This window comes from Sminthopsis crassicaudata, chromosome 2, assembly GCF_048593235.1.
Source record: "Sminthopsis crassicaudata isolate SCR6 chromosome 2, ASM4859323v1, whole genome shotgun sequence".
Lineage (NCBI taxonomy): Eukaryota > Metazoa > Chordata > Mammalia > Dasyuromorphia > Dasyuridae > Sminthopsis > Sminthopsis crassicaudata.
In genome coordinates, this window is record NC_133618.1 from 510,393,311 (window position 1) to 510,537,489 (window position 144,179).

Here is a 144,179-nt window from a genome sequence, read left to right on the forward strand (position 1 = left end):
AATTGCCTCAGCAAAATAAAAATAAAAATAAATTTAAAAAAGGAATAAGGAATGTAAATAAAGTAGATTATATATGCCCCGAGTCCTAAAAAGCAGCTTTTTTTGTGACTGGGTAGTTTTTCTTCCTCCTTTGTTGTTCTTATTTCTTCAATTACTTTTCCTTCACTCATTGCTAATGCTAATATCTCCAGTACTATATTAAATATAGAGGTGATAATAGACATCCATACTCTTTCCCCTGAGTCATTATCTCAATTATATTTAATATTGGATCTTGATTTAAATGAATACTAATTATTATATTCAGAAAATGTTTATTTTTTGCATTTAAAATTTTTTAAAAAACAGAACTTGTATATTTTGTCAAAATTGTTTTCTGTTTCTGTTTACACAATTATGTGATTTTTATTTTTTTTGTATTAACATGATTTATTTCCTCAAAATTGAACCAACCCTGGCATAAATTCATTTAATTATTACACGTAATCTTTTTAATGTATTGCTGTAACTTCTTTGTCAATATTTTATTTAAAATTTTTGCATCAATATTCATTAAGGATACTGACCTACATTTTTATTTTTCTATTTTGTCTTTCTCTTATTTAGATATCAAAACCATATTTGCAATATAAATTTTTATGAAGTTATTCAATATTAGAATTAATTTTTCTTTGAATATTTGATATATTTTACTTGCTAATTTATCTGGTCCTTTTTTATTTCTTGTTTGTTTTGGTGGGAGAGAGTTTACTTGTGGCTTTTTCCAGTTCTTTTTCTGAGACTGCATTTTAAAAATTCTTTCTTCTGTTAATTTGGTCTTTTTTTTTTAATATATAATAATATCAAGAGTTTATAAAACACCTACTATGTATCAGGTACTAAGTTAGGAATAAAGCAAAAGACAATTCCTGATCTCAAGGAGCTTACATTCATTCATTTCATGTAAATGTCAGTTTTGTTGGAATAGAATTAGACAAAATATTTTCCAATAATTTATTTTATTTTTCTTAATTTGTTGTGATTTCTCTTTTTTCATTTTTAATTGTGGAAAGTTAGTTTTCTTCTGTTTTCATTCAAACTAGTTAATTAATATCAATTTTCTTATCTCCCTTAAAAAAGTAATCTGCTTAAATTAATTGAAATTAAAATAAAAATCAATTTTAGTCATCTTTTCAGAGGTCATCCTTGTTAACTACAGGTTTCTTTGTTGCTGCTCCCTTATCTTCTTGAAAGTCCTCAAACCGGGAAGGAACTCTGGAAGCTTTGTTTTACTTCTTTCTTATAAAATTCTCTATTGTCTCCTCTCAATATGACTCCTTTGATAGCCAGTGGTTTTTCTGTGAAAAGAGCATGGAAAATAAACAAAAGAACTAATCCTACTGCAGGAGGTTCTTAGGTTTCCCACAACTCTGTCTTTGTTTCAACTGTCCAGTTCTAACACAAAATATCCTATGTCATCCTTGAACTAACAATGGGGCACAAGGATTCCAGTGTGAGGTTCTCTTTAAGAAACATCTATTTTGATTTCCATTACATTCGGATTATGCACAGTGATTAAGGGAAAGAGCAACAAAGTTGATTTGAAAGTGGCTGACCCCACTCTCTAACATAGACACGCAAATGGGAAAAGGTCCACGTCATTTGGGAAAGAAATAATTGTGAAATTGAAATTGTGTCTAAAAACTTTGTGCCTCTTCTTCCTCTGGCCCCTTATTTTTTATAATGAGTTACCTGGCTGGATTGGCTGGATCCTGTTTCAGTAGAAAAAAGGAACAAGATCCCAAGTTAAAAACTAACAAGCTCTAAAGAGAGTTCAGAAAAGGATGATGAAAGTTTTTGAGTTTATAGTATATGAAATGGGTTGAAGGAATTGTTATGGTTAGCAGGAAGAGAAAAGACAAAAGGAGGAACATTATAGCCTTTTAAAAATTTTAAAAAGTTATGACTTGGAGGAGGGATTTGTTATGTTCGCTTTGACCCCAGAAGACAGGACTAGGAGCAAAGGATGAAAGTTACAAAGATTTATACCAGGGAGACTATATTAACACTTAATGCTGTACAAAAGTGGAATGGATTGTTTGAGAGAGATTGGTCTTTCATTGAAGTTCTCAAGCAAAGGTTGCATGGCCATTTGTTTCCTGTGTTGAATAAACTTTTTCAGGTAAAGATTTAATTAGATGTCTGCTGAAAAAACTTCCATCTCTTTCAGAGATGGACTTTCATAGGACTATAATTTTAGAACTGCAAGGGTAATTGGAAATCTTCCAATTCATCCTCTTCTTTGAGGCCCTATGAAACTAAGGCCTCAAATTGCTTAAGGACACGGAGGTGATAAATTGCAGAACGGATTCCAGTTCTGTATCATTCCAGCATCTGAAACCAGATGCTAGGATAATTAATTCACATCTCTTTCCATACATTACATGTTCATATGGGTGCTTTCCAGTATTCTAGTTTACTTATAGTGGTGATGAGTGATCTCTCTGGTTAGCCTTGGGTCATTAGTTGTAGCATGCAAATTGATTAGGATTCTTCTTGAATAAGTCCTTATAACTACCATTGTGAATTTTACAGTTTTCACATATGTTTTCTATGAGGTGTGTTTTAGAAAAAATATCAATGGGTTATCATTAATATTATTATTTTTGTTAGCAATAATGACTAGCATTCATGTAATATTTAAAGATTTGCAAATTGCTTTTTCCCCTCAAGCCTAAAAATGGGTGATATTATTATCCCCATTTTATAGGTGAGAAAGCTGGGGCAGGAAGAGGTTAAGAAGCTTGCTTATTAGGTTCATAGCTAGTAATATGGCTGAGATCAGACAAATGATGTAGTTGTAGGCACCAAAATGATATGATTTAGGAGAGCACCAAATGTTGGGATTTGGTCATGGGAAGAATTCACAATGACCATTCTCTTTGGCAAAAGGTAGATTTATTTAGGAGAAGAGGTTACAGACAAAATGAAAGAGTGGTAACTGTGAAACAGAAGATCACATAACAAGAAAAGGTTTTAATAATTAATGATAGAAAAGACAAGTCCTTTGGTGAAACTCACAATTACCCAGGAAAAAGGGAATACCCCATGAGGTTGGGGGATGCCCTTAGTGACAGGATAAATCTTAAATGGGTTTTAACACCCTAAAAAATTAGTTAGCTATAAAAAGGAGAAAGATATCATAAGGCATAGTGGGATTTATGAGGAGAGTCAAAATGGAGCATGGTGGGGTTGAGAAGGGACCCCAAAAGGTTGGGATCACAGACGGGTGTCCTGAGATATCTCAAAAGAATTTGCAGGCTTGAACCCATATCCAAGGGGCAAAGTTTATTGTAATTGAAATGCTCATTGAAGTGGGCTAAAGTCCAAAAGAATTTAGCAAAGAACCAGAAGCAAGGAGACACATTTAGTTCTTCAAGTTATTGATATGTTAATTTTGTGGCCTACAGGTAGAACTGAGGAGTAGTATCAAGAATTTGGTTATCACTGACCAGCAGTGGTCCTATCCTAAAGCCAGAAGATTTTAGAATCATTGACATATTGTTAGAACAGAAGCCTTCTAAAGTCAGGGGACCTTAAAATTATTGCTGTTTCCCCTAGAAACTATTTTCCATCAAGAGGAGAGGCACCTCAAGCTTGGGGTAGGAGTGAGGGGAAAGGTACTATGAGGCAGTGTTGGTGGACTGATCCAAAGAGGTTCATCAAGGATAGTGTGAGCCATAGGCAGATTCATAAGAGAAATTTAACCTCAGGAACATGACTAGAATTTCTTGATTGGGCACAGCAAAGAAGGACTGCCCAAGACCTCCACAGAATGGACCTCAAGGGTTTGACATAACTTGGCTTTCTGGCTAGATGACCTCCACAAAGGGTGGGGCCAGGGGGCTAAACTATCTCTATCAGAATCTTTTCCCTGCCTGCCCCAGGGAACAATTCCATCAATGCTCCAGTCATTCACACACAGCCACTGAAGGTCTCATCAATTAGTGTTTAAGGTTGGGATTGAATTTGGCTCTTAATGGATCTGGCTGTTGCATTTTATCCATGGTACCATGAACTTGCTTTGGAGAAATATTTCAAAATGAATAGATGGACTAGCCCAAACATTGCTGGGGACTTATTGTTCCTGCGACTTGATAGGATTTCCTCAAACTGACTCACACTGCTCCCTCAGTTACACAGCTGGCTCTCAGACCTGTGTTTCCAAAGAAATATGATCCCTAAGGAATAGTCCCAGGTTGAACTGGACAGACTAACAAGCCTATGTTGATTCCTTTTTTGTTCATCTTCCTGAAATTGATCTATGGAGTCAAAGCAGAGTACCAAAAGATTCTCACTCCTTGGATATCCTCCATTTATTTCTGTCACTTCCAAAAGGAAAGAGAAACACAATTCTCTGTGTTACATGAGCTATGATAAACTGAGAGTGTTACCATCTCCCAGCCACTAAAGGAAAGGTAGATTAGAGCAGTGAGCAAGACTTACTCACATCAATCAAGTAGGTCATGTCTACCTTATTAAGTCCTCTGTATATACAAAATTCATCAAATTTCTTCTTAGTTTCTTCTTTCAGATTTAGGGTGTGGCCTGTAGTTAGAATAGGAGTGAGAATAAATGCTTAATCTCTCTTATGTATTATATGGGATGATGCAGAAGTGTAAAGGTGGCTGGATGGACTTGGGGAGGGAGAATAGTTGATTGATCTAGATGCTCAGATAATGATTTAAGGTATTTGATCTGCTGTGTGCCCTGGGTTTGGAATTTCATATTTGGATAGAAAGAAAGGGAGTATACCCCCCCAGCTTGTCATGAAGATGAGTTTTGCAGGAGAGATTGGGAGTCAGATCAAATCTTTTAGCTGACTTCAAATAGAATGAATTGAGAAATCCCTGCAGAGGCATCCTATTGCTCTAATTTTCCCTCTCCTTATCTTCCACTACTAGCAGAGTGTCACTGTATTGTACTGATCACAACAGAGCTAGAGGCATCTTAGAGATCATTTTGCCTAAGTTCCTAATTCCACAGTGGAGAGAACTTCAAGTCTCCCTTTGATGGTGTTGGGAGGGGGTGGGAATAGGATTGGTAGTGCTGTTGGTGAAAAATCTCTGGCTAATCCACAACTGTTGGATATTATATCTGTTTTGAAATATGAATAGAGGTTTTAGGATAACAGGGAGTCACATTTTTCCTATAATTCATTGTTCCCTTCTCCTGAAATATCCTTTGCCATAGTAGTATCTCATTCATTTCTTTCTTTACATCCTGCCTCTCCAGTGGAATCTGACTTGATTCTTACAAGAGAAGTGATTTTGTTGATTATTCACTTGTTTCAGTTGTGTCCAACTCTTCATGACTTCCCTTGGGATTTTCTTGGCAAAGATACTGCAGTAGTTTGGCAAATTTTTTTTCCAGCTCATTTTACAGATGAGGAACTGAGTCTAATTACAAAACTTACCCAATAAAGCATCTAGTAAGTGTCTGAGGATGCATTTGAACTCAGATTTTTCTGAATCTAGGCTTGACACTCTATCCACTTTGCCACCCAGCTACCCTAGAAATAATTTTACTTTTCTCTGAACATCCAAATAACTTTTCCCATATCTCTCTTGTTTCTCTTTCAATTCTTTCCTGAAAAAAATTGTTTTATGTCTCTGTATCCCTCGTGTTGCTTGATAGATTCATGAGAGAAGTCCCATCTTTTTATCTCTCAGTCTAACAAAGTGCTTATATTTAGCAAAGATAATAAATATTTTTGGACTACATATATGAATATGAATGAATAAAGAAATAATTTTTCTTGTGTCAGGAAAATCTCTGTTAATCCATCTTTCTTCTTTCCTTCCTTAGGCAGGATAGAGGTTTCCTAAAAGGTCACACAAAATATGAGCCTCAAAACTTAACAAAAGGGTCAAAAGCTAACCAGTTTGCTCTCCTGGTAAGTGCTTTTCCTGGTCTCAACCTTTGCAAGTTTCATTCCTACACTGCGTTGGATACGTCTGGATTTCTCTTTGCCTTCTTTCTTTCATTCCTCATTCCTTTTATGGAATGAGGAAAGGAAGGTGTTTTGATCAAGGGGTGTAGAATACATACAGGAATTCCTCACTTTATTATGCTTTATTTTACTTTGCAGATATTACATTTTTTCTTTTTTTTCCTTCCTCTGTCCCTTCCTTCCCCCTCCCTTCCTCCCTCCCTTCCTCCCTTCCTTCCTTTCTTTCTTTCTTCCTCCCACTTTTGACATAGGAAAAATAGAACACTTAGGCCAGATTAAATAGCGAAGTTTCAACTTCCTGATTCACAATAATGTTTGGAGACTGGCTGTTGGACTGAGCTTTAAATTTACATGATACCTAATAAACAGTGTATGAAATCTGGTTCCTAGAGCATCTATATATGAATAATATATACGGACATATATGCAAATAATCTATATGATCCATATGAATAATAATATATGAATAAATGAATACTAAAGTTCCTTATTCTTTTGGAACTCTGGCTCTTGACCGGGGTTTAGTCTTGGAAGATTTCCCATTATAGCTCATAGCTAGGTTTCCACAGATAAAGGTAAAAGAAATACGCAACTGATATACTCAAGGTAACAAATGCATATGCCTAGCAAACAGGAAATGTGAAGAGCTCATTAATATCCATAGATAGAGAAAACACTGAGTATATACAATATCTGAATTTTTGAACATGAGGTTACTCTCAAAATAACTCTTAAGGCTGATGTTCTCTAAGTAGTCTCCCTTATCTAGATAGAAGTCTTGATTCTGGCAGTTCAACTGAATACACTTTCTTTACCAAGAAGAATGTATTCTAGGTCTTGTAAACTTGAAGTGAGTCTTTAAACAACTTCCAAGATACTGATACTATTCAGGAAATTTTCCTTTCTTTGATTGAATTGCAGGGATCTTGATGACTAGGAAATAAAAATCCACCCTCTTCTTTTATGAATGAGGAACACAATCCCATCAACTCTTTGTCAGAAACATAGTCCCTTAATCCCCCCAGGACCAGTACATCTGCTTGCTACTGGATCTCAACTGTTCTAGTTGAGAACATTCAATATCAGGAGCTTTTTTCTTGAACTCAATAGGCAAAAAGATGTATCAGCACATGTAACTCCAAATCTGTTTCTCCTTCAGTAAAGGCCAGTAAGTCACTCGACTAGCTTTTATTAAATACCTGCTATGTGCCATGCAATGCATCAGCATTTGGAATACAAAAAAAAGCAAATAACCCTCTCACAAACTACACAAATTTCACAATAACTCAGTCCTTTCTTTCAAGGAGCACACAGCCTAATGAGAAAGATGCAAATGGTTATTTGCTGACAAGATAAATGCAGAATAAATAAGGCTAGCATAAGAAGGAAGACATTAAGATTGAGGAGGACTGGGAAAGTCCTCTTTTGGATAGTTAGAATGTAGCTTAGGTATGTCTGAAGGATGTCAGGGAAGCAAGGAGGCAGTGATGAAAAGGGAGAGAGTCCCAGGTATGAAGGACAGCCAAAGAAAATGCTCAGAGTTGGGAGATGGAATGTCTTGTTTGAGGAACAACAAGGAGGCCAGAAACATTGGATTATGTGGAGAGAAATAAAGATTTAAGAAACCTGGAAAAGTAGGAAGATTATGAAGGGCTTTGAAAACCCAACAGTTCAGTGATCTCCTCCAAAATTATAATCAATCCTTGGCTTTTCATAACCTTGATAATGCTCTCTAAACATTTTCCTTGAATAGAAACAGAAGGCTGTTTTCTAAACATTTGCCCCATTTTGCTGAAATTCTACTTTAGCTCTTTAACAAAGTTTCCTTTTTACTCACGCTTCTGGGTCAGAGAGACTTTTCCACTGAGATCTGGATCAGGAACTTGTCAGTCCCTTTTCGGGTGCCAAATTGTCAAGTCAGGGCTAGCTCCTCTGAAGAGCTCAGAATAAATCCTTGTCAGGATAAGCAAAAGTCTTTGCCCCACGTTTGTGGGTGCCAAAATGTAAATGTTCTGTCGTGTCTCTCAATTATAAACCTTCTCTGGGAGGAGGTTTCTTTTCTGTATAATCTTTTCCTCTGTGAACAGGTTTCTTGGGAGGTTTCTGGAGCCTCCAGCCAGAGCAAAGGTAGAATCTCGAATCCTCTTCTTCCCCTCCAAAAGTGTGGGATTGCTGGACTTGCAAATCCACAGGACATCTTCTCCTTGGCCCAATCCAGAACTGATCTTCTAGACTCTAACTTCCCCTTTTATCCTCCCAGAGAATGGGCTTGTGGGTACTTCAAGGGCTTGTGGAAACTACTTACAACCAATGAATTTGCTCCTTTAAAATATTCCTCCAAAGGTGTAGACTCCCTTAAAGATTTGAACTAAGGGGAGGAGCCAAGATGGCAGAGAAGATACATGCAAATTTGTAAGCTCCTATCTTCCCTCAATACCAAATAGTTAAATGAGCCTCAAAAATAATGCTGGACTGATAAAAACCACAAGGATTAGAAGCACAACTTACCAGCTGAAGAGAATCTGGAATTTCAACAGAAAAGGTTGGTTCCAAGGGGAGGAAAAAAGATCAGCACAGACAGGGTTAGGCGCTAGCACACTGTGCCAAATGGGCTGGGGAGAACTCTGGGATCAGAGAAGCCACTGAGATAGAGGAATCTGACACAGGCTGATAGGTCCTACTCTGCTTATAAAACAACAGATCGGAAGAGAAGTCAAGACACTAGATCCACCCCAATCTGGAAGTGGCCTAGCACCAATCTTGGCATGGCTTTGCAGCCGCCTTCTACCTTGGGGTAGTTGAGAGCCTGAACAGCGGGGGACACAGCCCAGGGCAGCCTCTAATACACATAGTGTGGGGCTCAGCCTGAGGCAGTGGAATTCTGTCAGTAGCAAAACTTCAACAGCATCGGAACTCCCAGAGCAATGGAACCTCCACAGCAGGGACCATGGTTTCTGGGCAGACACTTCCAGTTTGAGCATAGGGGCTTTTCGCATCAGCTGCTAATATCCATAGCCTCATGGGAGGCTTTGGCCAGGGTTTGTAACTATTCACCCTTAAACTTCAGGGCAGTCCCTAGGCCACACAATGGGGTTCCTCACTGGGTACTCCTCTCAGCGCAGTGGTGCTAACCACCTCTGAGGCATTTCCGGGGAGGGGGGAGGGGAATTCTCTCCCAGAGCTCTCTCTTAGCCCAGCCACAGGATTGCTGCATCCTATCTCAGGTCTGGGAGGAAGCTGATAAATAAATTTTTTACCCAAGGGAAGATCCCCCCACAGAGTGTTAACAATGAGTAAGAAGCTGAAGAGAATGAGTGACACCTTCTATACAGAGAAACAGCAGGTATCCAACCCCAAGGAGGCTAAAAGCAGACCGTCTCCAGATAACACCCTAGAGGGGAATGATACCTGCCCTCCATCACATAACTCTCTCCTAGAAGAGACTATTAAAAAGTTAAGAGAGTTTGAAGAAAAATGGGGAAAGGAAAGAGAAGCTATGATAGAGAATAACAACGTCCTGAAATCTGATTTGGAAAAATTAAAGAATTCACAGGAGGTGCAGGGAAACAAAATTTGTGAATTAGAAAAGGTTAAAAAAATTCCCAAGAAAGTAGAATTTGTGATTTGGAAAAAGAAAATAACTCATTAAAAAAAATAGTGAAATGGAAAAAAAATTCAACAGAGCAAAATAATTCATTTAAAAACTCAATTAGACATATACAAAAAGAACTAAAAATGTGAATGATTAAAATAACTCATTAAAAATCAGGACTGAACAAATAGAAATGAATGATTCATTGAGAAATCAAGAATCAGTCAAACAAAACAAAAAATATGAAAAGCTGGAGAATAATGTCAAATACTTACTGGGAAAATCTATAGACCTGGAAAATAGATCTAGGAGAGAGATAATCTGAAGATCATTGGACTTCCTGAAAATTATGATGAAAAAAAAAAAAAGAGCCTAGATTCTATTTTACAGGAAATCATAAAAAAGAACTGTCCAGAGATAATAGAAACAGAAGGGAAAATAGGCGTTGAAAGAATTCATTGAACACCTTCTGAAAAAGAACTCCACGGAACATAGTGGCTAACCTGCAGAACTACCAAGCTAAGGAAAAAATATTGCAAGCGATTAGGATAAAACAATTCAAATATCAAAGTGCCACAATAAGGGTCACTCAAGATCTGGCTGACTCTACATTAAAGGATTGAAGGGCCTGGAACCTGATATTCTAAAGGCAAAAGAATAAGGATTTCAACCAAGAATAAACTACCCAGTTAAGTTTAGCATTTTCTTCCATGGAAGAAGATGGTCATTTAATGAAACAGAGGAATTCCATTTGTTTCTAAGAAAAAAACCAGACTTAAACAAAAAATTTGATCTATATCCACAAGACTCAAGAGAAGCAGAAAAAGGTAAAAAGAACTCTTGAGAACTGTATCTCTGTTGTGGATAAACAGAAAGTCCATATGGATAATTTGATTTTACTGATATAACATAAAAAAGAGAAGTAGTAAAGGGAAGGGGATAGTATCAGAAAAAGGGAAAGGAGAGATAAAAAGAGGGAAACATCCCAGGAAGAAGCATAGAAAATTTAACACATCTGAGGTAATTTAGAGAGGGGGAGAAACATTGTGTGAGTCTTATTCTCATCAGAGTAGGCTCAAAGAGTAAATAATTGACATATTTGTTTTTTAGAGAATTCTCTCTCACCTCATTATAAGGGGGGAGAGGAAAAAGGAAAAGAAAAAGGGGAATAAAGGAAGGGTACAAGAAAGGGGAAGGAACTTAAAAGGAGGGAGGAGGGATACTAAAAAGGGAGGGCTGCGCATCACAAGTGGGGTCCATAAATTAAATACTGGGGAAGGGGTTCAGGGGGGACAAGGGGAAAAAAGCATAATCTGGGGATAATATGATGGCAGGAAATACAGAATTAGTCATTTTAACTGTAAATGTGAATGGGATGAACTCTCCCATTAAATGGAGGCAGATAGCAGACTGGATCAAAAGTCAGAACCCTACAATATGTTGTTTACAGGAAACCCACTTAAAGCAGGGAGATACATTTAGAGTAAAGGTAAAAGGTTGGAGCAGAATCTATTAGGCTTCAGGTAAAGCCAAAAAAGCAGGGGCAGCCATTCTTATCTCAGATCAAGCAAAAGCAGAAGTTGATCTAATTAAAAGAGATAAGGAAGGAAACTATATCCTGCTGAAAGGTAGCATAAATAATGAAGCCATATTGATACTAAACATATATGCACCAAGTGGTATAGCATCTAACTTTCTAAAGGAAAAGTTAAGAGAGTTGCAAGAAGAAATAGACAGTAAAACTATAATAGTGGGAGATCTCAACCTTGCACTCTCAGATTTAGACAAATCAAACCACAAAACAAACAAGAAAGAAATTAAAAAAGTAAATAGAACATTAGAAAAACTAGGTATGAGAGACCTTTGGAGAAAACTGAATGGCAATAGAAAGGAATATACTTTCTTCTCAGCAGTACATGGAACCTATACAAAATTGACCACATATTGGGACATAAAGATCTCAAAATTAAATGCAGGAAGGCAGAAATAGTAAATGCCTTCTTCTCAGATCACAAAGCAATAAAACTGCATTCAATAAGAAGTTAGGGGTAAATAGATCAAAAAGTAATTGGAAACTAAATAATCTCATCTTAAAGAATGACTGGGTGAAAGAGCAAATTATAGAAACAATTAATAATTTCACCCAAGATAATGACAATGATGAGACATCATACTAAAATTTATGGGATGCAACTAAAGTGGTAATAAGGGGAAATTTTATATCTTTAGAGGCTTACTTGAAGAAAATAGAGAAAGAGAAGATTAATGAATTGGGCCTGAAACTTAAAAAGCTAGAAAAAGACCAAATAAAAAACCCCCAACCAAAAACTAAACTTGAAATTCTAAAATTAAAAGGAGAAATCAATAATATTGAAAGTAAAAAAAAACAACTATTGAATTAATAAATAAAACCAAGAGTTGGTTTTATGCAAAAGCCAATAAAACAGATAAACCTTTGGTAAATCTGATCAGAAAAAGGAAAGAGGAAAAGCAAATTGTTAGTCTTAAAAATGAAAAGGAGGATCTTTCCACCAGTGAAGAGGAAATTAGAGAAATTATAAGGAGTTGCTTTGCCCAACTTTATGGCTATAAATTTGATAACTTAAGTGAAATAGATGACTACCTCCAAAAATATAGGCTTCCTAGATTAAAAGAGTAAGAGGTAAACTGCTTAAATAGTCCCATTTCAGAAAAAGAAATAGAATAAGCTATTAATCAACTTCTCAGGAAAAAATCCCCAGGACCAGATGGATTTACATATGAATTCTACCCAACATTTAAAGAACAATTAGCCCCAATGTTATATAAACTAGGGGATTGAAAAAATAGAGGATGAAGGAGTCCTACCAACTCCTTTTATGACACAGACATGGTACTGATACCTAAACCAGGTAGGTTGAAAACTGAGAAAGAAAACTATAGACCAATCTCCTTAAAGAATATTGATGCTAAAATTTTAAATAAGATGTTAGCAAAAAGACTTTAGAAAATCATCCCCAGGATAATACACTATGATCAAGTAGGATTTATACCAGGAATGCAGGGCTGGTTTAATATTAGGAGAACTGGTTAGTATAATTGACCATACTAATAATCAAATTAATAAAAACCATATGATCATCTCAATAGATGCAGAAAAAGCATTTGATAAAATATAACATCCATTCCTACTAAAAACTTTTGAGAGTATAGGATTAAATGGACTATTCCTTAAAATAATCAGGAGCATATATTTAAGACCATCAGTAAGCATAATATGAATGGAGATAAACTGGAACCTTTCCCAGTAAGATCAGAGTGAAACAAGGTTGCCCACTATCACCATTACTATTCAATATTGTATTAGAAAGGCTATCCTCAGCAATAAGAGTCAAGAAAGAGATTAAAGGAATAAGAGTAGGTAATGAGGAAATCAAAATGTCACTCTTTGCAGATGATATGATGGTATACTTAGAGAACCCCAGAGATTCTAATAAAAAGTTATTAGAAATAATTCACAACTTTAGCAAAGTTGCTGGATACAAAATAAATCCATATAAATCCTCAGCATTTTTATACATCACCAACAAAATGCAACAGCAAGAGATACAAAGAGAAATTCCATTCAAAACAAATGTCAAGAGTATAAAATATTTGGGAATCCATTTACCAAAGAAAAGTCAGGAATTATATGAGAAAAATTACGAAACACTTGCCACAAAAATAAAGTCAGATTTAAATAATTGGAAATAATTCAGTGCTCGTGGATAGGCTGAGTGAATATAATAAAGATGACAATACTCCCCAAACTAATCTATTTATTTAGTGCTATACCAATCAGACTCCCAAGAAATTATTTTAATGACCTAGAATAAATAATAACAAAATTCATATGCAAGAATAAAAGGTAGAGAATTTCAGTGGAATTAATGAAAAAAAAAGTTAGAGGAAGGTGGTCTAGCTGTACTTGATCCAAAGCTATATTATAAAGCAGCAGTCACCAAAACCATTTGGTATTGGCTAAGAAACAGAGTAGTTGATCAGTGGAACAGATTAGGTACACAGGACAAAATAGGGTACAACTATAGCAATCTAGTGTTTGACAAAACCAAAGATACCAACATTTGGGATAAGAATTCATTATTTGAAAAAAAAAAACATTGGGAAAACTGGAAATTAGTATGGCAGAAATTAGATATGGACCCATACTTAACATCATATACCAAGATAAGATCAAAATGGGTCCATGATTTAGGCATAAAGAATGAGATCATAAATAGATTAGAGGAACAGAGGATAATCTACCTCTCACATCTGTGGAGGAGGAAGGAATTTATGACCACAGGATAACTAGAGATCATTATTGATCACAAAGTAGAAGATTCTGATTACACCAAATTAAAAAGTTTCTGCACAAACAAAACTAATGCAAACAAGATTAGAAAGGAAGTAACAAATTGGGAAAACATTTTTACAGTTAAAGGTTCTAATAAAGGCCTCATTTCCAAAATATGTAGAAAACTGACCCTAATTTACAAGAAATCAAACCATTCTCCAATTGATAAATGGTCAAAGGATATGAACAGACAATTTTCAGATGATGAAATTGAAACTATATCCACTCATATGAAAGAGTGTTCCAAATCACTACTGATCAGAGAAATGCAAATTAAGACAACTCTGAGATACTACTACATACCTGTCAGATTGGCTAAGATGACAGGAACAAATAATGATGAATGTTGGAGGGGATGTGGGAAAACTGGGACACTGATGCATTATTGGTGGAGTTATGAAAGAATCCGGCCATTCTGGAGAGCAATTTGGATCTATGCCCAAAAAGTTATCAAACTGTGCATACCCTTTGATCCAGCAGTGCTACTACTGGGCTTATATCCCAAGGAAATACTAAAGATGAGAAAGGGGCCTGTATGTGCCAAAATATTTGTGGCAGCTCTTTTTGTAGTGGCTAGAAACTGGAAAATAAATGGATGTCCATCAATTGGAGAATGGTTGAGTAAATTATGGTATATGAATGTTATGGAATATTATTGCTCTGTAAGAAATGAGCAGCAGGATGAATACAGAGAGCCTTGGAGAGACTGACATGAACTGATGCTGAGTGAAATGAGCAGAACCAGAAGATTACTATACACTTCAACAACAATACTGTATGAAGATATATTCTGATGGAAGTGGATATCTTCAACATAAAGAAGATCCAACTCACTTCCAGTTGATCAATGATGGACAGAAACAGCTACACCCAGAGAAGGAACACTGGGAATTGAATGTAAAGTATTAGCACCACTGTCTTTCTACTCAAGTTACTTATACCTTCAGAATCCAATTTCTAACATGCAACAAGAAAATTGGATTTACACACATATATTGTACCTAGGTTATACTGTAACACAATTAATATGTATGGGATTGTCTGTTATCTATGGGAGGGACTAAAGGGAGGGAGGGGAAAATTTGGAAAAATGAATACAAGGGCTAATGTTATAAAAAATTACTCATGCATATTGTACTGTCAAAAAATTTATAATTATAAAATTAATAAAAAAATAAAAAATAAATTAAAAAAATTTTGAACTAAAGGTGTGAATTCTGAGCTAGAGAATTGTTAAGTACCAACTTAGCACTTAGTAAGAACCTAACAAATTATTATTACATAAAATTTACAAATTTGTGCCCAAATAAAAGCAATGGAATTAAAATGAGAAAATAAACGGGATGTTGAGTAATACTATTGTTCTGTGAGAAATGATAAAAGAGGTAATTTCATAAAAACTGAGGAAGAGTTGTATGAACTGATTTAAAATGAAGTGATCAGAACCAGGAAAATAATTTACATGATAAAAACAACATCATAAAAATAATTCACTTTAAAAGACTTGAGAACTCTGATCAACATAATGATCAACCACAATTCCAAGGGACTCATAATGAAACTATTTAACTCTAAATAAGAAGATAGTGGATTCATAGTACAAGCTAAAGTATGCTTTCTTTTGTAGCTTGCTTTTTCTTTTCTTTAATTTTTTGGGCGTCAGGGGAGAACATGGCTAATGTGGGGATTTGTTTTCTATTTCTAAACATATTTGTAAATAAGTTTTTTCCTCACTTCAATTGGTAAGAAAGAAGGGAAGAGAGGGAGAGAATTTGAATTGAAAATAAAATAAAAATTTAAAAATTTAAAAACAAATTTAAAAAATTGAATTTAAATTTTTTTTTAAAAAATTGTTAATCCTAAAAAAAATCATGACTCAATTGGTTAGGATTGAGTTAATGTAAATTAACTTAAAGTATATCTTTGCAAGACCAGAAGAACAGAATGGAAGTCATGGCCATTGTCAAGATTTTTACAAGCACAAAAATCACTGTTTTCTCTACACACCCATGCACCCTCCCCATTTTGTTTAAATATATCAAGTAACAAGAACATATGGCAAAAATTAATACATTTCTTTCTTAGTTTTTTTTTTAATTTCTCATTTCCTTTGTATCTGATCTATATACCATATAGTAGGGTCTTCTATCTGTATCATAACATAATTATTTCATATTTATTTTATATATACTTACATATATAAATGTTAGATAGAATGTGAAGTACTTGAAACTAGGGAATGTTTCATTTCTGTCTTTGTATGTCTAGCCTATGATATTGGTTCGTTAATTGGATTGATTAATAGTCCCTTAACTATTTTAGGTATTCAGAGGTGATAAAATACATTAAGAGAGATGTCTAATATTATTGGCTTATTAGAGGATAAAATCTTTGGGGGAAGGATTATTTCATTTTGTTGATTTTTTTCTTCAGTGATTAACATAATATCTTGCAGAGAGTAGGTATTTAACAAATGCTTCTTGAATGACATATTTCTGATGTTTCCACTTTGAAAAAGAGACTATCTTGCTTCCCTTTTTCCAGTATACATTATAAACTTTGGATAAAATACAGTATGCTCATACAGAGAAAGAAATATGAGGACTGAATGTAGATCAAAACATATTATTTTCACAGTTTTTCCCCCTCATGGTTTTCTGATTTTGTTCTGATTTTTCACTTTCAACATGAATCGTATGGAAATGTAAAAAAGCATATACATGTATAACAAAAATGCTTTTACATGTAACTGGGGAAAATAAAATAACAACAAAATAAAAACAAGATAAGATTTAAAATAAGAAATTGAAACTATGAAACAAATTATACCTTTTACTTTGATTTTTAAAAAAAACTACCTGAAGCTTTGTTAATATTAAGTAATTTTTCAGATGAGAAATGTATATATTCAAGTGGCTCTACATCCAAAATGTTGAACAAATAACAGAAATAAGAAAAGTTACTTAGAAAAAATGTGAATGCCATCCCTGTGTTGAGGATGAGAATGAGGAGAGATGGTGAAACACATTTAGGATTCAAATAACATACAACTACTTTGTTAAGGGCTTAGCAATATCAAAGGTCAAACTAGCATAAACCAAACAATTGCATATGAAGAGATCATTGTTTTCTGATATAGAAATGTTGTACAAAATTTGATTTATGGAGACTTAGAGTGAAACATCTGCTTTAGGGTAATAGTTATTGGCTCTGATTGTATATAATTTATCCTTGCTTTCTGTTATCCTTCTATGATTCTCAGTAAAGGTAAAATTATTACTAAAAATGAATGCTAATGTTTTTCTTAATATGTAACTTATTGTGTAAATTTTTTAATTTTAAAATAAAGAAAAATTGATTATAATGATACAAACTATTTGGGAAAATAGATAAAGATGTGGTCTTTAAAAATTCCTTTTATGACACAAACATGGTGTTGAATCTAGAATAGAAAAAGCAAGAATAGAGAAAGAAAATTATAGGCCAATTTCCCTCATGAATATTGATGCAAAAATTTCAAATAAAACACTAGCAAGGAGAATATAACAATTCTCATAGTTTTGTCCAAGTGGGATTTATATCAGGGCTGGTTCAATATTAGGAGAATTTAACATAAAAGATCAATAACAAAATAAACAAAAATCATGATTGGAACAAAATATGATACTTATTCCCAATAATGATTAGAAAGCATAGGAATAAATGGACCTTTTCTTAAAATGTTAAGTAGTTTTTATTTTAAAATCATCATTATATATTGTCTGCAATGGGAATTAGCTAGAAGCCTTCCTCCAGTTTTCAGCATTATACTAGAAATGCTAGCTATAGAAAAGAGAAGAAAAATAAATAGAAGAAATTAGATTAGGCAATGAGGAAACAAAACTCACACTGTTTGCAAATGACATGATGATATAGTTGGAAGATCCTAGGAATCAACTAAAAAACTAGTTGAAATAATTTTTTATTATAGCTTTTTAGTGAGAAAACATATTCATGTGTAATTTTTCAACATTGACCCTTGCAAAAACTTCTGTTCCAACTTTTCCCCTCCTTCCCTCCACCCCCTCTCCTAGATGGCAGGGAGTCCCATACATGTTAAATATCTTAAAGTATGTTAAATATAATGTATGTATTTATACAGTTGTCTTGCTACACGAGAAAAATTGGATTTAGAAAGAAGGTAAAAATAACTTGGGAAGCAAAAATGCAAGCAAACAATAACAGAAAGAGTGTAAATGCTATGTTGTGGTCCACACTCATTTCTCAGTTTGAAAGAATTTAAAAGAAAAAACATTCTTTCGCTGGGTGTAGCTAGTTTTGTTCACTACTGATCAATAGAACTGATTTGGATCCTCTCGTTGTCAAAGAGAACCACGTCCATCAGAATTGATCATCATATAGTATTGTTGTTGAAGTGTATAATGATCTCCTGGTTCTGCTCATTTCACTCAGCATCAGTTCATGTAAGTCTCTCCAAGTCTCTGTATTCATCCTGCTGGTCATTTCTTACAGAACAATAATATTCCATGACATTCATATGCACAATTTACCCAACCATTCTCCAATTGATGGGCATACATTCAATTTCTAATTCCTTATCACTACAAAAAGGGCTGCCACAAACATTTTTGCACATACAGGTTGCTTTCCCTTCTTTAATATCTCTGTGGGATATAAGCCCAGTAGTAACACTGATGGATTATAGCTTGGCAGCTTTTTCAGCATAGTTCCAAATTGCTCTCTAGAATGGTTGGATCCATTCACAACTACACAGTGCTTTGGTGACCCATTTTCCCACAACCCCTCTAACATTTTCTTTTCATCTTAGCCGATCTGAGAAGTATGTAGTGGTATCTCAGAGCTGTCTTAATTTGCATTTCTCTGATCAATAGTGATTTGGAGCACCTTTTCATATGATTAGAAATAGTTTCAGTATCTTCATCTGAAAATTGTCTATTCATCGAACTATTTATGAATTGGAGAATGGCTTGATTTCTTATAAATTAGAGTAAATTCTCTATATATTTTGGAAATGAGGCCTTCATCAGAACCTGTATAAGAAAAAAAATGTTTTCCCAGTTTTTTTCTTCCCTTCTACTCTTGTCTACATTAGTTTTGTTTGTACAAAAAACTTAAACTTAATATAATCAAAATTTTCTATTTTGTGATCAATAACGATCTCTAGTTCTTCTTTGGTCACAAATTCCTTCCTCACCTACAGGCTTGAGGGTAAACTATCCTATGTTTCCCTAATTTATTTATAATCTCATTCTGTATGCCTAGATCATGAACCCATTTTGACTTTATCTTGGTGTATGATGTTAAGTGTGAGTCAATGCCTAGTTTCTGCCATACTAGGTTCCAATTTTCCCAGCAGTTTTTGTCAAATAGTGAATTTTTATCCCAAAAGCTAGGGCCTTTGAATTTGTCAAATATTAGATTATTAACGCTATTGACTATTTTGTCCTGTGAGCCTAACCTATTCCACTGATCAACTAATCTATTTCTTAGCCAGAACCAAATGGTTTTGGTGACCACTGCTTTGTAATATAATTTTAGATCAGGTACAGCTAAGCCACCTTCATTTGATTTTTTTTTCATCAGTTCTCTTAAAATTCTTGACCTTTTGTCCTTCCAGATGAATTTTGTTGTTATTTTTTATAGGTCAGTAAAATAGTTTCTTGGAAGTTTGATAGATTAGGGAGTATTGTCATCTTTATTATATTTGCTTGGCCTATCCAAGAGAAGAGCTTCAATTATTAAAACTCATAGAGATTGCAGATGCTCAAAAAATAGGTTTTGTTGATTCTTTGGATGGATTTTAATGAATAGTCATTGACAAATGAGAAAGGTGTGATGGTTCCAAAAATAATAATATGCTATTTAACTTCTCCCTATGCCCCCATTGCCCCATTGTATGACAAGCATTGTGTAAAAAAGAGATCAGTTTTCAGTGTCACATTGATCTCAAGATATATAGAGAGACAGATTTTAGGAGAGGAATACACACTCTAACCAGCTTCACTGAGTGCTTGAAGGGAAAGCCCTGTGAAAGTTTGCCAAGATGAAGGTCCTTTTTCTAACCATAGCACTAAGTCTGTTCGCCATCCTCCATGCTGAAGAATCAAACTTTTCTGGAAAATTGGGGGTAAGATTGCATTGGGGCATCTTGTGGACTGGAAGGGGCATGTATGCTAGAAAGAGGCTATCATTTCAAAATTATAACCCCCCTGGATTCTTTTAGGATGATGTGGAGCTCTTGAGATCCTATTCTACAAGGGGCAGTGACTTTAGAACCATGGACTCAACTAGACAATATTACATTGAGTATGTGTAGGAAGTAGATATTCAAGCAAGGATTTTATTCTTCTTTTTGCTAGAACTGGAAAGGGATACAATAATTTTGTCTCCAAACAAACATTCCAAACAAGTCATATTCCAAAGTGGAATTAGGTCTCAAAGGATTCAAAGTCACTATCTATAGGGATTTAGTTAATGGGTTTAAAGCGAAATCTCTGCTTCAAATTGTGTCATGGAACACTTGGGGTAACTTTATTATAGGTTTGGATGTTTGGTTAAAGCCATTGACCTCTTCCTGCCAACTTCTCATTTGCCCATTATGCTATCAGCTCCATTATGATGCCTGATGTAGAGGCTAGGGCAATTTTTGTTTAAGTTAAGTTTATGGTCAAAGAAAGGGCCGAGTATAGAAGTATTTATCTGAGAAAATTTGTGGAGGGGAGAAATCTTCCTCACTCATTTTTCGTTCTCTCTAGGGCATATATCATATAAATGCTATTGTGGCAAACAAGGAAGTTCCTGAGGAGAAAAAGCCTGAGGCCTTCTCACCCATTACCATCTCCCAACTTGATAATGGTAATGTGGAGGCCAAATTTACCATGATGTAAGTAGCCTGCATAAAATAGCTCTATAAGCTTGTTTATTCTTTTATAACTCCTGTTTATGGACCACAACTAGAGCTGATAATTCTATATTCTCTGCTCACCTAACCTGATCACTTAGTAGTTATATTTTCACCTATTAATATGAAAATTGGGCTTATTTTTACCACCAATGGGTGAAGTGTTTCCTTAGCAACCATTGGTTGACTGAGTCATTGTCTAACTACTAGTTCCCAAACGGTCTCAGGCTTCCTCTAATTTCCCTCATTTCTTCTGTCAGTGCCTTTATCACACTAGTTAGTTATCATTGTAGGTTTTACATTTCAGCCTACTTATTCCATGTGTCTTTCCTCATTTCCCTTAGAGTTACCTTTGATTTTTATTCCTTAGAGATCATGGTATTCTATGATTCCCAGCTGTTTCACTTGACCTTCAGAATATCTGGTGGTCAAAAGATGGATGGGAAATCATAATTATTTATGAATGGAAATTGAGTACAGGTTTGTGTATTGATCTGCTTGTGCTTTACTTTCCGCAATTGAGGACTGGGTCAAGAGCAAGGGATTCAAGCCCCCTTTCAAGATTTTTGATGACATTACTTCTTATCTCCAGCAAAACTATTCCTATATGTTCTGTTTCTCAGGAAGAATGGCGAGTGCAAAGGAATTAAACTGATGTTGGAGAAAACAGAAAATTCCAATGAATACAACATACGTAAGTAACCCCAATGCCACATTAAAGGCACTGTATTAAGGAATCACAGGTGATTTGAACTTGAGACCTCTCTGTAGCCCTAATGCCCAAAGTCTGAGTCTGCTTGACAACACCTGGACAGTTTTTCCCATGACACAGACTGAATTAGTCTGTCTTCCTGTAGACATGATTGACTATATCCCTGACCCAGTTTAGCTCAGGGTGGCAAAGGCAGGCTACCCTTAACTTTTGCATTGGCAAACCATAAGAACACATCCTTAGCCTCTATCCCTGGCTCTGAAATATTCACCACTAGATAGTTCTTTAAGACAGTGTTTCATGGAGGCTATTCTAAGGATTCCCATGTGTAATTAGGAAATACAGGAGATAAAAGGGTACATTAACATGAAGAGTGCTTCTTAGAGGGATGTGTAAAGGTGGGGTACCACAGCACAGATGGGTGTCTGGGACTCTGGAATTAGGAGGGTGGAAGAGATGCCAAGAATAAAATTAAACTGTCTCAAAATTCTGTTGATGTGAAGATGGAAGAATCCATTTATATACTGAACAGAGTAGATCATGAAGCATGTCCTAAAGACCGGACAATGCCCTCATTCAAATGTATTAATTAACTTTAATATTCAGAGAATAGTGCTATTCAATGAATAATGGGTAAAATTAAAATAAAACATCACTCCTGTTTAAGGCACAAGCAGATTGGATCTGACCTATGATTTATCTGGCATCAGGAATTTTCAATGAGTGAACTTTGTATCAAAAAGATCAGCATCTGTTCTCCAACATACAGTCTTAGAGAGTTACCTGTGTCCCTGGGAAGTTAAGTGAATTGGTCGGAGTGAGAGCAAGGTTTTGAACTCAGATCTAACAAAGGTTAGGTCTCTATCTATTACTTTATCTCTGACTCAATTAATTAACCTTATTGAATGTCTATTTCCTTATTTTTAACATGAGGAATTAGATTAAATGTTTTTAAGGTTCTTGAAAATTCAAAGTCATTGCATCCTGTGGTCTTATAACAGACAATATTACATGATAATTTCAATGGCAAGTTGGAAAAAAAAATGGTATATATAGTTGAAGGGGAAGCTGTCCTAACAAGTATCTTTTGTGATCCTTGGATGCTGGCTACTTAGCAAAACATTGAATCTAAAACTTGCCTTAGTCTCTTCTCTTTTCTAAGAAGATTAAGAATGCTGAAACTATATTTCCCACTGCTTCTCCACAGAGAGGAACTTCGAGCATGAACACAAAGTGCATGTAACCAAGACCTCTGTGCCAGATAATTGGATTTTTGAGTGTGAAGGCCAATTCCATGGAGAACATTTCAAAGTGGCTAAACTTTTGGGTAAGTAACATGTAATTCTGTGCATCCCAGCAAGATAACAATATCAAAATATGGGGCAGCTACTGGAACCTGACCATATGGATTCCCCCAAAGAGGAGGTGAAGGGGAATTTCTCCTCTCTTCATCCATTTTGAATTTGAAATAAATAAAAATCCAAAAAAGAGGCTATTTCATGAATTATTTCAAAAATTTTGTCTGCTGCATGTTGATGGTAACATAAGTCTTATTAAGTAACAAATTTCCTAGTTGCAGGTACTAACTCAATGTGTCTTTAATGAGACAATATGAGGGAAATCCTGATTTGAACTAAATAGAAGAAGGCAAACATGCAAAAGTGTTTTCATTCCTTGTTCTTTTTGTCACTACTTTTCTGGAAATTTTAGGGCATTAGGATCTTTTTTAAAATGCAAATATGAGACATTTATATAGGCATTTTCCATAAAGATGATGATGGGGAGCATTGGAGGTAGGGAATTTGTTGGCAGAATATAAAAAATGTTACTCTTCCCCTAAGTTCTCTTCTGTTATTTCTTTATGCTGTCAATTCAACTTACTAAACCAGAGACTTTCACAATAGAAGGTGTCTATTGTAGGAATAAGAATTAGAGAAGGGTCTACTAAGAACTAATAATTTATTCAGCCTGATCTCTTCCTGCAGGTCCAAACAAAGAAGCAGACCCTCAAGCTATGGAAGAATATCTGGAGATCACAAAACAGAGAAATTATGATGAAAGTAAAATCATTTTCCCTAAGTTTGGAGGTAATAGCAATGGAGTTTTGACTCTACCCTCCCTTGTCCCTTAATCCTCTGTGCTGTATCCCACTCCCTTCCCTCTCCATTCTCCTTATTTCCTTACCTTAGCAGCTGTTCTATCCTAACTTCTTAACAGACCATATCTAATTGCTTAAACCATTATTCAGCTGGGGAGCTTTGTGGTAGCAAGTACTTTTGGCAAGTAAATGCATTCATATATGTCTTTGTTTCTGCAGAGGCCTGCGTTCCAAAACATGATTGAGGTAGGTGATCTTTAAAGTCTTCTAAGAGCATGTTCCGGAATAACCTAGATCTAAACATTAGTTAGGAATTAAGTATCCATTTGGTTCAGCTTAGCCATAACTGAGGATGGATGGCCATTTAAAAAACAAAATAAAATAAAACATATTTCAAATAGGCTTCAGTGTTGCTTTGAATTTCTGTGCTAATATTTAGTATGCCTTTTCTGAACCTCTTGCACCCTAGGATTGGGCCCTGCCAGCTCATGGGAAATTATCATTTCTATTTTCTAATACAATTCTTAGGACTATCACTAACTTTCCCTTTGATGTTTTCTAGGAGAAGACAAATCCTATCCATTTCAGAATTGTGATATCCAGGAAATCCCAGTTGTTTCCTCAGATGATCAACAAATCCCTATATCTGATTTCTCTTCTAAGCCACCTCCTACATCTTCTAATATTTTCTTTCTAATGCTAATAAATTTCTGAAGCAATTACTTTTGACTCAGTCTCTTTCTTTTGAGCTTTTACTGGGGACAAATGAATAAGAAGTGGGTAACAACTAGAACAGGTGCACTTACCTCCTTGGGAGGCCAAGAATCCTAGATTTCCAAAGGTTAAGAAACTTATGGTTTCTAAAGGATATGGTCAAAAGTTCTATGTAATTCAAAACAGCTGGGTGAAAAGTAAAAATTAGGATTGTCAAAAAGGTTATAAATAGAGCAACTGTATTTGTGTTCCAAAACACCAAAATTGAATATTTGAATCCTTTACCAGTAGAGGATGGGCTAAGTTTTACAATACATTTGTAAGCTTTGATTTTCAAAATAGTAAGCTACCAGAACGTATGTTTCCTCCTGTACTCTCTACTTTCCACCCCCAGGAAAACTCCTTATAATGTCTCAATGTTTCTTTTTGATTCCCCCTCCATTGGATAGTGATCATGGTTTCTTCATCCTCAACTGAATTTTCCTCCAAGCTTCATTTGAGAGTGCATTTTCTGCCATTTAGTCTGGGCAATTATTCTATTGCTTGTTTTGGGTACAATACTGCTCTATTAAAAACTCCTCCACCAACTTTTCAAAAATTGTCACTGATAATTATATTTACATCATTTTTCATTTTATTCTAAATCCTCAGTACTATGATTCCCAAACCTATCATCCAATTGAAACGACTATCTTCAGTTATCAGTGATATTTCAATAGCCATGTCTAATGCCATATTTTCATCCTCATCCTTGGTTTTTCTGCAACTGTGGACAATATTGATCATCTTCTCTTCCCTGCTTCTTTCTTCTTTTAAGCTTTTCATGACACTGTTTTCTCTTGATTCTCTTCCTGCCTATATGACTACTCTTTTTCAGTATTCTTGGTTGAATCTTTATCTATGTCATTTAGTAACTTCAAAGGCTTTGTCAGTCAGGCAATAAGCATTTAAGTGCCTACTGTGGGTTAGGCATTGTGCTAAACACCGAGGACACAAAGAAAGATAACAACAGGTGCTCATTACTCACAATTAATGGTAGAAGATAACAGATAAAAAGAAGTTAAAGGGAGATGACTCCTCCAAAGTAGAGGCAAGTTGGAGTCTAGAGGAGGCAGACAGGTTAACAATGAAGGGATGGCTAGCTTGATCACCTTCTTTAAATGGAGGCTCTGAAAGGAGCCTTTCCTTTTCTATCCTTCATCTTCTCTAATTTGAAGAAGGGAGGAAGTTCTGGGAGCAGGACAGTCCTGATGAGGTGTGAGTTTCAGGATTAATGTGACCTTGCAGGAAGATGAAGTTCCTGGGGACATGATGAAGTTCAGAAGAGTGTATTTAGGTGGGAAATGAAGTGGTGGCTGATTGGATGCCCTCCTTAAATGAATGATCTGGGAAGGAGACTCTCTATCTTCTACTTTTTTCTCCTCTTTTTCTATGACAGCATTTGTTTGGAGATTTCATCAGCTCCTTTGGAAATAGTTATCTCTAAGAGGGGTTCTCAAACTATGGCCCTCGGGCCAGATGTAGCCCGCTGAGGACATTTATGCTGCCCGCCCAGGTATAGCAAATGGGCTGAGGGGCGGAGACAGAGTATGAGCTTTTGTTTTTACTATAGTCCATCCCTCCAACAGTCTGAGGGACAGTGAACTGGCCCCCTATTTAAAAAGTTTGAGGACCACGCAAGTCTATACCAATTATTCTCAGGTCTATATGTCCTAACCTTCCCCAAAATTCTAATCATTCATCATCAACAAACTTTTAGAAATATCAGCTGGTTGTCCTGAAGCATTTTAAGTTCTCCAAATTAAAAACTGAGCTGATTATCTTTACCCACAAACCCTTGTCTTTCTGAATTTCCTTATTGCTATTTAGTAATAGAGTCACATAGGCAGATGCTTTTTGTGAGGTAGTGTAATGTTCGGGCTAGCTTTCTGGGGGTCCTCGGGATCAGCCCAAGTCCATGGTCTTCGTGGAGAAGTGATGAAGGCAGGAGAGTCACGTGGCAGGTCAAAGATGGAATATATCTTCCAGTCCTTGTTGGCCCTTATATACCTTACTGTATTTACATCATTACAGCATACTAATTATGTGTGAACTAGAGAACCGTTACATCACCATACTAAATACTAAGTATATATGTGAACTAGAGAACCACTATCTCATCAAGTCCACTGAGTTAACACCTTGTTTCAAGAATATTTCTCCAGACTTTTGACTCTCTACAAGGTAGGCCAATGTTCAGACATAGAAAAGTCAGGAGAAAAATGCAGATATTAATAGATGCAGGATTCTGGTAGCTCAGAGGAAAAGAAATTAAACTGGGAGATCAGGAATTATGAATCCAGTCAAAGGGTTTGTTCCACAAAGTGTTAGGAACCCATAGTTTTGATTTTATATTCCTAGGAAGGAAAAAAAAATAGAAATATAGAAAATAGTAATTTTGCTAAGTGCTTTTGCAATAATATCTTTGATCCTTTTACCAATTCTGAGAGATAGGTGTAATTATTTCTCCCATTTTACAGTTGAAAAAACTGAGGCAGATAGTAACTGTCACATTACTTCAGGATTACAATAATTGTCCGGGATTGGATTTGAACTCGCCTCTTCCTCACTCCAAATCTAGAACTCTATCTACTGCACTGCCTGAAGTTGGCAACCTCAGTTTTATCCTTGGCTTTTTACTTTTATTCACACTTTATCTCTAATCCTTTGTCAAATCCCGTTTCAACCTTCAAAGCATTTTTCATATATGCCCTCTTCCCTCCATTTCTAACCAACAACCTAGTTGTCTCCCTGGGGGAAATCTGCTCCTTTGTGCCAGCAGTTGTACTAGGTGCTGCATAAATATTACCTCATTTGATTCTCACAACAATTCTGTGACGTCAATGCTATATTCACCTTCATTTTACATTGAAGAAACTGGGACAGACAGAGTTTAACTGACTCTCCAAAGATCACCTCATTAGTAAATATCTGAGATCTGAGATTAGGTCTTTAAACTCAAGTCTTCCTAACTCCAGGGCCAGCTCTATGTATTTCTCACTTGGTCTTTTTAATATTCTTCTCACTTATCTCTCAATTCTCTCCCAACTCTAATCCAGTTTTCACTCAGTTATCAAAGGGATTTTTAAAAAAATGCATGTCTGATTGTGTTTCCTTTACTGATTTGTGATTTCTTTACTCAGGTAACACTGGTGGTTGCCTGTGATCTCCAGGATAAAATGTAAAATGCTGTATCTGTCACTATAAGTGTCACTTATAGCCCTTTACAGCAAGAACCCTCGTTCACTGATTGATGTAGTTAGTTACACACACACACACACACACACACACACACACACACACACACACACACACACACACACACATATATGAGGTCTCCAATATAATGAGACTATAGGAAAAGCCCTAGACTTAATCGTTCTGATAAACCAGTGATCCTCAAACTTTTTAAATAGGGGCCAGTTCACTGTCCCTCAGCCTGCTGGAGGGCCGGACTATAGTAAAAATAAAAGCTCACACTATCTCCGCCCCTCAGCCCATTTGCCATAACCCAGCGGGCCGCATAAACGTCCTCAGTGGCCGCATCTGGCCTGTGGGCCGAAGTTTGAGAATCCCTTGTAATAAACATTATCTTTTTCCATATAGTTCTCTTCAGAGGCTACATAATTATTCCAATATACTTGCCATTATCCATAGCATGCCAGGATCTCATGGGTTCTCAAACTTTTATGGAACAAATTCTTTGACTGGCTTCATATTTCCTGATCTTCTAGCTTGATTGCTTGTCCCTTGAGTTATCAGATTCTGAAACTGATCTTCCTATCTCTATTAATACCTATAATTTTTCCTTGACTTTTCTGGGCCTGAACATTGGCCTCCCTCACAAAAAGTATCTGTCTATGTTACTCCTGTCTCATCAAAATCCTAGCATAGGGACAATTAAAGTCCAATGGTATAGTAAGGAAGTTTAGAGAGGGCATTTTAAGAAGGTTGACCCACAAATGTAACAAACCAGAAAAGTTAGAATATATATGATGTATTTAGGAAACATTAATGTAACCAGCCTGGATGGATGAGGGAGATCATGTTAGAAGCATGGAAGTCCAAGTAGAGCAAAGAAGTAAATTTATTCCACAGAAACAACTTAGGATTTTTAATTGGCTGCAGCTATGTGGAACAATGGATAGAGTGCTGGGCCTAGAGTCAGGAAAGTTCATCTTCCTTAGTTCAAATCTCCTTTAGACCTTTACTGGTTGTGTCACCCTTAGAAAGTCACTTACCACCATTTACTTTAGTTTTCAAATATGTAAAATTAGCTGGAGAAAGCAATGGCAAACCACTCTAATATTTTTGGTAAGAAACCTCAAATGAGGTCATGAAGAACCAGATATGACAGATGACTGAATAACAGCAACCACTATCACCACCACAAAATGGTTATGGTTTAGCTAATTGAGGGACTTACAAAGAATTATCCCCAGTATCATGGTACTGAGGAACAGAGGAATTAAAAGAGAATAAATTGGAAGGGAATACAAATTTTAGGAGCTTTTTAGTAGCCTCTCCAAAATAAGTTTTTCTGTTTGATCCTTGAATCACACAAGTCACGTTCAGTTCTGCTTGTTTCAGACTGATAGAGTTCATTCAATTCCATATGCATTTCCTGATATTCTATTATGAACTCAGACTTCTGTGAACCTTTGGGACATAATACTAGGGCAGAATACCTGGTATTTCCTTTACAGAGGATCATAGCCTTACAGGGAAGGAGACAAAAACAAATGCCAAATGAGTGACACATACAGCAAGTGGTCACTGGTGCGCTGAGAAGACATGATCACTGTGATTTAGTAGAGATATATAATCAATCCTTTATTAAACACTTTCTATATGTCTGACTCTGTGCTAGGTGCTGGGGACACAAATACAAAGACTCAAAAAAGTACTTCCTCTCAAGGGAAATCTTTACTACGATGAGATTAGAAATGGAACTTAAAGAGAGGGGAAAGTTAGGTGGGCAGAAAATAAAAAGAAGAAGTTATACTATGAGCAAAAGTAAGAAAGGGATAATATGGAATATTGTCAGGGGACAATCAGGAGTCATGAGTCTCACTAGTTGGAGAAGAAAGTTCATAGAGGTATATATTGGCTACATGTAGAGGAGATACAAGAAACAAAACAAAAATACATTTTGGGTCCAGATAATGGGTATCAGGCTAGAGTTTGGAACTCAGTCTGTGGATAATGTACTCTTAGACTTGAAGGGATCTCAGAAGTCAGGCAGATCTCATCCTGAATAGGATGAATTTTGAGGTCATATTGTGATCTACAAATAGAAAGCTGCATCTTTTCTCTGATCCTTATACACTCTCACAACTCTCTCAAATAAGAATTAAGAACACCAGGAAAAGTCATTGCAGAAGTCTCTGCGTTTCAAGACACAAAGAAATCAATGAGGTAATGGTGAATTAATAGCAGGGAACCCTAATCTCTAATACTTAACAGAATAATAAATTATTCAGAACCCCCTCCCCTACCAGACCACACATGCTCTGGCAGGACTACATAACAGGACCCACAGGCTTTTGCTGTGGGGTCCATTCAGCAATTTTCCTCCTCTTGCTGGAGTTTGGCATCACATTGTCTCCTGCCCTCATGCCATCATTCCCAGCAACACATAGCAGAACTCAACTTTAACCCCCCCCCCAAACCTTAGAATGAGAGGAGGTAGAAGTATAGCAAAAGTTGAAGCATGTTGTGCTGGGGGAACCAGAGGGAGAGCTGCACCATCTTTCAGCCAGAAACCAAAAGAACAGAGATAACTGGGGAAAGGTATCAGGGTGTACAAGTATGGATGAGAGTACATGGGGAGGATGGGGCTGCTGGTCTCAAGCTGGGATTAATTTTTTACCCTCTAGACAAATCTGGGGTAGGAAGTGAAATTGGTGATAAGTGAATTCCCTAATGAAAGAAAAAGTAGAGAGAAATTTGATGTTGGGACTTGGGGAAGGTAATCTGCCATCAAAAAGAGAAAGTAAACCTTAGAAACTGAATTACCAAAAATATCAAATAGAACATAACTTAGTTCAAGACATTGAATATAAGCAGATAAACCAACAGGGCAGATATTAGTAACAGCAGGGAATATGGCCTTCAGATAATCAAATCTGGATACTAGAGATATTTGGTGAACAACCTGTGAAGCAGAAGGCCCTGTTGATTTCCAAGAAAGCAAAGAACTACAACAAAATTTCCCTGACGTTTTCAAAGAGAAATAAAAATAATATCAGAATAAGCTTGCACAGCAGAATTCATTGATTGAGTAGACAAATTCACAGTGATGAGTTTCTTCCAAGAAATAAAAATGAAAACAATTGAATGGGAGTACAAATACACAGAAAGGAAGGATGATATAGAAGAAGAAAAGCAAAAAAGGAATAATATTAAAAGAATACATGATTATTATACAAGCAAATTTTACTGATCTTAAAGACAGATTGTGCAGAGACTATCCAAGGATCACTAAATAAAATAAAATGCTTATAAAAGAATCCACTTATTTATTTATTTTGATTAGGCTTCATTTCAGAACTTCTGAACAGATTTCTCATATTATTTCCAGCATTTTGATGTTCAAGGTTTTTTACTTGTCTTCTAAGCAATCTGTGATCTTCCATTGTTGTCATATTTTGAAGATTAATACAACCGTGTCCCTCAAATATTTTATTTATTATCAACTTGTTTTTCTTCCTGTTCATAACCATTTCCCTCAAATATTTTACTTTGAACTATGATACCCAATTCATTCAGATCCAAGGAGACTACCCAAGATTATAGTATCAGAACTTTCAATAGAACTTTGGGGCATATTCTCCCCTCTAGTAGGGATATCCTTTTTCATGGGGCACCCCATTTTTGTTGAATGGACCCATGTCTTTGTGTTTCTCAACATAACACCTTATGTTATGACCGTAACATAAGGTCACCTTTGACCTTATGTGAATTAAACTCTATGTTAGTATGTTTATCTAAGTTGTATTTTAGGTCTCCTTTTTCTGTTTGCTCTTGCCCCTTTTCTCCATTGCTTGCAATAAAGTTTTGCATTGAAATGACTCCCATTGTTATTCAACACTAGAACTCATTAAGAGATTATTTTCCCCAATATCTCACACTGGTCCATGGACCTTCACACAAAAATTAGATATTTGGATTGACTATTTCATTTACACTGGGGGATCATAGCTTAACAACTTTTTGAATATAGTTCCAAATTGCTCTCCAGAATGGTTGGATCCATTTACAACTCGAACAATAATACATCAGTGTCCCAGTTTTCCCACATCCCCTCCAACATTCGTTATTATCTTTTCATGTCATTTTAGCCAATCTGAGAGATTTATGGTGGTATCTCAGAGTTGTCTTAATTTGCATTTTTCTGATCAATAATTATTTGGAACATCTTTTCATATGGGTAGAAATAGTTTCAATTTCATCATCTGAAAATTGTCTGTTCATATCCTTTGACCATTTATCAATTGGAGAATGGCTTGATTTCTTATAAATTTGAGTAAATTCTCTGTATATGAATGAGGTCTTTATCAGAACCTTTAACAGTAAAGATGTTTTCCCAGTTTATTGCTTCCCTTCTAAGCTTGTCTGCATTAGTTTTGTTTGTACAAAAGCTTTTTAACTTAATATAATCAAAATTTTCTATTTTGTGACTAATAATGACCTCTAGTTTTTCTTTGGTCACAAATTCCTTCCTCCTTCACAGGTCTGAGAGGCAAGCTATCCTATGTACCTCTAATTTTTTTATAATCTCATTCTTTATGATGTATAGAAATGCTAATGATTTATGTGGATTTATTTTGTAACCTACAACTTTGGTAAAGTTGTAGATTATTTCTAATAGCTTTTTAGTAGAATTTCTGGGGTTCTATAAGTATACCATCATATCCTCTGCAAAGAGTGATAATTTGTTTTCCTCATTATCTACTCTAATTCCTTTTATCTTCTTTTCATCTCTTATTGCTGAAGATAGCATTTCTAACACAATATTGAATAGTAATGGTGATAGTGGGTAACCTTGTTTCATTCCTGATTTTGTTTTGGGAATAGTTCCAGTTTATCACCATTATATATGATGCTTACTGATTGTTTTAAGTAGATACTACTGACTATTTTAAGGAAAAGTCCATTTATTCCTATACTCTCTAGTGTTTTTAATAGAAATGGGTTTTGAATTTTATCAAATGCTTTTTCTGCATCCATTGAGATAAACACATGATTTTTGTTAATTTAGTTATTGATATAGTCAATTATGTTAATAGTTTTGCTTATATTGAACCAGCCCTACATTCCTGGTATAAATCCTACTTGGTCATGATGTATTATCCCGGGGATGATTTTCTGTAATCTTTTTACTAATATTTTATTTAAGATTTTTGCATCAGTGTTCATTATGGAGATTGATCTATAATTTTCTTTTTCTATTTTCATCCTATCTGGTTTAGGTATCAATACCATATCTGTGTCATAAAAGAAATTTGGTAGAACTCCTTCATTCCCTATTTTTTCAAATAGTTTATATAGCATTGGAGTTAATTATTCTTTAAATATTTGGTAGAATTCACATGTTAATATATCTGGTCCTGGAGATTTTTTCTTTGGGACTTGATTAATAGCTTGTTCTATTTAGTCTTCTAAAATGGGACTATTTAACCAATTTGCTTCTTCCTCTGTTAATCTGGGTAACCTATATTTTTTAAAATATTCATCTATTTCATTTAACTTATCAAATTTATTGGCATAAAGTTGGGCAAAGTAACTCCTAATTATTGCTCTAATTTCTACTTCATTAGTGGAAAGTTCTCCCTTTTCATTTTTAAGACAATTTGATTTTCCTCTTTCCTTTTTCTATTCAAATTCACCAAGGGTTTATATATTTTGTTGGTTTTTTCATAAAACCAACTCTTAGTTTTATTTATTAATTCAATAGTTTTTTTTTAACTTTCAATTTTATTAATCTCTTCTTTTATTTTTAGAATTTCAAGTTTAGTGTTTGATTGAGGGTTTTTAATTTACTCTTTTTCTAGCTTTTTTAGTTGAAAGCCTAATTCATTGATTTTCTCTTTCTCTATTTTATGCAAATAAGCCTCTTATTATTGCTTTGGCTGCATTCCACCCATTTTTGTATGTTCTCTCATTATTGTCATTCTCTTGGGTGAAATTATTAAATGCGTCTATGATTTGCTGTTTTACCCATTCATTCTTTAGGATGAAATTATTTAGTATTTGAATTGTTTTTTTTTTCTGGGAGCTTATATAATTTTTTTCCTTTTTCTGGAATTTAGCCACAATATTCCTTGGAGTTTTCTGTAGATGACTGTTGAATTCTTTCAATGTATATTTTACCTTTTGATTCTATGTCATCTGGGCAGTTCTCTTTGATGATTTCTTGAAACATAGTGTCTAGGCTCTTTTTTTCATCATGTATTTCAGGGAGTCCAATAATCCTTAGATTTTCTCCCAAAGGCCTATTTTCCATGTTGGTTGCTTTCCTCATTAGGTATTTACATTTTTTTCCCTATTTTTAAATTTTTTTTTTGTTTTTGGTTTTGCTTGATTGATTCTTGTTGTCTTTTGAGTGATTAATTTCCACTTGTTCAATTTTGAATTTTAGTGTATTTTCTTCATTTACTTCTTTTTGTATTTGTCCAATTGAATTTTTTTTCCATTTCACATATTCTGTTTTTTAAACAGTTATTTTCTTTTTCCATTTCGCAAATTTTGTTTTTTAAGAAGTTTTTTCTGTTTCACAAATTCTGTTTTTCTGGGAGTTGCTTTCTTTTTCCAACTTATCAAATCTATCTTTTACTGAGTTATATCCTTTTTCCATTTTATTATGTCTATTTTGTGTTGCCTTTCCCAAACTCTCTTGTAAGACTTTCATTTCCTTCCCTCATTTTTCTTCTAGCTCTCTTTTAAGATCCTTTTTTCCCCCCTGAGGCTGGGGTTAAGTGACTTGCCCAGGGTCACATAGCTAGGAAGTGTTAAGTGTCTGAGACCAGATTTGGACTAGAGTCCTCCTGAATTCAGGGCTGGTGCTCTATCCACTGCACCACCTAGCTGCCCCTTTTAAGATCCTTTTTAACTTCTTCTAGGAGAACCTGGTGTGATGGGGACCAGGTTATTTCACCTTTTGGAGCTTCATCTAGAGACAAACTGCCTTTAGTCTCCTCAGGGTTTGAAATCTATTCTTCTCTTTCACCATAAAAGCTGTTAATTGTTAGAGTCCTCTTTACTTTTTTACTCATTTTTTTTAAAAGTTAAGTTAAGGTCTGCCTTTAGGGCAGGAGAGATTTTCCAAGCAGCTGCAGCTGTGATGGGTCAGTGCTGATTCACTCCTGGTGCTAGCTCTGCCACATGGAGTCATTAGCAATGATCCGGGACTCTGTACTGTCCGCCCTTGTGTTTGTAGTTGGAGTCTGCTCAGGCACCCTAAGACTGCACTGAGCCGGCACTCTCAGCTGTCTGTGATGGCATTTGTGGTCAGCTTCTTGCTGTCTCTCTCCTGCTTCTGATTGAAACAGATCTTCTCTGGTATGCTTTCTTTCTCAAGAACATTGTGCAACCACAATTAGACTCCTCTGCTCTGCTCCGGGGCTCTGCTCTGTCTGTGCTGGCATTTGTGGTTAGCTCTTTGTGCTTCACTGCCTGTCTCCCATTTCTGATTGAAACAGATCAATATCACTATTGATCAGAGAAATGCACATTAAGACAACTCTGAGATACCATTACATACCTGTCAGATTGGCTAAGATGACAAGAAAAAACAATGATGAATGTTGGAGGGGATGTGAGAAAACTGGGATACTGATGCATTGTTGGTGGAATTGTGAATGAATCCAATCATTCTGGAGAGCAATCTGGAATTATGCCCCAAAAGTCATCAAACTGCTCATACCCTTTGATCCAGCAGTGTTATTGTTGGGCTTATAAACCAAAGAAATACTAAAGAAGGGAAAGGGACCTGTATGTGCCAAAACGTTTGTGGCAGCCCTTTTTGTAGTGGCTAGAAACTCAATGCCCATCAATTGGAGAATGGTTGGGTAAATTGTGGTATATGAATGTTATGGAATATTATTGTTCTGTAAGAAATGACCAGCAGGATGAATACAGAGATGCTTGGAGAGACTTACATGAATTGATGCTGAGTAAAATGAACAGAAACAGGAGATCATTGTACACTTCAACAACAATACTGTATGAGGATGTATTCTGAAGGAAGTGGATATCTTCAACAAGATAGCTTGGGACAGTGCCCCTTCTACTTCAAGAACAAATTCCAATTTTAATAGTTATGGGGCCATGACCCAAAATTATGAAATATATAATTTTGATAATTGATGTGTTTAAACACACATATATAAGGAAAGAAGTGTGGTTGTAGTTCACAGAAATCAAAGACAATTTTTAATTCTGCTTCTTTTGCCTTGCTAAGTGATATATCAATTTAGCTTATGTGGAGTTAATGCTACAGATCCCAGGGATTGATGGATGTTGACAAGAGTTTTCTCATATAAATAACAGGCTGACTAAAAGAAATGGTCACTAAGACATTAGTATAACAACTCAAAAGGCAGGCAGCTTAGTTTTTGTTTTGTTTTGTTTTGTTTTGTTTTTACTTTGTTTAAACTAGTTTTCTGGGTGGGAATAGGGGATGATGTTCAAAGAACCACCATGGATTAGATGAAGTAGAAGAATTATACACACTCTTCTGTGAGGAATTATAAAACCAGCCAGTGACAATAACTCATCTGAGAATCAGGAAATTGCAAATGTTTAGTGGAAAATCAGGAGCAAGGAAACAGTAAGTGATTGCAGAGTGAATACAATAGCATTTTAGATGATATTAGCACCTTTCAGCTTGATGGAGAAGTCATGGGAAAAAATAACCTCACTGCTTAGTAGTCAACATTGTCAGTGAATTCTTTGGAGACAGACCTCTGAATTAAAATAATATACTAACCTACGAGCATGAGTTTCTCTGATTATGTATCTTCCTTATGCCTATTGATTTTTTACATAGTTTCCTGGATACATGTGTTCTTTATGTAACTCTAAGTTCTTTGGTTATATTCTCTATTGGAATGTGAAACTGGAAGTATGCCCTTTTGTATATGTAGGTGTCTTCTATTATTTATCTTGTTAATCTGCTAAATTAAATTATTTTTGTTTTTAATTAATATCTCCTCTGACAATTAGCACTTAAGAACTCCAGAACTAAAGTTTTCAAAATGTTCTCACCCAAAACATACCTTGAACCTGGAGTTGCATTTAAAAGATGGTGGTTGGTGAAGGGGTATATATAAGAGAGGAAGATAAAATTATATTTTCCATGAAGATAGTGCTAGCATCCTGGAAAATAATGGATATTGACAAGATTTTTCTTACACAATCAAATAGCAGGAAATTGTCATTGAGGCAGAAGCAAAACAATTACAATTCAAAAGACAGACAGCTTTTTTTTTTTTTTTTTACTTTGTTCTGGCTCATTTCTGACTGAAATTATGGATCATGCTCAAAAAAACCTTCAAACCATGACTTAGATGAGTCAAATGAACTATGAATACTCTTCTCTTTTATTGGGAAACCAGCAGATGACAGTAGCTCAGCTGAGAATCAGGAAACTGGAGAAACTTAGTGAAAAATCAGGAGCAGGGAATCAGCAATTGATAGCATAATAAATAAAATAGTGTATCAGATCACATAAGTAGAAATGGATTCTCTGACACAAAATAATACAAGTTAAATTTTACTTTTATCTTGACTTTGCATTATTTGAACAATTATTAAATGTCTATATCTTCTAGTACAAGCCTGTAAGATTATGGACTGAACTCAAATACCCTTCAGGTCAACATTTTTCAAGAAAACAGATTATAGAAGAGTGAGAGGCACATAAAAGGGAGTTATATGAAAAAAAAGTGGAGAATATGTAAAATGTCTCAATCAAGTCAAAGGCTAACATTGAAGGGAAAAAAAGAACTTCTGTAGTCGGTCAGGAACAAGGAGAGATAGATAAGGGAGAAGGCAAAGGGAGAAACTGAAAAAGGGGGGAAAGAAGACAAAGTTGTTTGAGTAGTGGCAGGTAATAGCAATGATAACTGTTCCTATGGGAGAAGAGAAATAGTCTATAAAAGGTTATAGAGACCTTACAATAAATATAACATGCAAAATCTTGTTGCTTAAAGAGACCACTCATGCCTCAATAGAAAGGGAAAATGACAGTGGAAAGATGACAATTGACACTTTGAAGAGTTGAAGGGCATGGAACCATAGAGATTGTAAGAAAAATGGTAAAAATGTTCTTGGGGAGAGAATTGCTTAACAATGAACTCTTCCATCAGGAACATAAGAAAATCCCTGTCTTATGGCAGATGTCTTATCAGCTGCAAGAATTGGTATTTCTTTATTTTGTGAACTTTCTCTTTTTTTTTCCCTCAAATACACTTTTTCATTAGGTATGCATATAAATATAAATACATAAAATTTTAGAAAAATTCTGATAAAAATTTTTATAATAAGTTTCTTTTATAGAGGTTTCACTTCTCAAATATATAGTTCATTAAGCTAAATTTATCAAAATGTGAATTCATTTCCCAGCTGGCAAATAATCAAAGGATATGAACCATCAGTTTTCAGAAGAAAAAGAATACTCTAAATCACTATTGATTGAGGGTGAAATGTACACTTGAGGAAAAAATGTTTTCCTTTATTTTCCCATTTAATTTTTCTTCAGCAATATTATATCTATCTTTTAAAAAATTCTACTCATCTCCCTAAATTTTTTCTTTTTTATTTCATGATTAGATTTATCTAGTTTCGAGAGGGCAAAATTGAGGTTCCCTACTAGTATATTTTAAAAGGTATTTCTTTATTTTTTTTTAATACTTATGACTTGATGACTGCTTCACTTCTTATATGGATAGTTATCATCTCTATGCTCGTGATTCATAAACCAACATATCTAATCCTACTCTTTCCCCTCAGTTCCAATTCCAAATTTTCATATTTTTTGCTGAGGCAATTGGGATTAAGTGACTTGCCCAGGGTCACACAGCTAGGAAGTGTTAAGTGTCTAAGATCATATTTGAACTCAAGTCCTCCTGACTTCAGGGATGGTGCTGTATTCATTGCACCACCTAGCTGCCCCAAATTTTCATGTGTTTACTAGACATTTCAAATTAGATGTCCAATAGGCTCCTTAATCTCTATGTGTTCCACATAGAACTTATTAGTTTTCCTTTCAAACCCGTGCTTCTGCCAAGTTACCCTGTTTCCAAGGAGGGCATCTTACAGTTTCTTAAAAACCTAAGAGATATTTATTAAATAAAACACCAAATTAAACTGAATAAAATTAAATTTATTAGGGATAAGTACAAATTTACATACTTGGGTACAATAGTGAATATCAGCAATAGTGATTAGGGAAGTATGGATAATCATTGCTTCCACTGGACTGGGTTTAAGTAGTTAGTGGATTTCAAATTAAACATTCTTTGAATCTATGCATTAGGAATATCATTTTGGAAGCCTTATTTGGGATGGATTAGATAAAAGAGAAGAAAAACAATGTGGAGGCAATTGCAATCATCCTGGTAATAGAAAATTAGAACCTGAAGGAACATAGTGATTAGGTGCAATGTAGGAAGAAAGGGTGGACATAGTAGATGTTATGAAGGTAGAAGCTATTATTGTGAATAGAAGGAGGTAATGGGGAGAAATCAAAGATTATTCTAAGGTTCTAAGCCTAAAACATCCTGAAATGATGATAGTGCCTTTGACAGAAACAAGTTTGATAAGAAGGGTGTTATAAAAAAAAAAGATAAAAGAGTTTGAATGCATGAAAGTTGATGATGTCACTGGGTCTGGGTATAGGGAGAAGAAAAGAAAGCCCAAGATATAGACTTGGGATACAACTCCTAATAATGGAATAGAATAAAGATGATGATGAAACAAAAAAAAGTGGAAAAGAATAGTCATATAGGTAGAAAGGAAACAGGTAGAAACTAATATAACAAAAACAGTGAGAAGAGAGATTAACTATACAAACCAAAGATCTCATATGCAACAAAATGTAAATAATAGCAATTGTTCAAAGATCTTGGAAAAATTAGATATTTGTTAAATCCATCAATTATAGTTTTAAATAAACTATATCTATCAACTTTAAAATGGCTAAATAAAATATTATATATATTATATATAATAAGGATGGAAAGGATTCACATATTCACAAATGAATGCAATAAAAAAGAACCATTTTAAAAAGTTCTTACAGAGAAAATTCTTAGCTCTTTCAGCTGCTATGCAAAATATAAACTAATTTGTCAGATAAAATTTTAAAAAGCAGGAAAATAATGTACTTTCTTATAATGTACTTATATAAGTATAATATGCTTATAAAGCATATTGCTTTATCAATTTACTTTCAACAATATATCTGGTGAGATGTATTGATTTCACAATAAAACAATACTTTATAATTATACCTTGCTTTATAACCAAATTGAATATTTTTATTATGTACAACCAAATAGCTCTGAAAAAATGTTCTTATTTTTAAAATATTATTTTCTAGTGAATCTTATGCTAGTGGGATTTTTGTTGATATATTGCCTTTTCAAAAATGAACATTGTCTATAGTAAAAAGGAAGTACTTTTTCATTTAGTTCATAATGGCTAAATATTGTATGAACATATTTGAAATGTTCTTTAAATATATATAAACAATAAAAGGTAAGATGTGCAGGGATTTTTTTTTATCATTCTTACAATTGCTCAAATTCCTTCATTTTGTATTCTAAAATATTTCACTATCTGAAATTAGATGATTAAAATCATTTATATGCAGTTAGCTAATTTTGTGATATATATGGTTTAAGTAAAAAGGGTCCTAAAGAGATGTTTTAAAAAGTAATTTAGAAGCTAAAATGAATTAAATGAAGTAATGCTAAAAGTAATGAAAATGTAGCTTGACACAAATTCCTGGGAGAACAAAGGAATGTCAAATAGAGGTTAGAATACAATCTGACAGAGAAGCATGATAAGTAATTATTCCATGTAATTGGGGGCATTTATGAATTGAGAAGGGAAGAGATATATGATAAGCACAGGAAAAAAAATCAATATCGAAAAAAGCTAAAAAGTAAATTACAATGATATATAAGAGTGTGGTTGAAATAGTTATAAAAATTTTGGTATTAAAATCTCAAAAAACACATTTGTAAAGCAATTAAAAATATCATTTTGTTTTTTTCCTAATTATACATAAAGAAAATTTTAGCATTCATTTTACAAGAATTTGAGTTTCAAATTTTTATTCCTCCCCCTCCTTTTATCTAAAATGATAAGCATTTTGAGATAGGTTATATATGTGTAATTAGGTAAAACATTTCCATAATAATCACAGTTGTTTAAAAAAAAAAAAAGAAAGAACAAATCAAAAGAAAAAAAAAATTTAAGTAGATGAAGAAAAGTATGCTTCAATTTGCATTTGGGGTCCATAAATTATATATCTGGCTGTGGATAGCATTTTCCAACATGAATCCTTAATAATTTTCTTGGATCCTTGTGTTCCGAAAAAAGCTAAATCATTCAGAGTTGATCATCATGCAATGTTGCTGATACTGTGCACGTTCTCCTGATTCTGCTCATTTCACTTTGCATCAGTTTAAGTCTTTCCAGATTTTTCTGAAATCTTCTATATTGCACAATAGTATTCATTACATTAATATATCATAACTTTTTCAGCCATTCTTTATTTGATGGGCAACCCCTCAATTTCCAGTATTTAGCCACTACAAAAAAGGCTACTATAAATATTTTTGAACAGGTAGGTGCTTTTCTTCTTTATCACAGTCTCTTTGTGATATAGACCTGATAATGGTATTGCTGGATCAAAGGGTATGCACAGCATTGTCCTTTGGGTATAGTTCTAGATTGCTTTACAGAATAGTTAGATCAGTTCACAATGCTAACAGTGTATTAGTGTGTCAATGATTTGTATTCTTAAACATTTGACTCAGTTGTCTATATATTTGAAAAATGAGGCCTTTATTAGAGACATGTTCTGTAGAGATTGTTTCCCAACTTTCTGCTTTCTTTCTAATTTTGGTTGCATTGGTTTGTGTAAAAGTATTTTGATTTAAAGTAATAAAAATTATTCATTTCGCATTTTATAATGTTCTCTATCTCTTGTTTGGCCATGAATTCTTCTCTTCTCTACAGGTCTGATAGGTAAATTATTACATAAAGCAATTTTTTCTAATAATGAACAAGTTGTTAAAAAGAGTAATCTTTTTTAAGACAAAGTAATTTACTTGCTTATTAAAAAATTCTCACTCTTAATAGGACTTGAATACTGTAATTTCCAAAACTTCTTTTGAGAAAGGTTCAAATTTCATTTATAAAACAAAGGGAGTCCATACTTGAGAAAAGGAGAGAGAAAATTATGTTTTATTTTTCTTTTTATATTGAAGTTATGACTTGCAGAAAAAAAATCCACCATAACTAGCATGATGTCCAGCTCTACTTGGTGTTCATATGATTTTCAGATTTCCTTTCTCCCTCTTCCCCTGCTTTTTTTTCTTTAGCTTTCTCTTTTGAGACACCTGGGTAGAATAATTGATAAAGTATTCAGGAACTCAAGAATAAACTCAGGAATAACTTTGTTCAAATCCTATCTCTGACACATCAATTTTGTCATCTTGAACAAGTAACCTACCTTCTCTCTTCCTTATTTTTTTGAATTTAATGGATATAATAATAGCACCTATCTAACAATATTGTCTTGAAGAGATTAAATAATATAATAATGTGAAATCTTTTAAAACTTTAAATCAATATAAAATAGTATTTATTATTGCAGTCACAATATTTTGAAGCTCAAGTGATAAAAATAAGAGATAAATGGATTCTATTTCATATATTTCTTAAACAGATATTATAAATATATTTATATACATATATGTATTGACAAGAGATTTATTGACTGTAGTTTTGAGATTGTACATATGGAGATACAGACAAAATGAAATGTATACAGGAAGAAGTATAGCCCAACTCTTCCATCATATCCCTTCCACAAAGTTCTAGAAAATACACAAGACCAAATTCTTTTTTTATTAAAGATTTTTATTTTCAAAACATATGCATAGATAATTTTCAACATTCACCCTTGAAAAACCTTGTGTTTCAAATTTTTCCTTCCCTTCTCCCCACCCCCTTCCCTGGACAGCAAATAATCCAATATATGTTAAAATGTGTAATTCTTCCATACATATTTCTACAATTATCATGCTGAACAAGAAAATTCAGATCAAAAAGAAAAAAGTGAGAAAAAAACAAAATGCGAGCAAACAACAAAAATAATGAAACTACTATGTTGTAATTCACACTCAGTTCCCCAGTCCCCTCTTTGGGTGCAGATGGCTCTCTTCATCACAAGACCATTGGAAGTAGCCTTAAATCTCACTGTTGAAAAGAACTGTATCCATCAGAATTGATCATCATATAGTCTTGTTCTTGCTATGTACAATATTCTCCTGGTTCTACTCACTTCACTTAGCATCAACACATGTAAGTCTCTCCAGGTCACTCTTAAATTTTCCTTATAGAACAATACTATTCCATAACATTCATAAACCATAACTTATTCAGGCATTCTTCAACTGATGAGCATTCCCTCAGTTTCCAGTTCCTTGCCACTATAAAAAGGGCTTTTGCACATTTTTGCACATACAGGTACTTTTCCCTTTTTTAATGATCTCTTTGGGATACAGGCACAGTAAAGACACTGCTGGCTCAAAGGATTTATACACAGTTTTACAGCTCTTTGGGCATAGTTCCAAATTGCTCTCCAGAATTGTTGGATCAATTCACAACTCCACCAATAACGTATTAGTGCCCAGTTTTCCCACATCTCCTCCAACATTCATCATTACCTTTTCATGTCTTCTTAGCCAATCTGAGAGTTGTGTAGTGGTATCTCAGAATTACAAGACCAAATTCTGATAGGTAGATCTAAGGAAAAGGTACAAGGAATTATTTTTCAGCCCAGATGGACATAGGGGGATTAATAAAGAAATTTGTGGATACTGGGAATGAGGCAGATAGCAGTGTGTGAACATTCTAAAACCCAGGGACTGTAAAATGACATTACATTTGCACCAGGGTAGGAAGCAGTCTCCAGGGTACTTGAAATAGTACAGGGCATGGGGAATAAGAGTCATGTGGCACCTCTGTCATCCACTTCTTAGTTCTGCATCAAGGAACTAGGAGGCTTAGAAAGCAACCTGCACTGAGAGTGTCAACATTCATGCTCACAGGCATTAGTTAGTAAGTGAATACTTTACTGAGTAAAGAAAACCATTCAATAACAAATATTTCCTATATGGCTCTGACTTCAGGAAAAGAGAAGGGAATTACTTCTATCTTCCAACTGAGATTGAGAAGTGCAGTGGAATAATCAAGACAGTAGAATAATCTAGTCTAAAAAAGATCATACAATCATTCTAAACTTGGTGAACTTCCTATCTGGCTGTCTGGGACTGAGTTTAGTAGCAGCCTACTAAAACATCAGAAACATCAATCAGGAACAAGTGAACAAACATCTTGCTCAAACCTAAACTTCAGTCAGGAACTTATAGAACTCACACCTGGAAAGCAGTCAATCACATTACTTTGAGAGCACTGAGGGTTTGTTGGATCGCAGTTTGAACTTACTCAGATTCTGGAGTAATGTAACTTTCAATACCATAATAAAGCATCAGAAAGACCTACAGATCAAAAAACCAACTTAGAAAATCCTTCCAAATACCTGCAAAAATATAGACTGCCCAGATTAACAGAAGAGGAAATAAATTATTTGAATAAGTTCCATTTTAGAAAGTGAAATAGAACAAACTATTAACTCCCTAAAAATAAATCTTCAGGACCAGATAGATTTACATGTGAATTCTATCAAACATTTAAAGAAAAATTAGCTCCAATACTATATAAACTATTTGAAAAAATAGGCAATGAAGGACTCCTACCAAATTCCTTTTATGACACAGACATGGAGCTGGTATCTAAACCAGGTAGGATGAAAACAGAGAAAGAAAATTATGGACCAATCTCCCTAATGAATATTGATGCAAAAATCTTAAATAAAATATTAGCAAAGAGATTACAGAAAATCATCTCCAAGATAATACATCATGACCAAGTAAGATTTATACCAGGATATACCAGTTAGGAAAATTACTAACATAATTGACTATATCAATAACCAAATTAATAAAAATCATATGATTATCTCAATAAATGCAGAAAAAGCATTTGATAAAATCCAACACCTATTCCTATTAAAAACCACTAGCCAGTACAGGAATAAATGGCCCTTTCCTTAAAACAGTCAGTAGCATCTATTTAAAATAATCAGTAAGCATCATATGTAATGGGGATAAACTAGAACTATTCCCAATAAGATCAGGGGTGAAACAAGGTTGTCCAATCACTATTATTATTTAATATTATATTAGAAATACTAGCTTTGGCAATAAAAGAAAAAGAGATTAAAGGAATTAGAGTTAGTAAGGGGGAAACCAAATTATCATTCTTTGCAGATAATATGATGGTATACAGAAAAACCTAGAGAATCAATTAAAAATTATTAGAAATAATCCATAACTTTAGCAAAGTTGCAGAATACAAAATAAATCCACATAAATCAACAGCATTTATATATATATATATCATTAACAAAATCCAACAGCAAGAGATACAAAGAGAAATTCCATTTAAAATAACTGTTGATAATATAAAATATTTGGGAATTTATCTGCCAAGGGAAAGTCAGGAACTATAGAAGCAAAACTACCAAACCTTTCCACACAAATAAAGTCAGATCAAAGCAATTGGAAAAATATCAAGTGCTCTTGGATAGGTTGAGCAAATATAATAAAGATGACAATACTCTCTAAACTCATATATCTATTTAGTGCTATACCAATCAAACTCCCAAGAAATTATTTTACTGAACTAGAAAAAAATAACAACAAAATTCATCTGAAAGAACAAAAGGTCAAGAATTTCAAAGGAATCAATGAAGAGAAAAGCAAAAGAAGGAGGCCTAGCTGTACTAGATCTAAAACTATATTATGAAGCAGTGGTCATCAAAACCATTTGGTACTGGCTAAGAAATAGAGAAGATGATCAGTGAAATAGGTTAGGTTCACAGAATAGTCAATGACTATAGCAATCTAGTATTTGACAAACCTAAAGGCTGCAGATTTTGGGACAAGAATTCACTATTTGACAAAACTGCTGGGAAAACTGGAAACTAGTATGGCAGAAAGTAGGCATAGACCCACAGCTAACACTGTATACCAAGATAAGGTCAAAATGCATTCATGTTCTAGACATAAAGAATGATATTATAAACATATTGGAAGAACATAGAATAGTTTAACTCTCAGATTTGTGGAGGAGGAAAGAATTTGTGATCAAAGAACTAGAGATCATTATTGATCACAAAATAGATAATTTTGATTATATTAAGTTAAACAGCTTTTGTACAAACAAAACTAATACAGACAAGATTAGAAGGAAAGCAATATAAACTGGGCAAACATTTTTACATCCAAAAGATCTGATAAAGGCCTCATTTCTAAAATATATAGAGAATTGACTCAAATTTATAATAGTTCAACTTCTCCAATTGATAAATGGTCAAAGGATATGAACAGACAATTTTCAAATGAAGAAACTGAAACTATTTGTAGTTACATGAAAACGTGTTCCAAATCACTATTGATCAGAGAAATGCAAATTAAGACAACTCTGAGATACCACTACACACCTGTCAGATTGGCTAAGATGACAGGAAAAGATTATGATAATTGTTGGTGGGAGATGCGGAAAAACTGGAACACTAATACATTGTTAGTGGAATTGTGAAAGAATCCAACTATTCTGGAGAACAATTTGGAACTATGCTCAAAATGTTGACCCAGCAATGTTTTTACTGGGCTTATATCCCAAAGAAATCTTAAAGAAGGAAAAGGGACCTATATGTGTAAGAATGTTTGTGGCAGTCCTTTTTTGTAGTGGCTAGAAACTGGAAACTGAATGGATGACCATCAATTGGAGAATGGCTGAATGTTATGGAATGTTATTGTTCTGTAAGAAATGGACAGCAGGATGATTTCCGAGAGGATTAGAGAGGCCTACATGAACTAATCCTAAGTGAAGTGAGCAGAACCAGGAGATCATTGTACATGGCAACAATAAGACTATACGATGATCAATTCTGATGGATGTTGGTCTCTTCAGCAATGAGAGGATTCAAACCAATTCCACTTGTTCAGTGATGAAAAGAGCTATCTACACCTGCTATATCTACATATGCTCTCTACTCTTCAACAGACATCTCAAGGGATTCCTAATGGGTGTATGTGATCCATGAGGATCTAGCTGCCTTTATATCTAATTGAAACCATCTCAGGAAGGCTAATTTTATTTCCTTGTGGATAGTTTCCTTGATGTGAGATAATACATACTTAATCAGACACAGAAATACAGACAAAAATACCTATATTTTTATTTTTTTCAGTGCTCATCACTTCTCATGGAGTAAAAAAGGGAATAAAGTCAGTTAAGGGCATAGAATACATGCTAAATAAGTTGACTGTCTAAACAATCTCCCCATGATTGAAGTTATGTGCCACAATATGACAGAAAGATGGAAAACATTTGATCCAGAATTTGTAGAAATCCTCATTATACAATGATGAAATTTTCTTTTTTTCTTTTTTTTTAATTCCCTTGTATTCATTTTTCCAAATTATCCTCCCTCCCTCCACTCCCTCCCCCCGATGACAGGCAATCCTATACATTTTACATGTGTTACAATATAACCTAGATACAATATATGTGTGTAAATACCATTTTCTTGTTGCACATTAAGTATTAGATTCCGAAGGTATAAGTAACCTGGGTAGATAGACCGTAGTGCTAACAATTTACATTCACTTCCCAGTGTTCCTTCTCTGGGTGTAGTTATTTCTGTCCATCATTGATCAACTGGAAGTGAGTTGGATCTTCTTTATGTTGAAGATATCCACTTCCATCAGAATACATCTTCATACAACATTGAAGTGTACAGCGATCTTCTGGTTCTATTCATTTCACTCAGCATCAGTTGATGTAAGTCTCTCCAAGCCTCTCTGTATTCCTCCTGCTGGTCATTTCTTACAGAACAATAGTATTCCATAACCTTCATATACCATAATTTACCCAACCATTATCCAATTGATGGGCATCCATTCAACTTCCAGTTTCTAGCTACAACAAAAAGAGCTGCCACAAACATTTTGGCACATACAGGTCCCTTTCTGCTCTTTAGTATTTCTTTGGGATATAAGCCCAATAACAGCAATGCTGGGTCAAAGGATATGCACAGTTTGATAACTTTTGGGTCATAGTTCCAAATTGCTCTCCAGAATGGCTGGATTCTTTCACAACTCCACCAACAATGTATCAGTGTCCCAGTTTTCCCACATCCCCTCCAACATTCATCATTATTTGTTCCTGTCATCTTAGCCAATCTGACAGGTGTGTAGTGGTATCTCAGAGTTGTCTTAATTTGCATTTCTCTGATCAGTAGTGATTTGGAACACTCTTTCATATGAGTGGATATAGTTTCAATTTCATCATCTGAGAATTGTCTGTTCATATCCTTTGACCATTTATCAATTGGAGAATGGTTTGATTTCTTATAAATTAGGGTCAGTTCTCTATATATTTTGGAAATGAGACCTTTGTCAGAACCTTTAACTTTAAAAATATTTTCCCAATTTGTTACTTCCCTTCTAATCTTGTTTGCATTAGTATTATTTGTACAGAAACTTTTTAGTTTGATGTAATCAAAATCTTCTATTTTGTGATCAATAATGATCTCTAACTTTCCTCTGGTCCTAAGTTCCTTCCTCCTCCACAGGTCTGAGAGGTAGACTATTTTCTGTTTCTCTAATCTATTTATTATCTCATTCTTTATGCCTAAGTCATGGACCCATTTTGATCTTATCTTGGTATATGGTGTTAAGTGTGGATCCATATGTAATTTCTCCCATACTAATTTCCAGTTTTCCCAACAGTTTTTTCCAAATAATGAATTTTTTATCCCTAATGTTGGTATCTTTGGGTTTGTCAAAGATTAGATTGCTATAAATGTACCCTTTTTTGTCCTTTGTATCTAATCTGTTCCACTGATCAACCGGTTTATTTCTTAGCCAATACCAAATGGTTTTGGTGACTGCTGCTATATATTATGAAATTTTCTATTACCATGAAAGACTTGAGACTTTTAAATTGTTGAATATTTGAGAAAGACCCTTCCATCAACTCTTCTGACTGAGCTAAACTCCTACTGGGTTCACAAACTCTACTCAGTGTCCCTTCCACTATACCCCTCCAGAATTATTTGATTTTAGAGCTAGACAGGACCATGGAGGTCATATTGTCCAATTATTACATTTTATAGATGGAAAAGCAGAAACTCCAAAGTAAACATCCAAAGACTTGGTTTCCATATTAGTTGCTGAATTACAAAATCACAGAATTTTAGGGTTGAAATGTCTCATAGTGGCTATCTAATCTAACTCATAACCAAAAGGATCCCAAGTATAAAATATCTAATACACAGTTATTCAGTTTCTGCTTGAAGACTTGCAGGCAGGGAGAACACATAACTTTCTAAAGTGAGCCATTCTATTTTGGGATATTTGACATTGCCAGAAATTTTTTTTCTCCCTGACATCGAACCTAATTTGTCTCTGTTACTTCTATCTATTGTTTCTGCTTTGGTACTCTAGCAACAGATTCCAATGTCCAATACTTGTCCAATACTTCATCTGCATGATAGCATTTCATATACTCAAAAATAATTAGTATATAACTTTCCCCTTCCCTGCCTTCCCACCATTGCGTCTTTTCTACTTCAAGCTAAATATTCTGAGTTTCCTTAAAAAGTTCCATTATGAAAAAGATTCTAGGCCTTTGGCCATCTTGGTTGTCCTTTGTACATTCCCATTTACCAATGTTCTTCTTAGACTTTGCTAATCACATTGAACATAATACTCTGGATATGGTCTAATTATGGCAGAGTACATCAAGATAATCAAATCCTCATTCATGAAATTTATGTATCTTTTGTTGTAGCTCTAACTCATTTTAGGGTTTTTTTTTTTTTACAATGTTCACTCATAGTGAACTTGTAGGTCACTGGAACCCAGAAATCTTGTATTTTTAGAGAAAAAAATACTATCTAATAGTGACTTTCTCATGTAGTCATAAAATCAAAATTTTAAATCTAAGTTTAAGATATATGTACACACACATAATATCATTATTTCATTAGAAGCAATCAGACTTGCTATTCCAAGAACTGTATACAGATGGAATGGGAGAATTAGGGAGTATAATGTTAGGCATTATACATAGTTTATAAATATTTATATACAGAAAGTGGGGGTAAGTCCCTATCATGTCTGTCAAGCATTGTTTAGCTATTAGTTATTCCCTGAACACACATTGCTTGCCTTGCTAATTATTGTATCCTTTTAAATTTCAAGTTTGAATAATATGGACATTCTCACTGATACTTTCAAGGAATGTCATATTTATCATTTATCTCTGTCTTAAAGCCAAACATAGAGGATATATATGGTTGCCCTATTTCCTGGAATTAAATTTTGGGATAATAATAACCTCATTTTTTTCAGAATGCATTTTCCTTTTTGTAAAAATTCATAAATATAACACACACACACATATATATATATATATATATATATATATATATATATTCCAGTAATCTCAATTTTATCAAGAATTTTGATCATCATGAAATTTACTGTAAGTAAGGTTTCAAGCTTTGTACATTTTACACAAAACTTTCCTAATTGATAGAGAGAAGGATAACTAGAAATTACACTCTTAAGAGAAGAGTGAAATTGGCACAGGACTTTTGGAGAGGAGAAACATTCTTTATTCTTATGGACACATGTTTCCAGACTCTTCTCACTCTCTGCCTCTCCTGTAAAATTTGGATATTTTAAAAGAAAATATTATTAGAACTCAAACATGTGACTTTGCCAAGGAGTAGGGCATCTTTGGGTTTATAAAACTCTATTTTTTAAAATAATAGTCCTACTCTAACACAAATATCCTCTCTTATCTTTCAGTCTTCACCAGGCTGCAAGTGTCACAAATTGAGAATATCTTTCATGTATCTATTTTCAAGTCGGAGTTAAGGGAGTTAGAGAGACTTAGAAGTGTTTGGCCCCTGATGAAATTCATCTCTGTTCCTGCTACCCACACAATTATAACATGAGTCAAGTAAATCATGAATAATACAATTGAGAAATTTAAATTATATTTATGACCTTTTAGTTTCTCTTTTCTCCTTCACCCTTTTTATTTGCCTTGTTAGTTATTGTTTAGTTTGGAGGTTCTTGTATTGAAGGAAGCAGCTGCATATCCTCAAGGCCTAGAGCAGTGTGGGCTCAGCTTTCCCTCTTGAATCTATTATAAAACCTGGACATGTAAGAATATTTGGTCCTTGAGTCAAAGTTTAAATGATCTATGGAAAACAGGATAATTATAGAGATAATCACACAATTGGTTTTATTCAGGTGTATCTTATCCCACATGACCCCATTTGGGGTTTTCTTGATAAAGATGCTAGAGTGGTTTGCTATTTCCTTCTTTAGCTCATTTTATGGATGAAGAATTGAGGCACACAGGATTAAATGATTTGCCCAGAGTCACATAGCTAGGAAGTGTCTGAAGTCAGATTTGAACTCAGGAAGTTGAGTCTTCCTGATTTCAATAGTGACATTGTGGCACCTATCTGCCCCCATTAATTCAACATTTTCAAAGGTATTTACATAACTCGATGAAGTAGACAGCACTGATATTACAATGTTCACTTTACATAAGAACAAACTGAATCACAGAACAATGTTTGGGCCAAGATTTGAAATAGGCTGTATGTGTCCAAATCTATTGCTCTTTCCATTAATAATGTTACTTATCATTGATTTTTATTATGCCATTCAGTTTCTGAAATTAGTTATTCTTACTTTGCACAATTTGTAAAAATAATTGTTTAAACAGGTGTGTTTTATAGATTTTGGTTAATAGCTTCATTAGTTCCATTTAATCCTATTGGGTTTGCTTGTGATTTGTTTTGCATGACTATAGACATTATGGGAGTTAAAAGCAAGTTTATCTATCTAGCTACATCCAGTTTTAATATAGTTTTGTTTTGTTAATTTCAATGGACATCCTTATATTATCCCAGGAATATGATAGGATTTGAAATAAATTATTTTCCATGACTCAGGTAAGAGTCTGTGTGCCCTACTCCCTTATAAAGCCAAGACTTAAAATGTAAGCAGCTTCTTTAACTAGCTGACTAGGACCTACTTCACAAAGTGTCAAATCTATCATCTGAGCCTAAAAGCTAAGGAGTTGTAGATTCCATATGGAAAAATTTCAATAGGTATTAATGAATAGATTGAAGCAAGGGAACATCAGCTTCTCAATTAGCAGGGTTATGTCTAGTAGTAGAAAACCATGATATTAGTGACTGAAATCCTAACCTCTCCAGCAAACAAGAACACATTTGAAGAAACATGATTGGTTAATGAAAAGTCTCATTTCTTCTCCTTTTAAACTTTTATGATATGATGAATATAAAGCTGAATAAGGACAGTATTGATAGATTGATTCTCAAGTCCTGCCTCTGACACAGACTGGCTAAGGAATTCTGAGCAAGTCACTTTACCTCTTAGCAAATTATGCGGATTTCTAAAATAATAAATTATAGCAAAGGTACATTGAGAAAAGGAGAGGCAACTCACTGTAGAGTTCCCTTTACAGTAATCACAGATTCAGATAAAAGTATCGGAGTGTATAAAGAGCCTATCTTGTCAATTTGTCAGTGCTGAGATTGCCCAGAATCCTTATCCTTAGGCAATCACCATCTTTAAAAGTGGGGGAAAGAATGACTGAACAACATTGTATAAGGAAGGATTGATTCTTAGATTGCTAGTCAAAGAATTGTAGAGTTGTGACTAGTGCAAAATCCTCTCTAGGTCACATGTACTCTACTACAGGAAATAAAGAAACTTTGCTGGGTAAATAGCACAGGAAGAAATGTTCTTTGTAAAAGGAAAAAAAATCCTGATGAAAAGTAGCCAGAAGTAAAAATAATACTGATGGAGTTGTAAAAGTCTGAGCTGAATTTTCCTATATCTGTGACCTAGAAACACTTGAGAAAAGGATGGGAAGTTTATTAGCTTTTAAAGGGATTTAAACTGGGAAATGGCAATAAATTGGCCTCTTCTCTCAACTTCCAAATAACTTAATGTCACAATAACTATATCTAACCCTTTCTCTTTGTATTCATATTCTGTTGTATTGGAGTACAAAGACTTGTAACTCAGATGAATGACTATTAAAAATCAAGTGTGAACTCTGATAAGAAATATATAACATTGTTTCAAGAATAATAAATTCCTCATAGGAAATCGTAAATAAGGATAAAAGATTTTCTTATTTGATGGCACATATGCATACATACATAGATCACTAATTGTGCTGGATTGTGATGTTTTTGTTGACTCATTAATGGTTTAATAGCACTATGCATTTGAAATCTTTTCATTTCTGATCTTTGGTAGACTCTTCCATCTGTGAGAGACTCCTCAAACCAAGACTCACTCCCTCCCTCCTTCCTTTCCTCCTTCTCTTCCTTGTCCTCCTTTTCCTCATCATTGTCCTCCTTCTCCTCCTTTTCCTCTTTGTCTCTCTCTGTGTGTCTCTCTGTGTCTGTCTCTGTTTTTCTCTCTCTCTCCTCTCTCTCTGTCTCTTTCCCTCTCTCTGTCTTTATGTCTCTGTTTCTGCCTCTCTCTTTTTATCTTTCCTTGTCTCCCTCCCATCTTTCTTCCACTTTTCCCATCCATTATCCTCTCCTCTCTGTCTGTGTGTGTGGATATGTGTGTGTGATGTAACTATTGCAAGAATGTTAAGTTTCATATATTTACATATGAAGCTTAACAAATATATGTGATTACTTTTTTTGGCTAGCTTGCTTTCCTCGATGACATGATGAATACTAGAAAATGGAAATTTCATCTTTGAAATAGTTTTATAATAACATGATTTCAACCAAAAACTGCTATTGCTAGTTTTATATAAAGGTAGGCAGAAGTGAAAATAGTTTTTGATGAAATGACCCTAAATGAGCAGCCAGTAGAGATTAAAGTTGAGGGCAAGATTTGCCAGGGTTAGAAATGGATTTTTATTTGAATATTTAAAGCAAAAGCCAAACCATTGCAGTAGCTGCTATTATATGCCTGAATTAATTAGATTCAGACACTGGTCTGCTCTTTAAAAAAGACATAATCCCTTAGAACAGGGATTCCTATTCTGTTTTGGGTCATAAACTCCTTTAGAAGTCTATGGACCCTTCTCATAATAGTGTTAAAAATAATTTAAAAGAATGCTAAATTTTAGCTAGAGGTTATTGAAAATAAAAATAAAAATTTATCCTTTCCTCCTCACTTTCCTTTCTTCTAAGATTTCAAAACATAACTCTCAAGTTTCCTATATTATTTGATTCCTTATATGATTTCTGATGACATTACAGTCCAGGGGGAGGCTCTGTCCCTTCATTAGAGTGTAACTACTTCTTCCTTATAGAATACCTTCAAATTATTTACTTATTTATATTTTAATGCTTCTCTTTATTCCCATGTTTATATGTTTCTATCCAGTTGTGGTAATTTCATGAGGTATTCCTTAAATCATCTATTCCGTTAAAATTCCATTTCTTCCCTGTATACTGAGTTTTTTTTTTTGTAATATATTTTTGGTTGTAAGCACATATCACTTGTCTTTTGGGATATTGTATTCCATAATTTCTCTCTCTCTCTCTCTCTTTTTCAGTAGCTGACAAGTTATGACAAATTTCCCATTGACAAAAAATGGGAAAATTCAGAAAATCAAATTATTCTAATCCCACTTCATAACTGATTTCTATTCTCTATCACTCCTAATATATTGTAAAATTGCCTAAGCCATATTTATCACTGCTATTAATTCTTCCTTTACCTCCATAAGGGTGAGATGGAAGAAAAATCTAACATTGTGATAATTTTCTTATAGATTATGTTTTTTCCTATCTGTACTTGCATTGCTTTTGTGGCAGCTTACAAATGGGACCATCCTTTCTGGTTGTACTCCCTCCCACCACCCACTCCCAAAGGAACTAATACAAAGTTGATGACTATGATTGGAGAATAATTAAATAATTAGGTTACATGAATGAAATGTGATAATTTTGTGATGTAATAAATTAAAAATATGAAAAAATTCTGTGAAATATAGGAAGTTATATAAATGACTGAAGTTTAAAAAATAGAACTAGAAAGTATTAAATATAATATAAAATATATATATATATATATATATATATATATATATATATATATATACTATATATATAATGGTTTCAATAAGTTAAGTGAAAAAGGAACTATTTTATAATCATATAGATGAAACTTGATCCTGAAGGAGAGTTTTGAAATGTACCTCCTTCCCAAGTCCAAAAAATACTTCTTTGAAGAACTTTAAAAGGATTTAAAAAATCAAACAAGAGAGATGAAGGGAAAGTTAAGGGGAAAAGTAAGAGCAATCCAAGAAAATCAAGAAAATTATGAAAAGAAAGTCAACCAACTTGAAAGAGAGAAACAAAAACTTAAGGAAGAAAGTAAATTTTTTGAAAACTAGAATTGGGCAAAGGAAATCTTTGCTATTTACTGGCTACTGGGTTAGGGTCATTTCATCAAAATAAAACAAAACAAAACAAAAGCAAAAACAACAACAAACTACTTTTACTTATTTCTATTCAGAAACAATAAAACAAAATCTAAAGAATGAATAATATCAGTGATGAAGAGACCCACCTACACCCAGAGAGAGGATTGTGGAACACAACATAGCATTTTTCTGTTGTTATTTGCTCGCATTTTGTTTTCTTTCTCAGGTTTTTGTTTTTTCCTTCTTGATCCAATTTTTCTTGTGCAGCAAGATAACTATACAAATATGGATACATATATTGGATTTAATATATATTTAACATATTTGACATGTATTGGACTACTTCCATCAAGGGGGAGGGGTAGGGGAAGGAGGGGAAAATTTGGAACAAAAGGTTTTGCAAGGGTCAGTGTTAAAAAATTACCCATACATATGTTTTGTAAATAAAAAGTTTTAATAATAAAAGTTAAAAAAAAAAGAATGAACAATAGAAGATGATGTGAAATCTGGAGAAAAGACCAAGGAGAAATAATGAGTCAGACTGTTTGGAAATTATGATTAAAAATAAATGTTAATGCAATATTACAGGAAATTATCAAGAAAAGTTGCCTTGAATTTCTAGAATAAGAAGGCAAAGCAGAAATAGAAAAAAAAATCCAATGATTGCCGCCAATAAGAGGTAACAGGAGGAAAACTTACAACAACATCATAGCCAAATTTCAAAACTCCCAGGTTAAGGATAAAATATTGGAAGCAACAAGAAAGAAACAATTTAAATATCATGGAGCTACAATAAGTATTAAACAAAATCTAATAGTACTACACAAAAAATACAAAAAAGTGTAATATAAAAATGCTGAAGGACCATAGTTCTTGTAATATTATATATATATATATATATATATATATGTATATATATATATATAAGTTGAAATTGTTTACTTCTTATATATGCAAATATTATTAGTTCTTTTTGTGACTATTGTCCTTAAGTAGTTTGAAAGAAAGACTTGGGCTGAGCTGAGTATGAGTGATGAGGTGATTTAAAAAACAATAAAACTATGTAAGGAGAGACAAAAAGAACAATTATCTGATACATATGAGACAAAAAAGTATAAAGTGAAATAGAAATTAGGAGGGAGGATGGGTAATGCTGATTCTCATCAGGAATGGGTTAAAGAAGGAATAACATATATTTAGAAGATATAAAAATCTTCTAAATTAAGAAAGAAATAAGGGGATAGGATGAAGGAGAGAGAATAAGAGAGATTCTTGGAAAAGTGGGCAGGTTAAGGAATAAGAAAACAAGGCAGCAGATTAAAAAGTAAAGTAGAAGAGTAAGGAAGGATAGGAATAGGGTGATAAGGATAGTGAGGAAAAATAGAAAGGAGGAAAATATACAAGTAATTATAACTTAGAATGTGAATGAAATATATTTTTTCCATAAAATGGAAACTGATTAAAAATTTAAACTCAATAATATGTTAATTTCAGAAAATGCTATAAAAATGAGTGATACAAACATAAAAACCAGAATTATAATTTATTATGTGAAAAAAGCAGAGGTAGTGATCATGATCAATCAAAAGAGAAAAATGGGGAAGCCAGTGGATTGAAAAAAATATAGAAAGATTTGGACTTATGAAGGGAGCTCCTATCCACCTTCAGAGAAACAAAGGACAATTGGAAATAAGCATAGTATGGTATTACTTGTATGCATATGAATGTGTGTGTGTATATATATATATATATATATATATATATATATATATATATGATTTTATTTTTTTATGTATATACCTATATATGTGTATTTATGTAAGTATGTATGTGTGTATCCATATAAAATTCTGTGCTTAATTGTAACCTTCTGGGGAGGGATAGGGGAGAAAAGGGAAAAATAAAGTAAAAAGTACACAGCAGAAAACTAAAGAAACCTTTCAAAGAAGCAAAGATGGACAGCTTTGAACACAATGTATAGCATTTATTATAAAGACTCAGGAAATGGAAATTTATTGTTTTTTATTTTGAATCCTCTCTTACACTCTGCTGCACACATGGCAATGTTTTTCTTTTTTATATTATATTTGAGTTTAAAACAAAATAAAATATAATAAAATTCTTTGGAGGGGAATGTTGGGAGAGTTTAATTGGATGGCTACCCTTAATCTACCATCTTGGTTTTATTTCCTGGATTAATTTTTTAAAGAAAGCATTTCAAAGCATTTTGTTTGATGATATATTTGTTTAATGAAGTATTTAATTACTTAACTATATCCTATTGCTAAACCCCAGCAAGCAATCATAAAATAGGTAGGTTTAAACTCAGTAAAACTGCCATATTATACGTCTTAATAAAATTTGAATGTGCAATCCATTACTTATATATTCATTTGAATTTAAAAAAAAAGCACATTAGGCTCTTGCTGCTATGGGGCAGGAGCTCAGGAAAGAGAGTTAGATGGAATATAAAATATACATTAGAATCATCTACATAGAAATGACCATTAAGCCAATGGGAGCTGATAAAACTGCCAACTTAGAGATCATAGAAAGAAAAGAAAGGAGGGTTTATTTAGAGCCATAAAGAACATTCAAATAGCAGCCAATTTGTGGTTGAACCAGCAATATGATAATGAGAGATCAGATAGGAAGAGAGCCAAGATATAACTAAGTCATAAAAATAGAGGTGAATATTCAGAGTTAAAGGTCAACAGTGTCAAGTGCTGATTCTGTAGGTCAAGAAATGCTGTAACTAGCCTTTGTTAGAATTTTATTTAATATTTTTGAATCAGTATTCATTATATCTACAACTGCTTTCTTTTTAGTATAATCATTAATTTACATTAAAGGAATTTTCTTTATTGTGAGGAACAATATTTGGGAAACAAATTGGAGCATAGATATTAAATTATCATTAAATATGTGATGGAACTCACCTGCAAATCTAATTCAACTACATGATTTTTTTTCTCCCTCCCTTTTTTATATCTCTTTAACAACTAGTTCAGCTTCATTTTCTGAGTCTAAAATATAAACTTCTCCTTGAAGTAAAAGCATATTTTAATGTAGCGAGCTGTCGTCTCTAGAAGCTGCTGGATCGCTCTCTGGGAAGAGATCTGCTGTGTCTACTCAAATCTCTCAGACAGATTCTTCTTCCTGTAGCGAACCGTTGTCTCCAGGCAGTTGCTGTTAACTCTTGTCCAAAGAATTGACTTCCCTTCCTGCAGAGAGCCCCGTCAAGCCTGATGCAATTCAGAGTCTTCCTTCTTGAATCCTGGCTCTGAATCTCCTCCAGCTCTTATCCTTCTCCAGGCCGATCTGCTCTCTGCGCCCAGTGCTGTCTCTTTTTATCCTCCCAGAGAATGGGCGTGGGATAATGCAAGGGCTTCTGGGAAGAACCACCCCAGCCAATGAGCTTGCCCCCTCTATCAAGTCAACCTGAGTTCTCACCTTGTAATTGTCCAGAAAACCTGAATTCTCACCTTGTCACTATCCAGACAATCTCAGTTCTCACTTAGTAATCCTAACATCTCCCCCTTTCTTTTGATTTAGAACATAGGACAGTCATGACCTTGAAACATAAATCCATCAATATGGGAAGTATTACAGATAATTACATAAATTACATAAGCACATAGTAACATAGTAACGTAACACATGCTAGAAGTATATAACATAATCATAAATTGAAAATTTATAAATGTCCATAAGTCCATTGTCCATTAGTCTCATCTTGTGTGAGGAAGTCCAATGATTCCTGCTGGTTTTTAAAGTTCTTTAACAGTCTTCTTATTATCCATGCTCTTTCAGTGTCAGATGTTTCTTAGATCTTCTCCTTTATTTTGAGGTCTTTCTCTTTTTCTGTCTCTCTTTGATGGACAAGGCGAATATGACTCGTTGGCACCCATCTGATTCCTTCTCCTGCTGAAGAAATACAAGCAAACCCTCTCCCCCAGGCAGTTAACCTATCTGGTCCCTTCCATCCACCACTTTCTGGATCTCTCCACATCACCTGGCGATTATCTAAGGACAGTGGAGATGCTCTCACTGGACACTGCCCTTCTGGTGGGTTATAAAACCTGTCTGCTGGAGCCAGTGCATCTTTGTCAAAAATTAGAAAATTAATGGTATAGAGAACTAAATTTAGAAGTTCCCTAGGGCTACCTGTGGCTCCCCCTTTCTTTTGTTTTTGGAGGAGTGTCTTAATATCTCTGTTTCTTCTCTCTACTATTGCCTGCCCTTGAGGATTAAAGGGTATGCCTGTGGTATGTAAAATCTTATACTGTGCACAAAAGTGTGTAAAATGTTTGGACGTATATGCAGGTCCATTGTCTGTTTTTATTGCTTGTGGCACACCCATAATTGCAAAAGCTTGTATAAGGAATTCAGTGACCACTCGGGCTGTCTCTTTTGCTGCTGGCATTGCAAATGTGAATCCTGAAAAGGTGTCTACCACGACATGAATAAAAGATAGACGACCAAAAGATTTATAATGGGTCACATCCATTTGCCAGATTTCATTGGGTCTCAAACCACGAGGATTCTTCCCTGGAGGGAGTGTAGGAGCATGGAAAGGAAGACAAGCTGTACAGCTTTTTACTATGCTCCTAGCTTCCTCTCTTGTGATTCCAAATTGTAAACGTAAAGCTCGAGCAGCCTGATGATATTTAGAATGAGATTCTTGTGCTTCCTGAAATAAAGGACTACTGGCTAACATGGTTAGAAGGCTATCTGCCTTTGAATTTCCATCAAAAATGGGACCTGGAAGTCCACTATGTGAGTGGACATGCAAGATATAAATCTTGCCTGGATGTTTTCTCACTTGCTCTTGAAGTTCCTTAAAGAGCTGATAAATATTAGAGGCTGCAAATTTTATTTGGGCTGTGGCAATTCTTTGTACTACACCTACTGAATAGGCTGAATCAGTAATTATATTTACGTCTCCTGGGTAATAAGTAAGAGCTAGCATGATAGCAAATAATTCATTCTGTTGAGTGGATTGAAAAGGAGTCCTGATTACTCTCTTTATGGTTAAATCATGAGAGTATATGGCACAAATATTTTCTTTGGAGGCATCTGTAAAGATTGTTGGTCCTTTAAGAGGAACCTTAGAAACCTTTTCTTCAAAAATCCATCGCCAATTATGTAGTAGCCGGGTAATCTTTAATGGAGATCCATGTGCAAAATTTGGAGCGGTGGCCAATAAAATTTGCCATTCTGGGATGTTCTCACAGCATACATTAATCTGTGCGTTAGTATAGAATGTGTATATTTTTTCAGGACTTATCCCAGATAATTGTGTTACTCTCTTAATAGCCTTTAATAAAATCCTAGCCACAAGCACTGGGTAAGGTGTAAGGCTTTGTTCTGGTTGTGCTGGGAGGTTCACCCACTCAATCACTCTGTCTCCTTGATGAAGGACTGCTGTGGGTGCCTCTTTTGTAGCAAAAACTGATATTTCCAAGGGTTTTTGAGTGACTCTTTCAACCACATTGGATAAAGCCAGTTCAACTTCTCTCAAAGCCTTTTGTGCTTCTTTTGTAAGCTGGCGTGGTGAATTTAAAGCACTGTCTCCCCTTAAAATGTCATAGAGAGGTTGTAGTTGATTGGTAGTTAAGCCTAACACTGGACGCATCCATTGGATATCTCCTATTAATTTTTGAAAGTCATTTAAGGTGTTCAACTTCTCTGTTCTTAAAGAAAGCTTTTGTACTGTGAGTGTCTTAGGATATACTTCATATCCTAAATATTGAAAAGGAGCATGTCTTTGAATTTTTTCTGTAGCTATATGCAGTTTGTAGTACTTTAATGTTTCCATGGTCCTTTGTAGACATGCCTCTAACATTTGTTCCTCAGGTGCACATCCCAAAATATCATCCATATAATGTAACAATATTACTTTTGGAAAGGCTTTTCTTACTGGAGCAAGAGCAGCTGCAACATACATTTGGCACATAGTAGGGCTGTTTTTCATTCCCTGTGGCAAAACTGTCCATTCATATCTTTTATAAGGCTCAGCCAAATTAACACTAGGCACTGAAAAAGCAAATCTTTTCATATCCTCCTTATCTAGAGGAATAGAATAGAAACAATCCTTAATGTCTATAACCCATAGAGGCCATTCTCTTGGCAACTGAGTAGGAGATGGAAGTCCAGGCTGAAGAGTTCCCATAGTTTCCATCTGTTCATTTACTCTTCTTAGATCAGTTATCATCCTCCATTTTCCAGATTTCTTTTTCACCACAAATACTGGGGAATTCCAAGGACTTAGAGAAGGCCGCAAGTGTCCTTGGTCAAGTTGTTCTTGCACTATGTCTAATAAGGCCTGAATTTTATCACTTCTTAAGGGCCACTGTTCTACCCACACTGGTGAATCAGTCTTCCACTGAATAGGAACTGGTGAAAGTGCAGGTAGGCCTTCAACAGCAGCCCTGCCTAAAAAGCCGAAGTGCTTATTTGTAATCCTATCTGCTGTAAAATGTCTCTTCCCCACAGATTGATGGGGATTTTTTCAACCACAAAAGGAGTAAAAGCTCCTGTTTCTCCTTCAAATACCCATCTCAAAGGCCTAGCACTAACTTCTGCTGCTATTGATCCTCCTACCCCAGACATATAGGTGTCTGCTTTAATCTTTGGCCAGTGACCGGGCCAATTGGCACCTCTAATAACTGTACGATCTGCACCCGTGTCTACCAATCCTTCAAATGGTATTCCGTTTATATAAATAGTAAGCATAGGTCGGTCAGCTGTCACAGCTGCTGTCCAATATATTCCTGGATTTTGTTCATTGGAGTCAAAATCTAGGCGACTATCACTAGGTTGCTTATTAGGGGTCCGTAACAATAAGCCTGATGCTACTACTTCTCCTGGTTGATAAATCACACGTTGTCTGCCTGTGTTAGTGACTGGGATATTAGATACACGTTCTCCAGTCTCCCACATCAGTGTATGGATGGACACTGTTTTGTAGGCACTCTCAGAAGGTGAAATGGTCAAGCCTACTGTGCCTGGAGGCAAAGGATCCATAGGCTCAACAGGAACAGATTTCACTTCTCCAGGGAGTATCTCGGTAGTCTCTACTGCACACAACTCTATTTTTCCTAATTTCAATCCCTTTCTTCCATCTGATTGCCTTTTGGCTGATTGATCGTGTCTTAAAATTCTCTGGATGTAACCTCGGCTGCCATCATGCTCCACTTGGGGGCCTGAAGCTGGGCCCCACCTGTCATTTCCCTGTGTCAATCTACATTCGGAGGCCCAGTGGAGGCCCTTGTGACATTTTGGACATGGAGTTTTAGGTCTTCTCTCACCCTGTCTTCTCACTGTATCTCCATATCTACACTGAGCTCTTAGATGCCCAATTTTTCCACATTGAAAACATCGCCGAGTTTCTCTAGAAGGCCCTTGCCATGAGGGACCCTGTCTTTCCACATTCATCATTGTCCGGGTGTAAAAAGCATTTGTTCCCACTGTAGCACAGCGTCTTATGATCTCCTCTAAAGGAGCATCTTTGTCTAATCCCCATATAATTCTTTTGCAAATCTCGTTGGCATTTTCCTTAGCCAGATGTCTGGTCATTATTTCTGTAGCTGAATTTTCTCCAATAGTTCTTTTGACAGCAGTTTGCAAACGTCCCACAAAATCTGCAAAAGGTTCATTGGGACCTTGCTGTATTTTAGTGAAAGCCTCTCCACGATCTTTCTGTCCAGGAAGGACACCCCAAGCTTTTATTGCAGCCTTAGCAATTTGTTCATATATTGTCATGGTATAATTAATCTGTTCCGAATTCTCTCCATATTGACCTTCACCAGCTAAGTGCTCAAAAGTGAATTGTGTGTTAACTCCTATTTCCAAATTGCATCTGACTTGAATTTTACATAATTCATGAAATTCCGCAAGCCATAATAAATTTTCTCCAGGTTCCAGACATGTCCTTGCTATGGATTTCCAATCATTCGGGGTTAGGACTTCATAAGACAAACCATCTAGTAACATTTTGACATAAGCTGATGTAGCCCCATAAAGGGTACAACCTTTTTTCAAATCCTTAATTTTATTCAAATCTAAAGGTGCATATCTTCTCCTTTTTTAACCTACAGAGTCAGTATTTTCAATCACAGGATATGCATGTATAAAATCACTTATATCCTGTCCTTCTCTCTTAGCTTTAACCAATGCTTTTTCTAATCTTGTCATAGGCTTAGGCTTCTTCACAGGCAATTCTGTTTGCGTTTCTGCCTCTTCCCCTCTTTCTTCCTCCATCTCTGAAGGTGGGGTTGATGTGGGCCTGTCAATAATCTGTTCTCTAGGCAGGGTTGAAGCTTCTTCAAGAGAATCATACCATAATTCCTCATTTAAATCCTCTTGCTCTAGGGAAAGATCTTGATCTTTCCTTTTTTCCTCACACTTCCTCCTCTGTTCATTTTTAGAACTTTTCCTTTTCCTACAACTTGCTTGATAGTTTAAGGCTAATTGAACTATGTTGTAGATATAAAATACTTCTGCAGAAATTGAACGAGGCCCATTTTTTGCTTGAAATTCTTTCATTTCACCAATCCTCCCTGTTCGGGCGCCAAATTGCGAAGGTCTGGTCTAGCTCCTCTTGTCAGGATAAGCAAAAGTCCTTGCCCCACGTTGGGCGCCAAATGTAGCGAGCTGTCGTCTCTAGAAGCTGCTGGATCGCTCTCTGGGAAGAGATCTGCTGTGTCTACTCAAATCTCTCAGACAGATTCTTCTTCCTGTAGCGAACCGTTGTCTCCAGGCAGTTGCTGTTAACTCTTGTCCAAAGAATTGACTTCCCTTCCTGCAGAGAGCCCCGTCAAGCCTGATGCAATTCAGAGTCTTCCTTCTTGAATCCTGGCTCTGAATCTCCTCCAGCTCTTATCCTTCTCCAGGCCGATCTGCTCTCTGCGCCCAGTGCTGTCTCTTTTTATCCTCCCAGAGAATGGGCGTGGGATAATGCAAGGGCTTCTGGGAAGAACCACCCCAGCCAATGAGCTTGCCCCCTCTATCAAGTCAACCTGAGTTCTCACCTTGTAATTGTCCAGAAAACCTGAATTCTCACCTTGTCACTATCCAGACAACCTCAGTTCTCACTTAGTAATCCTAACATTTTAAAAATAACAATATTTTATATTTTGCTAATCTTGTAATTTAAAATTTTAATACATGATCTTCCATGTCCTTTAAGGTCTTCATTTTGATACTATGCAATTTAAATATACGTTTCTGTGTCTTTTAAGTTTTTAGTGTCTTATAAATATTTTTCTTTCTTATATGTGTTTTTTTTTTTGTTTTGGCAATTTGATTTTTTTTCCCTATTTTTGATAAGTTTAACTAAATGACTAGAGTTTTCAAAGAATCAGTTACTACATTGGAAATATATATATATGTATATATATGGTTTTATTTTCAAATTTGTTAATTTCTTTTCTAATTTTAAAATTTCCTTGTTTTTGCTCATTTTGTATTTATTTTTTAAATCAATATTTTGTTTGTTAAATCTCTCTTTTAAAATTTTTGTTAATATATATCCTTGGAGATAGATACTTTTTATAGGATTAGTTTAGCCACATACAAGAAATTTTAATATTTTTTAAAAAATTACTGTCATTTTGTTTTAAATATCTATATTTAATTTAGTAAAACAAAATGCTTTAATTTTCTCTCTGTCTCTCTGTGTCTCTGTCTGTCTCTCTCTCTCTGTGTCTCTCTGTCTCTCTCTCTCTTTCTCTCTCTGTCTCTCTCTCTCTCTCTCTCACACACACTTCTCTTCTCTCATCTCTCATCCATTTATTAAAGTTTCAGTTATTATAATTACCTTATATTTGTACATGCTATTTTCTGTAATAGAATGAAAGCTCCTTGAGGGTAAGGATTGTTGAATTTAGATCCTTTTATTTTTCACTTCCTTAGAACAGCACCTTGAACATGTATAGCTTAATAAAGATTTAATGAATTGAATAGCATATTTCTTTGTGTATAACAAAAGAGGATAGCTAGAAGACAGGAGCAGGGGAAAACAGACATATTGATTTAGATCATCAGATAGGAGTGAGCATGAGTAGTTTTATGATAGAAAAATTACTTAATGACATAACCAGATTATTGATGGACTTTGAATGCAAGACAAAAAAAAAATTGAGTTTTATTGAGTGGACAAAAGGGAGAACCTAAAGATTTTGTGGAAGAGCTGTATAACCTAATCAAAGCTTTGTGAAAGAACAGAGGAGAAGAATATGTCCTTATGTGATGGCCTTTTCTGTTCCAGAATTAGGCTTTCTGTTTATCATTCAGGATCTTTTCATTATAAAGAACCTATTTGTTGGCTTCAACTACTAGAAAAAAATTTCTGGTAGGCTCCAGAAAAATCACCATCAGTGTAAAAAGATCAAGTAGGAGCATAATCTGAGACCAGATGTATCCATCTACCTATATTACTGAAATCCTTATAGCTAGCCTTTTCTAATCTATAACCCTACAAAAAACTCTCAATATAAGGAGGGACTCCTTGTAATGTGTTCTTTTTCTTCTCCATTTTTTCCACTTCTTTTCCAAGGTAACTCCCTCTTCAGCCAAAGAAAATAGCTTGTTTTGGGTGGAAAGAATTCCTGAAGGCTTAATCCTGAAACAGGAGATTCTTGGGCTTCCAACAACCCTATCTTTGTCATAACAATCCAACTCAAAGACAAAATAGTCTCTATCATTTCGGAATTTTTGTCCATTTGTCAATGGAAGATTCTCAAATATCTGCCTGTATTTAGATTATACATAGTGTTTAAGAGAAGCAGTGTCAGAAAAAGTGACTGGCTTCAGTACATTGAATCCCTTCTGGCCCTATTGCACACAATTGATAAATGTGCCACATCAGTAGGGGAAAGAGGCAATTGAGAAGGTATTCATAACCTTCCTTACTCTCCCCTTCCTTCAATTTGCCTTGTTGGTTACATGTCTTCTACTGTCTTAGATACTGTAAGCAGAAAGAACGTTGGAAACATGTCTTCTTCTTTTAGATCTGTTGGCGTTGTTTCAAGTCCTTACAGGGAATTAATACCTTTATTTTAAGAAATCCCTTTATTCTAGGATGAAAAGGGAATCAAAATGACTCAACACTAGTGTTCCTTTTAAGACTGTCTTAGTCTCTTTTCTGACTCCTGATGAACTTAGTCTTCCTATTAAAGTTGGAAATAGAATGTCGAATTGTATTGTTGATACTAGTGCCATTTATTTGGTATTAGCCTTTTTATGTTGCCTATATCATAAATGAGGGTAATTTAGAAACAATTTAAATCTTTCATTATCTTAAGTTAATGAATGAAATTTCATACCAAAACTAGCTCTCCCTCAGGTCTATAATTATTGCAATTTTGAAGTTAAACTTTCATTCCCTTCCACCAAATAAACAGGTACTTATTTACATTGACCATTTAATTAAGACTATTTGGAGGTACATAACACTTTAGGATGGGGTGTGGGGTGTGGGAAGACTGATGGGTGTTTCAAAGCTTTCAAAAACTCTATGTCTCAATCCTAGTCAGATTGAAATCATATAAAGATTGATAAGAGAGAAACAAAAACCTTTTCCCAGTTTTCAGAAATTTATACCATTGTAAAGTGATTAGATTGTAATCAAATTGTAATTTCTTTTCTGTAAATCCTCAAAGTATGGCTTCAATGTTTTTGTAATGCTCACATCTTAATTTTTTTTTTCACCAGAACTTAGTTATTTGGGTAAATTAGAAGAAATTGGAATAGACTAAAGTAACCCAAAATACAAAAGATTTGAAATTAATTAGTAGTTTTTTGAAAATTTTGTAAAAGATTTTGTGAATTGGAATATGATTGTAAAATAAAGGAAGAAGGACTATGAAAGCAGCAAAGATTGTGTGAAATATAGAATCAGAGGATAAGAAGATCAATGTTTGTGAGATTCTAATCAAAATCCACATCAGGGTGGAGAGGAGAATGGATTGAAAGTTAAAAAAAAATTAGAGTCCATTGACATTGACAGTGTGAATGTGAAGTACAGTTAAAGGGCAGAAGAAATGAGAATTTGGATTTTTGAAAAGAGAATTGAGCAGTTTTTAAATTTTATTTTATTTTGTTTGTCTCATTAAGATAAGACTATGAGAAACTCTATGACTATGAATTTGTGAACATTACTTGGAGAAATGCTTGTTCAAATTCTTTTTGAGATTCTTTGTTATCTTAGTTTTATTTCATTAAGTTGGATGCTCTTTTTGATATGGTAAATAGCTGACAATATGTAGTGTATTCTAAGATAGATAGTATTCTATCCAGTTACATTTGCTAAATGGGAAAATATAGAATTAAATTTGCAGTATAGAATCATTTTGGATATATCATGATGAACTTCTGTTCTCAAAGAACCACTAGAAGGTTACTATCTTTAGATGGGAAATATGTATATATTCATAACTTTATTAATAATGTTTTTTTTTGTAATTTCCATATTTCAGAAGAGCCTCAGGAATCCCAAAAGAAGGAAATGAGAATGTTAAATCTTTGGAAATGGAGAAACTTAAAAATATAATTATTTTTTCCATGTTATGGGTCCTCGGGGCATGGCACTCCCATGATCTGGAAAATATCCATAAAAAATTTTGGCCCTCTCTTCATACAAGAGAGGGTTTGAATTTTATCTTTTTCTTTTATAGGGTGTTAAATATAAATTATTATAAATTTGGGTTGATATAATATAATATAAGCTTTGATATTTTATTCCCTATAGGTAGATCATACTTTAATGCAAAATAAACTTAATATTTGACATTAAGGCAATATGTTAAGAAACTGCATGAGTGAGAACTAAAAGTATAATTTCATTAAAATTACACTGTATTGGTCTCTGAAAATAGTCAGTATAGAATACCAAAATTAATAGATGATTTTCTATGTAAGATAATTTGGAAATGCATTGAAATAAATTAATGTCATTTTTACTGACCATAAATTCTGTTTACATTTTAATTCATAATAATCCTTATCTAATTGCTAGGCTTCTAATTTTTCTTGTATTGTGATTTTTAGGAAATCATTTTATAACAAATTTTGTTGACTTGAAAATTATCTAGAGGGTCATGTATTTTTATTCCTAGAAAATTAACTCTTCTTTTGATCTGACTGCTATTAAGTTATAAATTGAACTGTTAGAGAATGTGGTCACAATATTTTTAAATTGTCAAGTATTTGTTTGGATATAATTTGCTTTAAAATGAATGATTATTATAACTTAATTTTTGGGAAAAGTACAAAAGATTTATGGATTGTGAAAGTTATAAAATTGCAACTGAAATAGTATATATTGGAGATATTATTGTATCAATATGAAAAATGATAATAATAATTGAACTTAACCTTAGATATTAATGATGAAACGTTGTTATTTGATGTGAAATGTCTTGGAATATAATTTTGATAATGTTATCAGTTTTGACTTCAGAAATAATTATCTGAATTATCATAAAAATCAGTAATTCATCATTCAAGGGAGATGCCCATGAACTTTTCAAAGGGAGTACAACTACAATTGAATATCTATATTTGAGAAGGCTGAGAAGAAAGTCTCACAAACATAAGGACAGGATCCTTTTTATTCAGTTTTTTTCTTGTGCTATTTCCTTTATGAAAGGTTATTTTCTTATCTAATGTTGAACCTGGCTATAATACTCTCTGAATATGAAATTTTGCTGTGTTATTGACTGTTCCAAAAGGTTAACGTAGAATCAAACAGAGTTAAGAAAGCTTTATCCTGTTATACTTAATGTCATGCCATTCTATGTCTTTGAAGGGACAATCTTGATATTGTAATAACAATTCCTTCCTTCTATTTTTCATAGCAAATTTCTATAATCCTAGCAGGTGAAGCCCAACCTTATCAAACCAACAGGAGATCCTGAGCCTTAGGGTGATACCTCAAGCAAGTAAATGTCAACACCAGGATCCTCCATATCCTTTGACAAAACCATGGGAGTTGATGGACTCTAGCTCTGGGAATTACATGCTCTGGAGTAGCCCCAGCTAAACAGATATCCAGAGGTCAGATCACTATGTGCTTCAATGTATTCCTGAGGAAAACTAGAAACATTCTATATGACTTCAGCATTTCCCAGACAACACCACTAGGACACCAGCTCAGCACCAAGTAAGCTGCCAGACCTATGCATTCTCTAGGTAAACAATGTCAACCACTATTCACCCCACTCTTTTAGTCAGCACCAGACATTCGAGACAGAGAGAGAGAGAGAGAGAGAGAGAGAGAGAGAGAGAGAGAGAGAGAGAGAGAAAGAGAGAGAGAGAGAGCGCAACACTGATCTCAGATAAAGCAAAAGCAAAAATAGGAATTAAACAAAATAAAGAAAGAATCTATATCTTGCTAAAAGGTACCATAGATAACGAAACAATATCCATACTATACATCAAGTAGGATAGCATCCAAAGTATTTTTCAATTACTCAATAAACATTTATTATTTTATTTTATTTTTTTTCTCAATGGTATTTTATTTTTCCAAACACATGTAAAGATACTTTTCAACATTTATTTTTATTTGACTTTGTATTCCAGATTTTTCTCCCTTCCTCCCTTATCTTCTCCTTCCCCAAGACAGCAAACAATCTAATATAGGTTAAATATGTGCAATCCTTTTAAACGTATTTTCATATTTGTCATGTTGTGCAACAAAACTCAGACCATACAATAACCAATGACTATAGTAATCTAGAGACAGGCCAATTTTCTGAGAGCTTCCACAGATGTGAATCATAACATCTGAAGGAGTTGCAAAGCAGCCTTTATTGACATAAGTGTTGTTTGTGGACTGGGAATGAAATAAATTGGAGGCAGAGGGAAGTGGAGAAAGGTCAGATAACACAATTGCCTCTCAGTCTCTTTGTATCATCATCATCATCCTCTCACATGAAGAGATCCATTCTACAAGTCTGAGTTAGACCTCCAGCAGTCACTGGCAGGTGGCTCCTATATCACAACATTCTCCAGAATGGTTAGATCAGTTCACAATTAGCTGTCCCCTCCCAGGACCTGATAAATCCAACAAAAAATAAACAAGAAAAAAATTAAAGAAGTAAATAAAATATTAGAAAAGTTAAATATAACATATCTTTGGAGATAATTGAATTGGAAAAGAAAGGAATATATATTTTATTTGACCCCTACACAAAGTAAATCATAAGCCCCTCAAAATCAAATATAGAAAGGCAGAAATATTAAATGAATTTCTGTCAGGCCATATTAGACTAAAATTATATACAACAATGGGCAGTGCAAATATATAAAGTGGGATCTAAATAATCTAATCCTAAAAAATCAAATGGATCAAATAATAAATCATAGAAAGAATACATAATTTCACTAAAGAGAATGACAACTATGAGAAAACATATCAAATTTTATGGGATGCAGCCAAAGTAGTACTTAGGTAAAATTTATTTCTCTAAATTCTTACAGCCACAAAATAGAAAAAGAACAACAATAACAAAAACAAAAACAAAAAAACTGGAAAAAGAACAAATTTTAAAATTCTCAATTGAGCACCAAATTGGAAATCCTGAAAATCAAATATGAGATTAATAAAAGTGAAAGTTAAAGAAAACTATTAAGCTAATAAATAAATCTAGGATCTAGTTTTATGTTTGTTTATTTTTTTTAATAGTTTTTATTTACCAGATATTTGCATGCGTAATTTTACAACTTTGACAGTTGCCAAACCTATTGTTCCAATTTTTCCCCTCCCCCCCATGGCAGGTCGACCAATACATGTTAAATATGTTAGAGTATAAATTAAATACCATATATGTATACATGACCAAACAGTTGTTTTGCTGAACAAAAAAAATCGGACTTTGAAATAGTGTACATTTAGCTTGTGAAGGAAATCCAAAATGCAGGTGGACAAAATTAGAGGGATTGGAAATTCTATGTAGTGGTTCATAGTCATCTCCCAGAGTTCTTTCACTAGGTGTGGCTGGTTCAGTTCATTACTGCTCTATTGGAACTGATTTGGTTCATCTCATTGTTGGAGAAGGCCACGTCCATCAGAATTGATCATCATACAGTATTGTTATTGAAGAAATAAAGATCTCCTGGTCCTGCTCATTTCACTCAGCATCAGTTCATGTAAGTCTCTCCAAGCCTTTGTGAAATCATAGGATCTAGTTTTATGAAAAATCCCAAAAGATGGATTACATTGGTTAATTTGATTTAACAAAAGAAAGAAGTAAACCAAATATCTAGTATCAAAAAATGAAAAGGTGAAATCACTACCAACAAAGGAGAAATCAAAGCAATCATTAGGAAACATTTTATCCAAGTATATGACAATAAATCTGGCAATCTGAGTGAAACTGATTATATTTGAACCAAATACTTGCAAAGTGATTACATCATTATATCACAAGGATTATTTACTATCACCAGGATTGTTTCAATACCAGGTTGGTTTAATATTAGGAAGGCCATTAACATAATTGACCATATCAATAATAAAACCAACAGAAATTATATGATTATCTCAATGAATGCTTAAATTTTTTTGACAAAATACAGTACTAATTCTTATTTTAAAAAAACCTCCAGAGAACATAAGAATAATGGGATAGCAATATCTCTAAAATCATCAGCAAGCACTAAAATTGTAATGGGGATAAACTAGAAGTTTTCCAAATGAGAGCAGGATTGAAGCAAAGATGCTCATTATGGCCACCATTATTCAAACTAGTGCTAGAAATGTTAGCTTTAGCAATGAAAGAGAAAAAAAAAAGAAATTGAAGGAATTAGAATAGGCATTGAGGAAACAAAGCTGTTACTATTTGTAAATGATATGATAGTGTATATGAAACACCCTAGTACATAAATGGAACAATTATTTGAAATAATAATCAACTTTGGTAAAATTGAAAAGCATAGGATAAACTTACATGAATAATAAGAATTTCTTTTTTTTAACAATAGCTTTTTTATTTTCAAAATACATGCAAAGATAGTTTTCAGCATTCACCCTTGCAAAATCTTGTATTCCAAACTTTTCTCCCTCCCTTTCCCTCACTCTTTTTTTCTAGATAGCAAGCAATACAATATATGTTAAACATAATGTAGTTCTTCTATACATATTTCCACAATACCATACTGCACAAGAGAAAACAGATCAAAAAGGAAAAAAAATTGAGAAAGAAAAAAAGCAAGCAAACAACAACAAAAAAGGTGCACTATGTTGTGATCCATATTCAATTCCCAAAGTCCTCTTTCTGATTGTAGATGGTTTTCTCCATCACAAGACTATTGGGATATGAAATCTTTAGAAGTCTACCTTCCAAGATAAACTCAGGAACTATATAAACACAATTACAAAGTATTTTTTATGCAAAGTTATATCTAAACAACTGGGGAAAAATCAATTGCTTATGGGTAAATTCAAACCAATATAATAAAAATGACAATTCTTCCTAAACTAATTCACTTGTTTATTACTATACCAATGAAACTACTAGAATATTTTATGATAGAGATAGAAAAAATAACAAAATTCATCTGGAAGAAAAAAAGATCAAGAATATAAAGGGAATTAATGAAAAGAAAAACAAAGAAAGGTAGCTTAGCAATACCAGATCTCAAACTATTATAAAGTCCTGGTTAAGAAATAAAGTGGTAGATCCGTGGAATAGATTTGGTACATGAAACACCACAGTAAATGACAAAAATAACCCAGCATTTGAAAAATCCAAAGACCCCAACTTTTGGGATAAGAACTCACTATTTATTTTATTTTTTTTAATTAATAATTTTTATTATATATATATATTTTATAATATTATCCCTTGTATTCATTTTTCCAAATTATTCCCCCCTCCGTCTATTCCCTCCCCCCGATGACAGGCAATCCCATACATTTTACATGTGTTACAATATAGCCTAGATACAATACATGTGTGTGAATATCATTTTCTTGTTGCACAATAAGCATTAGATTCTGAAGGTACATGCAACCTGGGCAGACAGATATTAGTGCTAACAATTTACATTCAATTCCATCATTTACATTCACTCTGTCCATCATTGATCAACTGGAAGTGAGTTGGCTTTTCTTTATGTTGAAGATTTCCACTTCCATCAGAATACATCCTCATAAAGTATTGTTGTTGAAGTGTATAGTGATCTTCGGGTTCTGCTCATTTCACTCAGCATCAGTTGATTTAAGTCTCTCCAGGCCTCTCTGTATTCCTCCTGCTGGTCATTTCTTACAGAGCAATAATATTCCATAACCTTCATATACCATAATTTACCCAACCATTTTCCAACTGATGGACATCCATTCATCTTCCAGTTTCTAGCTACAACAAAAAGAGCTGCCACAAACATTTTGGCACATATATGTCTCTTTCTGCTCTTTAGTATTTCTTTGGGATATAAGCCCAGTAGTAGCGCTGCTGGGTCAAAGGGTATGCACAGTTTGATAGCTTTTTGGGCATAATTCCAGATTGCTCTCCAGAATGGCTGGATTCTTTCGCAACTCCACCAGCAATGTATTAGTGTCCCAGTTTCTCCACATCCCCTCCAACATTCATCATTATTTGTTCCTGTCATCTTAGCCAATCTGACAGGTGTGTAGTGGTATCTCAGAGTTGTCTTAATTTGCATTTCTCTGATCAGTAGTGATTTGGAACACTCTTTCATATGAGTGGATATAGTTTCAATTTCATCATCTGAGAATTGTCTGTTCATATCCTTTGACCATTTATCAATTGGAGAATGGTTTGATTTCTTATAAATTAGGGTCAGTTCTCTATATATTTTGGAAATGAGACCTTTGTCAGAACCTTTAACTTTAAAAATATTTTCCCAATTTGTTACTTCCCTTCTAATCTTGTTTGCATTAGTATTATTTGTACAGAAACTTTTTAGTTTGATGTAATCAAAATCTTCTATTTTGTGATCAATAATGATCTCTAGTTCTCCTCTGGTCATAAATTCCTTCCTCCTCCACAAGTCTGAGAGGTAGATTATCCTCTGTTCCTCTAATCTATTTATTATCTCCCTCTTTATGCCTAAATCATGGACCCATTTTGATCTTATCTTGGTATATGGTGTTAAGTGTGGATCCATATCTAATTTCTGCCATACTAATTTCCAGTTTTCCCAACAGTTTTTTCCGAATAATGAATTTTTATCCCTAATGTTGGAATCTTTGGGTTTGTCAAAGATTAGATTGCTATAGATGTACCCTTTTTTGTCCTTTGTATCTAATCTGTTCCACTGATCTACCGGTCTATTTCGTAGCCAATACCAAATGGTTTTGGTGACTGCTGCTATATAATATAGCTTTAGATCAGGTACACTTAGACCACCTTCCTCTGAGTTTTTTTTCATTAGTTCCCTTGCAATTCTCCATCTTTTATTCTTCCATATGAATTTTGTTGTTATTTTTTCTAGGTCATTAAAATAGTTTCTTGAGAGTCTGATTGGTATAGCACTAAATAAATAAATTAGTTTGGGGAGTATTGTCATCTTTATTATATTCGCTCGGCCTATCCAAGAGCACTGAATGTCTTTCCAATTATTTAAATCTGATTTTATTTTTGTGGCAAGTGTTTTGTAATTTTTCTCATATAATTCCTGACTTTTCTTTGGTAGATGGATTCCCAGATACTTTATACTCTCAACATTTGTTTGGAATGGAATTTCTCTTTGGCATTTTGTTAGTGATATATAAAAATGCCGAGGATTTATGTGGATTTATTTTGTATCCTGCCACTTTGCTGAAATTTTGAATTATTTCTAGTAGCTTTCTAGCAGAGTCTTTGGGGTTCTCTAAGTATACCATCATGTCATCTGCAAAAAGTGATAGTTTGATTTCCTCATTTCCTACTCTAATTCCTTGAATCTCTTTCTCGGCTCTTATTGCCGAGGCTAGCGTTTCTAGTACTATATTGAATAGTAATGGTGATAGTGGGCAACCTTGTTTCACTCCTGATCTTACTGGGAAAGGTTGCAGTTTATTTCTATTCTATATTATGCTTACTGACGGTCTTAAATATATGCTCCTGATTATTCTAAGGAATAGTCCATTTATTCCTATACTCTCAAGAGTTTTTAGTAGGAATGGATGTTGCATTTTGTCAAATGCTTTTTCTGCATCTATTTTTTTTATTATATATATATATATATATATATATATATATATATATATATATATATTTTATAATATTATCCCTTGTATTCATTTTTCCAAATTACCCCCCCTCCCTCTATTCCCTCCCCCCGACGACAGGCAATACCATACATTTTACATGTGTTACAATATAGTCTAGGTACAATACATGTGTGCGAATATCATTTTCTTGTTGCACAATAAACATTAGAATCCGAAGGTACATGCAACCTGGGCAGACAGATATTAGTGCTAACAATTTTCATTCCCCTCCCAGTGTTTCTTCTCTGGGTGTAGCTACCTCTGTCCATCATTGATCAACTGGAAGTGAGTTGGTTTTTCTTTATGTTGAAGATTTCCACTTCCATCAGAATACATCCTCATACAGTATTGTTGTTGAAGTGTACAGTGATCTTCTGGTTCTGCTCATTTCACTCAGCATCAGTTGATTTAAGTCTCTCCAGGCCTCTCTATATTCCTCCTGCTGGTCATTTCTTACCGAGCAATAATATTCCATAACCTTCATATACCACAATTTACCCAACCATTCTCCAACTGATGGACATCCATTCATCTTCCAGTTTCTAGCTACAACAAAAAGAGCTGCCACAAACATTTTGGCACATATATGTCTCTTTCCGCTCTTTAGTATTTCTTTGGGATATAATCCCAGTAGTAGCGCTGCTGGGTCAAAGGGTATGCACAGTTTGATAACTTTTTGGGCATAATTCCAGATTGCTCTCCAGAATGGCTGGATTCTTTCACAACTCCACCAGCAATGTATTAGTGTCCCAATTTCCCCACATCCCCTCCAACATTTGTCATTATTTGTTCCTGTCATCTTAGCCAATCTGACAGGTGTGTAGTGGTATCTCAGAGTGGTCTTAATTTGCATTTCTCTGATCAGTAGTGATTTGGAACACTCTTTCATGTGAGTGGATATAGTTTCAATTTCTTCCTCTGAGAATTGTCTGTTCATATCCTTTGACCATTTATCAATTGGAGAATGGTTCGGTTTCTTATAAATTAGGGTCAGTTCTCTATATATTTTGGAAATGAGACCTTTGTCAGAACCTTTGTTTTTAAAAATATTTTCCCAATTTGTTACTTCCCTTCTAATCTTGTTTGCATTAGTATTATTTGTACAGAAACTTTTTAGTTTGATGTAATCAAAATCTTCTATTTTGTGATCAATAATGATCTCTAGTTCTCCTCTGGTCATAAATTCCTTCCTCCTCCACAAGTCTGAGAGGTAGATTATCCTCTGTTCCTCTAATCTATTTATAATCTCCCTCTTTATGCCTAAATCATGGACCCATTTTGATCTTATCTTGGTATATGGTGTTAAGTGTGGATCCATATCTAATTTCTGCCATATTAATTTCCAGTTTTCCCAACAGTTTTTTCCAAATAATGAATTTTTATCCCTAATGTTGGTATCTTTGGGTTTGTCAAAGATTAGATTGCTATAGATGTACCCTTTTTTGTCCTTTGTATCTAATCTGTTCCACTGATCTACCGGTCTATTTCGTAGCCAATACCAAATGGTTTTGGTGACTGCTGCTATATAATATAGCTTTAGATCAGGTACACTTAGACCACCTTCCTCTGAGTTTTTTTTCATTAGTTCCCTTGCAATTCTCCATCTTTTATTCTTCCATATGAATTTTGTTGTTATTTTTTCTAGGTCATTAAAATAGTTTCTTGAGAGTCTGATTGGTATAGCACTAAATAAATAAATTAGTTTGGGGAGTATTGTCATCTTTATTATATTCGCTCGGCCTATCCAAGAGCACTGAATGTCTTTCCAATTATTTAAATCTGATTTTATTTTTGTGGCAAGTGTTTTGTAATTTTTCTCATATAATTCCTGACTTTTCTTTGGTAGATGGATTCCCAGATACTTTATACTCTCAACATTTGTTTGGAATGGAATTTCTCTTTGGCATTTTGTTAGTGATATATAAAAATGCCGAGGATTTATGTGGATTTATTTTGTATCCTGCCACTTTGCTGAAATTTTGAATTATTTCTAGTAGCTTTCTAGCAGAGTCTTTGGGGTTCTCTAAGTATACCATCATGTCATCTGCAAAAAGTGATAGTTTGATTTCCTCATTTCCTACTCTAATTCCTTGAATCTCTTTCTCGGCTCTTATTGCCGAGGCTAGCGTTTCTAGTACTATATTGAATAGTAATGGTGATAGTGGGCAACCTTGTTTCACTCCTGATCTTACTGGGAAAGGTTGCAGTTTATTTCTATTCTATATTATGCTTACTGACGGTCTTAAATATATGCTCCTGATTATTCTAAGGAATAGTCCATTTATTCCTATACTCTCAAGAGTTTTTAGTAGGAATGGATGTTGCATTTTGTCAAATGCTTTTTCTGCATCTATTTTTTTTATTATATATATATATATATATATATATATATATATATATATATATATATATTTTATAATATTATCCCTTGTATTCATTTTTCCAAATTACCCCCCCTCCCTCTATTCCCTCCCCCCGACGACAGGCAATACCATACATTTTACATGTGTTACAATATAGTCTAGGTACAATACATGTGTGCGAATATCATTTTCTTGTTGCACAATAAACATTAGAATCCGAAGGTACATGCAACCTGGGCAGACAGATATTAGTGCTAACAATTTTCATTCCCCTCCCAGTGTTTCTTCTCTGGGTGTAGCTACCTCTGTCCATCATTGATCAACTGGAAGTGAGTTGGTTTTTCTTTATGTTGAAGATTTCCACTTCCATCAGAATACATCCTCATACAGTATTGTTGTTGAAGTGTACAGTGATCTTCTGGTTCTGCTCATTTCACTCAGCATCAGTTGATTTAAGTCTCTCCAGGCCTCTCTATATTCCTCCTGCTGGTCATTTCTTACCGAGCAATAATATTCCATAACCTTCATATACCACAATTTACCCAACCATTCTCCAACTGATGGACATCCATTCATCTTCCAGTTTCTAGCTACAACAAAAAGAGCTGCCACAAACATTTTGGCACATATATGTCTCTTTCCGCTCTTTAGTATTTCTTTGGGATATAATCCCAGTAGTAGCGCTGCTGGGTCAAAGGGTATGCACAGTTTGATAACTTTTTGGGCATAATTCCAGATTGCTCTCCAGAATGGCTGGATTCTTTCACAACTCCACCAGCAATGTATTAGTGTCCCAATTTCCCCACATCCCCTCCAACATTTGTCATTATTTGTTCCTGTCATCTTAGCCAATCTGACAGGTGTGTAGTGGTATCTCAGAGTGGTCTTAATTTGCATTTCTCTGATCAGTAGTGATTTGGAACACTCTTTCATGTGAGTGGATATAGTTTCAATTTCTTCCTCTGAGAATTGTCTGTTCATATCCTTTGACCATTTATCAATTGGAGAATGGTTCGGTTTCTTATAAATTAGGGTCAGTTCTCTATATATTTTGGAAATGAGACCTTTGTCAGAACCTTTGTTTTTAAAAATATTTTCCCAATTTGTTACTTCCCTTCTAATCTTGTTTGCATTAGTATTATTTGTACAGAAACTTTTTAGTTTGATGTAATCAAAATCTTCTATTTTGTGATCAATAATGATCTCTAGTTCTCCTCTGGTCATAAATTCCTTCCTCCTCCACAAGTCTGAGAGGTAGATTATCCTCTGTTCCTCTAATCTATTTATAATCTCCCTCTTTATGCCTAAATCATGGACCCATTTTGATCTTATCTTGGTATATGGTGTTAAGTGTGGATCCATATCTAATTTCTGCCATATTAATTTCCAGTTTTCCCAACAGTTTTTTCCAAATAATGAATTTTTATCCCTAATGTTGGTATCTTTGGGTTTGTCAAAGATTAGATTGCTATAGATGTACCCTTTTTTGTCCTTTGTATCTAATCTGTTCCACTGATCTACCGGTCTATTTCGTAGCCAATACCAAATGGTTTTGGTGACTGCTGCTATATAATATAGCTTTAGATCAGGTACACTTAGACCACCTTCCTCTGAGTTTTTTTTCATTAGTTCCCTTGCAATTCTCCATCTTTTATTCTTCCATATGAATTTTGTTGTTATTTTTTCTAGGTCATTAAAATAGTTTCTTGAGAGTCTGATTGGTATAGCACTAAATAAATAAATTAGTTTGGGGAGTATTGTCATCTTTATTATATTCGCTCGGCCTATCCAAGAGCACTGAATGTCTTTCCAATTATTTAAATCTGATTTTATTTTTGTGGCAAGTGTTTTGTAATTTTTCTCATATAATTCCTGACTTTTCTTTGGTAGATGGATTCCCAGATACTTTATACTCTCAACATTTGTTTGGAATGGAATTTCTCTTTGGCATTTTGTTAGTGATATATAAAAATGCCGAGGATTTATGTGGATTTATTTTGTATCCTGCCACTTTGCTGAAATTTTGAATTATTTCTAGTAGCTTTCTAGCAGAGTCTTTGGGGTTCTCTAAGTATACCATCATGTCATCTGCAAAAAGTGATAGTTTGATTTCCTCATTTCCTACTCTAATTCCTTGAATCTCTTTCTCGGCTCTTATTGCCGAGGCTAGCGTTTCTAGTACTATATTGAATAGTAATGGTGATAGTGGGCAACCTTGTTTCACTCCTGATCTTACTGGGAAAGGTTGCAGTTTATTTCTATTCTATATTATGCTTACTGACGGTCTTAAATATATGCTCCTGATTATTCTAAGGAATAGTCCATTTATTCCTATACTCTCAAGAGTTTTTAGTAGGAATGGATGTTGCATTTTGTCAAATGCTTTTTCTGCATCTATTTTTTTTATTATATATATATATATATATATATATATATATATATATATATATATATATATTTTATAATATTATCCCTTGTATTCATTTTTCCAAATTACCCCCCCTCCCTCTATTCCCTCCCCCCGACGACAGGCAATACCATACATTTTACATGTGTTACAATATAGTCTAGGTACAATACATGTGTGCGAATATCATTTTCTTGTTGCACAATAAACATTAGAATCCGAAGGTACATGCAACCTGGGCAGACAGATATTAGTGCTAACAATTTTCATTCCCCTCCCAGTGTTTCTTCTCTGGGTGTAGCTACCTCTGTCCATCATTGATCAACTGGAAGTGAGTTGGTTTTTCTTTATGTTGAAGATTTCCACTTCCATCAGAATACATCCTCATACAGTATTGTTGTTGAAGTGTACAGTGATCTTCTGGTTCTGCTCATTTCACTCAGCATCAGTTGATTTAAGTCTCTCCAGGCCTCTCTATATTCCTCCTGCTGGTCATTTCTTACCGAGCAATAATATTCCATAACCTTCATATACCACAATTTACCCAACCATTCTCCAACTGATGGACATCCATTCATCTTCCAGTTTCTAGCTACAACAAAAAGAGCTGCCACAAACATTTTGGCACATATATGTCTCTTTCCGCTCTTTAGTATTTCTTTGGGATATAATCCCAGTAGTAGCGCTGCTGGGTCAAAGGGTATGCACAGTTTGATAACTTTTTGGGCATAATTCCAGATTGCTCTCCAGAATGGCTGGATTCTTTCACAACTCCACCAGCAATGTATTAGTGTCCCAATTTCCCCACATCCCCTCCAACATTTGTCATTATTTGTTCCTGTCATCTTAGCCAATCTGACAGGTGTGTAGTGGTATCTCAGAGTGGTCTTAATTTGCATTTCTCTGATCAGTAGTGATTTGGAACACTCTTTCATGTGAGTGGATATAGTTTCAATTTCTTCCTCTGAGAATTGTCTGTTCATATCCTTTGACCATTTATCAATTGGAGAATGGTTCGGTTTCTTATAAATTAGGGTCAGTTCTCTATATATTTTGGAAATGAGACCTTTGTCAGAACCTTTGTTTTTAAAAATATTTTCCCAATTTGTTACTTCCCTTCTAATCTTGTTTGCATTAGTATTATTTGCACAGAAACTTTTTAGTTTGATGTAATCAAAATCTTCTATTTTGTGATCAATAATGATCTCTAGTTCTCCTCTGGTCATAAATTCCTTCCTCCTCCACAAGTCTGAGAGGTAGATTATCCTCTGTTCCTCTAATCTATTTATTATCTCCCTCTTTATGCCTAAATCATGGACCCATTTTGATCTTATCTTGGTATATGGTGTTAAGTGTGGATCCATATCTAATTTCTGCCATACTAATTTCCAGTTTTCCCAACAGTTTTTTCCGAATAATGAATTTTTATCCCTAATGTTGGAATCTTTGGGTTTGTCAAAGATTAGATTGCTATAAATGTACCCTTTTTTGTCCTTTGTATCTAATCTGTTCCACTGATCTACCGGTCTATTTCGTAGCCAATACCAAATGGTTTTGGTGACTGCTGCTATATAATATAGCTTTAGATCAGGTACACTTAGACCACCTTCCTCTGAGTTTTTTTTCATTAGTTCCCTTGCAATTCTTGACCTTTTATTCTTCCATATGAATTTTGTTGTTATTTTTTCTAGGTCATTAAAATAGTTTCTTGGGAGTCTGATTGGTATAGCACTAAATAAATAGATTAGTTTGGGGAGTATTGTCATCTTTATTATATTCGCTCGGCCTATCCAAGAGCACTGAATGTCTTTCCAATTATTTAAATCTGATTTTATTTTTGTGGCAAGTGTTTTGTAATTTTTCTCATATAATTCCTGACTTTTCTTTGGTAGATGGATTCCCAAATATTTTATACTCTCAACATTTGTTTGGAATGGAATTTCTCTTTGTATCTCTTGCTGTTGCATTTTGTTAGTGATATATAAAAATGCCGAGGATTTATGTGGATTTATTTTGTATCCTGCCACTTTGCTGAAATTTTGAATTATTTCTAGTAGCTTTTTAGCAGAGTCTTTGGGGTTCTCTAAGTATACCATCATGTCATCTGCAAAAAGTGATAGTTTAATTTCCTCATTTCCTACTCTAATTCCTTGAATCTCTTTCTCGGCTCTTATTGCCGAGGCTAGCGTTTCTAGTACTATATTGAATAGTAATGGTGATAGTGGGCAACCTTGTTTCACTCCTGATCTTACTGGGAAAGGTTGCAGTTTATTTCTATTGCATATTATGCTTACTGACGGTCTTAAATATATACTCCTGATTATTCTAAGGAATAATCCATTTATTCCTATACTCTCAAGAGTTTTTAGTAGGAATGGATGTTGGATTTTGTCAAATGCTTTTTCTGCATCTATTGAGATGATCATATGGTTCTTATTAATTTGATTATTAATATGGTCAATTATATTAATAGTTTTCCTAATATTAAACCAGCCCTGCATTCCTGGAATAAATCCTACTTGATCATAGTGTATTATCTTGGAGATGATTTTCTGAAGTCTTTTTGCTAATATCTTATTTAAGATTTTAGCATCAATATTCATTAAGGAGATTGGTCTATAATTTTCTTTCTCAGTTTTCGATCTACCAGGTTTAGGTATCAGTACCATGTCTGTGTCATAAAAGGAGTTTGGTAGGACTCCTTCATCCCCTATTTTTTCAAATAATTTATATAACATTGGGGCTAAGTGTTCTTTAAATGTTTGGTAGAATTCACATGTGAATCCATCTGGCCCTGGGGATTTTTTCCTGGGGAGTTGATTAATAGCTTGTTCTATTTCTTTTTCTGAAATGGGACTATTTAAGCAATTTATCTCCTCCTCTGTTAATCTAGGGAGCCTATATTTTTGGAGAAAGTCATCCATTTCACTTAAGTTATCAAATTTCTTGGCATAAAGTTGGGCAAAGTAACTCCTTATTATTTCTCTAATTTCCTCTTCATTGGTGGAAAGATCCCCCTTTTCATTTGTAAGACTATCAATTTGATTTTCCTCTTTCTTTTTTTTGATCAAATTTACCAAAGGTTTATCTATTTTATTGGCTTTTTCATAAAACCAACTCTTGGTTTTATTTATTAATTCAATAGTTTTTTTACTTTCAATTTTATTGATTTCTCCTTTTAATTTTTGTATTTCGAGTTTAATTTTTGGTTGGGGGTTTATAATTTGGTCTTTTTCTAGCCTTTTAAGTTGTAAGCCCAATTCGTTAATCTTCTCTTTCTCAATTTTCTTCAAATAAGCCTCTAAAGATATAAAATTTCCCCTTATTACTGCTTTAGCTGCATCCCAAAGATTTTGATATGATGTCTCATCATTATCATTATCTTGGGTGAAATTGTTAATTGTTTCTATAATTTGCTCTTTCACCCAGTCATTCTTTAAGATGAGATTATTCAGTTTCCAATTACTTTTTGGTCTATTTACCCCTAACTTTTTACTGAATGTAGCTTTTATTGCATTGTGATCTGAGAAGAAGGCATTTATTATTTCTGCCTTCCTACATTTAATTTTGAGATCTTTATGTCCTAATATATGGTCAATTTTTGTATAGGATCCATGAACTGCTGAGAAGAAAGTATATTCCTTCCTATTGCCATTCAGTTTTCTCCACAGGTCTATCATACCTAGTTTTTCTAATGTTCTATTTACTTTTTTAATTTCTTTCTTGTTTGTTTTGTGGTTTGATTTGTCTAAATCTGAGAGTGCAAGGTTGAGATCTCCCACTATTATAGTTTTACTGTCTATTTCTTCTTGCAGTTCTCTTAACTTTTCCTTTAGAAAGTTAGATGCTATACCACTTGGTGCATATATGTTTAGTATTGATATGGCTTCATTATTTATGCTACCTTTCAGCAGGATATAGTTTCCTTCCTTATCTTTTTTAACGAGATCTACTTCTGCTTTTGCTTGATCTGAGATAAGGATAGCTACCCCTGCTTTTTTGGCTTTACCTGAAGCATAATAGGCTCTGTTCCAACCTTTTACCTTTACTCTGTATGTATCTCCCTGCTTTAAGTGTGTTTCCTGTAGGCAACATATTGTAGGGTTCTGCTTTTTGATCCAATCTGCTATCCATCTCCGTTTGATGGGATCGTTCATCCCATTTACATTTACAGTTAAAATTACTAATTCTGTGTTTCCTGCCATCGTATTATCCCCAGATTATACTTTTTTCCCTTGACCCCCCTGATCCCCCTCCCCGATATTTAGTTTACAGACCCCCTTGTGACGCGCAACCCTCCCTCTTTTTTTTTTTTTTTAGGATCCCTCCCCCCTCCCTCCAAGTCCCTTCACTTATTCTCCTTTTCCTTTCCCCTTTTCCTCTCCCCCCTTTTAATGAGGTGAGAGAAAATTCTCTGAAAAACAAATATGTTAATTATTTACTCTTTGAGCCTCTTCTGATGAGAGTAAGATTCACACAATGATTCTCCCCCTCACTAAGTTCCCTCAGATATGGTGTATTTTCTATGTCTCTTCCTGGGATGTAGTTTCCCTCTTTTTATCACTCCTTCCCCTTTTTCTGAACCGACCTCCTTCCCTTTACCACACCCCCCTTTTTTTCTTTTATATCAGTAAAATCAAATTATCCTTGAGTATTTTTTATATACCCACAACAGAGTTACAGTTCTCAAGGGTTCTGTGTACCTTTTTCTGTTTCTCTTCAGTCTTGTGGATGTAGATCAAATTTTTTGTTTAAGTCTGGTTTTTTTCTTAGAAACATATAGAATTCCTCTGTTTCATTGAATGACCATCTTCTTCCATGGAAAAAGATGCTAAACTTAGCTGGGTAGTTCATTCGTGGTTGCAGTCCTTGATCTTTTGCCTTACGGAATATCAGGTTCCAGGCCCTTCTATCTTTTAATGTGGAGGCAGCCAGATCTTGGGTGACCCTTATTGTGGCACCTTGGTATTTAAATTGTTTTTTTCTAGCTGCTTGCAGGATTTTCTCCTTTGTGTGGTAATTCTGCAGCTTAGCCACAATATTCCGTGGTGTTCTTTTTTTAGGGTCTATTTCAGAAGGAGTTCGATGAATTCTTTCCACATCTACTTTCCCTTCTGTTTCTATTATCTCTGGACAGTTCTCTTTGATAATTTCCTGTAAAATAGAATCTAGGCTCTTTTTTTGGTCATAGTTTTCTGGAAGTCCAATAATCCGCAGATTATCTCTCCTAGATCTATTTTCCAGGTCTATAGATTTTCCCAGTAAGTATTTGACGTTGTTCTCCAGCTTCTCATTTTTTTTGTTTTGTTTGACTGATTCTTGGGTTCTCTGTGAATCATTCATTTCTATTTGTTCCATCCTGACTTTTAAGGAGTTATTTTCTTCTTTCACAGTTTTTAGTTCTTTTTGTAAATGCCCAATTTCGTTTTTAAATGAATTATTTTGCTCTATTGAGTTTTTTTCCATTTCCCTAATTTTTTTCTTTTGAGAATTATTTTCTTTTTCCAATTCAGAAATTCTATTTTCTTGAGACTTTTTTATCTTTTCCTATTCAGAAATCCTACTTTCCTGTGTTTTTTTAACCTTTTCTAATTCACTAATTTTGTTTCCCTGCATCTCCTGTGAATTCTTTATTTTTTCCAACTCCAATTTCAGGACGTTGTTATTCTCTATCATAACTTCCCTTTCTTTTCCCCATTTTTCTTCGATCTCCCTCAATTTTTTAAGAGCTTCTTCTAGGAGAGAGTTATGTGATGGGGGGCAGGAATCGTTCCCCTTTAGGTTGTTGTCTGTTGATTCTCTGCTGTCAACTTCCTCGGGGTTGGATACCTGCTCTTTCTCTGTATAGAAGGAATTTATGGTTTTTCTAGCTTTTTTGCTCATACTTAAAAAAATCTTTTGGGGTCTGTCTCTGGGGTAGGAAATTATTTACTTCTTTACCAGCTTCTTCCCAGACCGGATGGATGCAGCGGCCCCTGCGCCGGAGCTAAGATAGAGCTCTGGGAGAGAGTTCCCCACCCCCTTCCTGGAGGTGCCTCAGAGATGATTAGCACTACTGTGCTTCGAGGGCGTAGAATAGTGAAGACAGCACAAAGCCCAGCCTATGTGTCCGGGTGGGGAGTGGATGTCTGCAGCAGGTGACGTGAGAAGCCCCTGCGCTCAAACTGGAAGTGTCTGCCAGAAACCGCGGTCCCTAGTTCAAAGGTTCCGCTTCTCTGGGACTTCCTGGAGCTGAGTTCCACTCCCTCCAGCTAAGCTAGGCAGTGTGTGTTGCCTTGGGCCGTATCCACCCACTTGTCAATCTCTTAACTATTCTCAGGTGGTAGCTGAGGCCGCACCCCCTGGTGCCGAGTCTGCTGAGTCACCCCCAAGATCGGGGAAAATCTAATTTGAGTTTTAAAATATTTTGGCTTTCTCCTCTGAACTGCTAAATAATTAGCAGAGAAGAGCTAACAGCCTGTGCCAGATTCCTTTACCTCAGTGGCTTCTCTGATCCCAGAGCCCTTCCCAGCGCAATGGGCGCAGTGTGCCCCTACCCCACCGTCTGTGCTGGTCTTTCTTATTCCTCCCCTGAGAACTGACCTTTCCTGTTGAAACTCCAGATTCTCTTCAGCTGGTAAGTCGTGCTTCCAGTCCTTGTGGTATCTATCAGTCCTGAGCTAATTTTGAGACTTAATTTATCTAATTGGTTGTGAGGGAGTGAGGACGTTCACTGAGTCGTGTGTTTCTTCTCTGCCATCTTGGCCTTTTTCTGCATCTATTGAGATGATCATATGGTTCTTATTAATTTGATTATTAATATGGTCAATTATATTAATAGTTTTCCTAATATTAAACCAGCCCTGCATTCCTGGAATAAATCCTACTTGATCATAGTGTATTATCCTGGGGATGATTTTCTGAAGTCTTTTTGCTAATATCTTATTTAAGATTTTAGCATCAATATTCATTAAGGAGATTGGTCTATAATTTTCTTTCTCAGTTTTCGATCTACCTGGTTTAGGTATCAGTACCATGTCTGTGTCATAAAAGGAGTTTGGTAGGACTCCTTCATCCCCTATTTTTTCAAATAATTTATATAACATTGGGGCTAATTGTTCTTTAAATGTTTGGTAGAATTCACATGTGAATCCATCTGGCCCTGGGGATTTTTTCCTGGGGAGTTGATTAATAGCTTGTTCTATTTCTTTTTCTGAAATGGGACTATTTAAGCAATTTATCTCCTCCTCTGTTAATCTAGGGAGCCTATATTTTTGGAGAAAGTCATCCATTTCACTTAAGTTATCAAATTTCTTGGCATAAAGTTGGGCAAAGTAACTCCTTATTATTTCTCTAATTTCCTCTTCATTGGTGGAAAGATCCCCCTTTTCATTTGTAAGACTAACAATTTGATTTTCCTCTTTCTTTTTTCTGATCAGATTTACCAAAGGTTTATCTATTTTATTGGCTTTTTCATAAAACCAACTCTTGGTTTTATTTATTAATTCAATAGTTTTTTTTACTTTCAATATTATTGATTTCTCCTTTTAATTTTTGTATTTCAAGTTTGATTTTTGGTTGGGGGTTTATAATTTGGTCTTTTTCTAGCCTTTTAAGTTGTAAGCCCAATTCGTTAATCTTCTCTTTCTCAATTTTCTTCAAATAAGCCTCTAAAGATATAAAATTTCCCCTTATTACTGCTTTAGCTGCATCCCAAAGATTTTGATATGATGTCTCATCATTATCATTATCTTGGGTGAAATTGTTAATTGTTTCTATAATTTGCTCTTTCACCCAGTCATTCTTTAAGATGAGATTATTCAGTTTCCAATTACTTTTTGGTCTATTTACCCCTAACTTTTTACTGAATGTAGCTTTTATTGCATTGTGATCTGAGAAGAAGGCATTTATTATTTCTGCCTTCCTACATTTAATTTTGAGATCTTTATGTCCTAATATATGGTCAATTTTTGTATAGGATCCATGAACTGCTGAGAAGAAAGTATATTCCTTCCTATTGCCATTCAGTTTTCTCCACAGGTCTATCATACCTAGTTTTTCTAATGTTCTATTTACTTTTTTAATTTCTTTCTTGTTTGTTTTGTGGTTTGATTTGTCTAAATCTGAGAGTGCAAGGTTGAGATCTCCCACTATTATAGTTTTACTGTCTATTTCTTCTTGCAATTCTCTTAACCTTTCCTTTAGAAAGTTAGATGCTATTCCACTTGGTGCATATATGTTTAGTATTGATATGGCTTCATTATTTATGCTACCTTTCAGCAGGATATAGTTTCCTTCCTTATCTTTTTTAATGAGATCTACTTCTGCTTTTGCTTGATCTGAGATAAGGATAGCTACCCCTGCTTTTTTGGCTTTACCTGAAGCATAATAGGCTCTGTTCCAACCTTTTACCTTTACTCTGTATGTATCTCCCTGCTTTAAGTGTGTTTCCTGTAGGCAACATATTGTAGGGTTCTGCTTTTTGATCCAATCTGCTATCCGTCTCCGTTTGATGGGATCGTTCATCCCATTTATATTTAAAGTCAAAATTACTAATTCTGTATTTCCTGCCATCATATTATCCCCAGATTATGCTTTTTCCCTTGACCCCCCTTATCCCCCTCCCCGATATTTAATTTACAGACCCCCCTTGTGATGCGCAACCCTCCCTATTTTTTTTTTAGTATCCCTCCCCCCTCCCTCCAAGTCCCTTCACTTATTCTCCTTTTCATTTTCCCTTTTCCTCTCCCCCCTTTTAATGGGGTGAGAGAAAATTCTCTGAAAAACAAATATGTTAATTATTTACTCTTTGAGCCTCTCCTGATGAGAGTAAGATTCACACAATGATTCTCCCCCTCACTAAATTCCCTCAGATATGGTGTATTTTCTATGCCTCTTCCTGGGATGTAGTTTCCCTCTTTTTATCATTCCTTCCCCTTAAGAACTCACTATTTAACAAAAACTTTTGGGAAAACTGGAAAACAATAGAACAAACTAGGTATAGACTAATGTCTTATACTGTATACCAAAATAAGATTAAAATAGATATATAATTTAGACATAAAGAGTGACACCATAAGCAAATTAGAAAAGCAGGGGTAAGTGTACCTCTTAGATGTGTGCGAAGAGGAAAAATTCATGATCAAAAAGAGATAAAGAGTATTGTGAAATGTAAAATAGATCATTTTGATTATATTAAATTAAAAGATTTTATACAATAAAATCAAGAGTAAAAGGAAAGCAAAAAGCTAGGAAACAATCTTTATAGCAAGCATCTCTGATAATGACCTCATTTCTCAAATATATAGCGAACTGAGTCAAATTTATAAAAATAAAAGCCATTCCAAATTGATGAATGGTCAAAAGATATGAATAGGCAGTTTTCAGATGAAGAAATCAAAGCTATGCATGGACATATGAAGAAGTGTTCTAAGTAACATTTGATACGAGAAATGGAAATTAAAAGAACTCTAAGGTATCATCTCATACCTATTATATTTGCCAATATGAAAAAAGGGAAAATGTTAAAAAATGGAAGGAATATGGGGAAAATTGGGATACTAATGCACTTTTTTTTTCAAAATTAAAGCTTTATTTACAAAGCATATGGATGGGTAATTTTTCCAACATTGACCCTTGCGAAACCTTTTGTTGCAAATTTTCCCCTTCTTCCTCCCACTCCCTTCCCCATCTGGCAGGTATTCCAATATATGTTAAATATGCTGAAATACATATTTATACAGTTATCTGATTGTGCAAGAAAAATCAGATCAAGAAGGAAGAAAAAGAAAAACACAAAAACACAAAAACAAAAATGCAAGCAAATAACAACAGAGAGTGAGAATTCTATGTTGTGTTCCACCCTCTGTTCCCATGGTTCTCTCTCTGGGTGTAGATGGTTCTCATCACTGCACAAGTAGAACTGATTTGAATCCTCTCAATGTTGAAGAGAGCCATGTCTGTCAGAATTGATGATCATATAGTCTTGTTGTTGCCATGTATAATATCTTGTGGTTCTGCTCATTTCACTCAGCATCAGTTCATGTAAATCTCTCCAAGCCTCTCTGAAATCATCCTGCTGGTCATTTCTTACAGAACAACAGTATACCATAGCTTTCATATGCCATAATTTATTCAGCCATTCTCCAATTGATGGGTATCCACTCAGTTTCCAGTTTCCAGCCACTACAAAGAGGGCTGCAACAAACATTTTTGTACATGTGAGTCTCTTTCCCTCTTTTAAGATCTCTTTGGGATATAATTCCTATAGAAACACTGCTGGATCAAAGAGTATGCACAGTTTGATAACTTTTTGAGCATAGTTCCAAACTACTCTCCAGAATGGTTGGATCCATTCACAGTTCCACCAACAATGTATCAATGTCCCAGTTTTCCCACATCTCCTCCAACATTTGTCATTATCTTTTCCTGTCATTTTAGCCAATCTCACAGATGTGTAGTAGTATCTCAGAGTTGTCTTAATTTGCATTTTCCTGATCAATAGTGATATAGAGCATCTTTTCATATGATTGAAAATGGTTTTAATTTCTTCATCTGAAAATTGTCTGTTCATATCCTTTGGCCATTTATCAATAGGAGAATGGCTTGAACTATTATAAATTTGATTCAATTCTCTATATATTTTAGAAATGAGGGCTTTATCAGATCCTTTGGATCTTTGGATGTAAAAATGTCTTCCCAGTTTATTGCTTCCCTTTTAATATTGTTTGCATTAGTTTTTTTTTAATTAATAGCTTTATTTACCAGATATATTCATGGGTAATTTTACAACATTGACAATTGCCAAACCTTTTGTTCTAATTTTTCCTCTCCTTCTCTCCCCCCACCCAGATGGCAGGTTGACCAATACCTGTTAAATATGTTAAAGTATAAATTAAGTACAATATATGTATACATGTCCAAACAGTTGTTTTACTGTACAAAAAGAATCAGACTTTGAAATAGTGTACAATTAGCCTGTGAAGGAAATCAGAAATGCAGGTGGACAAAAATAGAGGGATTGGGAATTTGATGTGGTGGTTCATAGTCATCTCCCAGAGTTCTTTTGCTGGGTGTAGCTGGTTCAGTTCATTACTGCTCTATTGGAACTGATTTGGCTCATATCATTATTGAAAATGGCCACATCTATCAGATTGATTATCATATAGTATTGTCGTTGAAGTATACAACAATCTCCTGGTCCTGCTCATTTCACTTAGCATCAGTTCATGTAAGTCTCTCCAGGCCTTTCTGAAATCATCTTGTTGGTCATTTCTTACACTACAATAATATTGTCTGCATTAGTTTTGTTTGTATAAAAACTTTTTAAAGTAACATAATCAAAATTATCTATTTTATGATTAATAATGATCTCTAGTCTTCTTTGGTCACAGATTCCTTCCTCCTCCACAAATCCTATGTTCAAATTCTTTATGTCTAGTTCTTGAACCCATTTTTACCTTATCTTGGTATATGGTATTAGGTGCGGGTCTATGCCTAATTTCTACCATACTAGTTTCCAATTTTTTCATCAGTTTTTGCCAAATAATGAATTCTTGTCCCCAAAGCTGGGACCTTTAGGTTTGTCAAATACTAGATTGCTATAGTCACTGACCATTTTGTTCTGTAAACCTAACCTGTTCCACTGATCAACTAGTCTTATTTCTTAGCTAGTACCAAATGGTTTTGATGACTGCTGCTTTATAATATAGTTTTAGATCTGGTACAGCTAGGCCACCTTCATTTGCTTTTCTCTTCATTAATTCCTTTGAAATTCTTGACCTTTTGTTCTTCCAGATGAATTTTGTTGTTATTTTTTCTAGTTCAGTAAAAAAGTTTCTTGGGTGTTTGATAGGTATAGCACTAAATAAATAGATTAGTTTAGGGAGTATTGTCATCTATTATATTTGCCTGACCTATCCACAAGCACTTGATATTTTTTCTAATTGCTTAGATTTAACTTTATTTGTATGGAAAGTGTTTGGTAGTTTTGCTTATATAGTTCCTGACTTTCCCTTGGCAGATAAATTCCCAAGTATTTTATATTACCAAGTTATTTTAAATGGACTTTCTCTTTGTATCTCTTGCTGTTGGATTTTGTTAGTGATGTATAAGAATGCTGATGATTTATTTTGTATCCTGCAACTTTGCTAAAGTTGTGGATTATTTCTAATAGCTTTTTAGGTGATTCTTTGGGATTCTCTAAGTATACCATTATATTATCTATAAAGAGTGATGATTTGGTTTCCTTATTACCTACTCTAATTCCTTTAATCTCTTTTTCTTCTCATTGCCAAGGCTAGCATTTCTAATACAATATTGAGTAATAATGGTGATAGTGGATAACCTTGTTTCACCCCTGATGTTATTGGGAATGGTTCTAGTTTATCCCCATTACATTTGATGCTTGCTGATGGTTTTAAATAGATGTTACTATTTTAAGGAAAAGTCCATTTATTCTTATACTCTTAAGTCTTTTTAATAGGAATGGGTGTTGGATCTTATCAAATGCTTTTTCTGCATCTTTTGAGATAATCATATGGCTATTGATATAGTCAATTATGCTAATAGTTTTCCTAATATTGAAACAGTCCTGTATTCCTGGTATAAATCCTATTTGGTCATGGTGTATTATCCTGGGGATAATTATCTGTAATCTCTTTGCTAATATTTTGTTTAAGATTTATGCATCAATATTCATTAGGAAGATTGGTCTATAATTTTCTTTCTCTGTTTTTATCCTACCTGGTTTAGGTATTAGTATCATGTCTGTGTCATAAAAGGAATTAGGTAGGAGTCCTCCATTGTCTATTTTTTCAAATAGTTTATATAGTATTAGAGTTAATTGTTTTTGAAATGTTTGTAGAATTCTCATGTAAATACATCTGGTCCTGGGGATTTTTCTTACAGAGTTGATTAATAGCTTGTTTTATTTCTTTTTCTAAAATAAGACTATTTAATTTATTTCCTCTTCTGTTAATCTGGGCAATCTATATTTTTGTAGGTATTCCTCCATTTCACTTAAGTTATCAAATTAATTGGCATAAAGTTGGAAAAAATAACTCCTGATAATTGCTCTAGTTTCCTCTTCATTGGTGAATAGTTCTGTCTTTTCATTTTTAGGACTAGGAATTGATTTTCCTCTTTCCTTTTTCTAATCAATTAACTAAAGCTTTATCTATTTTGTTGGTTTTTTCACAAAACCAACTCTTAGTTTTATTTATTAATTCAACAAATTTTTTAGTTTCAATTTTATTGATCTCTCCTTTTGTTTTTAGAATTTCAAGTTTGGTATTTGATTGGGAGGTTTTGATTTGTTCTTTTTCTAGCTTTTTTTTTAGTTGCAAGCCTAATTTATTGATCTTCTATTTCTCTATTTTATGCAGATATAAAATTTCCCCTTATTATAACTTTGGCTGCATCCCACAAATTTTGGTATGTTGTCTCACTATTGTCATTCTCTTGGATGAAATTATTGATTGTGTCTATGGTTTGATGTTTCACCCATTCATTCTTCAGAATGAGATTATTTAATTTCCAATTTCTTTTTGGTCTATTTTTCCCTGGTCCTTTATTGAATGTAATTTTTATTGCATTGTGATCTGAAAAAATGCATTTACTATTTCTGCCTTTCTGCACTTGATTTTGAGGTCTTTATATCCTAATATGTGGTCAGTTTTTGTATAGCTTCCATGAACTGCTGAGAAGAAAGGGTACTCCTTTCTGTCTCCATTTAGCTTTTGCCAAAGATCTATCATACCTAACTTTTCTAGTATTCTATTTACCTCTTTAACTTCTTTCTTATTTATTTTATGATTTGATTTATCTAGTTCTGAAGGTGCAAGGTTGAGCTCTCCCACATATTATACTTTTGCTGTCTATTTCTTTTTGTAACTCTCTTAACTTCTCCTTTGGGAGTTTAGATGCTACTCCATTTAAATGTACCATGGTACATATATGTTTAATATTGATACTGCTTCATTATCTATGGTACCTTTTAGCAATATATCGTTTCCTTCCTTATCTCTCTTATCAGATCAATTTTTGCTTTTTCTTATCAAAGATGATGATTGCTACCCCGCTTATTTTACTTCACCTGAAGCATAATAGCTTCTACTACAACCTTTTACCTTTACTTTGTATGTATCATTCTGCTTTAAATTTGTTTCTTGTAAACAACATATTATAAGATTCTGGTTTTTAATCCAGTCTGCTATCCACTTATGTTTTATGGGACAGTTCACCCCATTAACATTTACAGATAATTCTGTATTTCCTGCCATCTTATCAATCCCAAATTATACTTTTCTCTTTCCTTTTCCCCTTTTTCTCCTCGCCAGCATTTTACTTATAAGCACTATTTGCCTCAAGCAATCCTCCCCCTTTCTTTTACCTTTCTCCTACTATTTCTCTTTTCCCTTCTATTTAGCCTACCCTTTCTTTTCCCCCTTTCCACTCCCACTTTTCTATAAGATTAGAGATGTTTCTCAGTGAAACCAAACATATCTAATATTCTTTCTTTGGGCCAAATCTGATGAGAGTGTGATTCACACAATATTCATCATCATCATCTCTTCTTTGTAAAGACCCTAAACCAGAGGGAGGTGCATGCAAGAAAAGAAGCAATACAACCCTTAATCACAATAAGGGCAGAAATTCCATAGCCACTCCTCAATCAAGCAAAGGAAGAAGCAAGGCAAAATCACCAGCCTTGGATTATTTTTGCTGTCATTTACATGGATATCAGACTTATTCTAGCCAAACTTATTTCTGGAATCCAGGAGACTTTTCTTTTATTTATTGTATTAAGTTTATTTATTTTTAATACCCATTGCTTTATGAATCATGTTTGGAGAGAAAAATCAAAGCAAAAGGAAAAAAACATGGGAGAGAGAAAAAAAACAGAAAAAAGAAGTGAACATAGCATGTATTTATTTACATTTAGTCTCCTTAGATCTTTTTCATCCAGGAGATTTTTAGCTGTGGAGTCTGTATTCTAAATTCCTCCCTTTCTCAGCTCTTAATCCTGTGGTTATTTCTCCCTTGGGTTATCCTGGATCTGTGTTGTTTATAGGGAAACTGGATACTTGTCCAGAGGTAATATGTAGTAATGTACCAAGATAAATTCCCCCAAGTAAATGTGAGTGAGACAGATACTGGTACTCTCAAGTGTTTCTCAGGTATTTGGAGTAAGAAATGCATGGATTCTATGAACTCTAACTTGCTAAAGTTTCACATAGAAACAGGCACTAGACATATTTTACTCTTGCTCACTTCAGAAGGGAGTCCTTTTCCTTCCCTAATTTTCATGGATTAAAGAACAGTTATACCTAGGATAACATCATCATTTATAGAACAGGAAACTGAAGCTCAGAGAGAATGGGATCTTCTGAAGTGATACAGCTATTGAGGGCAGAGTTGGGAGATGAACCCAGGCCTCTTCCTCCAATTCCAGAACTCCTGCTGTTAGACTATGGTGGCTGCTTCTGGGGCAATCTCCAGTCCTCCTGATCAATAGCCTACCAGAAGACTCTATAGAGAGAGTGTAAGGCTAGAGACTTTGCACAATCCTGCCTCATTTATATTCAATTTACTTGCAAGTAATGACATCACTTTCCCAATATCATGATCATCTTTGAGAGAAGAAGGACAAACAATGAATGAATGAATGAATGAATAAATGGTGCTTTTATGCCTCTGGCTCCTTTCCCCCCCAGTTCTCCTCAGACCTATTTAGGGAATAAGATATCTTTTATCTTTTTCACCAGCTAGTGATCATAATTACTTAGCTCAAATCTGCCAGGAAACAACAATAGGGATTGGATTGTAAGGTAATAGTCCTCAGGAGACAACAGAAAATGTTTAGTAGGAGGTGTCTCTGCCATGTGGACTTTTCTCATTTGAACTGGGAGCTAAAGAGGGATGAATTCCCTAAAAATTATCAAGACTTGTTCTCCTTGGTGACCCAAGAGTTAAGGATGCTGATGAATTAATTCCCATGCAGAGAAAGGTCATATCACTATTGAAAGAATTGGTTTAAGAGATGAAATTCATTGGGTAGTCCTTGGTCCAAGTACATGTATCAGTTCATAGCTTTATGACCCTGATGAAACACTTTCTTCTCTTTGGCCTCAGCTCCTCATCTACAAAATAAGGGACCTAGGTTGGAACATCTCTGAAATTCTATCCAACTCTAAGATCCATGAAAAACTTCTGAGGTAGAGGTGGAGCTTTTTCCATTTTGTCTTGGTGGTAGATATGGGAATGGAGATTGAGAAAGAATCAACTTGTAAAGACAGTCTTCTCTACTTGCACTTTCCCAGGGGAGGAAGACAATGAATCATACAAATCTTGTAGTTGCCAGAATCTAAGAGGGATCTGGTTTGAAAATTCACCGCATTGATGATTGCCTCTTTGTCGATAAAGAATTGTTTTCTTCAGAATGATTGATTCCATTCCATCCACTCCACCAATAATGTATTAGTGTTCCAATTTTCCCACATCCCCTCCAACATTCATCATTATTTTTTTTCCTGTCATCTTAACCAATCTGAGAGGTGTAAAGTGGTATCTCAGAGTTGTCTTAATTTGCATTTCCCTGATCAATAGTGATTTAGAGCACCTTTTCATATGACTAGAAATGATTTCAATTTCTTCATCTGAAAATTGTCCATTCATATTCTTTGACCATTTATAAATTGGAGAATGGCTTGAATTCTTATAAATTTGAGCCAATTCTCTAAATATTTTAGAAATGAGATCTTTATTAGAACCCTTGAATGTAAAATTTTTCCCCAGTTTATTGTTTCCCCTCTAATCTTGTCTGCATTGGTTTTGTTTGTATAAAACTTTTAAACTTAATATAATCAAAATTATCTATTTTGTATTCAGTAATAATTCAAGTTCTTTGGCCACAAATATCTTCTTTTTCCACAGACCTAAGAGGTAAACTATCCTTTGTCCTTCTAATTTGTTTATAAAAAGCCTTATCTTGGTATATGGTATTAGGTGTAGGTCAATGCTTAGTTTTTGCCATATCATACTGTGCATACCCTTTCATCCAGCAGATACTGAGCTTATATCCCAAAATATCATAAAGGAGAAAAAGGGATTCACATATGCAAAAAAATGTTTTTGGCAGCCATTTTTGTAGTGACCAGAAACTGGAAACTGAGTGGATGCCCATCAGTTGGAGAATGGCTGAATAAGTTATGGTATATGAATGTTATGGCATATTATTGTTTTATAAGAAATAATCAGCAGGATGATTTCAGAGAGGTCCAGAAAGACTTACATGAAATAATGCTACATAAAGTGAACAGAACCAGGAGATCATAATACATGACAACAACAAGATTATAGGAAGATTAATTTTGTTCTACATGACTCTTTTCAATAATGAGATGATTGAAGTTAGCTCCAGTTCTCTTGTGATGAAGAGAGCCATCTATATTCAGAGAGAGGATGGTAGGAACTGAGCGTGGACCACAATATAGCATTTTCACTCTTTCTGTTGTTGTTTGCTTGCACTTTGTTTTCATTCTCATTTTTCCCCTTTTGATCTGATTTTTCTTGTGCAGAATGATAATTATAGAAATATGTATAAAAAATTATAAATGTTTAACATATATTGGATTACTTGTCATCTCAGGGGGTGGGAGGAAGAGAGGGAAAAATTTGGAACACAAGATTTTGCAAGATATGACATTAGTAGAGTAGAATTGAAGTAAATGGGAATGAGGAAGTGAATAATTGCAATTGAGGAATATAGTTTATTCTTTATCAGTCAATAGGTTTGGGATCTTTATCAGTTGAATAGGGAGAATAAGAGGACATGGGAAATATTCTAACCATTGAGGAATGAATCCAGATAAAGTATAAGTAGATGGGGAGAAATCTACTGAGGAAGGAAGATGATTAGATTGTTCAAGGTCATTCCCCAAGGTCCTGTATTTATGGCAGGTGATACTGTGTACTATAAAGCCTGGGGAATTCTGTGAGCACTGTAGACATAAAGAAACTTTTAACACATGGCCATGTCCAAAGACTCTTCCAGAGGTTAAGAATTTTCTAGGACTTAGTAGTTGCTATCACTAGTTTGTGAAGAACTATGCTATCATCACTAAATACACCTACTAATGATCTCAGTTATGGGTATGTTATTGAGAACAGGTAAAAATTAACAGTTAAAAAAAAGTTTAAAAAAAGTTAAACAGGTAAAGGTAACAGTTAAAAGGCAGAAAAATAGTCTGAATTTATAGCATCACTGGAGAGTATTAGGATGATAAATAGAAAAAGGCCCTAGTGAACTTGAATTCATACATTAGACTGTGTTGGTTTATGCAGATTTAAGCAAATTAAATATATTTCATATTGAGATCAATATCAAGGGCCCAGGAACAGTTTTATATCAAGAGGGGGATGGTTATTATTGCATAAGCCAATAGAATACTTCACTGAGAATGAGCCTCAAAATCCTATACACCAGCAGTGTCAAACACACTACCTGAACCAGATTAAAATATAAGTGAGAAATATTTAACAATATAAATAAAAATATTAAATTGGAGATAATATTAAAAGTAGGGAGGATTCTAAGAATATGGCAAAGTAGGTCAGAAAATTTCAAGCTCTTCAAATTTCCTCCTCAAATGGAACAAATTTATACCTCAGGGTGAGCATAGACAGGTGAAAAACAAAGAAGACTTGGGGCAGGAGAAGAGTTCTTCATGGCTTATCCAAGAAGACCGGAAGAAAGAATCTGGGATGCAAATTTAACTTGTGTGAAGCATATATACCTCTAGGCTGCCTCCAAAGAAAGACAGGTGAGGGACCCTGCGAGTATCTGTGCTCAGAGGTAGCCTCATTACAAACCACAGGAACTTTCACTTTGGGGGTAATCTCTGCTGATAAGGAACACCAGGATGAGATGTTCTCCAGCCATATTGCCCTGGGTGAGAAGGAGCCAGCACACCTGCTAAGTGCAGAAGCAGTGGGGTAGGGATACTGCTGGCTTCAGACACTTGCAGGAGGGTAGAGCTTTTGGTTTAGGGCTCCAGGTCAGAGCTGAAGTAAAGCCAGTGGCACTAACTCCCCCACCCTAGGATTAGAGGTGCTTATACTAATAGTTCTCATTTTTTTAAATGAATAGATATAAGCAATATTGAGCAGGCTGATTTCAGAAAAGCCTGAAAAGACTAACATGAACTAATGCTAAGTGAAGTGAAATGAATTAAAAGAACATTGAACACAGCAACAACAATATTATGTCATGATCAACAGTGATGGACTTGGCTCTTTTCAACAATGAGATGATTCAAGGTAATTTCAATAGACTTTTGGTGGAAAGAGACAGTTGCATTCAGAGAGAGAATAATAGAGACTGAATGTAGATCAAATCATAGTATTTTTATCTTTTTCTTGTTGTATTTGCTTTTTTTTTCTTTCTTTCTTGTGCTTTCCCCTCCTTTTTGATCTGATTTTCCTTGAATAGCATGACAAATATGGAAATGATTTTAGAAGAATTACTCATGTTTAACCTATATTGGATTGTTTTCTGTATAAGGGAGAGGGTAGGAGAGGAGAAAGGTAGAAAAATTTGGACACGGATTTGCAAAGGGGAATGTTGAAAGCTATCTTTGCATGTATTTGGAAAAAATGTAAAACTATTATAAAATTTTAAAAAATGAACAAAGAAGAAAGAATATAACCAGTTGGGAATAATAAAGATTTATCTTCAGAGGAGGAAATAGAAGTTTAAAAAAAAGCTTCTTTTATCCTAAAGAGTAATGATAAGTGGTTACCTCTTAGGAAAGAATTTATTTATTTTTAATAATTAATTTAAGAAATTTCCTCGGTTACATGTAAAAACAAAATTTTGTTCCTTTTTGATTATATATGTACATCTTATGAATCATATAAGGAGATATCTATATCTATATAGATATAGACATATAGGATAGAAAAATCAGAAAAAAAGGGAAAAACCTTGAGAGAAACAGAAGAAAAAGGGAAAAAAATGTACCTAGCATGTCTTGATTTGCAGCCCACATATTCAATCTCCATAATTATTTCTCTGAATATGGAAGGCATTTTCCATCCAAACTTTATTGGGATTGCCTTGGATCACTGAACCATTGAAAAAAAAAACCAAGTCTCTCATAGTTAATCATTGCATGATTTTGCTATTTCTGTGTATAATGTATTCCTGGTTCTGCTTGTTTCATTCTGTATCAGTTTATGAAAATTTTTCCAGGCCTTTCTAAAATCAGCTTGTTCATCATTTTTAATAGAACAGTAATATTCCATTATTTAATATAACATAACATTCAACCATTCTCTAATAAATAAAAAGTAAGGCTAGTAATCATTGACTTCAGACAAAGTAAAACTTAAAGATTCAATCAATAGAAAAATCTATGCTATATATCAGCCATGCTTATTTTTTTTCAAGTTCTTTGCTATTTTTATTTAGTAATCTCATTTCTTTTCTTTTCTTTTCTTTTCTTTTCTTTTTTTTTTTTTTTTTACATTTTGGAGATGAAGCCTTTATTATAACATTTTTTGACAGTACATATGCATAGGTATTTTTTTTTACAACATTATCCCTTGTACTCCCTTCTGTTCTGAATTTTCCCCTCCTTCCCTCCACCCCCTCCCCTAGATGGCAGGCATTCCCATACATATTAAATATCTTTTTTTTTATATATATATATTTTATATATATATATATATATTTTATAATATTATCCCTTGTATTCATTTTTCCAAATTACCCCCCCTCCCTCTATTCCCTCCCCCCGACGACAGGCAATACCATACATTTTACATGTGTTACAATATAGTCTAGGTACAATACATGTGTGCGAATATCATTTTCTTGTTGCACAATAAACATTAGAATCCGAAGGTACATGCAACCTGGGCAGACAGATATTAGTGCTAACAATTTTCATTCCCCTCCCAGTGTTTCTTCTCTGGGTGTAGCTACCTCTGTCCATCATTGATCAACTGGAAGTGAGTTGGTTTTTCTTTATGTTGAAGATTTCCACTTCCATCAGAATACATCCTCATACAGTATTGTTGTTGAAGTGTACAGTGATCTTCTGGTTCTGCTCATTTCACTCAGCATCAGTTGATTTAAGTCTCTCCAGGCCTCTCTATATTCCTCCTGCTGGTCATTTCTTACCGAGCAATAATATTCCATAACCTTCATATACCACAATTTACCCAACCATTCTCCAACTGATGGACATCCATTCATCTTCCAGTTTCTAGCTACAACAAAAAGAGCTGCCACAAACATTTTGGCACATATATGTCTCTTTCCGCTCTTTAGTATTTCTTTGGGATATAATCCCAGTAGTAGCGCTGCTGGGTCAAAGGGTATGCACAGTTTGATAACTTTTTGGGCATAATTCCAGATTGCTCTCCAGAATGGCTGGATTCTTTCACAACTCCACCAGCAATGTATTAGTGTCCCAATTTCCCCACATCCCCTCCAACATTTGTCATTATTTGTTCCTGTCATCTTAGCCAATCTGACAGGTGTGTAGTGGTATCTCAGAGTGGTCTTAATTTGCATTTCTCTGATCAGTAGTGATTTGGAACACTCTTTCATGTGAGTGGATATAGTTTCAATTTCTTCCTCTGAGAATTGTCTGTTCATATCCTTTGACCATTTATCAATTGGAGAATGGTTCGGTTTCTTATAAATTAGGGTCAGTTCTCTATATATTTTGGAAATGAGACCTTTGTCAGAACCTTTGTTTTTAAAAATATTTTCCCAATTTGTTACTTCCCTTCTAATCTTGTTTGCATTAGTATTATTTGCACAGAAACTTTTTAGTTTGATGTAATCAAAATCTTCTATTTTGTGATCAATAATGATCTCTAGTTCTCCTCTGGTCATAAATTCCTTCCTCCTCCACAAGTCTGAGAGGTAGATTATCCTCTGTTCCTCTAATCTATTTATTATCTCCCTCTTTATGCCTAAATCATGGACCCATTTTGATCTTATCTTGGTATATGGTGTTAAGTGTGGATCCATATCTAATTTCTGCCATACTAATTTCCAGTTTTCCCAACAGTTTTTTCCGAATAATGAATTTTTATCCCTAATGTTGGAATCTTTGGGTTTGTCAAAGATTAGATTGCTATAGATGTACCCTTTTTTGTCCTTTGTATCTAATCTGTTCCACTGATCTACCGGTCTATTTCGTAGCCAATACCAAATGGTTTTGGTGACTGCTGCTATATAATATAGCTTTAGATCAGGTACACTTAGACCACCTTCCTCTGAGTTTTTTTTCATTAGTTCCCTTGCAATTCTTGACCTTTTATTCTTCCATATGAATTTTGTTGTTATTTTTTCTAGGTCATTAAAATAGTTTCTTGGGAGTCTGATTGGTATAGCACTAAATAAATAGATTAGTTTGGGGAGTATTGTCATCTTTATTATATTCGCTCGGCCTATCCAAGAGCACTGAATGTCTTTCCAATTATTTAAATCTGATTTTATTTTTGTGGCAAGTGTTTTGTAATTTTTCTCATATAATTCCTGACTTTTCTTTGGTAGATGGATTCCCAAATATTTTATACTCTCAACATTTGTTTGGAATGGAATTTCTCTTTGTATCTCTTGCTGCTGCATTTTGTTAGTGATATATAAAAATGCCGAGGATTTATGTGGATTTATTTTGTATCCTGCCACTTTGCTGAAATTTTGAATTATTTCTAGTAGCTTTTTAGCAGAGTCTTTGGGGTTCTCTAAGTATACCATCATGTCATCTGCAAAAAGTGATAGTTTAATTTCCTCATTTCCTACTCTAATTCCTTGAATCTCTTTCTCGGCTCTTATTGCCGAGGCTAGCGTTTCTAGTACTATATTGAATAGTAATGGTGATAGTGGGCAACCTTGTTTCACTCCTGATCTTACTGGGAAAGGTTGCAGTTTATTTCTATTGCATATTATGCTTACTGACGGTCTTAAATATATACTCCTGATTATTCTAAGGAATAATCCATTTATTCCTATACTCTCAAGAGTTTTTAGTAGGAATGGATGTTGGATTTTGTCAAATGCTTTTTCTGCATCTATTGAGATGATCATATGGTTCTTATTAATTTGATTATTAATATGGTCAATTATATTAATAGTTTTCCTAATATTAAACCAGCCCTGCATTCCTGGAATAAATCCTACTTGATCATAGTGTATTATCTTGGAGATGATTTTCTGAAGTCTTTTTGCTAATATCTTATTTAAGATTTTAGCATCAATATTCATTAAGGAGATTGGTCTATAATTTTCTTTCTCAGTTTTCGATCTACCAGGTTTAGGTATCAGTACCATGTCTGTGTCATAAAAGGAGTTTGGTAGGACTCCTTCATCCCCTATTTTTTCAAATAATTTATATAACATTGGGGCTAAGTGTTCTTTAAATGTTTGGTAGAATTCACATGTGAATCCATCTGGCCCTGGGGATTTTTTCCTGGGGAGTTGATTAATAGCTTGTTCTATTTCTTTTTCTGAAATGGGACTATTTAAGCAATTTATCTCCTCCTCTGTTAATCTAGGGAGCCTATATTTTTGGAGAAAGTCATCCATTTCACTTAAGTTATCAAATTTCTTGGCATAAAGTTGGGCAAAGTAACTCCTTATTATTTCTCTAATTTCCTCTTCATTGGTGGAAAGATCCCCCTTTTCATTTGTAAGACTATCAATTTGATTTTCCTCTTTCTTTTTTTTGATCAAATTTACCAAAGGTTTATCTATTTTATTGGCTTTTTCATAAAACCAACTCTTGGTTTTATTTATTAATTCAATAGTTTTTTTACTTTCAATTTTATTGATTTCTCCTTTTAATTTTTGTATTTCGAGTTTAATTTTTGGTTGGGGGTTTATAATTTGGTCTTTTTCTAGCCTTTTAAGTTGTAAGCCCAATTCGTTAATCTTCTCTTTCTCAATTTTCTTCAAATAAGCCTCTAAAGATATAAAATTTCCCCTTATTACTGCTTTAGCTGCATCCCAAAGATTTTGATATGATGTCTCATCATTATCATTATCTTGGGTGAAATTGTTAATTGTTTCTATAATTTGCTCTTTCACCCAGTCATTCTTTAAGATGAGATTATTCAGTTTCCAATTACTTTTTGGTCTATTTACCCCTAACTTTTTACTGAATGTAGCTTTTATTGCATTGTGATCTGAGAAGAAGGCATTTATTATTTCTGCCTTCCTACATTTAATTTTGAGATCTTTATGTCCTAATATATGGTCAATTTTTGTATAGGATCCATGAACTGCTGAGAAGAAAGTATATTCCTTCCTATTGCCATTCAGTTTTCTCCACAGGTCTATCATACCTAGTTTTTCTAATGTTCTATTTACTTTTTTAATTTCTTTCTTGTTTGTTTTGTGGTTTGATTTGTCTAAATCTGAGAGTGCAAGGTTGACATCTCCCACTATTATAGTTTTACTGTCTATTTCTTCTTGCAGTTCTCTTAACTTTTCCTTTAGAAAGTTAGATGCTATACCACTTGGTGCATATATGTTTAGTATTGATATGGCTTCATTATTTATGCTACCTTTCAGCAGGATATAGTTTCCTTCCTTATCTTTTTTAACGAGATCTACTTCTGCTTTTGCTTGATCTGAGATAAGGATAGCTACCCCTGCTTTTTTGGCTTTACCTGAAGCATAATAGGCTCTGTTCCAACCTTTTACCTTTACTCTGTATGTATCTCCCTGCTTTAAGTGTGTTTCCTGTAGGCAACATATTGTAGGGTTCTGCTTTTTGATCCAATCTGCTATCCGTCTCCGTTTGATGGGATCGTTCATCCCATTTACATTTACAGTTAAAATTACTAATTCTGTATTTCCTGCCATCGTATTATCCCCAGATTATACTTTTTTCCCTTGACCCCCCTGATCCCCCTCCCCGATATTTAATTTACAGACCCCCCCTTGTGACGCGCAACCCTCCCTCTTTTTTTTTTTTTTTAGGATCCCTCCCCCCTCCCTCCAAGTCCCTTCACTTATTCTCCTTTTCCTTTCCCCTTTTCCTCTCCCCCCTTTTAATGAGGTGAGAGAAAATTCTCTGAAAAACAAATATGTTAATTATTTACTCTTTGAGCCTCTTCTGATGAGAGTAAGATTCACACAATGATTCTCCCCCTCACTAAGTTCCCTCAGATATGGTGTATTTTCTATGTCTCTTCCTGGGATGTAGTTTCCCTCTTTTTATCACTCCTTCCCCTTTTTCTGAACCGACCTCCTTCCCTTTACCACACCCCCCTTTTTTTCTTTTATATCAGTAAAATCAAATTATCCTTGAGTATTTTTTATATACCCACAACAGAGTTACAGTTCTCAAGGGTTCTGTGTACCTTTTTCTGTTTCTCTTCAGTCTTGTGGATGTAGATCAAATTTTTTGTTTAAGTCTGGTTTTTTTCTTAGAAACATATAGAATTCCTCTGTTTCATTGAATGACCATCTTCTTCCATGGAAAAAGATGCTAAACTTAGCTGGGTAGTTCATTCTTGGTTGCAGTCCTTGATCTTTTGCCTTTCGGAATATCAGGTTCCAGGCCCTTCTATCTTTTAATGTGGAGGCAGCCAGATCTTGGGTGACCCTTATTGTGGCACCTTGGTATTTAAATTGTTTTTTTCTAGCTGCTTGCAGGATTTTCTCCTTTGTGTGGTAATTCTGCAGCTTAGCCACAATATTCCATGGTGTTCTTTTTTTAGGGTCTATTTCAGAAGGAGTTCGATGAATTCTTTCCACATCTACTTTCCCTTCTGTTTCTATTATCTCTGGACAGTTCTCTTTGATAATTTCCTGTAAAATAGAATCTAGGCTCTTTTTTTGGTCATAGTTTTCTGGAAGTCCAATAATCCGCAGATTATCTCTCCTAGATCTATTTTCCAGGTCTATAGATTTTCCCAGTAAGTATTTGACGTTGTTCTCCAGCTTCTCATTTTTTTTGTTTTGTTTGACTGATTCTTGGGTTCTCTGTGAATCATTCATTTCTATTTGTTCCATCCTGACTTTTAAGGAGTTATTTTCTTCTTTCACAGTTTTTAGTTCTTTTTGTAAATGCCCAATTTCGTTTTTAAATGAATTATTTTGCTCTATTGAATTTTTTTCCATTTCCCTAATTTTTTTTTTGAGAATTATTTTCTTTTTCCAATTCAGAAATTCTATTTTCTTGAGACTTTTTTATCTTTTCCAATTCAGAAATCCTACTTTCCTGTGTTTTTTTAACCTTTTCTAATTCACTAATTTTGTTTCCCTGCATCTCCTGTGAATTCTTTATTTTTTCCAACTCCAATTTCAGGACGTTGTTATTCTCTATCATAACTTCCCTTTCCTTTCCCCATTTTTCTTCGATCTCCCTCAATTTTTTAAGAGCTTCTTCTAGGAGAGAGTTATGTGATGGGGGGCAGGAATCGTTCCCCTTTAGGTTGTTGTCGTCAACTTCCTCGGGGTTGGATACCCGCTCTTTCTCTGTATAGAAGGAATCTATGGTTTTTCTAGCTTTTTTGCTCATACTTAAAAAAATCTTTTGGGGTCTGTCCCTGGGGTAGGAAATTATTTACTTCTTTACCAGCTTCCTCCCAGACCGGATGGATGCAGCGGCTCCTGAGCCTGAGCTAAGAGAGAGCTCTGGGAGAGAGTTCCCCACCCCCTCCCTGGAGGTGCCTCAGAGATGATTAGCACTACTGTGCTTCGAGGGCGTAGAATAGTGAAGACAGCACGAAGCCCAGCCTATGTGTCCGGGTGGGGAGTGGATGTCTGCAGCAGGTGACGTGAGAAGCCCCTGCGCTCAAACTGGAAGTGTCTGCCAGAAACCGCGGTCCCTAGTTCAAAGGTTCCGCTTCTCTGGGACTTCCTGGAGCTGAGTTCCACTCCCTCCAGCTAAGCTAGGCAGTGTGTGTTGCCTTGGGCCGTATCCACCCACTTGTCAATCTCTTAACTATTCTCAGGAGGTAGCTGAGGCCACACCCCCTGGTGCCAAGAGTTCTGCTGAGTCACCCCCCGGATCGGGGAAAATCTAATTTGAGTTTTAAAATATTTTGGCTTTCTCTTCTGAACTGCTAAATAATTAGCAGAGAAGAGCTAACAGCCTGTGCCAGATTCCTTTACCTCAGTGGCTTCTCTGATCCCAGAGCCCTTCCCAGCGCAATGGGCGCAGTGTGCCCCTACCCCACCGTCTGTGCTGGTCTTTCTTATTCCTCCCCTGAGAACTGACCTTTCCTGTTGAAACTCCAGATTCTCTTCAGCTGGTAAGTCGTGCTTCCAGTCCTTGTGGTATCTATCAGTCCTGAGCTAATTTTGAGACTTAATTTATCTAATTGGTTGTGAGGGAGTGAGGACGTTCACTGAGTCGTGTGTTTCTTCTCCGCCATCTTGGCTCCGCCCCCATATTAAATATCTTATAGTATATTCTAGGTACAATATATATGTGCAGAACCGAATTTTTTTGTTGTTGCTGTTGCAAAGGAAGAATTGTATTCGGAAGGTAAAAATAATCTGGGAAGAAAAACAAAACAAAAAAATGCTCACAGTTTATACTCATTTCCCAGTATTCCTTTTCTGGATGTAGCTGATTCTGTCCATCATTGATCAATTGCAATTGGATTAGCTCTTCTCTATGTTGAAGATATCCACTTCCATCAGAATACATCCTCATACAGTATCATTGTTGAAGTGTATAATGATCTCTTAGTTCTGCTCATTTCACTCAGCATCAGTTGATGTAAGTCTCTCCAAGCTTCTCTGTATTCATCCTGTTGGTCATTTCTTACAGAACAATAATATTCCATAACATTCATATACCATAATTTACCCAACCATTCTCCAATTGATGGGCATCCATTCATTTTCCAGTTTCTATCCACTACAAAAAGGACTGCCACAAACATTTTGGCACATACAGGTCCCTTTCCCTTCTTTAGTATTTCCTTGGGATATAAGCCCAGTAGTAGCACTGCTGGATCAAAGGGTATGCACAGTTTGATAACATTTTGGGCATAATTCCAGATTGCTCTCCAGAATGGTTGGATTCTTTCACAACTCCATCAACAATGCATCAGTGTCCCAGTTTTCCCACATCCCCTCCAACATTCATTATTATTTGTTCCTGTCATCTTAGCCAATCTGACAGGTATGTAGTGGTATCTCAGAGTTGTCTTAATTTGCATTTCTCTGATCAATAGTGATTTGGAACACTTTCATATGAATGGAAATAGTTTCAATTTCTTCATCTGAAAATTGTCTGTTCATATCTTTTGACCATTTATCAATTGGAGAATGGCTTGATTTCTTATAAATTAAAGTCAATTCTCTGTATATTTTGGAGATGAGGCCTTTATCAGAACCTTTAACTGTAAAAATGTTTTCCCAATTTGTTACTTCCCTTCTAATCTTGTTTGCATTAGTTTTGTTTGTGCAGAAACTTTTTAATTTGGTGTAATCAGAATCTTCTATTTTGTGATCAATAATGATCTCTAGTTCTCCTTTGGACACAAATTCCTTCCTCCTCCACAAGTCTGAGAGGTAAACTATCCTATGTTCCTCTAATTTATTTATGATTTCATTCTTTATGCCTAAATCTTGCACCCATTTTGAGCTTATCTTAGTATGTTGTGTTAAATGTGGGTCCATGCCTAGTTTCTGCCATACTAATTTCCAGTTTTCCAAGCAGTTATTGTCAAATTCTTATCCCAAAAGTTGGGATCTTTGGGTTTGTCAAACACTAGATTGCTATTTTTATTCACTATTTTGTCCTGTGAACCTAATCTATCCCACTGATCAACTAGTCTATTTCTTAGCCAATACCAAATGGTTTTGGTGACTGTTACTTTATAATATAGTTCTAGATCAGGTACAGCTAGACCACCTTCATTTAATTTTTTTTCATTTCTTCCCTTGAAATTCTCGAGCTTTTGTTGTTCCATATAAATTCTGTTGTTATTTTTTCTAGGGCATTAAAATAGTTTCTTGGGAGTCTGATTGGTATAGCACTAAATAAATAGATTAGTTTAGGAAATATTGTCATCTTAATTATATTCACTCGGCCTATTCAAGAGCATTCAATGTCTTTCCAATTATTTAAATCTGACTTTATTTTTGTGGCAAGTGTTTCATAATTTTACTCATATAATTCCTGACTTTCCTTTGGTAGATATATTCCCAAATATTTTATACCATTGACAATTATTTTGAATGGAATTTTTCTTTGTATCTCTTGCTCTTGGATTGTATTGGTAATGTATAAAAATGCTGAGGATTTATGTGGATTTATTTTGTATCCTGCAACTTTGCTAAAGTTCTGAATTATTTCTAATAGCTTTTTAGCAGAGCCTTTGGGGTTCTCTAAGTATACCATCATATCATCTGCAAAGTTTGATTTCCTCATTTCCTACTCCAAGTCCTTGAATCTCTTTCTCGGCTCTTATTGGTGAGGCTAACATTTCTAGTACTATATTGAATAGTAATGGGGATAGTGGGCAACCTTGTTTCACTCCTGATCTTACTGGGAAAGGTTGCAGTTTATTTCTGTTGCATATTATGCTTACTGACGGTTGTAAATATATGCTCCTGATTATTCTAAGGAATAGTCCATTTATTCCTATACTTTCAAGCGTTTTTAGTAGGAATGAATGTTGGATTTTATCAAATGCTTTTTCTGCATCTGAGATGATCATATGGTTTTTATTAATCTGATTATTAATATGGTCAATTATACTAATAGTTTTCCTAATATTAAACCAGCCCTGCATTCCTGGTATAAATCCTACTTTATCATAGTGTATTATCCTGAGGATGATTTTCTGAAGTCTTTTTGCTAATATCTTACTTAAGATTTTAGCATCAATATTCATTAAGGAGATTGGTCTATAATTTTTTTTCTCAGTTTTCAATCTACCTAGTTTAGGTATCAGTACCATGTCTGTGTCATAAAAGGAATTTGGTAGGACTCGTTCAATCCCTATTTTTTCAAATAGTTTATATAGCATTGGAGTTAGCTGTTCTTTAAATGTTTGGTAGAATTCACATGTAAATCCATCTGGTCCTGGGGATTTTTTCTTAAGGAGTTGGTTAATAGCTTGTTCTATTTCTTTTTCTGAGATGGGACTATTTAGACTACTCACTTCTTCCTCTGTTAATCTGGGCAAGCTATATTTTTGAAGGTATTCTTCCATTTCATTTAAGTTATCGAATTTATTGGCATAAAGTTGAGCAAAGTAGCTCCTAACTATTGTTCTAATTTCCTCTTCATTAGTGGTGAGTTCTCCCTTTTCATTTTCAAGACTAACAATTTGCTTTTTCTCTTTCCTTTTTTTAATCAGGTTTATTAAGGGTTTGTCTATTTTGTTTTTGTTTTTTTTCATAGAACCACCTCTTAGTTTTATTAATTCAATATTTTTTTTTTACTTTCAATTTTATTAATCTCACCTTTTATTTTTAAAATTTCAAGTTTCATATTTGTCTGGGGATTTTTAATTTGTTCCTTTTCTAGCAATTTTAGTTGTAAGCCCAATTTGTTGACTCTCTCTTTCTCTATTTTATGCAAGTAGGCCTGTAGAGATATAAAACTTCCCCTTATTACTGCTTTGGCTGTATTCCACACATTTTGGTATAATGTCTCATTATTGTCATTTTCTTGGGTGAAGTTATTAATTATGTCTATGATTTGTTGTTTTACCCAATCATTCTTTAGTATGAGATTATTTACTTTCCAATTTTTTTTTCCTCTATTTTCCCCTGGCTTTTTATTAAATGTAATTTTAATTGCATTGTGGTCTGAAAAGGATGCATTTACTATTTCTGCCTTACTGCATTTGATTTTGAGGTTTTTATGCCCTATTATATGATCAATTTTTGTATAGATTCCATGAACTGCTGAGAAGAAAGTATACTCCTTTCTGTCTCCATTTAACTTTTGCTAAAGATCTATCATATCAAATTTTTCTAGTATTCTATTTACCTCTTTGACTTCTTTCTTATTTATTTTGTGGTTTGATTTATCTAATTCTGAGAGTGCAAGGTTGAGATCTCCCACTATAATAGTTTTGCTGTCTATTTCTTCTTTCAGCTCTCTTAATTTCTTTTTTAAGAATTTAGATGCTGCACCACTTGGTGCGTATATGTTTAATATTGATACTGCTTCATTATTGATGCTACCCTTTAGCAGGATATAATGCCCTTCCTTATCTCTTTTAATTAGATCAATTTTTGTTTTTGCTTGATCTGGGATGAGGATGGTCAGCAATGCTTATTATTGTTTTAGGTGCACAGGAAGCTTAGAAGAGAGCCCTCTCTACTCCAGGAGCAGAGCTTGCTTTAAAAGTCAGAAAATAGAGGAAAGAAAGAAAGAAGGAAAATGAGCAAGGTATAGAAAAGAATCTTGACCACAGAAAGCTATTATTGTGACAGGGAAGACAAACATCAACTCAGAAGAGGACAAATGCCTACATACAAAACCTCAAATGATCTCAAGCCCAAACAGACCTTTTGAATGAGCTAATAAAGGATTTTAAAAATCAAGTCAGAGGGGCAGAAGAAAAAATGGGAAAAAGAAATTTCAAATATGCAAGAGAGAATCAACAACTTGGAAAGGGAAGGACAAAATCTGACTGAAGAATACAATTCCTTAAAAAATACAATCATCCAAATTCCAAAAAAATCCAATGGAGAAAATAATTCTTTGAAAAGTAGAATTAATCAAATGGAAAAGTAGATACAACTGAAGAAAATCATGTATTTAAAACTACAATTGGGCAAATGGAAGATAATGACTATAAGACATCAAGAATAAGTCAAACAAGATGAAAAGAATGAAAAATTGGAAGAAAATGTAAATTACCTCATTGGAAAAACAGGAGACCTGGAAAATAGATCTAGGAGAGGCAATTTAAAGATTATTGGATTGCCTGAAGTCCATGATTTAAAAAAAAGAGCCTGGATAGCATTATTAAGAGATCATCAAGGAAACTGCCCTGATATAATAGAACCAGAGTGTAAAGTCCAGGCTAGCTCCCTGAAGGGCTCAGAATCAGTCAGAGTCAGGATGAGCAAAAGTCCTTGCCCCATGTTGGGCACCAAAATGTAATGTTCTGTTGTCTCTAAATCATAATCATTCTCTTGAAGCAGGTTTCTTGGGGAGCATCTGGAGGCAGCCTTAATTTTAGTTCAGTTCAATAATCCCAAATCCAGCCAGGAGTTACAGTCCTGTCTATTTCCAAATCTTATCTCCTTCACTTGGGCTCAGCTAGTTTTCTGGAGGCCTTCCTCTCTCCTTGATTCCCTGAGAGCTCTTGTCCAAATGTCTCTAAATCCAAAGGTCTGTCCTTCAGCCTCTAGCCTCTCGTCCTTCCAATGTCTCTAGCCAGCATGAAAGTAGACATGGGAATGAATCAGACTCTGCCTCCGAGAGTGGGATTGTGGGCTTCTGTGTGCTTGGCCCTGAGAGTTTATTGCTTATATGGCCCTGAGAGTATACACCGATCATTTCATCATTAGGAAACCATATTTGTTGTAGGATTAAATCAATGCTAAATTAGATTTAATCATTGTCTCCTCAATTCCACTCAGTTCCTTGTTTCAAGTTCTGGCCCATAACATCTCCTTGTAGGATAAAATCAATTGTCTCTTTCATTCCAGTGACTTAGCACCTTGTAAAAATCCTAACACCAGAGTACTCTATTAAACACACAAAAAAAGGGATAAATTAAACCCTCTCTAATTAAATACCAAATTTGAAAGTTTGAAAATTAAAGGAGAGATTAATAAAATTGAAAATAAGAAAATTATTGAACTAATTAATAAAACTAAAGTTGGTTTGATGGAAAAAAACCCCCAATGAAACAAATAAATCCTTGGTTAATATGATTAGAAAAAGGAAAGAAAAAAGCAAATTATCAGCACCAAAAATGAAAACAGTGAACTTACCACCAATGAAGAGGAAACTAAAGCAATAATTAGGAACTATTTTGCCAACAAACCTGACAATCTAATTGAAATAAAATTAATGTTTACAGAAATATAAATTGTCCAAATTAGCAGAAAAGGAAATAATTTATTTTAAAAGCCCCATATTAGAAAAAAAAATGAAAAAATCATCAATGAATTCCAAGAAAAAATCTGCAGGGCCAGATGGGTTTATAAGTGAATTCTATTAAACATTAAAAAAAAAAAAAACAACTAATTCCAATACCATGTAAACTGTTTGGAAAAATAGACAAAGAAGGAGTTTTACTGAATTATTTCTATGACACAAAAATGGTGTCAGGAAGAGCCAAAACAGAGAAAGAAAATTCTAAACTAATCTCCCTCATGAATATTGGTACAATAATTTTAAAATAAAATATTAGCAAAGTTCAATATAAAGGAAACTATTGGCATAATTGATCATATCAATAACAAAACTAACAGAAATCATATGATAATTTCAATAGATGCAGAAAAAGCTTTTGACAAAATACAGCACATATTCCTATCAAAATACTAAAGAGCACAGGAATAAATGGAGTTTTTCTTAAAATGATAAACAGCATCTATCTAAAATAATCAGCAAGCATTATTTGTAATGGGAAGAAATTAGAACCATTCCTAATAAGTGTAATATTCTTCTCTAAAATATAATATTCTCTGGGAGCAGGTTTCTTGGGAGGCTTCTGGAGGCAGCCTTAGTTTTAGCTCAGAGTAATCACCCCAAATGCAGCCAGGAGTTAAAATCCAAATCCTTTATTGTCTCCTTCAAAGTCTTATCTCTTTTCCTGGGGCACGGTTAATTTTAATAGAGGCCTATCTCTCTCCTTGGTTCTGAGAGCTCCTGCCACTAGTCCTTTGCCTCTGCCAGCTTCTTCCTCTAGCTCCTTCCGAATGTCTCTGAGTCCAAAAGTTTTTACTTCAGCCTCCATCCACAACAAAGGTGGAGGATGGAATGAATCTGTCTCAACCTCAGAAAGCTTCTAGTGGGCTTGTCCTTTCTGGTTCTGACAGCTCCTCCTTATATGCCCCACACTGAGTATACATCAATCATTATATCACTAGGAAACCATTATTTGTTGTAGGATTAAATCAGTGCTACACTAGATTTAACTACTGTCTCCTCAATTCCACTTAGTACCTTGTTTCAAGTTCTGGCCCATAACATCTCCTTGTAGGAACAGATCAATCATACTGAACCATGCTAAATTAGATAACTATTGTCTGTATCAATTCCACTGAATTAGTACCTTGTAAGAATCCTAAAAAATAAGAAAACAAGGATGCCCATTATCACCACTATTATTCAATATTGTGCTAAAAATGTTGATTCTAACAATAAGAAAAGAAAAATATATCGAAAGAATTAGACAATGAGGAAATAATGCTATCATTTTTTGTAGATGTGATGATATAGTTAGAGAATCCTAGAGAAGCAACCAAAAAACTATTTACTAACAACTTTATCAAAGTTGCAAGATATAAAATAAGCCCACACAAGTCATCAGCATTTCTATATGTTAACAACAAAGCCCAGCAGCAAGAAGTAGAAAGACAAATTCCATTTAAAATAATTGCAGATAAAATAAAATATCTTGGTGTCTACCTGCCAACTTCCTGCCAGGAGCTATATGAACCCAATTACAAAACACTTTTCACCCAAATAAAGTCAGATCTAAAACTGGAAATTATCAATTGCTCAGGGATGAACTGAACTAATGTAGTAAAATGACAGTTCTATCTAAATTAGTCTACTTGTTCAGTGCCATACCAATCAAAATGCCAAAAAAATGTTTTTACAGAGCTAGGAAAAATAATAAAAATTCATCTGAAAAAAGAAAAGGTCAAGAATATCAAGGCAATTAATTTTTAAAAATTGCAAAAGATGGTGGCATGCCACTACCAGACTAAAACACTATTGTAAAGCAGCAGTCATCAAAATCATCTCTAATGGCTAAGATATAGAGTGTTGGATCAGTGAAATAGATTAGAAACTTTCCTGACTTGAAAATAATGTCAGAAACTCAGCATAGATTTACATCTCACACCACATACCAAAACAAGATCAAAATGGGTACATGATTTAGACATAAAGGGTGATAATTATAAACAAATTAGGAGATCAAGGAATAGTATAACTATCAGATCTTTAGAGAAGGGAGGAATTTTTGACCAAAACAAAAATAAACACTGGAGAACATTATAAAATGCAAAACATATAACTTTGATTACATTAAATTAAAAAGTTTTTCCACAAACAAAACCAATGCAGCCAAGATTAAAAAGAAAGTACAAAGCTGGGATTTTTTTTTTTTTTTACAGCCAATGTTTCTGATATATGCCTAATTTCTAAAATATATAGAGAATTAATTCAAATTTTAAGGATACAATCCATTCCCCATTTGTAAATGGTCAAAGGATATGAACACACAATATTCAAATAAAGAAATTAAAACCACCTATAATCATATAAAATGCTCAATATCCCTACAAATTAGAGAATACAAAGAGGATTTTTGGATATAGATTAATAAACTTTAAGGTTTATGAAAAAAATATTTTTCTGACAGCAGATGGCAGCAGAGGTCTATATTCAAAGGTTCTAATTTTCCAGTTTGTCTGAAGAGAATAATAAACAGCATATTTTTAAACTTTTAGTATATTGATTTTTTAATATCTAGAAGGCGATAGGAAGAATATGAGCAGTATCTTAGTAATGGAAGATAATTTCATCCAGAATGAAGTTGGCTATACTACCAAGTACCAGAGAACTTCAAGACAGTATAGGATAGGTTCTCAATATATGACATTCCTATCAAGATATATTTTGAATAAAGTTGAAAATATTAGAGAAAACTATTCTTTTTATCAAGTTTTTTTTAAGAAAAACCTCTTTTCTTTCCATATTACTCCTCTGTATCCCATATTACTCCCCCCCAAAAAAAGAAATTATTTGTAGCAAATATGCATTTTTAAGCAAAACAAAATCCCTCACTTGTTGAATTGAAAATAATTGTGTGTTATTCTGCATCTTAAATTGATTGCCTCTCTGTCAGAAAATGGATGGTTGTTTTATCATCATCCTCTATAATCAGAATGCTGATTACAGTATTTATTCTTTTCAAAATTGTATCTAATATTTTTATTGTATAAGTTCTCCAATTACTATTAATTTTATTTTTATCTATTTACATAAGTCATTGAAGTTATTCATTTTTATAATATTGATTTTGTATTATAAATTATGCTTCTGGTCCAATTTACCTCAATTTATAATTTTTAGTTTCTAAGTTTTTTATTTTTTTCTCCTCACTGCAAAAATGTTGCTATAAGTATTTTTGTACAAGAAGAAACTTTTTTTCTTTTTCCTTTAATCTCTTTTGGATGCAGGTTTAATAGTGGTAAAACTGGGCCAGAGGACATACACTATTTAAAACTTTTTGTGTATTATTCCAATGGTCTTTCCAAAATAATTATTCACTAGTTCACCAACAGTCTAAATATACTGTTCCAACATTTTCCAGTTTCTTTTTATAGCCACACTTATAGGTGTGAAGTAGAATCTTAGAATTGCTTTAATTTGCACTTCTTTAATTATCTGAAATTTGGAATTTTTTTTTTTCTTAATGTGCCTCTTATGTGCCTGGCTTTGTTTCTTCTCTTGAGAATGCCTATTCATATCCTTATATGAAGCAATCAGCTCCTTATAAATCTTAGATAAAAGACCTTTATCACAGAAAGTTGTTACAAAGATTCCTCCCCACCCCCAGTTCAGTTTTCCTTTTACTTTTGCCTCATTTTGTCTTATTTGTGAAAAATCATATAAATTATATTTAATCAGAATTTTATCTTCTTTGATCTTCCCAACCCATTGCTTAGGGATAGAACTTTTCTTCTCTCCAAAGATCTAAGTATTTCCTTCTTCCATCCTCTAACATTTAAAAAATTTGTTTATGATGTGATCTCTTATATATAGATCATATATGCATTATTCTTTCTTTCTTTCTTTTTTGATAATTTTTATTTGCCAGATATTTGCATGGGTGATTTTACAACATTGACAATTGCCAAAACATTTGTTCCAATTTTTCCCCTCTTAAATATGTTAGAGTATAAGTTAAATACTTGTTTTGCTGAATAAAAAGAATTGGACTTTGAAATAGTGTACATTTAGCCTGTGAAGGAAATCCAAAATGCAGGTGGACAAAATTAGAGGGATTGGAAATTCTATGTAGTGGTTCATAGTCATCTCCCAGAGTTCTTTTGCTGGGTGTAGCTGGTTCAGTTCATTACTGCTCTATTGGAACTGATTTAGTTCATCTCATTGTTGGAGAGGGCCACGTCCATCAGAATTGATTATCATACAGTATTGTTGTTGAAGTATATAATGATCTCCTGATCCTGTTCATTTCACACAGCATCAGTTCATGTAAGTCTCTCCAGGCCTTTCTGAAAACATTCTTTTGGTCATTTCTTACAGAACAATAATATTCCATAATATTCATATATCACAATTTATTCAGCCAATCTCCAATTGATAGGCATCCATGTAGTTTCCAGTTTCTTGCCACAACAAAGAGGACTGTCACAAACATTCTTGCACATATAGGTCCCTTTCTCTTCTTTAAGATCTCTTTGGGATACAATCCCAGTAGCAACACTGCTGGATCAAAGGGTATGCATAGTTTGATAACTTTTTGAGCATAATTCCAAATTGCTCTACAGAATGGCTGGATGTATTCACAGTTCCATCAACAATGTATCAGTGTCCCTGTTTTCCCACATCCCCTCCAACATTCGTCATTATCTTTTCCTGTCATCTTAGCCAGTCTGACAGGTGTGTAATGGTATCTCAGAGTTGTCTTATTGCATTTCTCTGATTATTAATGATTTGGAGCATCTTTTCATATGAGTAGAAATAGTTTCAATATCTTTATCTGTTCATATCCTTTGACCATTTATCAATTGGAGATTGGCTTGATTTCTTATATATTAGAGTCAATTCTCTATATATTTTGGAAATGAGGCCTTTATCTGAACCTTTTGACTAAAAAAATGTTTTCCCAGTTTATTGTTTCCCTTCTAATCTTATCTGCATTGATTTTGTTTGTACAAAAACTTTTCAATTTGATATAATCAAAGCTTTCTATTTTGTGATCAATAATGATCTCTAGTTTTTCTTTGGTCGTGAATTCATTCCTCTTCCACAGGTCTGAGAGATAAACTATCCTATGTTCCTCTAAATTATTTACAATCTATTCTTTATTCCTAGGTTATGAACCCATTTTGACCTGACCTTTGTGATGGTGTTAAATGTGGATCAATGCCTAGTTTCTGCCATATTAATTTCCAATTTTCCTAGCAATTTTTGTCAAACATTGAGTTCTTATCCCAAAGGCTGGGGTTCTTGGGTTTGTCAAACACTAGGTTGTTAGAATTATTAATTATTTTATCCTTTGGACCTAACCTATTCCACTGATCAACTAGTCTATTTCTTAGCCAATACCAAATGGTTTTGGTAACCACTGCTTTATAATATAATTTTAGATCTGGTACAGCTAGGCCACCTTCATTTGATTTTTTTTTTTCATTAATTCCCTTGAAATTCTTGACCTTTTATTTTTCCATATGAACTTTGTTGTTATTTTTTCTAGGTCATTAAAATAGTTTTTTGGGAGTCTGATTGGTATAGTGCTAAATAAATAGATTAGTTTAGGTGGTATTGTCATCTTTATTATATTTGCTCGCCTTATCCAAGAGCATTTAATATTTTTCCAATTGATTAGATCGGACTTAATTTTTGTAGAAAGTGTTTTGTAGTTTTGCTGATATAGTTTCTTATTTTCCCTTGGCAGATAGATTCCTAAATATTTTATACTATCAGTAATTACTTTAAATGGAATTTCTCTCTGTAACTCTAACTGTTGGACTTTGTTAGTGACATATAAGAATGCTGATGATTTATGTGGATTTATCTTATATCCTGCAACTTTGCTAAAGGTGTGGATTATTTTTAATAGCTTTTTAGTTGAATCTTTGGGGTTATCTATGTATACCATCATGTCATCCGCAAAGAGTGATAATTTGGTTTCCTCATTACCCACTCTAATTCCTTTAATCTCTTTCTCCACTCTTATTGGCAAAGCTAGCATTTCTAATACAATATTGAATAGTAATGGTAATATTGGACAACCTTGTTTCACTCCTGATCTTAATGGGAATGGTTGCAATCTTTCTCCATTATATATGATGCTTATTGATGTTTTCAAATAGATGCTACTGATTACCTTAAGGAAAAGTCCATTTATTCCTATACTCTCAAACGTTTTTAGTAGGAATGGATGCTGGATTTATCAAATGCTTTTTTTGCATCTATTGAGATGATCATAAGATTTTTGTTAATTTGATTATTAATATGGCCAATTATACTGACGGTTTTTTAAATATTGAACCAGCCCTGCATTCCTAGTATAAATCCTACTTGATCATGGTGTATTATCATGGGGATGATTTTCTGGAGTCTTTTTGCTAATATCTTATTTAAGATATTAGCATCAATATTCATTAGGGAGATTGGTCTATAGTTTTCTTTCTCCATTTTCAACTTACCTGGTCTGGGTATCAGTACCATGTCTGTCATAAAAGAAATTTCATAGGACTCCTTCATTCCCTATTTTTTCAAATAGTTTATATAACATTGGAGCTAATTGTTCTTTGAATGTTTAGTAAAATTCATCTGTGAATCCATCTGGTCCTGGAGATTTTTTCTTAGGGAGTTGATTAATAGCTTGCTCTATCTCTTTTTCTGAAATGGGACTATTTAAGCAATTTACTTCCTCCTCTGTTAATCTGGGAAGCCTATCTTTTTGAAGGTAGTCACCCATTTCCCTTAGGTTATCAAATTTATTGGCATAAAGTTGGGCAAAGTAACTCCTTATTATTTCCCTAATTTCCTCCTCACTGGTGGGCAGTTCCCCCTTTTCATTTTTAAGACTAACAATTTGAATTTCCTCTCTTTTTCTAATCAGATTTACCAAAGGTTTATCTATTTTATTGGTTTTTTTCATAGAACCAACTCTTAGTTTTATTTATTAGTTCAATAGTATTTTTACTTTCAATGTTATTAATTTCTCCTTTTAATTTTAGAATTTCAAGTTTAGTATTTGATTGGGGGTTTTAATTTGGTCTTTTTCTAGCTTTTAAAATTGCAAGCCCAATTCATTGATCTTCTCTTTCTCTATTTTCTTCAAGTAAGCCTCCAAAGATATAAAATTTTTCCTTATTACAGCTTTAGCTGCATCGCAGAAATTTTGGCATGATGTCTCATCATTGTCATTATCTTGAATGAAATTATTAATTGTGCCTATAATTTGCTGTTTCACCCAATCATTCTTTAAGATGAGATTATTTAGTTTCCAATTACTTTTTGATCTATTTACCCCTAATTTTTTGGTGACTGTAGTTTTTATTGCATCGTGATCTGAAAAGAAAGCCTTTACTATTTCTGCCTTCCTGCATTTAATTTTGAGATTTTTATGCCCTAATATATGGTCAATTTTTGTATAGGTTCCATGAACTGCCGAGAAAAAACTATACTCCTTTCTGTCACCATTCAGTTTTCTCCAAAGATCTATCATACTAATTTTCCTAATATTTGATTTACCTCTTTAATTTCTTTCTTATTTGTTTTGTGGTTTGATTTATCTAATTCTGAGAGTGCAAGGTTGAGATCTCCCACTATTATAGTTTTGCTGTCTATTTCTTCTTGCAACTCTCTTAACTTCTCCTTTAGAAAGTTAGATGCTATACCACTTGGTGCATATATGTTTAATATTGATATGGCTTCATTGTCTATGCTACCCTTTAGCAAGATATAGTTTTTTTCCTTATCTCTTTTGATTAGATCAATTTTTGCTTTTGCTTGATCTGAAATAAGGATGGCTACCCCTGCTTTTCTGAATTCACTTGAAGCATAATAGATTCTGCTCCAGCCTTTTACCTTTACTCTGTAAGTATCTCCCTGCTTTAAATGTGTTTCCTGTAAACTACATATTGTAGGGTTCTGACTCAAAAGTCAGTCTGCTATCCGCCTCTGCTTAATGGGAGAGTTCATCCCATTCACATTTACAGTTAAAATGACTAATTCTGTATTTCCTGCCATCATAATATCCCCTGATTATGCTTTTTTCCTTATCCCCACTGAACCCTTTTCCCAATATTAAACTTATGAGCCCCACTTGCATCACACAGCCCTCCCTCTTTAATATCCCTCCCTCCTCCCTTTAAATCCCTTTCCCTTTCTTATTCCCTTTCTTTATTGCTCTTTTCCTTTTCCCTTTTCCTTTCCCTCTTTTTAATGAGGTGAGAAAGAATTTTCTGTAAAACTAATATGTTAATTATTTTCTCTTTGAGCCAATTCTGATGGGTATAAGATTTATACAATGTTTCTCCCCCTCTCTAACTTCCCTCAGGTATGATAGGTTTTCTTTGCCTCTTTGTGGGATGTGATTTCCCTCTTATCTTCCCTTTCCCCTTTTTCTTACACTATTCCCTTTCCATTTCTACTCCCCCCCTTTTTTTTGTTATAGTCTTAAAATCAAATTATACATGTAGTTTTAATGTATATCCACAACAGAAATACAGTTCTCAAGAGTCCCTTTTACCTTTTTCTGCTTCTCTTGAGTTCTATGATTGGAGATCAAATTTTTTCTTTAGATCTGGTTTTTTACTTAGAAACATATGGAATTTATCTGTTTCATAAATGTTCATCTTCTTCCATGGAAGGAAATGCTCAACTTAACTGGGTAGTTTATTCCTGGCTACATTCCAAGTTCTTTTGTCTTTATGAATATCAGATTGCAGGCCCTTTGATCCTTTAATGTAGAGGCAGTCAGATCTTGAGTGAACCTCTTTGTGGCACCTTGGTATTTGAATTTTTTTCCCTGGCTGCTTGTAATGTTTTTCCTTAGTCTGATAGTTCTGAAATTTGGCCACAATGTTCCTTGGAGTTTTTTTTTTTTTTTTTTTTTTTTTTTTTGGGTCTTTTTCAGAAAGTGCTTGATGAATTCTTTCAATGTCTATTTTACCTTCTGGTTCTATTATCTCTGGGCAGTTCTCTTTGATGATTTCCTGTAAAATAGTATCTAGGCTCTTTTTTTCATCATAATTTTTGGGAAATCCAATAATCCTCAGATTGTCTCTCCTAGATCTATTTTCCAGGTCTGTCGTTTTGGCAAGTAGATAGCTGACATTTTTCTGCAGATTTTCATTTTTTTGGCTTTGCTTGACTGATTCTTGGTGTCTCACTGAATCATTCATTTCTGTTTGTTCAGTTCTGATTTTTAATGAGTTATTTTCTTCATTAGCTTTTTAAACTTCTTTTTGTATGTGTCCAATTGAGTTTTTAAGTGAGTTGTTTTGCTCCATGGAATTTTTTTTCCATTTCAAAAAATTTGTTTTTTAGTGAATTATTTTCTTTTTCCAATTCACAAATCCTACTTTCTTGGGAATTCTTTATCTTTTCCAATTCACAGATCCTACTTTCCTGTGATTTCTTTACCTTTTCCAACTCCTTAATTCTGTTTCCCTGCACTTCCTGTGAATTCTTTACCTTTTCCAATTCCCATTTCATGAAGTTGTTTACCTCTTCTAATTCACATTTCAGGACATTGTTATTCTCTAGCATAGCTTCTCTTTCCTTTCCCCATTTTTCTTCTAATTCTCTCTTCAGATTTTTAATAGTTTCTTCTAGAAGAGCTTTATTTGGGGAATTGTCTGGAGGCTGTCTGCTATTAGCCTCCTCAGGTTTGGAAACCAGCTCTTTTTCTGCATAGAAGCTTTCAATCGTTTTTCTTCATTTTTTTTGCTCATTTTTTTTAAGCCTTCAGGATCTGCCCTCAGGGCAAGGAGATTACCAGCTTCTTCTGCAGAGCAAGGATGGATTTATGGGCAGTATTTGCCCACTCAGTGGAATGAGCTTGCTGTGGGAGGGCTCTGGGAAGAGCTCCATGGGGAAGTGATTATGCCTGGGTATCATAGGCTGGGCTGTGTAAGTGCCCTGCTAGGAGCCCCACTGTGAGAATTAGTGACCGCCTTGAGGCTAGTGGTTAAGGAGCAAAGGCATTACTGCCCCCCCACAAAATGCAATCACCATACTGGAAGTGCCCCTGCCTGGGGGACCGCAGTCGGGCTAGGGAAATTCCACTATCCCCTGGCAAGCCCCTCACTATAATGATGAAAGGTTGCCCTGTGTTGTGCCCCTGCTGTGTGTGACTGCCCCCCAGGAGTCCCTCGCTGCCAAATGCCTCAAAGAGCTGTGTTATGGTCTGCACTAGATCACTTCTGGTCCTGGGTGGGCGCAGCCAGAGCCTCTTGGGCTTTGGCGTCCTTCAGCGTACCCACTACTCCAGGCTCCAACTTCCCTGCTGGTCCCCTACCACCAAAGCAAAGCAGTCAGGCTACAGCAGAGAGCTCTGTGTAAAACTTCCAATTGCAGATGCTGCTCTGCTCCTGTTTCTCTCCCTGCTCTGCACTTGTCTGCTCCCACCACTCAGGTCAAACCTTTTCTGGTGATATTCAGATTCTCTTCCGCTGGTAAGTTTTTGTATTTCCAATCTTTGTGGGTTTGGTCAGTCAAGTGCTGTTTTTGAGGCTGAATTAAATACTTGGTAGAAAGGGAATTAGAGAGCTTAGAAAGTTCCATATAGCTTCTCTGAAATCTTGGCTCTTCCCCCTATGCATTATTCTTTCAAACTGCTTTCCAATTGTCTGAAAAATTTTAAAATTGGATTTAAAAATTAATTTTAGGTCTTATCCAGTTTCTGGATTTTTGTGTTTATAGAGTGAACACTAGCTTACTAGATTGATTGTTCTTCTGTATATTGTATAGCTAATCTGTTCCATAATTTAGCTATTTTTAAAGCCAGTACCAAACTGTTTTTAGAAGTACTGCTTTGTAGTATAGTTTGAGATTTGAAATAGCTCAGACGCTTTGATTCCCGCTCCACTCCCACAATTTCCTTTTCATATGATTTTGATACATTTTTAGTTCAACAAAATGACCTCTTAGCATTTTGATTGTCATTACATTGAATAAGTAAATTACTTTGAATAATATTGTCATTTTAATTTATCGCCTCATCCTACTGATGAGCAATTCATATTTTCCCATTATTTTGGTCTGTATTTTTGTTAAGAGGGAAGTTTTATTTTTTGTATTTTTTTGTATATATCCTGGTAGGCAGACTCCCAGATATATATTATAAATATTTTAAATAAGATTTTTATCTCTTCCTTCTGAGTTTAGTTGGTATTCTACTGAAACAATGACATGTATAGATTTATTTTATATCCTGCAATTTTGCTGAAGTTTGTTAAAATGAATTTCATATTAATTAATATGGTATTTTATTTTTTTCCAGTTAGAAGTTAAAAAAAAAATTTTAGCACTCATTTTTATAAGATTTTGAGGTCCAAATTTTTCTTCCTTCCTTTTCTCCCCTCTTCCAAAGATAGTAGATATTTTGATACAGATTATACATATGCTATCATGTAAAACATACTTTGATATCAATCAATTGCAAAATAAAAACAAATCAAAAGAGAAAAAAACATGAGAAAGAATACATTGAAAAAATATACTTCAATCTACATTCAGAGTACAACCGTTCTTTATCCAGTTATGGATATATTTTCCTTCCTGAGGACTTTGTACTTGTCTTGGATCTAATATGAATTTTAGTTGAAACAGCAACAATATTTTATTACATAAAAAAGTAAAAATTTTGTTTTTTCTTTACTTATTCAATTACTTATTCAATTTTTACTTTACTTATTCAATTTATTTTTCTAGTAGTATTTATTATAAGCAGCATTTTTAGTACTATACCAAATGGAAGTGGTAATAATGGACATCTTTGTTTCATACTTAAATTATTAGAAAGAATGCTAATTTATCACCACATAGCTTATAATGTTCACTCTTGGTTTTAATTATATGCAATTTATAGTTTAAGGAAAGATAATTTGAGTACTATATATTTTAATGTGCTTCTTTTTTTTTTTTTAACAGAAATGAGTGTTGTATTTTATCAAAAGCTTTTTCTACATTTATTGATGTAGTTATATTTTTTGTTTTGTTATTAATGTGGTTAATTTCTTTTAGTTTCTCTCAATATTATTCTTGGCTTAAATCCAATATAGTGTAAAATCTTTGCAATATTATTTTCTGTTAATATTTTATTTAAAATTTTTGTTCAAGGTACATAAATGATATTGGTCCATAGTCTTCTTTTTCTGTTTTGACTCTTCCTAGTTTATGTATCCAAAGGATTTCTGTCAGAAAATATTTGATAGGATCCTTTCTTTTGCTCTTTTCACAAGTATTTTATAGAATGAATTAATTTTTTTGAAAGTTTGATATTATTAGTTCATAAATCCATCTAGTCATGTTTCTCCCCCATTTAGAAATTCATGTGTTTTTTTCTCAACTTAATGCTCTGAGACTTAATTGTCTAAGTTTTCTATTTCTTGTTCTGTTAAATTGGTAGTTTTTTTTTTTAAGTATTCATATGAATTCTTGGTTTTATTGGAAGGTAGTTGGTGAAAATAGTTTTTATCTTTTACTTCTCTTTCATTTCTTATGAATTCTTTTTATTTTGGATAATGGTAATTTAGTTTTCCCTTTTCTTCTTTTTGCCAAAATTAGTTGATAGTTTATCTTTTTTCAAGAATTTACTCATTATTTTTTTTTAATTTGTTAACTTCTTTTCTGTTTTGTGTTAAATTGGATTTTTAAAATTTTGGGATTTTTAATATTTCTAGCTACATTGCAATCCTTCTCTCTCAGAAATGAAAGTGTTCATAGTTTTATAATTTTTTCCTACTTTGCTTACATCCTGAAAATTTTGATATATATTCTCATTCTTGTTATGGTTTTAATGAATTTCTATGATTTCTATAAATTGTCTCATGACACACCCATTCTTTAGGATTAAGTTATTTAGTCTCTAGTTGATTTCAAATGCTTTATTTTTTGGTATCCCTTTTATCTATCTATCTATCTATCTATCTATCTATCTATTTATTTATTTATTTATTGCATTGAGATCAGTGAAAGATACTTATCATTCTTCTGTTTTTCTGTATTTATTTTTGGGATTTATATATCCTAAAGTATGATCAGATTTTATATAGTTATCATGCCTTTCTCGGAATTATTTTAATTTGCAATTTTCTAAATTAATGTTTATTTAGAGCATTTTCCCACATGACTATAGATAGTTTTGATTTATTTTAAAATATCTTCTTATTTTCCCCAATTATAAGTAAAAAGTATTTGTAACTTTTAAAAAATTGAATTCAAAATTTTCTGACTTTCTTTCTCTCCTCTTTCTTTCCTGAGACAGTAAGCAATCTGATATAAGTTTTACATGTGCAATCATGCAAAATATATTCATTCTGTGAAAGATGACTATTTTTTTAAAAACAGCCAAAAATAAAGTGAAAAATAGTATGCTTTGATTTGTATTTAGACACTGTCAATTCTCTTTCTGGAGATGGGTAGCATTTTTCATCATGAGTCTTTAAAAATTATCTTAAATCATTATATTGCTAAAAATATCTAAATCATTCACAGTTTACCATCATACAATATTGTTATTATTGTGTACAATGTTCTCTTGGTTTAGCTCACTCCACTATGTATTAATTCATGTAAATCTTTCCAGATGTTTTTGAAATCAACCTGTTTGTCATTTCTTATAGCACAATAGTTTTCCATTACAATCATATATCACAACTTGTTCAGTCATTCTCCAGCTGATGGGTAACCCCTTAGTTTCCAATTCTTTATCACCTCAACAAAGCTATGATAAATGTTTTTGTCCTCCCCCTTTTTTTGGATATCTTTGAGATATAGAATTAGTAATGATACTTGGATCAAAAGGTATGCAGAATTTTACCCTCTTTTGGGCACAGTTCTAAATTTCTCTGCAGGATAGTTGTATCACTAATTTAAACAAGATTAGAAGGGAAGTAACAAATTGGGAAAATATTTTTATAGTTAAAGGTTCTGATAAAGGTCTCATTTCCAAAATATATAGAGAATTGATCCTAATTTATAAGAAATCAAACCATTCTCCAATTGATAAATGGTCAAAGGATATGAACAGACAATTCTCAGATAATGAAATTGAAACTATATCCACTCATATGAAAGAGTGTTCCAAATCACTACTGATCAGAGAAATGAAAATTAAGACAACTCTGAAATATCACTACACACCTATCAGATTGGCTAAGATGACAGGAACAAATAATGATGAATGTTGGAGGGGATGTGGGAAAACTGGGACACTAATACATTGTTGGTGGAGTTGTGAAAGAATCTGGCCATTTTGGAGAACAATCTGGAACTATGCCCAAAAAGTTATCAAACTGTGCATACCCTTTGATCCAGCAGTGCTACTACTGGGCTTATATCCCAAAGAAATATTAAAGAGGGTAAAGGGATCTGTGTGTGCCAAAATTTTGTAGCAGCTCTTTTCATTGTGGCTAGAAACGGGAAGATGAATGGATGTCTATCCATTGGAGAATGGTTGGGTAAATTATGGTATATGAAGGCTATGGAATATTATTGCTCTGTAAGAAATGACCAGCAGGATGAATACAGAGAGGCTTGGAGAGTCTTGCATGAACTGATGCTGATTGAAATGAGCAGAACCAGAAGATCACTATACACTTCAACAACAATAATGTATGAAGATGTATTCTGATGGAAGTGGATATCTTCAACATAAAGAAGATCCATCTCACTTCCAGCTGATCAATGATGGACAGAAACAACTACACCCAGAGAAGGAACACTGGGAATTGAATGTAAAATATTAGCACTACTGTCTATCTACCCAGGTTACTTATACCTTCAGAATCCAATTCTTAATGTGCAACAAGAAAATTGGATTTACACACATATATTATATCTAGGTTATACTGCAACACATGTAAAATGTATGAGATTGCCTGTCATCTAGGGGAAGGAATAGAAGGAGGGAGGGGAAAATCTGGAAAAATGAATACAAGGGATAATGTTATAAAAAATTACTAATGCATATATACTGTCAAAAAATGTATAATTATAAAATTAATTTTAAAAAAGAAAATAAATTTTAGACTGAAAGTAAAAGAAAAAACAAAGAATAGTTGTATCAGTTCATAGCATTAGTATTTTGATTTTCCTGAATCCTCTCCACATTTATCATTTTTTTTTGTCATATTAGCTAATTTGATAGCTGTTGAGTGGAACCTGTTATTTTATTTTGAATTTCTCTAATAGCTTTAATTTCTTCATCTGACAACTGCCTCCTCATAAATTTTAACCATATATTGTTAAGGGGCAGTGTTATGCTGTGGATAATAACATCTAAAGGAGTTGCAGATCAGTCTTTGCTGACTGGGAATGATGTTGCAGATTGGGAATGAGATAAATTGGAGGCAAAGGGAAGAGGAGAGAAGTCAGACAACATAACAGCCTCTTATTCAGAGAGGTCAAAGAACAGTAACTATCTCTCAGTCTCCTATCATCCTCTCATTGGGAAATGAATACTTTTCTTATAAATAGACTCATTTTTCTATATATTTGAGAAGTGGGGCCTTTCTTAGAGATATTATGAAATTTTCCTCCCAATATTCTGCTTTCCTTATAATTTTGGTTGCATTACATTTTTGGCATGTGTTTGCAAAAGCTTTTAAATTGGATATCAAAATTATTCAATTTGCATCTTATAATGCTCTCCATTTCTTATTTGGTCTTAAAATTTTCTCATCTATATAGCAAATACAATATGCAATTTTATGATCCCTTAATTTGCTTATGGTATCAAATCACCATATATGTTTAAATCATGTTCACATTTTGACTATGTCTTAAAATATAGTGTGAGAAATTGATCTTTACCTCATTCTTCCAAGTTGCTTTCCAGTTTTCCCAAAAGTTTTCATTAATGAGTTCTTGTTCCAAAAGTTAGATTGTTTTCAATTATCAAATACTAGATTACTATGGTCATTTGCTACAATATTGTATACCTAATTTATTTTACTGATCCATTGCTCTGTTTCTTAGACAGTACTAGATTATTTACACAATTACCATTTTGTAGTAGAGTTTGACATTTAACACTGTTCCTTAACATTATTTTTCATTTATTCTCTTAATGTTCTTGACATTTTGTTCTTCCAGAGGAATCTTATTTTATTTTTTAGCTCTATTGATATTTTTTCATAGTCTTTTGGTAAAGTAAATTAAGAAATAAATTAATTTAGGTGGAATTATTATTTTTATTCTATTGATTCACCTATTCAAGAGCAATTAGTATTTCTTCAGTTGCTTAGATCTGACTTGGGTGAAAAATGTTTTGTAATTGTGTTAATATAGTCCTGGGTTTGTGATGGCAGGTAAATTTCCAAAAATTTTATATTGCTTACTGTTATTTTAAATGTGATTTTTCTTTTTATCTTTTCTCTCTGGACTTTGTTGGTAATATAAAGAAATGCTAGTTATGTAATATAATATGTATATAATATATATTATAATATATCATTATATCACATATAACATAATATGTAATATCATAATATATATTATATATAATATGTAATATAAAGAAGTAGGGTTGTATTTTATATCCTTCAACTTAGCTGAAGTTGTTAATTGTTTCAATTAATTTATAGCTAATTCTCTAGAATTTTCTAAGCTACTATCATGTCATCTGTATCTATGAATTGTTTCCCCAATTGGTTATTTTACTTCTTTCTCCTTCATTTTGCTACAATAAGTATTTCTAATTAAATGCTGAATAAAAGTGGTGATAATAGATACCTTTGCTTTATCCCTGATCTTTTGGGAAGACTTTTAGTTTATTGCCATTATAATGATAATAATTGTCACTGCTAACAATTGCTAATTATTTTAGATCTATTTGTTGTTGTTGCTGTTTAGTCATGTCCAACTTTTTTTGTGAAAAGATACCTGAGTGGTTTGCCATTTCTGTCTCTAGCATATTTTATAATTGAAAAACTGGGATATACGTTGTAAGTGACTTGCCCAGGGGCAAACAGTTAGGAAAAGTCTGAGGCCAGATTTGAGGCATTATTTTAAAGTTGTTTGCAGGGGGATTTGGGAGAGTTCATGTGGATTCCTATTCTATTCTGTTATTTTGGCTCTGCCATAAAGTTCATCTTCATCAAAAAACAGAAGCCTGAAATATCATGGTCTCAATCTCACACAATTGTCCTTAAAGTGAATAAACACTGGGGATTTTTTTTTTCAGAAATCAAAGAACAGAATTGGAAAGGTCATAAAGGAAAAGGTAGAAAAAATAAAGAGAAATGTGAAAAGTACTCTAATCAAGACAATAGTAAACAATAAAGGGAAAATAACTAGTTACGCCTTTCATGAAGAAGAGGAGCTGTATGGGAATGAGTGAGATGGCAATTGGAGAGAACAAAAAGTGGAAAAAAGAGGAAATTATCATTCAATCACCATTAGCGGGAGGGAGACACATTGAAAAATGCTGTCATAGAGAGAAAGGGAGAAATTCCTTAATAGGAGATAGGAACCTTACAATGGTAAAATTCTGCAAGGATATGGTCCTCAGAGAGATCATTATCTTTACAAGAGTGTTATGCCTCCATGGACATCATTGAGTCTTAGGAAGATGATCAAAACTTTTGGGGTGTTTGTGTGTGTGTGTGTGTGTGTGTGTGTGTGTGTGTGTGTGTGTGTGTGTGAAATAGTGACAAGGCAAGAAACTAAAAAGGCGATATAATGGCAAATGGAAAAATAATTTTTCAAGGTAAGATCACAGGCTAGACATATATCACACTATCGGGGAAATTTCAATTATGAATCATTATTCTGTACTCTCATGTAGAAGACTAATAGGTTTCTATAAGAAAAGTACAAGAAAAGAAAAGATTAGAATAAGATTGACAATACAAATAACACAGGAAGCACTCTATTAAATTCCTGTATGAGAAAAATATAATTTTAATACCTAAACTAGAGAAGGATGAGGAATTGATAAAACACAGTCTATTATCATTAATAAATATCCATTAAATTTAAATAAAAGTCCTGTAAAAGCTATTGTAATTGATCCAAAAAAATTTTTTTAAATGAGGAAATCCAAAATTGGTACTTTAGAAGTTTTAATTCATAAGATATGGAGACTAAAGAAAGATTAAATATAAGAATTGTGAATCAAAGAATAAAAATCAAGAAAACAGAAAAAAATCAATAAAGAGAAAAAAAATAAAGAAATCTTAAATAATGAGTGGGTCAAAGAACACATCACAGAAACATTTGATAATTATGTGAAAGTAATTGGTAGTGATATAAAGACAGGCCAAAATTTCTGGGATATAGCAATATAATCCTTAGGGGAAAAGTATGCCTCTAAAAACGCACGCGCACACACACACACACACACACACACACACACACACACACATTAATGAACTGAATATACATTTTCAAAAAATTAAAAAGCCAGCAAATAAAAACTCAAAGCAGCACAAAAATGAATTATTAATATCAAAGAACAATTAAATTGTAGAAGTGGTAAAACTAAAAATTAGTTCTTTGAAGACATTAACAAAACTGACAAGCCTTTAGCTAGCCTGATTAAAAAGAAATAATTCAATCAAAACTATCAAATAAATAGGGTAAGTATACAACAACAATGGAAAAATAAAAATAATTAGTAGACCTTGTTATGCTAACAAAACTGAGAACATACAAGAAACAGAATATCTTCAAAAAATTCCATATTGAAACAGAATTAAATAGGGATCTTAAATAATACAATCTCAGAAAAAGAGATAGAACTAATAAAAAAGCAATTCCAAAATGAAACAAAAATCTCCTAGTGCTGATGAATTTACAAGAGAGTGCAATCAAAATTTTAAAAAATAATTAGTATCAATATAATATAAATTACTTTCCGAACTTGACTATGAAAGTACCCTATTAGATTAGTACATGATACAAATGTAATCCTAATATCTGAACCATAAAAAGATGAGGTAATGAAAAATATAAACCAATATTTATGATGAATATTAATTCAAAAACTTTAAATAAAACCTCTTTAGCCCACTATAATAATTAATCCAAAAAATTATTCATTAGTAGCAATTTTAATTTATTCCTGAAATAGACAAAAGGATCTATTATTCAAATAACAGAAGGATAACCAACTCACATAATTGTATAAAAATTAAAATCATAAGAAACTATAAAACTACTTCAATAAATACTGGAAAAAATTTGACAAAGTACAATACAATTTATGCAAAAATTCTATAAAGCATAGGCAGAGAAGTTCCTTTTTAATATCAAAAAAGGTATTGAAACAAAGCAAACATCATAGGTGTGTATATTTTACATACACACATATACACATCACCAAAAACAATTTCTCAAGAGATAAATGATTAAAGGATATGAACAAATAGTGCTTAAAAATAGAACTGCAAACTTAACATTATGAACAAATACTCTGAGTCAGTAATGATGAGACAAATTGATATTAAAACTATTTGAAATTTCACTTGTTACTTTAAATAATAGCAAAAATAAGAAAAGATGGATTACAGTTGAAAGGATTGTGGAAAGATAAACAGATTAATGCATTGTTTATGAGTTGTGAATAGATAGTCATTTTTAAAGCATTCAAAAATATTTTCCTAATTGTATGTAAAAACAAATTTCAAATATTCTTTAAAAAATTAATTCTAGGGAGGCAGAGCCAAGATGGCAGAGTAAAGATAGAAATTTGCCCAACCTCTCCTCCAAACTTCTCCAAATGCCTTTAAATAATGACACTAAACAAATTTTAGAGCAGTAGAACACCCCAAAAGAATGAGTAGAACATTTTCCAGTCAAAGGCAACAGAAGCTCAGCAGAAAAATTCAGTGACAACAGAATGAGAGTCCAGTATACAGTCCCAGGGTGCCCTGGAGCAGCCCCAGCTCTAGTCTGGACCCAGATCTGACCTCTGAATCAGTGGCATTATTGGTGGCTTCCAGACTTCTTAGCCCAGAGAAGGACCTGAAAGGTCAACAAAAAGGTCTATGGAACCAAAGTGAGACCTCAGTGCATAATCCCAGGGCAAGCCCAGACCTGGTCCCAGCTCTCACCTGATCCCCAGTGTCAGTGAGGCAGGACTTCTGAATCAGCAGCAGTGCTGAGGCTTCTGGACCTCTCAACCCAGGGAATGCCAGGAAGGACTCAGAATGACAGTGAAGAGGGTCTGTGCCAGTCCCAGGACAGCCCTGGACAGTGCAGTTCCAGTCCCCGCCAACACACTAGCTCTTACAGCTACAGTGGGGACAGGGACACATCTAACAGTTCCAGGGAGAAAAAAAGTGCTTTGGTCAGATTCCTAGAGGGATTTCTGACAAACAGCTGCACAAAACCCCTGAAGCCTGGGACAGTGTACTCTCCATCTTGAAAACAGAAGCCTACTTTGATAAAGAATACTGTGAAAATGAGCAGGAAACAACCAAAAATGTTATTATGGTGACAAGGAAGATCAAAACATACATTCAGAAAATGATAACAAAGTCAAAGCTCCTACATTCAAAGCCTCCAAGAAAAATAAAATTGGGCTCAGGCCAGGGAAGAGCTCAAAAAAAAAAGACTTTAAAAATCAATTAAGAAGAGAGAGGAAAAATTAGGGAAAGAATTGAGACAGATGCAAGAGGAAGTACAAAAAGCTAATGAGGAGAAGAATGCCTTAAAAAAGCAAAATTGGCCAATTGGGAAACAAGGTATAAAAGCTCACTGATGAAAATAAAAATGGAATTGAGCAAATGGAAGCTAATGACTTTATGAGAAATCAAGATACAATAAAGCAAAACCAAAAAAAAAAAAAAAAAAAAAGGAGGAAAAAATGTGAAATAACTCATTGGAAAAACAATTGACCTACAAAATAAATCCAGGAGAGATAATATAAAAATTATTGGTCTACCTGAAAATCATTAAAATTAATCAAATTTTTAAAAAGCCTGGAAATCATATTTTAAGAAATTATGAAGGAAAACTGTCCTGATATTCTAGAACTAGAGGGTAAAATAGAAATTGAAAGAATCCACTGATAACCTCCTAAAAGAGATCCCAAAATGAAAACTCCCAGGAATATTATAACCAAATTCTGGGACTCCCAGGTCAAGGAGAAAATATTGCAAGCAACCAAAACAAACAAACAAACAAAAAAAACAATTCAAGTACAGTGGAGCTACAGTCAGGATAATACAAGATTTAGCAGCTTCTACATTAAAAGACCAGAAGGTGATATTTTAGAAAGCAATGAAGCTAGGATTGCAACAAAGAATCACCTCCCCAGCAAAGCTGAGCATAATCCTTCAGAGAAAAAAGAAGTTTTTCAATGAAACCGAGGATTTTCAAGCATTTGTGTTGAAAAGATCAGAGTTAAATGGAAAATTTTATTTTCAAATACAGTACTCTGGAGAAGCTTAAGGAGGTAATCAAGAAAGTGATATCATAAGGGCCTTAGTAAGGTTTATTTACATTCCTACATGGGAGGAAGATACTTGTAACTCATTAGAACCTTCTGATTATTATGGCAGTTAAAAGGAACACACACACACACACACACACACACACACACACACACACACACACATATATATATGTAGAAAGAGAGAGAGAGAGACAGAGAGAGACAGAGAGAGAGACAGAGAGAGAGACAGAGAGAGACAGAGACAGAGAGACAGAGGGCACAGGCATGAATATGAAGAGGTAATATCTTATTTTTTAAAAAAATCATGAAATTTAGGGGTAAGAGAGCAATGTACTAGGAGAAAGGGAAAGAGAGAAGTAAAATGGTGGAAATTTATCTGCCGTTAAAAAAAGAGGCAAGAAAACTTTTACAGTGGAGGGAAAGAAGGGGAGGAGAGGTTGAGTGAATGAGCCTTACTCTCATCAGAATTAGCTCAAATAGGAAATAACATACATACTCAAAAAGGATATAGAAATCTAATTTACCTTGCAGGAAAATAGGAGAGGAATGGGATATGGGAAGGAGGATAGAGTGATAATAGAGAGGACATATTAGGGGAGGGAGTAGTCAGTAGCAAAACACTTTTGAGAGGGACAAGGTGAAAGAAAAGAGAATAAATGGAGAGAAATACAATTAGCAATAGTAATTGTAAAAAAAAAAAAAATGAAGCAACTTTCTCTGATAAGGCCCCATTGCTCAAACATAGAGTAAACTGATTCAAATTTATAAAACATAAGAGTCATTTCCCAATTGATAAATGATCAAAAGATATGATCTGTGCCCAAAGGGCTGAAATTGTGCATATTCTTTAACCTAACAACACCACTACTAGTCATGAATACCAAAAGAGATTTAGAAAAAACAGAAAAGGAAAATGACCTATATAGCACCTCTCTTCTCATGACAAAAAAATTGGAAATTGAGGGGATGCCTATCAATTGGGAAATGGCTCAATAAACTGTGGCATATGTTTGTGATGGAATATGATTGCTCTCTGGGAAATGATGAGCAGGATGCTCTTAGGAAAAAAAACCTGCAAAATTTTCCATGAATAAAATGAAATATACTGTATGCAAAGTAATAGAAATATTCTTGGACGATTTTGTGTCATCCCAGACACAAAGCTGTAAATGATTCTGTTATTCTCATTAGTACAATAATGCATAATTACACTGAAGGACTTATTATGAAAAATCTTATCCATACCTAGAGAAGGAACTGATTGTGTCTGAATACAGATTGATGCATTCTTTATTTCACTTTCTTTTTTTTTTTTTCTTTTTTTTTTCTCCCACTTAAAAGTCTTTTATTTTTTTTTTAATTTTTAATTTTATTTTATAATTATAACATTTTTTGACAGTACATATGCATGGGTAATTTTTTACAACATTATCCCTTGCACTTACTTCTATTCAGATTTTTTCCCTTCCTCCCCCAACCCCCTCCCCCAGATGGCAAGCAGTCTTATATATGTTAAATATATTACAGTATAATTTAGATACAATATATGTGTGTAGAACCAAATTTTTTGTTGCACAGGAAGAATTGGATTCAGAAGGTAAAAATAACAGTTTACATTCATTTCCCAGTGTTCCTTTTCTGGATGTAGCTGGTTCTGTCCATCATTAGTCAATTGGAATTGGATTAGCTCTTCTCTATGTTGAAGAAATCCACTTCCATCAGCATACATCCTCGTACAGTATCATTGTTGAAGTGTATAATGATCTTCTGGTTCTGCTCGTTTCACTCAGCATCAGTTCATGCAAGACTCTCCAAGCCTCTCTGTATTCATCCTGCTGGTCATTTCTTACAGAGCAATAATATTCCATAGCCTTCATATACCATAGTTTACCCAACCATTCTCCAATTGATGGACATCCATTCATCTTCCAGCTTCTAGCCACTATGAAAAGGGCTGCCACAAACATTTTGGCACATACAGGACCCTTTCCCTTCTCTAGTAGTTCCTTGGGGTATAAGCCCAGTAGTAGTATGGCTGGGTCAAAGGGTATGCACATTTTGATAACTTTTTGGGCATAATTCCAGATTGCTCTCCAGAATGGCTGGATTCTTTCACAACTCCACCAACAATGCATCAATGTCCCAGTTTTCCCACAGCCCCTCCAACATTCATCGTTATTTGTTCCTGTCATCTTAGCCAATCTGACAGGTGTGTAATGATACCTCAGAGTTGTCTTAATTTGCATTTCTCTGATCAATAGTGATTTGGAACACTCTTTCATATGAGTGGAAATAGTTTTAATTTCCTCATCTGAAAATTGTCTGTTCATATCCTTTGACCATTTATCAATTGGAGAATGGCTTGATTTCTTATAAATTAAAGTCAATTCTCTGTATATTTTGGAGATGAGGCCTTTATCAGAACCTTTAACTGTAAAAATTTTTTCCCAATTTGTTACTTCCCTTCTAATCTTGTTTGCATTAGTTTTGTTTGTGCAGAAACTTTTTAATTTGGTGTAATCAAAATGTTCTATTTTGTGATCAATAATGGTCTCTAGTTCTCCCTTGGACACAAACTCCTTCCTCCTCCACAAGTCTGAGAGGTAAACCATCCCATGTTCCTCCAATTTATTTATGATTTCGTTCTTTATGCCTAAATCTTGGACCCATTTTGATCTAATCTTAGTATGTGGTGTTAAATGTGGGTCCATGCCTAGTTTCTGCCATATTAATTTCCATTTTTCCCAGCAGTTTTTGTCAAATAGTGAATTCTTATCCCAAAATTTGGGATCTTTGGGTTTGTCAAAGATTAGATTGCTATTTTTATTCACTATCTTGTCCTAACCTATGCCACTGATCAACTAGTCTATTTCTTAGCCAATACCAAATGGTTTTGGTGACTGTTGCTTTATAATATAGCTTTAAATCAGGTACACTTAGACCACCTTCCTCTGACTTTTTTTTCATTAGTTCCCTTGCAATTCTCGACCTTTTATTCTTCCATATGAATTTTGTTGTTATTTTTTCTAGGTCATTAAAATAGTTTCTTGGGAGTCTGATTGGTATAGCACTAAATAAATAAATTAGTTTGGGGAGTATTGTCATCTTTATTATATTCGCTCGGCCTATCCAAGAACATTGAATGTCTTTCCAATTATTTAAATCTGACTTTATTTTTGTGGCAAGTGTTTTGTAATTTTGCTCATATAATTCCTGACTCTCCTTTGGTAGATATATTCCCAAATATTTGATACTATCGACTGTTATTTTGAATGGAATTTTTCTTTGTATCTCTTGCTGTTGGATTGTGTTGGTAATGTATAAAAATCCTGAGGATTTATGTGGATTTATTTTGTATCCTGCGACTTTGCTAAAATTCTGAATTATTTCTAATAGCTTTTTAGCAGAGTCATCATGTCATCTGCGAAAAGTGACAATTTGATTTCTTCATTTCCTACTCTAATTCCTTGGATCTCTTTCTCGGCTCTTATTGCCAAGGCTAGAGTTTCTAGTACTATATTGAATAGTAATGGTGATAGTTGGCAACCTTGTTTCACTCCTGATCTTACAGGGAAAGGTTCTAGTTTATCACCATTACATATGATGTTTACTGAAGGTTTTAAATATATGCTCCTTATTATTTTAAGGAATAGTCCATTTATTCCTATACTCTCAAGCGTTTTTAGTAGGAATGGATGTTGGATTTTATCAAATGCCTTTTCTGCATCTATTGAGATGATCATATGGTTTTTATTAATTTGATTATTAATATGGTCAATTATACTAATAGTTTTCCTAATATTAAACCAGCCCTGCATTCCTGGTATAAATCCCACTTGGTCATAGTGTATTATTCTGGGGATGATTTTCTGAAGTCTATTTGCTAATATCTTATTTAAGATTTTAGCATCAATATTCATTAAGGAAATTGGTCTATAGTTTTCTTTCTCAGTTTTTGATCTACCTGGTTTAGGTATCAGTACCATGTCTGTGTCATAGAAGGAATTTGGTAGGACTCCTTCAATCCCTATTTTTTCAAATAGTTTACATAGCATTGGAGTTAGTTGTTCTTTAAATGTTTGGTAGAATTCACCTGTAAATCCATCTGGTCCTGGGGACTTTTTCTTAGGAAGTTGGTTAATAGCTTGGTCTATTTCTTTTTCTGAGATGGGACTATTTAGACTACTTACTTCTTCCTCTGTTAATCTGGGCAAGCTATATTTTTGAAGGTATTCTTCCATTTCATTTAAGTTATCGAATTTATCGGCATAAAGTTGAGCAAAGTAGCTCCTAACTATTGTTCTAATTTCCTCTTCATTAGTGGTGAGTTCACCCTTATCATTTTCAAGACTATCAATTTGCTTTTTCTCTTTCCTTTTTTTAATCAGGTTTACTAAGGGTTTGTCTATTTTGTTGGTTTTTTCATAAAACCAACTCTTAGTTTTATTAATTAATTCAATAGTTTTTTTACTTTCAATTTTATTAATCTCACCTTTTATTTTTTGAATTTCAAGTTTTGTGTTTGTCTGGGGGTTTTTAATTTGTTCCTTTTCTAGCAATTTTAGTTGTAATCCCAATTCGTTGGCCCTCTCTTTCTCTATTTTATGCAAGTAGGCCTGTAGAGATATAAAACTTCCCCTAATTACTGCTTTGGCTGTATCCCACACATTTTGGTATGATGTCTCATTATTGTCATTTTCTTGGGTGAAGTTATTAATTATGTCTATGATTTGCTGTTTTACCCAATCATTCTTTAGTATAAGATTATTTAGTTTCCAATTATTTTTTGGTCTATTTTCCCCTGGCTTTTTATTAAATGTTATTTTGATTGCATTATGGTCTGAAAAGGATGCATTTACTATTTCTGCCTTACTGCATTTGATTTTGAGGTTTTTATGCCCTAGTATATGATCAATTTTTGTATAGGTTCCATGAACTGCTGAGAAGAAAGTATATTCCTTTCTGTCTCCATTTAGCTTTCGCCAAAGATCTATCATATCAAACTTTTCTAGTATTCTATTTACCTCTTTGACTTCTTTCTTATTTATTTTGTGGTTTGATTTATCTAATTCTGATAGTGCAAGGTTGAGATCTCCCGCTATTATAGTTTTGGTATCTATTTCCTCTTGCAGCTCTCTTAATTTCTCTTTTAAGAATTTAGATGCTGCACCACTTGGTGCATACATGTTTAATATTGATACTGCTTCACTATTGATGCTTCCCTTTAGCAGGATATAATGCCATTCCTTATCTCTTTTAATTAGATCAATTTTTGTTTTTGCTTGATCTGAGATGAGGATGGCTACTCCTGCTTTTTTGGTTTTGCCTGAAGCATAATAGATTCTGCTCCACCCTTTTACTTTTAGTTTGAATGTCTCATCCTGTTTCAGGTGTGTTTCCTGTAAACAACATATAGTAGGATTCTGACTTTTAATCCAATCTGCTAACTGCTTCCTCTTTATGAGGCAGTTTGCCCCATTCACATTTATGGTTAGAAGGACTAATTCTATATTGCTTGCCATCCTATTAACCCCTGTTTATGCTTTTCCCCTTTCCTTCCCTTTTACCCTCCTATCCAGTATTAAACTGGTAAACACCACTTGCTTTTCACAGCCCTCCCTTTTTAGGACCCCTCCCCCACCTTAAAGATCCTCCCCTTATTTTATCCCTTTTCCTCGAAATTACTGTATTCCCTTCCCCTTAGCTTACTCCTTCCCTTTCACTTTTCAATGAAGTGGAAGAAGTTTCACCATAAATCGAATATGTCTATTGAATATGTCTATTGTCTATGTTCATCTCCCTCCTTTCTTTCTCTCAGATATAATAGGTTACCTTTGCCTCTTCATGAGATGTAGTACCACCACTTTATACTTTTTTATGATATAATCTCCTTTCCACTTCTAGTTTCTAAGACAAATTGTACATATGTTCTTTACATATTTTTTTTGACAGAAGTATAGTTCTCAAGATTTCTTTTTACCTTTTTTAGAAGTCTCTTGAGTTCTGTATTTGAAGATCAAACCTTTTATGTAGGTCTGGTTTTTTCATCAAAAATAGATGGAATTCATTTATTTCGTTAAATGTCCATCTTCTTCCCTGGAAAATGATGCTCATTCTTGCTGGGTAAGTTATTCTTGGCTGCATACCAAGTTCCTTAGCCTTTCGGAATATCATGTTCCAGGCCCTGCGTTCTTTTAATGTGGACGCTGCTAGATCCTGTGTTATCCTTATTGTGGATCCTCCATATCTGAATTGTTTTTTTCTAGCAGCTTCCAATATCTTTTCCTTTGTCTGATGGTTCTTGAACTTGGCCACTATATTTCTTGGCGTTTTGATTTTAGGGTCCCTTTCAGTAGGTGATCGATGAATTTTTTCAATGTCTATTTTACCCTCTGTTTCCAGAATGTCTGGGCAGTTCTCTTTGATAATTTCCTCGAAAATGGTGTCCAAGCTCTTTTTTTCCTCCCATTTTTCAGGGAGTCCGATTATTCTCAAATTGTCTCTCCTGGATCTGTTTTCCAGGTCTGTTGTCTTTCTGGTAAGGTACTTGACAGTCTTTTCAATTGTTTCATTTCTCTGGTTTTGCTTGACTCCCTCTTCGTTTCTCCTTGAGTCATTCATTTCTACTTGTTCCAGTCTAATTTTCAATGATGTATTTTCTTCACTCACTTTTTAAATATCTCTTTGTAATTGTCCAATTGAGTTTTTATCTTCTATGGAATTTTTTTCCATTGTATCCATTTTATTTTTTAGAGAGCTGATTTCTTTTTCCAGCTCTCTAATCCTGTTTTCCTTGGAGTTGTTTACATTTTCCAGCTCACTAATCCTGTTTTCCTTGAAGTTGTTTACCTTTTCCAGCTCACTAATCTTGTTTCTCAATGATTTGATTTCTTTATCCATTCTGTCTTTGAATGCATGGGATGACTTCTCCAGGCTCTCTTGCCAAGCTTCCCTTTCCTTTTCCCATTTCTCTTCCAGCTCTCTTGTGAGAGCCTTTTTGATTTCCTCTATGAGGTTCTTTTGTATTGAGGAGCAGCTTATATCCCTCCCAGGGGATACATCTGGGGACATTCTGTTCCTAGTCTCTTCAGCATTTGAAGTCTGCTCCCTCTCCACACAGAAGCTGTCAATGGTTAGAGCCCTTTTGAATTTTTTGTTCATTTTGTCAGAGTAGGAATCAAAGAAAACAAACTGACAAGAGAAACAATTGGTCTGTTTTGCGGGGGATGGGGCTGGATGGTATTAATGGGCTTCCTCTACAGACTGGGGGTAGGGCAGCAGAGAGCCACTAACAGAACAGCAATGACTGTACTGAGTCTGTGCTCTGAGGCTCCGAGAACGCACCGAGTCAGTCCAGGTGGGGTTTGGGGTGGCCGGGCTCTGAGAGACGCTGGCTTTCTGGGGTTTTAATCTTCACCTCTGGTGTTTACACCCTCTCCACCGCTCCTGGCTTGCTGCCAAGACGGAGCATCCACACTGGGGCAAAAGCCCTTTCACAGAAACGGCAGAGATCACACCCCTCCCCCTCCAGTCTGAGCTGTGTGAGCTGCCTGTCTTGCTCTGGCTGTCTGCCCTCAGTCTGTGCCCAGTCTGATTGACCCTCCCCCGAACAAACACAGACCTTTTCTGGCGACTTTCAAGGATGTCTTCTCTTGGTGATAATTTGTGGATTTCTTTCTGGGTCAAGCATTAAGTCAGAGGCTTGTCATGAAGTAAGTTCTGAGAGAAAACGAGGAGCTCAAGCAGCTGTCTGCCTCCACGCCGCCATCTTGGCCGGAAGTCCACTTTCTTTTAAACTTATTTTTTTTTCAGGGTTTTTATTTTCATTAGAATGGGAGATCTGTTTTCTTTTACAACTTGACTTTTATGAAAACATTTTGTATAACTTCACATGTGGTTTCTTAATTGTGGGTGGGTTTAAGGAAGAAAACCTAGAACTCAGAAATATTAAAAACAAATGTTTAAAATGTAACTAGGGGAAAAATATTAAATAAATTAATTTTTAAAATTTTAAGAATTCAAATCATTCTCTAATTGATAAATGGTTAAAGGATATGAACAGAGTAATTTTCAGATGAAGAAATTAAAACAATTTTTAGTTTTTACCCCATGTTATCTCTCAATTTCTTCTTCTCTCAATGCATTTTTCTTACTTCTTAGTTTTATGTTTTTGTTTCACTTTTTGGTTATTATCCCATCATATTCAATTCACACCTTCATCCTAACCACTCTAAGAGTAATAAAGTTCTTAATAATTTCAAGTGTCATCTTTGCACAGAGGAAAATAAAAAATTTAAGTTTTTTGAATTCTTTATGTTTACTCTTTCCTATTTATTTTTTATGCTTCTGTTGAATCTTGTATTTGAAAATCAATTTTTCCTGTTCATCTCTTGTATTTTAATTAGGAATGTTTGAAAGTACTATGTTTCATTAAATATACATTTTTCTCCTGAGGGATTATACCCAGTTTTGCTGAGTAGGTGATTATTGATTGTAATTTGAATTTATGCCAAATGAAGTAAGCAGAAACAAGGAAACATCCTACAAAATTATTATAACAATCAAAATAAAAACAACAACCATCGGAAAACATTCAAAAGTGAAGGCTACAAAATTAGGATAATGACAATATGGCTCCCCACAAAAAAATATTACTCCTCCCGTCCTCCTTTGCTGAATTGGGAGACCTACTAGAGTGGAACAAAGTGTTTTGAGGTATTTTATGTATTCATCAATTTTGACCTTTTTCCTTCTCTTCTTCATCTTTTTCTTGACTTAAAAATTATTCTGTGATATATGTAAAAGCTCTCATATGGGGAAGAGCAATGGAACTTTGAACAAACTTCCATATAAAAATATGTATAAATATAAAAATATTTTATATAATGACATATAACATATATATAAATATGTACATATATAAATAATATGAATAAAAAACATACAAAATATATTTTATGTAAACATAAAATATAATATAATTAAATCTAAACATATATAATATAAAATATATAAATATAAATAATATGTATAAATAAAAAGTCAATAAACTTTAACATTTCTAAAAGAAAGCATCATAAAAGTAGCCTCTAGAGGGGCAGCTAGGTGGTGCAGTGGATAGAGCACTAGCCTTGAATTCAGGAGGACCCCAGTTCAAATCTGGTCTCAGACACTTAACACTTCCTAGCTGTGTGATCCTGGGCAAGTCACTTAACCCCAGCCTCAAAAAAAAAATAAATAAATAAAAAAGTAGCCTCAAGAGCAGTAGTCCTCAAACTTTTTAAATAGGGGCCAGTTCACTGTCCCTCAGACTGTG

General features: G+C 34.1%; 1 protein-coding gene across 1 annotated transcript; it reads left to right on the plus strand.

The window, feature by feature from the left end:
• The first annotated feature begins 20,628 nt into the window (after positions 1-20,628).
• LCN1 (lipocalin 1) lies at positions 20,629-24,405 on the plus strand. The gene is made up of 5 exons (XM_074284849.1): positions 20,629-20,863; positions 21,505-21,575; positions 22,801-22,920; positions 23,579-23,680; positions 24,254-24,405. Exons 1-5 carry the CDS (start codon positions 20,859-20,861, stop codon positions 24,403-24,405), a joined length of 450 nt encoding a protein of 149 aa, XP_074140950.1. The 5' UTR covers positions 20,629-20,858.
• The last annotated feature ends 119,774 nt before the right edge of the window (positions 24,406-144,179 follow it).

Excerpts from the sequence above, each read along its gene's own strand:
- LCN1 (XM_074284849.1), top strand. Across the intron at positions 22,921-23,578 it reads CAAAGTGGCTAAACTTTTGG|GTCCAAACAAAGAAGCAGAC; the intron begins GTAAGTAACATG and ends CTCTTCCTGCAG. Across the intron at positions 23,681-24,253 it reads CATTTTCCCTAAGTTTGGAG|GAGAAGACAAATCCTATCCA; the intron begins GTAATAGCAATG and ends GATGTTTTCTAG.